Genomic DNA, 144,179 nt, shown 5'->3' on the forward strand with positions numbered 1-144,179 from the left:
AATTGTGTTCACTATGGACAGGGGAGTACCCAGAGGTATACTGAATGCAGATAGTATTTAATCTCCCCTCCTTTGACAAGATAATTATCTTCAGCAACAATCATAAAATAAAACAAATAATAGTAACTGACAGAAAACCATGCTTTTTAAAATTTTTATTGAATGTCATGTTAATAGTCATGTCATAAGGATGGCAACAGTAGACACTGGGGAATACTAGAGGTGGGGAGGGAGGGAGCAGGGGGCAAGGGTTGAAAAATTATTGGGTGCTTGCTCACCATCTGGGTGACAAGATCATATGTATCTCAAACCTTAGCATCACACAATATATCTAGTATGGTTTGGCTGTGTCCCCACCCAAATCTCATCTTGAATTGTAGCTCCCATAATTCTCCGAGGGAGAGACCTGATGGGAGATAATTGAATCACTGGGGGTGATTTCCCCCATACTGTTCTCATGGTAGTGAAAAAATCTCAGGAGCTCTGATGGTTTTATAAGGGGAAACCCCTTTTAGCTTGGCCCTCATTCTCTCTTGTCTGCCGCCATGTAAGACATGCCTTCTGCCATGATTGTGAGGCCTCCCCAGCCATGTGGAACTGTGAGTCCATTAAACATCTTTTTCTTTATAAACTACACAGTCTTGGTATGTCTTTATCAGCAACATGAAAGCAGACTAATACAATATCCATGCATATATGTCCCCTGAATCTAAAAAAATTAAAATTATTAAATAGCAATGATGTTAGTAAAATAAATAAGTAAATATAGCAAAACAGGAAAAGAGCAGTAGACAACTCATACTTTTTAATTACATTAGTGTATCTTCTTTTAAAAGGAAAAAACGTATACCCACATATCAGGCAGTGGCAATAATGCATAATAATATTACAGATTTTGTGTTTGTGCCTGAACTTCTGTAAATTTGATAATAACTTTGTCAAAATTGGTCTTCTAGGCATATTTGACTGGGTAACCAGATTTATCAAGCTATTTTCACTCACAGTTGATCAGAGAACTTTTAATTAATTTTAATTTTGAAATGTGCTTTCACACCGAGGAACAGATTTGCATATAGTAATTTTAATACTGACTTGAGGGCAAGTTTAGAAGAGATTCATAAAAATCCTATTCCCCAACAGGTTTCAGAAATTGCAATACTGCCCATGTCTTTGTTTCCTTTCAGGATTTATCCTAGCAGCTTTTCAAAGTCTTCGTATTTGAAAATTCCACCAAAATACCTTCAGCAGAAATTTCATAATTTCTATTGTAGTTGATAAAAACTTGAAAAACTTTTCTTTTGCAAAAGAGAAAAATTGCTGAATAATATAGAACATTGATGTCATCCCTTTTAAAATCGCTCCAGACGAGGTACCCTGAACTGCCTACACCATGGGCTGACCCGCCCTGCTGCTCAGCCCTTGGATGCTTCCTGGAGGAGGAATGCTTCATGGTTTAGGGGAAGGATCTAGGTGGTAAGGCAGGCTTCATTGCATCACAATATTCCAAGATTAGATTTTTTCTTTTTTATGTTTTTTTAACTTTGCAAAAAGAATATGAAAATACAGAGACACATTAAGGAATAAATATCACACATTGAATTAGTTAGGATTAGGTTTGTTTGCAATCCATAACGTCATCTCTGTCCTCAAAAATGCTGGCAGCTTTGCAGAAGGGGCTCAGCTGTGGACAAGTGTATTGAAATTGCACTGCAGAAAGTTAGCCACAGCAAGAGAGGGACATGTGGAGCGCTTGGGTTGGAAGTGGGTGGGTTCAGAGGAAGGAGTGACTGCTTCCAACTGGGAAACTAAGGAACATTTCATGGGAAGAGTGATGACATTCATCATGAAGAATGGGTAAGATTTAGATACTTAAAGCCTGCTTAGGCCTAGAAGACAGCAGACTGAAGAAATGAGGCTCTTGTGCCTCCATATTTCCACCTGGAAAACAAGAATCAGATCATCTTTGCCCTTAGGATCCTCCGTAGAAAATAGCCAAAGAGGAGACAGGGTGCTGTATTGAACAGCCTGGCCTGGGGAGCAGGGATTGCATTTAGCTGTGTGTAACACTTGGCAGGTCACTTTCCTTCTCTAGACCCCAAGGCTCTCATCTAGAAAATGAACAGATTCACCAGATGGAATATATCAAAAGCATCCTCTGACCCAAACATTATCTTGTGATCCTTACAGTGCCTTGGGGAAGGTTTCTGAGAATGGGTAATGGGCTTCCTGCTCGCATAGACACTTTAGTGAATGGGTATCACAACTGTGGCATGGTTACAAGGTCACGGTCAGGAGGCCAGGACTACTAGGGTCCTGTTTGGGCTTTTTCTGTTTTCATCTACCTGCCCGGGCCCTCAAATCTTCATCCCTATTTTGCCTATAGTCATTTCCACCTCCTATCCACATGCACCCATTCACACCCCCTCCAACACCACCGCTTCACACAGGGGAGAAAAGTAAGAAGGGAAGGAGCAGAGGAAAGAGGGAGAGACAGAGAGAGAAGGAGGGAGATAGAGAGGGGTGAGGGGAGATGGAGGGGGAGAGAGACAGAAAAGGAGGGAGGGAGTGGAGGATTAAGGTAGAGAGAGTGAGAGAAACAATGACAGAGATGGAGACAGAATGAGAGATGAGGGGAAGGGAGAGAGAGGGAGAACGAGGGGAGGGGAGGGAGTGAAGGAGGGGGGAGGAGAAAAAGAGGGAGAGAGCGAGCGAGAGAGAGAGAAAAAGAATGAAAGATTGAGAGAGCGAGAACGACCAGCTCGGTACACAAATAGCTCAAATCCAAGGTTCCCACTGACAACCTTGAGGCTGGGGGACGTCTCCCCTGTGTCTCCTCTTTCAAATGATGTTTCCTCTATTTCCGAGATTCATCTTCATTCAAAAGAAAGAAAGGCACTTTGGTCTTTTAAGGGTTCCTTTTCATGAAGCCTTTCTTGTGTCAGCTTCCCTCTGTAGTTCTGGGGAGGCAGCAGGGGGGTTGGGGCCTGAGAGCAGGGTGAAGGAGTTTCTGCAATGCTGCCCAGGGAAGAGGCGGATGGGCTGGAGACAGGGAGGGGAATCGCAGGACAGGCACAGAAAGCTTGTCAAAGCACACTCATTTTTTGGCTTCAAAGCTATGAACAGAAAAGTTAGCAAGAGGAGAATGAGGTTACAGGTGGGGGAGGCTCGTTTTAGGAAAGACAGCCCTATCTCAGATGGAATAAACTGAGCCCTGGCTTCTCCCTCCCAAATCACAGGGAGTGGGCGGAGGAGCACCAGGAGGCAGGCTGGGGAGCCAGCGAACTGTCAGAGGCATTTACTTCTTTCAGTGTATTCAAAATTAATTAATTATAGCTGAGGACATTGGGGTATATTTGCAGGGGGTTGAGGTGGCACGCATGAGGTCTTCCCAGCCCATACTCCCTTGGGGATTTGGGATGTCGAAACACTCAGCAGCACGGACCTCCCGGCTCCCCTCTGACCCTGGGTAAGGTTTGCCATCACCAAATCTGTCTCCTTGTTTATTGTACCCTGAGTCCCTCACAGGGTTGCTGAAAGGGCCAAAATGAAAAACAGATGAGGGACTGTGAAACTGTACAACGGTGTTCAGACGTGGTGGGATCCTGATCCCATGGGCAGGAATCATTTTTTCCTTCCCTGAGTGCATCCTCTTCACAGGCAAAGTTCATGAGGGACCCTCCTTTTTCTTTCCCTCCTCTCACCCTCTTCCAAGGTCACAGGATGCTGGGAAGAGGAGGGACAGAAATGATGACTGGGGAAGAAACCTGGATTAGAGCTGGGCCTTGTGACTCATGCTGGAGTCCATTGTATCTACTTCCAAGGAAAATCACAGAATCCTCAATTGGCTGTGGATGTGGGGTCAACTAACGGGCACTGCCTTCCAGTCTTTTATACCCTGGGACTCATTTTCAGTAGTGGCTTCAGAATTTCTACAGAGAAGTAACTCAAGAGCTGTGGTCTATTTAAGGGGTAGAAGGTGCCGCCACAGGAATTGGAAGCCATGTTAGCAAAGCAAGGATCCTGGTTTTACTTGAGTGTGCGCAAATTTGGGGTGGCTTTTGGAAATGAGTGGTGATCACGCGGGACAAAAGTCCATGATGCTTGCACTATCGATTTACCTTGGGGACGGACGATAAAGATGTGATGAGGATTGCTAGGGGTAAGATTGATGTCACGGCACGAGCATCAGATGGGAAGTTTGCAAACCTAGGATAGAATCCAGTCTCCAACATCAACTATTTGACTTCTCATCTTGAAATAGGATAGTAGATGAGAGATTCTCTAAGTCTCCTTTCTTAATCCATCCTCTGCCTCTAGTAGGTTAGGATAGAAACCTTACAAGTAAATCTAGCCTGCAAGGGACAAATGTCTCAAATGGTGTCATTATGTTTTCTCATGTCCCTTGTGTTATTCATTTAATTTTCAAAGGTCAGAGAGAGAACACTAATCCTGAGCCACTTCCTTCAAGAGGCTCCTTGTCCATCTCCTGCAAGGTCCAGGGAGAAGAGAGGGGACTGGGCAGTACAAAGGAAGAAAGTCACTCTTGTTGAATGTTTACTGTTCCAGGCCTCCAGATGCTTCATATTTGTTATCTTGCCGAGTCAAATAATATGAAGATGGCACTAACGACTGTGAGGTTCGGAAAGATTAAGTATAATGTTACCAGCTAAAAAGGCCTTCTCCATAGTGGATGCTCCATAAATACCTGTTTCTGAAATAAATGGACGCCAGAGACAGGGTTCGAACCCAGTTTTAATTCAACTCCAAAGCCTGTGTGTTTTTCACGCTGCATCTTCAAGCCCAGCTTGGAAAGGAAGATGGTGATTGAACTTCTTCAAATGCTGCCCATCTCTGGCAAGCTTTGTCCAAAATGTCATTCAGGAGAAACTCTTTTGAGGCCATGCACCAAATAATCAGTGACGACCTCACTTTCCCTCTCCACTGACGAAGGATTCTGCAAGGCACGTTGGTTGATTCAAACAGAAGGAAATTTAAAAAGCAAGTATGTTGTGGCACTTGTGGTTGTGTTACAGTAGGTAATTAGTGAGACATGAGCAGGGCAGAAGAGGACCCCCCACTCCGCCGCCCCCACCACCAGGAATGTCAGGCGACCATCAGGTGTTGGTCAGGCGGTTGTTAAACTGTCTCTTTAAAATAATAATTGACCTCAGCCAGCACAAGGAAAAGGCCAGTCTCCCAATAGATAAAAACATCTGAAACTGGTGATGAGCAGCTTCTCTATGCGATCTCAGGAGTTGGGCAAGTGGGCTCGAGCATGTGCACTGAGAGGCAAAATGGTGGCATTTAATTGGCATATGACTTTCCAGGAACATTTGACTAGTAAGGGAAGAAGGCCTCAAGTGAACAGGCATACAACTTCAGAGAACACTGACAGTGTGGCTCCTCCCAAGTTGCAAGAGATAGAAGCCTACTCAAACTAGCCTTAAAAAAAGGTGGGGCGGGAGAGGGTAACTATAATGCTAGATATTGTTCAGAATTCAAGGGAAGCGCAACAGTTATTCAGGAAGGGCAAGAATCAAGGAAATCCAAGGACTTTGAAGGACTGCAAAGACATGTACGAACCTGCTATTCACTCCTCCACTGACTCATTTTGTCCCTCTGTGATTTTTGGTGGTGGTGTTTTGTTTGTTTGTTTTTTGTTTTTTTGAGACAATGTTTCGCTCTTGTTCCCCAGGCTGGAGTGCAGTGGAGCAGTCTCGGCTCACCGCAACCTCCGCCTCCTGGGTTCAAGGGATTCTTCTGCCTCAGTCTCCCAAATAGCTGGGATTACAGGCACCCGCCAGCTAATTTTTTGTATTTTTTTGAGATCAAGTTTTGCTCTTGTTGCCTAGGTCATGCAATGGCGTGATCTCGGCTCACTGCAACCTCCACCTCCTGGGTTCAAGTGATTCTCCTGCCTCAGCCTCCCAAGTAGCTGGGATTACAGGCGCCTGCCACCACACCCAGCTAATTTTTGTATATTTAGTAGAGACGGGGTTTCACCATGTTGACCAGGCTGGTCTTGAACTTCTGACCTCAGGTGGTCTAACCGCCTTCGCCTCCCAAAGTGCTGGGATTACAGGCGTGAGCCCCTGTACTCTGTGTTGTTTAGGGGAGAACTTTGCAATCTTCAGTGTGCATAGGAATCATCTGGAGATCTTGTTAAACTAGAGATTGTGATTCAGGAGTCTAAGACAGGACCAAAGAGGCTACGCTCCTGAAAAGCTTCCAGTTGATGCTGATGTTGCTAATTTGTGGACCACATTTGGAGAAGAACTTTGATCATGAGTTCACAAGCTCCAAGTGTAATCACCTGGGAAAAAAATTTTAAACTATGCCTGAGTTCCACCCCTACCCCATTCCCACCCCTCCCATTTTGACTCAGTTGAATGCAAGTATGACCTGGGATTCGCATTGTTAAAGTTTCCCAGGTGATTCTAATGAGCAGTAAAGTTTGAGAGCCACTATCTTAGACTTCAGTTGATGCAGTGGAGTGGCTCTTCTGGGACTAGGAGGTGTCCCTCCTAGTCAGGCAGCTGTGGATGGAGGTAGTGCTCAAATTATAAACACATCAGCCACACTCAGGAATATATAGGACAGGTGGTCAAACAGGAAGCAGGAGTGGGCAGGCAGGCAAAGATCAGCACATCTAGAACAGGAAGGGGCTTGGAGTTCAAATAACTTGGGTTCAAATCCTGGCATTACCGTTTCCCTAGTTACATGCTTTGCTCCAGGAATTCTGATTTCAGAACCCTTTGAACTTTGGTTTCTTTAATGGAAAGATGAAAGCTACAATTCCTGACCCATATTCCTCTCAACCAGAGAGTGCAGAGTAGAATGAACCGAGAGAGCTTTCTAAGGAAAATGGGCCGGCGTTCCACACCAGAGTCTGCAAATTCAACAAGTCGCAGGCTGATGCCAGGCATGAGTGTTTTTGCAAACTCCTGAGAGGATCCTTATGCGCATCCCTGACAGTGAACCATGGATCGACTGAGATCATGGAACTTAGAGCTGTCCTTGACTCCTTCTACTAAACCCTGCAGGCTCAACCTTCCTAGATAGCTCTTGAATCTATGCATCCACCTCATCCCTAGAGATTTACTCAGAGACTAAAGTAGAAATCTCCCTCACTCTTCCTAATTCTGTGCAATCCGTCTTCCTCATAATTGCCAGTATAATCTTTCTAACATAGACACCTGCTCATGTCATTCTCCTGGTCAGGCTAAAGTCCAAAGGTCTTAGAGCAGCATGCAAGGAAATTCATGGTCTGGTCATACCTCATTTTTTACCACTCATCTTATACCCTTTGCACCAACCATGCTGTTGCCTGTAGGAGTGTTCTGTTCTCTTCTCTTACCTCTGTGCTGCCACCTGGGATATCCCTCTCCATCTCTCCTGACAAGATCCGGCTCATATTCACTCACCTCAACCATCACCTTCTTTCTGGGGACTCTCCAGACCCATCCTGTGCCCCATCAGAGCTTATGGGAGGCATGGGGTCAATTCTATTTTAGGGGCTATAAGAGACATTTCAAAACATATAGAAATGCCAGAAGAAAGTTACAAAAAAAGTTGTTATTCTATCTTTAGGAATATGTATATTCACTTGGAAACAAATCAAACATTCTAATTTGAGCCCCTTCAAAAATGTTAGAACTGGCCAAATAACCCTTCTGCTCTTTCACCTCCATCAGCCCCACTCTAATGCCCTGCCTTAAGCCAGCAGGACACACATCTAGTGGTGCATAAAGTATATCCAAGGGATATGTTTGCATAGGCAAATCTTAAGGGAATTTCTAGGTCCTCAAATTCTATATGTATTTTTTCTTAAAATTGACCTACCTGAGATAGTGGTTGCTGATGAGGCCTCATGCTGGTTGGTTTTTTTCCTTTCTTCTCCTTTTGCAATCACATTTCCCCTCGTTTTACAAAACATAGGCATACTTCCTACCTATCCTAAACCTTACTCTAGCTCTGGGCTCCAGTTCCAGGCATAAAAATGTCCGGGGCAACAGACAAAGGGACAACAAGGAAGTTTGTTGTCTGTGAAGTCTTTTTCTTTATCTGTTATCCAGCACCACTCCCATCCATCTTCCTAGATTTGTAGTTCTGTTAAAGTTTTGTTTTTTATGGATAATAATTATTTAAAAATTTACCATAGATGTGGTTTTGATCATGCATATGCTAGCAATGAAGGTAACCATAAGTCATACCTAAAGAAAAAAAATTTTTGTTTTATGAGCCTTGTTTTATTTTCTCTGAAAATAATAAGAATCTCAGTCTACAGTTGTTGTTTTACGACTGAGAAATATGATGGGGGGCAATATAAGACTTTCAGGCATAAAAATATATTACATAAGAAACAAACTCAGTGAGGAAACAGAATGTAAATAATGATTTCAACAAAAAAAGTGGTATACAAATTCCAACTCTACTTTTCAAATGGATGTTGGTTGGTATTAAATCACTAGGGTTTTAATAGTTCATCAGATATATTAAAAAGAGTCATGAAGTAGCTTATTTTTAAATGCCAGTACTTAGAGCAGCTATTACATCCTTTGCAACTATTTAAACTTGTGATAAAAAAATTTTAGTTGTCAACTTTATAATGTGCAATGTGGATGCATGGGTTAAAGAGAATTTTAGGGAGCATGTGAACAAAAAAACTGAAAGACCGGTGCTCTAAAAAATGGTAGGCCTCATCTTGAAGTGAGTATCTGAATAACTGGGGCTGGGGATGAAGTGGGCACGAGTGGCCAGGGAGAGAATTTGGACTCAGGAGAGTATAATGAGTAGAAAAGCTGATCTGGAAGTAGAGGCTAGTTCCCCTGTGATATGGTTTGGCTGTGTCCCCACCCAAATCTCATCTTGAATTGTAGCTTTCACAATCCCATGTCATGGGAGGGACCTGGTGGGAGGTAACTGAATCATGGGGGCAGGTTTTTCCCATGCTGTTCTTGTGATAGTGAATAAGTATCACAAGATCTGATAGTTTTATAAAGGGCAGTTCCCCTACACATGCTCTCTCTTGCCTGCTGCCATGTAAGATGTGCCTTTACTCCTCCTTCACCTTCCACTAGGATTGTGAGGCCTCCCCAGCCATGTGGAACTGTGAGTCCATCAAACCTCTTTTTCTTTATACATGACCTAGTCTCAGGTATTTCTTCATAGCAGCATGAAAATGGACTAATACACCCTGAGAGCAACTGAACAATTCTGGACAGTGTTCAAATGCAGGATAAATGGAGGGAAGAAGTAGGCAGTGATGTTCTGAAGGTCCAACCCAGCAGGCTTAGCCTAACCAGGGTGGGAGGTCTGTCCAGAAGGTGGAAAAACCTCAAAGTCATGTATGTGAGGGGTGATGAGCCTAGGTTGCAGTTGGGAACCTGGCAAAGATGTCAAGACCTCAAATTAAGGACACTGGGCTTCAGAAGAAGGTTCTCATATTAGCGTTAGGCTAAACAGCAGTTAGGCCATGCAACAAGCAACCCCAGTATCTCAATGGTTTAATACAGAGAAGCTTTTTCCTCCCTTGTGTAACAGTTTGATGACTCAGTGTCATGCCAGACCCCTATTAATCTCAACAAGCAAGGTACCATGTTTGAGAGGCAGAAGAAGAAACCCAGAGCTACCAAATGAGACATAAATTATTATCAGAGGAAATTTACACACAGGGATGGTCCAGTGGCAGTGGGCCAGACAGGAGAACCACAACCACTTGCAAATAGCATGTGGTTTATAATATAGCATTTCCACTTCGCACCCTCCCCTTAACAATCTCCACCTGACAACCTTCATTTAACGCAAAACAAAGGGCTTTGATCCCCTGTATGGCTCGTGGTCCTTGGGACAGGCTGGGGGTTCAGATGTTCATCACAGATAAAAAATGAACCTCCAGGCTGGCCACTCCCAGATTCCTGAGCTTGGAACTCCGAGCACATATTCTGCTGTGTCTGCCCTACAGGGTCATTCTCAGAGTATGCTTAAGCTGTTGCTGTCAGGTGTGTTTGCCATACACTCAGGATCAGGGTCCTGTCCTTCTTAGTCTCCATCTTCTCCAGGAGCCAGAAAAAAGGAGAGAGAGGGGATCAGGTGGCACTGTTTATGGGCCTTTCATGGAAGTGACACCTGTGGTTACTTCTGCCTATGTTCCTTTGGACAGAATTCAGTTGAATGGTCATACTGGAGGCAAGGGAGCCTGGAAAAAGTGGTCTAGTTGAATGTCCAGAAGGTGAATAAAGAGGTTTGGTCAACTCCTGATGTTTCCCACCCCTGTCAAACTCTGGAGTCAGGCTTTGGTCTGGGTTAAAATGCTGATTACTGGCCAGGCGCGGTGGCTCATGCCTGTAATCCAGCACTTTGGGAGGCCAAGACGGGCGGATCACAAGGTCAGGAGATCGAGACCATCCTGGCTAACACGGTGAAACCCCATCTCTACTAAAAAATACAAAAAACTAGCTGGGCGAGGTGGCGGGCACCTGTAGTCCCAGCTACTTGGGAGGCTGAGGCAGGAGAATGGCATAAACCTCGGAGGCGGAGCTTGCAGTGAGCTGAGATCCGGCCACTGCACTCCAGTCTGGGTGACAGAGCAAGACTCCGTCTCAAAAAAAAAAAAAAAAAAAGATGCTGATTACCTAATTTCCATAAGCCTATTTCTTTATCTGCAAAACAGGGATAATAATAGTACCTGTTTTGTAGTGTGAGGATTAAATGAGATGTGGAAGGCACAGGTTTAGGACTCAATAACTGTTATCTCTCTGTACCGTTTCCAGGCATCGTGCCAGGCTTTGCAGGATAAAAAGAAGTTAGAGACAGGGACTTTGGATCCAAGTCCTCCCTGACTCAAAACCCAGAGAGGCAGAGGATGCTTGCCACCTTTGACTAGTCCTATCTCCTCTAAAGGGTCTTTTTGATTTATTACCAAGAAGCCATCTTCTGACCACAAAGACAAGATTTCAATAATTCTCACCCGGTTCCTAGCTGAAGATGTCCGAAGAGACTTCTAGGCCAATGATTTTCTTTTCTTTTTTTTTTTTTTTTTTTTTGAGACAGAGTCTCGCTCTGTCGCCCAGGCTGGAGTGCAGTGGCCGGATCTCAGCTCACTGCAAGCTCCGCCTCCCGGGTTCACGCCGTTCTCCTGCCTCAGCCTCCCGAGTAGCTGGGACTACAGGCGCCCGCCACCTTGCCCGGCTAGTTTTTTGTATTTTTTTAGTAGAGACGGGGTTTCACCGTGTTAGCCAGGATGGTCTCGATCTCCCGACCTCGTGATCCGCCCGTCTTGGCCTCCCAAAGTGCTGGGATTACAGGCTTGAGCCACCGCGCCCGGCCAATGATTTTCAATAAGGAAGTTGAATTTGTATGCTTTGAAGAAAGTTGAATTTGTATGCTTTGAACATGCCAAATATAAAATCGGTTGTCCCAGAAGAATCTTAAGCTAAGGTCACTATTCTTATTCCTCTGAGAAAGGTGACAGGTGGGCTGGGTGCAGTGGCTCACGCCTCTAATCCCAGCACTTTATGAGGCTGAGGCGGGCGGATCACGAGGTCAAGAGATGGAGACCATCCTGGCCAACATGGTGAAACCCTGCCTCTACTAAAAACACAAAACTTAGCTGGGCGTGGTGGCACACACCTGTAGTCCCAGCTACTCGGGAGGCTGAGGCAGGAGAGTTGTTTGAATCCAGGAGGCAGAGGTTGCAGTGAGCCGAGATCACGCCAGTGCACTCCAGTCTGTTGACAGAGTGAGACGCCACCTCAACAACAACAAAAAGGTGAAAGGTGTTTGATGGGTGGAAATAGAGCTGAACCTAACTTGTAACCACTCAGTTTTAACTGGAGGTTGTCACCAAGTAAGAGATGCCCATCGACCTTGTGCACAAAGCTGCTGCTAGTCTATGAACTGTTGATGAAGTCATACTACGAAAGAACATTTCTAATGGTGTACCATCCGTTATCACACCATCAGCCATCCTGCTCCAGCATGTGAGCAGGGGAATGGTTTTCTGTTCTCTTTGAAGGAACAAATGGTCTGAAATATTGAATAGGAAAAATGCTCAAGGCATACATTCTACTCCCGTGGGCCCCATGCAGTTATCTATTGAAGGCCTCGGATGTGCCAGAGACAATTCATTTGTTGTCATTAGTTCCCCCCACTACCCTCAGAAGTGAGTATACCTTCATTTTACAGATGAGATTTACGTTCAAAACTGTTTAGAAGCTGCTCAAGGTTGCATACCCACTAGGTGACAGATTTGAATCCAGAATTCTACTCCTCAACACAGAGTCCCCTTCTCACTATGCCAGAGATGCTGAGTTTCTTGGCCTGGGCTGCAGCCCCACGCAGCTGGTTTTGAGCTCCCCAGGTGAATCTATGGGCTTCGTGGCTGAGAACCACTGCTCCACGTCAGCCTTCTTATAGGAATCGGGGGTTTTACTCCCCCTTGCATCACAGGTTCCTTCAGGGAAGTTAAAAAAAAAAAAAAAAAAAAAAAGCGACAAGTCTTCTCTACAGCAAAATAAATGTGTTTATACACCAAAAAGTTGCATACAATTTCAGATAATTATGGAATCTCTGAAGCTTCTGCATGGATCCCGTAAGGGTCATGAACTTGAATTAAGAGCCAAGTCTATAAATCCTTAACACCAATTATTTGGCTGCACATGGGAGTTGGCTGGGATCACTTTAAAAATTCAGATTTCCGGGCCCCATCCAAGAACTACTGACTGAGAATCTCTGGATTTATACTCCCAGATGTTTGCTGAATTTTTTTATATATATTAGAGAACGAGACACTCTGTGGACTGGCTTTTGGGAACCACCCCTCTAAATGATGCTCATTCCAGGGATCAGAATTCATCTCAGCCGCTTTTACCTCTGTAACATTAGGTAAGCTACTTAACTCCCCTTTCAATTTTGTCTTCTGTAAATGGGGATAGTAATTGTCCCTACCTCATAGAGCTAATATGGAATAAAATACTCCATCTAAGTGTTTAGCACAGTGACTGGCACATAACTACCCAAAAAATGTTAATCTATTACTAATTATATAGTATTATTATTTTATTATCTAGGTAATAATCTATAAATGGTCTCTTTGCTACTGAGGTGAGAACAGAATACCATTGCTAGCCAACTGTTAATAAAAATACATGAAAGAAAGGAAAAAATTCAAAGTTTATTCAACATTAAGAATAACAGACAGATAAAGGTTTGGACTTAACAGCATAAATACCACCAATATCATGGTGTACAATTAAACTAACCTCATGTCAACTTGTACCTGTTTAACAGATGCAATCTTTGTGGTGTTGCCAAAAGGATAATGGATTATCGTTATGTTTGGTAAGGTGCTTAAAATTAAAGACTTTATGTCGACTTATTCACACACACACACACACACACACACACGCACACACGCACACTTACACTTGGCCTCCTGCAAAATGTATTGACTTTAGTTGCTATATCCGATTCGGATAAGGCTTTGCTCATTTTTTAAATGACATTAATAATTGCAGAAAAAACCTGGAGGAGACCTTGGCCTTGCCAGTGGGAGTACCTAGACGCAGAAGGTGATCGCCACCTGGACGGTGGAACACTTAGTCTCAGACATCTGCAGGGTGCCGAGACCCCAGTGCTAAATCCAGATCTCCAACTGCCATCACACACAGGCAAGCAGGCCCGGTCCCCTGCCTTGGGATCGCTCTAATTAACTGTGATAAAGATTAAGTTTTCCTTAAAGGAAGATTAGGGTAAAATGAGATAAACTACTAGAAAAACCAAAGTATAGCTTTGCATTTCACAGAATGTCTATTGTTTTACCCTGCGACAGTGGGGAAGGTGCCACTGATAATTCTTCTTGCTTCTTCTGAAAATAGACCCTAGACCTTCGAATGCACATTTGGAATTACCGTGAGTTCCCCACCAAACCAGTGGGTTAGAAGGAACCTCGGGGTTATCTAGTACAGGTTCCTACCCACCCCGCTGTGGAATCCCATCTGTATTCTCCTCAAACAAAGGGTCCTTCTGCTTCGAGGGATGGGTCCAGGGAGGCCTGTAGTATTTGAAGACAAAAGGCCTATCACAGTCTTGCCAATAATGTGATAGTTGAGTGGTTCCAAGTGGCCACTTTCTGAAGAGAAAGAAGTAATGATTTACAGCCCTCCCCTCCACTAACTACCTCCTTAAGGCAGCACCAGCAGAAAGACAGGCTGGTCAATGTTTGCCTCTCTTTGTCAAGTCTAGTCAAAAGAAACAACAATGTGACCTCATCATGAGGTCCTAAGCTGCTCCTTCCAAATCATCTCTAGATGATGTCAGTGTGATATGATTTGGATTCACTGTTAATGGCCAAATAATCTCTGAAAGATGCTTAGGATGAAAAGGTGAAAAATGACAAAGGGACTCTCATAATAGCTGCAGTGTGCAGACATGTGTCTAACCCTGGTTGACCCAAATCACTCGGAGTCAAGCCATGAGCCCCCTGCTCCATGGAGCAGATCTGCCTTGTTTGCTAGTTAACTGCCCTGGATGGAGAGGCAGCCAGTCCAGAGGGAGTGTTCGTGTGTGTGTGTCGTGACAATGACTTACATATAAGGCACCTGTACAGACTCCAAACTGTTTAAATGTTTAAGACGAGGTAGGTTTCTGAAACCTCTCCTGGCACACAAGAGAATACATTTGATTAGAATCTTTTTATTTTTTTCTGCAGAAAACATTTCAGATGCTCATTTGAGATAAACATCTAATTCCAAGAAAGACCAGTGCTCAAATATAGTTTTTTCAGCTACCATTTGATATGGCCATAAATTTGGATGGTTCATGTTGCAATCCTTCCACAATTCTCCACTTAAAGACATCATGTTTCTTTGTTTTTAATGACTATTGCCATCTAACAATTCTACAATTCGCCTCTTTGCCTGTAAAAAGGCCAACTCTACGTCCACTTGTGTCTCGTATTGATATCTTTTATTTAGCTCTGCTTAAGATTGCAAAGGTTTTTGATTTTATTATTCACCTGAACAATGTATTGCAACTCCAATTGTACTGCAATTCTGATACACCCCCACCTCTTGCTGTTATCTATAGCTTGTGGCAAAATGAACACCTAGTGGAAATATCCTACTGGTTGGGTTTCCCAAGTCTACGACACTATGAGAGAAGCATTGCTGATGGACTGACAGGAAGACCACCAGATCATTAAAGAATTAGATATTCTGAAGGCAGGAAACTAGAAAATCCCATTGATGAAAGGATATTTTAATCTAGCATAAAATGTTTCTTTGTCGTAACAGCAGAATTTCTTGACATTTTACAACTTAATGAAACAAAAGAACAATCGTCTTTAAAGTCAAACATCTATCAAATTATAAACCAAACACATAGCACCGATATCGACCTCATAAAACGTGCGGGCCCGCAGGGTAGAACAGAACTGTCTGGGGCACTGGTAGCAACGTGCCATTCCAGGAACTCAGAATTTCGAAGTGAACATTTTTGTGGCAGATGCTTTTCCTAAAAAAACACTGTATCATCCAATAAATATTTGACTAAAATCCATTTTGTGCTTTTGGGTGACGTTAACTGACTTCTTTCTGAGGCCTAATAAGAAACAAGAAAGCTCCTTGTGTATTTGAGAGCAGGATTCGTCATCACAAGCCTCGATACTGTCATACAATTTTAATTTAAAGCAGAAAATGTGCTGATGTGTCAGTGATAGGGCTTAAAATATTAAAGACTTCAAAAACCCCCAAGCGCTTCTTCTCTGTACAACATTGGTGAATATATATCTTTGCTATATAATTTTAAAACATGGAATAGTTTTCCTCTCCTCTTTTCTATATATAATATATGTCTTCCAAAATACATTGTCAGTATTTATATCTGAAAAATACTGTACAAAAAAGAACTTCCTATAATGACTCTGTATAAACATTAAACGATTTAATAATCTCTCCTTTTGGTCTATAGTAAACATTTAAATTGATTGGATTAACCACAGTTTGTGACAACACCATCCCCTTCTGAGATACACCAGTGTCTTTTACATTCATTTTTCAGAAGTCCACTTTATAAGAGCACATACGTTCAAAAGCAAACAGAGAATAAGAAACATAAGCTTCAGAATCATTAATTTATGAGGCATTCAAAAAGGACACCACTGGGAAAAAGGGCCTTAGAAAACATCAACTTATTAACTTAATCAACTGATTTTCTTTTTAAAAACAGCAAAGTATAATTCACAAAAATATATATATTACCAAAAAATGGGAAAACTGAATCTTAAGTAACTGTTTTGAATATCAAGAGGGATATGGAAAAAGTTAACTAGAAAATCGGGGGGCGAGGCAGCGTGTCAGGGAAGGGAAACAACAAAACCGAACACATCAATGTCAAAGGCTAATCCAAGACGCAGTTTTTGGCTCGTGTACTGATAAATTAACCCCTCATCCTTAGACCTCCCATTTCCCTCTGCTTCCTTGTCCTAGGGAATAGTCTGGCCATGCTCAAATGCATTACTTTACTTTTTGTGTTTTAAAAGACAGTGAAATTCTTAGGTAGGGAAAATATCCTACGTCCACTAGTAATACTCAGGCAGCATGCTCTAGCGTACAATAGGATTATTGCTTTAGGTACAGACAGTGCAAAAACACACTCTGTGTTCTATTAATAGTACTCTTACTTATCTGGGGTTGGTAGAATGAAAAGGAAACTTAGTAGATAGCGGGAAGTAAATATGGGATCTAATAAATCTAAACAGCACTTTCATTTGAAGACGATTATCACCAAAACTGAAAGTAAGAGAAAAGCAACCTGTGAAGGACTAGAGCTGCGGTGTAGTGCTAAGTTATTGTGTGCACCTCATTAGCATGGTAACTTATGGACTAAACAGAAACAAGAGCTTGTACTCTTAAAAAAACTGAGATCCACTATTTTACCAGGGCCCTTTTTAGTGAATCCAAGCAGAGAGTCCTGGAAGAGTAGGTAAGCTCGAACATGAAGCAACGCTGAACAGGCAGGAGTGAAGGAGGGAGGGGATGGGAGACCCGCGAGAGGGCTCCTCAGTCTAGTAAAAACATGGCACCTTTCTTTGTTGGAACTAAAAGACGATGAGAGGGCTATCTTAAAATGGCAAGAGCAAAGGAACACGCACACGCACATACCGCTGACCACACGCATAAGCACAAGCACATATACACGCACACACACACAGATGCACACCAAAATGGGAGCCAGTTGTGTTTATGCCTCTGGTAAAGTGCTGATGTCAGAAAGGTTGGTTTGGGTGTGGTGCTATCAGACAGGAAACAAACCGTCCATCTATTCCAAAGCCAGCCTGCAAAAATGCCATCCTACAGGGGCCCGTGCCTGGCCTCATACTTGGCAAGTATGTTCTTGCATTTGCCCAGCTCCTTCCTCAAGTCAGCCACCTCCTGGCGGAGGGCCGAGTTCTCCTTCTCCAGGAACGAGGCCCGGATGGCGATCTGGTTCTCCTTCAGCCTCCGGGCGTCGCGGGAGCGCTTGGCTGCCATGTTGTTCTTTCTGCGCCTTGCCCAGTACTTGTCATCCTGCTCATTAGTTACAGAAGGGAAAAAAAAACAAGATATTAGATTTCAGCAAAGTCCAGTGCCAGCCAGGGCACGGGCAGGCTCCAGGACTGTGCAGAGGCGCCAACCCGGGTTTCTTAGCTTGTGTCTCCTTCCTTGACAGTTTCTGCATGTCTGAGAGCGTGGCCCACGAGCCACACTTCCTTCCTGGAGCAAGGACCCACTAATCTGTCCCAACAGGCTCCTACTCTTTGCCCAGCAGAGGTGTGCTCAATGAAGCAGAGATCAGAGGCTGAATGGAAAGCAGGTGGCTCACCTCACCCTTAAATGACCTTCCAACTTTCTTTACTCTCCCTGCTTAACATTTTATTTTAAGAACCCTTTTCCTCCATGGGCACTCATATGCTTTTTTGGGTATGAGTTGGCACAAAAATTTTAGAAGGCAATATGGCAATATCGATCAACTATTTAAACGCATATACTATTGATCTAGCAACTCCACCTCCAGGATTTTGTCCTGTAGCAATCTTCATACATGTGCATATACACACAAGCATACGCTGTTCACTGCAGCATTATGTGCAGTAGAAAAAATGAGGAAAAACTACGCCTAGGAGATTTAATAACCATGTTATGATAGAGTCATACAAAGGAATACTTGGCAGCTGTTACAAACAATGACCCACCTGCACCAGAAAGATGTTCATGATATGCCACTGTGTGACTATGTGGGTGGAAACAATGACAGTTTACACACAAATATGTATGGTCTCATCCCAGTCTGATTAAAAATCATATAACATATCCATAGAAAGAGGCGCAGAACGATTTATACTAATCTATAAAAGCAGGGCCTCTAGAAGGGGGATTGGCAGAAGCAAAGGAAAGAGGTAAGACTTTCTACCTTTTATATTATTCTGAACCATTACGATATCATATAATGGATACATACATTTTGGTAATTAAAAATAGAAATTAAAAAAAAAGGCTTCAACCTGCCACTAATCAAAGTACTCATATTGGCGGCCAGAATTTACATAATTTACTCTAATTTCCTGTTTAACTGTTCTCCGGGCCCTAATTAGCCTGAGTAATATTTTACTGTGGTCAGTGAAAAAACAATCCCTCCTTCCCTGCCCTCCACCCCCGCTGCTACCTCCCTGACAGAAAGGAAAACTTCTTAAGAAGACTCCGAAACAGGGATCTTCTTTTAGATCTTCCCAATTCATTGATGGTGCCACCTGGTGAATTTTGCAACTCCCCTTTTTCAGCAACTTGCAACAGCAAATCCCTCAGTCCTAGCAATTCTACTACCTGCAGTTACATGACACCCAGAGTAAGTGGATCAGGCCAGTGCTTGCCCCCTCAGAATTCCAAGGGGCAGCTGGCATTGGGGGAGGTCACATGGGTTGGGGCCAAGGCTGCAAGGAAAGTCTAAGGTCAGCGGTCCACCCCCAAAACTGCCCATTACCCTCAACAGGCATTTGCCCTGCACAAATACAGAAAATGTGGGATAGGAACTGTGTAGATACCTCCTATCTGCCGGATGGCAGATCATCATCAAACCAGTACTATCATCTTAAATAAAGCACCCCCAGCTTTTTATACACTTCATAACTATATGTAACAGGGTAAAAAAAAACAATTTTCATAATAGATGATACCAGAATTCTTCTGGGTAGAGGGAGACGGCTGCTCTTTGAAGAATACCTGGGTAAGCAAGCTAGGGCAGGTGTGCAATGGCTGTTGGCCATATTTGTTGTCTGTGCTTCTGAAAGCGAGCAGGGGAGCTGGAGGCAGGGGAGAGGCTGGGAGGGGCCAGGAGAGTCCATGACATCATGGTGGTGAGGGGGCCCAAAGGCATATTAACAATAGTGGTGAAGCCTCCAGTTCTGACGGAAGTTATTTGTGTTTTGATGGAAGCCTGGGTTCTACTCCCTTCACAGTATCAGTAAATCTATAACCAACAATGTGCCCGGGAGTGTGGTTTCCAAAAACATTCAAAAGAGGACTTGATTTAGGATGTATCAGAGTCTGCACACAGGGGAACAGCAGCCCAGGAAGCGAAGGAGTACATAAGAATGAGCCCCTGGAAGACTGTAGAAACTGCATGTATGTGATGGGGGAGGAATGAGGAGGTCACACCATAGGCCACAGGCTTGGTGTGGTCTAAGACAATTCTGACCAGGTCTTAAAGCCCAGGGAGTCACCAGCTGACTTCAGGGTAACAACCAACTTCTCTCTAACTTATTAGTGCTCTTCTCACTTCTAAAGTGCTCGTTTCCCAGCCTCACCTGTCCACACATGCAGATGAGCCAGCCAAGGTGCGGAATGCAAAACAAACCTTTCAGGTGGGAGAGAGGGGAGCTGGGAACCGGGTCAAGAAGAGGATACAGAAGGCAGGAATGACAAAAGGAGTGTCCTGGACTAGAAAAACCAGCTCGCCTCCCTTTGTTATCGCAGAATGGTTGTGGGCAGGGGGAAGAGGGATTTTGAGCAGGGCTGATAAACTAAACTTGGCACTCCATCCCCTGCCCCCTTTCCCTCTATCTCCCAGGTGCTGATGCCATCTGGCTACTCAGTTACCTCCATGCAACAAGGGACCCACTTAGCCCTGCCGCAGCCAACAGGTCAACACTCCCTGTTTCTCACCAGTCTAGAAGTTCCATGAAAGCAGGAACAGTATCAGTATTGGCTCACCTCAGTATTCCCAGCCCCTGATACCGGGTTAGAGGGTTGGCACACACTAGCATTTGGAAAATATTCATCGAGTGAATGAATGGACCCTTAAAAGCATCAAGAAATCCAGGTGATTAAATGGATTTTCAGCTAGGTACCCCAGCATGTCAACCTCAATTCTCCCTTCATTCTCCAGGGCATGCATGCTAACCCTAATGACTGGCTCAAGAGAGGAAGTTCAGGCAGCTGCAGGGAAGATCATTTTTGGTGGGGGCCATTTCATTAAATTGGTTTCCTTGCCCAATGCTGGGGGCCAGAAACACCTTCTCCCCCACCTACCCTTAGCTCAGACCTTTCTGCCAGAAGGAGAAACATGCTACAGCTCTGCTTCCTGCTTTATATTAGCTCATGGTCTTTAGCTTGAGACTTCATCCACAACTAAAAAATATCCAAGGACACCGGGCAGGACAATGTGCCAGCCCATTCCCCCGCTGCTATGTGAAAAGGTCAGGCCTGACCATGACAGCAGCAATATGTGTAATTCCAGCACAGATAGTTTTTGCCTGGCCTCCTGTTGCCAAGGTTACCTGGGTTATTAACTAATCTTGCTCTTTGGTGCATGTGGAGACCTTGTGAAGGTCTAGCTAGAAGTTCTATCTATCACTCATAGCAGCATCCTTTCAAACTACCCTCCATTCAAGAGGAAATCCGTGTTGAACAGGATCCCTAGCTTTAGTTTAAGATAAGAGGCTTTAAAATACACAAAAAATTGGATCACTAAGAAGACAAGACTAGGAAAGGCATCTCATTGAAATAAGGTACCTAACTGCCCAAGACCTGAGCCCATGGTTGCCCCTTTCTTACCCCATCTCGGTCTAACCATCAATGTCCTGACTACTTTAGGTTTTCTGGTGTTTTTACCATGTGATTTCCTTTTTTGATTCTCAGGGTGACAGCCACTGATTTGTCACCCACGGGCCCCTGTTATAGCCCTTGTCAGGGCCAACATGCTGCTGTGATCTTTTGTGAAGCTACATAACCTGGGAGCCAGGCTAAGCCTTCCTCTAATAGGTAGTGATCTGCTGACCTCAGCTTTCCATTTTCTGTATTTTCTCAACTGCAAGGTGATAACTTTAGACAAATGAATCTCTAAGGTCCCCTTCAGCCCTGATGTTTTCCTATTCTGCATTAATTAAGGTAATCTCAGGAATGTGGATGACAGCAGTGATTTAAATTGGCCAGGTACTTCTGCTTCCAGCATTTTTTCTAGATATGTAAAGCAGGAACAACTGGTCTAAGCCAGTTCAGATGATGTCTCAAATTCCTATTTCCCAGCCTAGGAGTGTCTCTACACAGGAACCCTAGTTAGGTTTGAGAGATGGGGGGCAGACAGTAAAAAAGGGCTAATTATATCTGGTTCCAAGGCCTTGACTATGTAATACTCATATCTCTAGTACCCATATGATTGGAAAGAAGCATGAAAGTTCTAAGCAATGGTTAATAAGAAATGGTTCTTTTTGGCATTAGCAGACATGGCATAATTTTGGAAAGAATTTTCATCCTAAGGTATCATTAAGTGTGTCTGGTTAATTTTCTTTTAAGCTGTATTTGACTTCCAAGGTAAATCTATTTCCCTTTACAAATAATGTGTCCCTTCAACACTTCAGAGAAAACCTACTCAGAATTAACCTAGCAGTGAGATATTCAAGTGATCATTACTTAAGATACAAAGTGAACAGTACATATAAATGGTGTCAGGGAATTACCAGTTTCCTTCACAAAATCCGACCCTGGTCATCCAAGGTTGGCAATATGGAGGAAGGACCTATCTCTGGCTGTTATTCCCCGCAGCCTACAGGGAAATGGCAGCACCAAATTATCACAAATTCCCTAAAAGGAAGGTAACCCTTGGAGGGCGATGAGGTTCAGATGCCCTTCTCAAATGATTTCCTTTCTCTTTCCAACCTTGAAAGATTTGGGGTTTGATTGTATTAGACTTTTATGGGTTTGCATGCAGACAAGAGCACATTTGCTTCCTTTGTGGGCTTAAAATCACTCCATTGTGGACTTTAAATCCATTTTACCACTTCTCATTGTTTCTGTTCAGCATCAAGACATAAAAGTGTATTTCAAAAAATACCCAGACAGGAAACAACTTGCCTAGAAGTCACATGCCAAGAAACAGGAAAAGAAATCAGAAATCCTTCATGCACTAGCTTCTGGGATCTTCCTGGGGTCACCCTTTTAATTTGTCTGCAGATACCACTCTTCATTTGCCCAAAGACTGATTACCAGTTCCAATTTACCTTCAGGTCATCAGGGATGAAGACTTTGCGAGCTTTCTTGATCATGGGCTGCGGCTTCAGTTCTTCCTCAGAGAACTTGCGTTTGCGAGGGTCAAACATTTCCTGGCCAGGGATGCTGGAGAGGGCAAGATCTGCTGGGTCTGGTTCATAACCCACTGGGACCTGGATGGTGTCAGGATCAATGGGACTCGGTGTATTGCGGTTTGCTGGCAACAGCTGACCTGGAACAACACAGGAGTTTTAATTCATGAACACCCTAGAGAGTCCCAGTAGGCAGCTACTTAATGATGGTCTGAGATGAGTGGTAAGAGTCTTCAGCTCACTTATATATGGTCCTAACATGATTTATCTTACTCATCCTCACTGCATTTCTGAGAACACAGCAGGTTGAGTATGACTTGACTCACGTCACATCAGGCAAAACAGAAACCCACATACACATGTTCAAAAACTAGAGAGGGAGAAGCCCAATTTAAAGATACACGTTCATTCTTTCCTATCACACATTTGCCAGGCACTCTGCAAGATGCAATGAACAGAACTACGGATTTTTCACCTTAAGGGTGTTTTCCAGGTGAGTTAGGGAGACAGATCAATAACTAGTCAGTTAGCGGAGAGTGTAGATGTTGGGATGGAAGTAAATCTCATGTGCTTCCACAGTGTGAGGAAATGGTACGTAACACAAAGGAGGTTAGGCAGCATTTCCTAGAGATGACACTTGGTACAGCTGCATCTTGAGACAAAGAGTAATTAGTCAAAAAAAAAAAAAAAAAAAAAAAGGGTTTTCTAGGCTCCAAGACAAGACAGAGGTTTGCATTTTTGCAGAACCACATAAAGTCTTGGGTAGCTGTCACATTGAATCAGAAGAAACCATGGAGTAGGGAGAGGTGCGAGCACAAGAGACGTGGCCAAGAAGGTGGGCAGTGGGGATATAATTTTTAAAAATCCAAATGTCACTGAGGGATGCTGAGCAATGAAGTGACAAACAGCTGATGTTTGGAAGGAAGACTCAGGCAGCATGATGAACGGATTGCATGGGGCACGGCTGCGGATTGATCAGATACAAGGCTGTTGTGATAAACAGTGCACATATTGACAGTAGCAATGGAGATAGTGAGAAGGGGATTAGTTCAAGAAATATTTAACAAATTAGAAAGAACATAATAGAGACCATCTAACTTCCACTTGAGGGTCCTATAGGCAAGACCACTGAAATGCACGAACATCCACAGAACAATGGATTTCTTGTGTTTCTCAATGTGTCTTACTGGTGAAAGTGAACTTCATACCAGACCCAAATGTGTATGCTGGGAGCTCTGAATTTTAACTTCTAGTTTTCATCTGAATTTTACAATCGCTCCTCTCGCACCCCATGAATAAATAAGAGGATGTAGTTCAGCTGTGTTTGGCGCATCTCCTCCTCTTCCTCACTGCCAATGGTAGGTCAATGTGTGAAGTATTCTTTAGGTTTCATTAAAACCTACCCCAGGTTGAAGCATGAAGCCACTGGCTTGCATTCTAGCAAAACTGTAAAACTGTGCTCATCTGCCTTCTGGAAAGGCCTGGTGGGGAGTTTGCAAAATGAATGCTCTGGGTGACCTTCTAGGTCCCCACTCTGCTTTGCGCTCTCTTTGTATCCTGCTTGCCAAAGAGGAAGAGATGGGCCCTGAGGCACTGGCAGAGGATGGAGATTTCTCATTAGCCAATCTGTCGCTCAGCTCCAGCTTCTAGAGACTGCTGAGTTCTGTACTGGATGGTGTCAAGCTAGATTTGATCTTGTGCCTCTTGAGATTACCTCAGAAAATGAACCACATGTGATTCAAATGGTGACTGTATTTTCCCTTTAGAAATTCTTTGAACTTAATAACAAAGCTACCCAGTGCCATCACTGCAACGTCCCCACCTCCCCATACTTACACAGGCATATGCACCCATCTCCTATCACCATGAAACACCTCTTAATACTTCCCAAATCTAATTGCTCCAAGATCCTCCTTAGTACTCCAATATTGTTTATTATGCTGTATCAAAATGTTCTCCTTTATTGTTTTATAAATGTTCTTAAGCTGTACACACACACACACACCTCCTCTACCATACCACATGGTCTTTTACATTTTATTCATGTATCCCCACCTGACTCCTCACCATGACGCATACTTCAGAGTTCAGCTTCTACAAAGAGTACTCCTCATTTAATGGTGGCCTCTGAGATGCTGGACTCTGACATTCATTCGTGGACATTCTAACAATAACACTTTCCATTCAGGTGGAACCTTTCTTGGCATTCTTTCTCTCTAGGATTTTCCTCCAATGGAAGTAGGTCAGCCCTACCTGCAGAGTGGAGGAAACCTAACTGGACCACAGACAAGGTACGTGGCTTCCTCAGTATCAAACAGCAAATGGCAAAGGACCTGAGAAACAAAACCAGGTCCCGTTTCTCCCCAGAGATACCTTAGTGCCATCTTATTTATTTATATTTTCTGCTGAATTAACTCAGCTAAACTCATCTTTTCCTTTCATTTCAAAATGTCAATAGCATCACGAGTAAGGGGTATTTTTTTCTATCTCCTGTGGGATTTTCAAAATTTTAGTATAAGAATTGTCAATATAAGAATGCATGATTAATTTTTTAAATGATCAAAGATGTTCACTGCGAAATGTCAACAAATACAGAAAAGCGTCAAGAAAGTGAAAGTCCTGGTTCTTGCTACTCTCCTCTTCCCCCCAGTCCCACTCACTGTCTTCCCAGAGGTGATCACTCTTAACATCTTGATGTGAACCTCTTATATGTTGGTTTTTACACGTAAGTGATTTAACCCAAATGGTATTATACTACCCACATATCTTAAATTACTTTTTAAATCTATCAATATACCAAATGCAATTTCCAATGTTAGTACAAATAAAACTACTTTTTAAAGGGTCAAGAGTATCCCATAGTTTGGATATATAACAATGTATAATTCCTCAACTGATGGATTTTTAGGTATATATTTTTGTAGAAGTGATTTCTAGAAGTGAGACTGCTCACACGAAAGGCATGTACATTTTTTATTTTTAAACATACTGCCAGGATGGCTATTAAAAAGTCAAAAAATAACAGATGTTGGTGAGGTTGCAGAGAAAAGGGAACATTCTTATACTGTTGGTGGGAATATAAATTAGTTCAGCCCCTGTGGAAAGCAGTTTGGAGAGTTCTCAAGGAAATAAAAATAGAATTACCACTTGGCCCAGCAATCCCATTACTGGGTTTACACCCAAAGGAACATAAATCCTTCAACCAAAAAGACACCTGCATTCGCATGTTCATCGCAGCGCTATTCACAATAGCAAAGACACGGAATCAACCTAGGTGCCACCTACAGTGGGTTGGATAAAGAAAATGTGATACATCTACACCATGGAATACTATGTATCCGTTAAAAAGAATCAAATCATGTCCCCTGCAGCAACACAGATGCAGCTGGAGGCCATCATCCTAAATGAATTAACACAGAAAACCAAATACTGCATGTTTTCACTTGTAAGTAGGAGCCAAACACAGACATAATGCTGGGAACAATAGACACTGAGGGCTCTAAAAAGGTGGACGGAGTGGGGCAAGGTTGGAAAATGATCTATCAGGTACTATGTTCACTATCTGCATGGAGGGTTCAATCAAAGCCCAAATCTCAGCATCACATAGTATATTCATGTAACAAACCTGCACACGTACCCACTGAATCTAAAATTTAAAAAAAAAAACCATTTTAAAAACCTACTGCCAAACTGTCCTCCAAAAAATGTCATATTTACACTTGCACCACCATTTGTAAGAATGCACATGTCCCACAATTTGACTTTTTAAATGTTGCCAATCTGATATGCACAACTATTACTATTGTTTTGTTTTGTTTTGTTGAGACAGAGTCTTGCTCTGTCACCCAGGCTGGAGTGTAGTGGCGCAACCTTGGCTCACTGCAACCTCTGCCTCCTCGGTTCAAACGACTCTCCTGCCTCAGCCTCCTGAGTAGCTGGGTCTACAGGCGCCCAGCACCACACACAAGTAATTTTTTGGATTTTAAGTAGAGACGAAAATTGTTTTGTATTTTTTAGTAGAGGCTATTTTTAGGAGAGGGTTTCACCATGTTGGCCAGGCTGGTCTTACTATCGTTTTAATTTCCATTTCCCTGGTTACTGGTGACACTGAACATCTTGCATGTTTATTGGTTATTTGTTCTTTTTAGAAAATTTTCTAAGGTATTTTTATACATATACTCTTCTAGGTGAGTTTCAGAATACATTGGTTAAGTTATATTTGAAGTTATCATTTTAAATATAACAATATTTGGCATTTCATAGGTTAATTTGAGGACAACTATCTTCAAAATATTGAATACACCCACAGTATGCTCTCCATTTTTATTTTTTGTGGGCTTTCGTAAAAACATGTATCAGTTCAGTTATAGTTTTCTTTATTTTAGCCTCTCACATTTCAGTTTATTCCTTAAATGTCTTATAAGAGTTGTTACTAGCGTAAATTACCCTATTATATTTCCTAAGTGGCTACTGCTGCTATATAGTAAGCTACTAGTTTTAAAAGCTATTGGTTTATATCCAGCCACTTTACCTTCTTATCAGTTCTAATAGTTCTAACAGTTCTAACTTCTCTTAGTTTTTAGGTGAACAATCTCATCTTCTGCCTCTATAGACAGAGGTGGCATCCTTTCTATGTTTATAATTCCTACTTTCTTTTAAATAATTTTCAATTTCACTGCATTAGCCGGGTTCTACAAGACAATGAGAAGAGAGACTGAGACGAATGATCACTGCTTGTCCCAGACTTTAAAGGAATATATGCTTTTAATTCTTCAGGTCCTTCAATATAAAGGCTTGTTCTAGTATCTTAGTAGATACAACCTGACAAGGTAAGGCAGTTCCAACTCTTTCAACCTTTGTTAATAATTTTTAAAATCAGAAATAATGTATTAAGTTCCCTTAAATGCCTTTTGGTATTTATTTATTGAGATAATCATGCCATTTTTCTCCTGTATTTGTTAAGTCTGAGCTTGGTATTTCCAAAGCTTTATTTAAAAGATCCATAGTGGACAAGATCAACCCCATTACGTAGCCTCTGCAGTTACAGGAACATTGTTTTTTTTTTTCTTTTTCTTTCTAAAAGCATCTTGCTGAAACTCACTTCCAGAAGAACCAAGGAGGGTTTCTAGAGGAAAGGGTGGAACAAAGGGCTTAAAGAAATCTGGAAAGAGAATAGAAGTGACCTTCAAACCCAAAGTTGGCCTCTACTTTTGTCACAGACTGGGCATGGCTAAACCTCCAAATAGTATAACTGGAAATAGGATATTTCATATTCTTACATATTTTAGCAAGAATTTAGCAGCTTGTGTTTAATTAGCTGATTAGCAAGCAGTTGTCAGTGAAGGGAACAGCAGCACTCTATGTCCTTATCTCTTCTCTAGTCAATGGTTTATTTTTTAAATTTATGACTGCATCAAAGTCACAAATCATAGTGTTTGTGTTACTTATTATTTAATCCTCAAGGCTAATTGCAACACCTGCAATCTTTCTGATGTGCTCCTCATTCAGGCAGTTAAGTAAATAAAGCAGGAGATTTGCAGCAGTAACATCAAAACACAATAGTCTAATGTTGATCACTGATGAGCATTAGCCAGCTGATAACATTATCCTCTATCAATTAAGGCTGAGGAAAGAGAAGACAATTTTTATTTTGGCCAAAGTGTTTCCTTTAGAGCAGATGGGTGAAACTCCTAGTGATTCAAAATTTGGTGCCAAATCTTTCCCTCCTGCTCACCTCTGCCCTCCTCTTCATCACCAGTTTAGGGTCTGTTCACTTGTCGAATTCCTGGATCCCATGTGGTCATAACCTGAAATAGCATCTTTTACCCTCTTGCCATCCCCTGATGATGATACCATCATCAGGGATTACAGCTGACTTTGCTACAAACCATGCCTGCCTCTGAAAATCCTTTTAGATACGGGGAGCCAATTGACTTAGGAGACGATAGCAACACTGTAAGGCCAACGAAGAGTGCTCACAATATATACAGAGATTAAATTAAAACCTCACAAATACAGCCTAAGGATACAGGCTTTCTGGACTCTGAGGCCACAGTAGCTGGTCTCCATTCCCACAGCAAGAATCTGTTATTTGTCCAACAAGTCCTCTCTGCAAAAGCACTCATGTCCTAATGGCCAAAGGCTCATTCCCAACCCATTCATGTCCTATTCCATGTGACTTGCACTTCCAGGCAGAGCCTATTTCCCTACCCCTCACACCTGGGCTGGTCTCCGACTTGCACTGGCCAACAGAATGTGGCAGAAATGACAGTGTTAGTTCTGATGCTGGGCCTGAAGAGGCTTTGCATGTTTCTGCCCCTTTTCTGTAGCACTTCTGTCATCACCATAAACATGCCCAGTCTAGTCTGCCGGAAAATGAAAGAACAGGCCAGCCTAGGTCAGCTTAAATCACCTGAACTCTAGATATGTGAGTCCAGCCAAGATCAGCAGAGCCACCTGACCAACCCATAGCAATTACAGATGAGTGAACAACAAGCCTTTGTTTGTGTACGGTGAGTTTTTGTGGTTGTCTGGTAAACATTCTCATGGCAATGGAGACTCACCGACAAGCTGAGTTATTGTGTAGGCAGAGAGTGTTTACACCCACATTAACATTATAGCAGGATTTAAATTTGTACAGGACAATGGTTAGACCTGAGTCAGACCTGGGTTTGAATGCTGATTCTGTCACCTGTATGTTATAAACTTGAGCCTTTGTAAATAAATGACCCCCCAAAATGCCCCTCTAAATCCTAATAAGATCTGTATTGGGGAAAGGGACTACTGTTGACTTTTTCCCCCTTCTTTTTTTAACCTACCTGAGTTTCAATTTCCTCATGTGCAAAAGGAGATTACTATGCCTGATTCTCAGGGGTATGTGAAAAATGAATTAGATAACATACACAAACAAAGTGCTTAGCACAATCTGTAGTACCTGGAAAGTGTGCAATAAATGATCTGCATATAAACATATATACAAAACACAGACAATAGATCACAGATACTTGAAAGTAAATCAAATAAACAGACTATTTCCCCTGTCTAAGCCAGCACTGTCTGTCCCCTGAACTACTGCAACTTTTAACCTTCTCCCTTTTCTATCTCCCATGTCCCCACAGTGGTACACAGCACCAGAAAATAACTCTAAACATGCAGACCCATGCAGGTCACATCCCCGTATCAAACCTTCCCAAGGCTTCCCATTGCCACATATGATCAGATCCACGGCTCTACCTTACTCATATACTTGGCCACACCGGCCTTCCTTCTGCTCCGTGTGTACCCTGAATGTGATTCTACCCAGGCCTTTGTATTTAGTTTCCTCTCTACCTAAAACATTCTTCCTCTGCTCTCTGCCTGCCTAGTCCTCTTGCATCATTTAGACATTAGCACGAATGCCAATTCCTCGAACCCTCTGACTTTCCTCTACCCCCGCTCGATATCCATTAAACCACCCTATTTGATTTTTTTTTTTACAATATTTATCTCCATCTCAAACGATCTTTTCTATTTGTTTGATGTTCCCTCCACTCCCATGTAAGCCCCACGGAACAGTGACCTGGCCTTAACTGCTGCTGCCCCAGATTCTAGATGGAACCTGCATGCAGGAGATAGCACAAGCTACCGAGCAACTGGACATAATGCCCCCCTCAGATACTAACAGGGACTTTTGGAAGGAACAGGGGCTAATTTTAATTCTTATTTTCAATATTTTGCAAATGGTCTATAATGAGTATCTTCACTTTCAAAATCAGAAATTAAAAATGTTATTTTTTTCACTTTGTGCATGTATGTTCCAGGAGTCTGTGTTAAATGCTACTGAGAGAAGGCTGGGCATGGTGGCTCATGCTTGTAATGTCAGCACTTTGGGAGGCCAAGGAAGGCAGATTGCTTGAGGCCAGGAGTTCAAGACCACCCTGGGTAACATGGTGAATCCCTGTCTCTACTAAACAATAATAATAATAATAATAATAACAACAAATAATTAGCTGGGCATGGTGACACACGCTTGTAATCCCAGCTACTTGGGAGGCTGAGGCAGGAGAATCACCTGAACCTGTGAGGCGGAGGCTACACTGAGCCGAGATTGTGCCACTGCACTCCATCCTGGGTGACAGAACCAGACTCCGTCTCAAGAAAAAAAAAAAAAAAAAAAAACCACTGAGAGGAGATCATTCAACCCCCTAGAAAGGAAGAAGAAACCAAAGAGAGGGAGGAAATGTGATGAGGGAAAAAAAAAAAAAACAGAGGAGGTAAAAGCATGTTGCTCTGCTGCAGGCTGTTTTACCAAATCGAGGAATATATTATGGTTGATAAACCAACCTAGCTGAGACCTAGAGGGTTCCCATCCAAAAGGCCACAGCAGCAGATGCCCTTCAATGCATCTACGACCTGAGGGCAGAAGTGTACTAGGAAAGGAAGAGAAAGAAAGAGAAATTAAGAAACCAAGGAAGAAATACAAGAATGACTCAAAGAAGAAATAAAGAAAGAATAAAGAAAGGTAATATGGAAGGTAAGAAAGGCATCAAAAGGGAGGGGGAGAAATAAAGAAGAAGAACAAAGAGAATGTCCCGGATCCCAGTAGCTGGGAACCTGTCATGGCTCTGACGTTTTTTAAATGTCCTGCACATTACACAGTTGATGTACTAATTTTAAGGTAAAAACAAATCATGCATACACACACACATACGCATACAAAACAAATCATGCATACACATACACATACGCATACACACACACACACACACACACACACACACACACACACTTCCTTTTTGCCTCATTCAGACAGCAAGTGCTCAGTAAGTTTTCAGTCCATGATTATAGAACAAATATACTGAAAGGTCCACTGTAAAGATCCTTTGATCTTAGTGGCTCTTATCCAGCAATTCTCTCCACATAGTAACAGGCTGTCAACAGAAATATGGGTAAAGCATGATGCTAAAAAGCCAGTTCAATCCATTATGTGTAAACATTAGGAAGAGAGTCTGTCTGTTACCATTTACTGAGCAGGCGAACACGACGACGTCCTGCAGGCTGGTAGACAGGCTTCCCTGGCCTACTGAATAATCAATATCAGTAATTTTTTTAAAAACAGGGTCCTGCTCTGTCTCCCAGGCTGCAGTGTAGTGGCGTGATCATAGTTCACTGCAACCTTGAACTCTTGGGCTCAAACAATGCTCCCACCTTGGCCTCCCACAGTGCTGGGATTACAAACATGAGCCACCTCTCTGGTAATATCAGTAATACAGATAGTAAGGTTCTTCACAGGTATTATTTCATTTAGTCCTCACAATAGCTATATGAAGGTAGAATGGTTCAGATACTCATTTTCCAGATGTGGAAATAAAGGAATAGAAAACAGAAAGTTTAAGACAAGCTCAGATATGCTAAATAATTTGCCCTTGCAAATGGAAAAACAGAGACTCACTTCCCCATCCTTCTCACTCTAAAACCCATGTTCTTTTTCATGCAAATGCCCCAGGAATGTAGCCAGGAAGCCTAACCATGCCCCAAGGAGAGCCAGGCACCTGGCCTTCCAGAATGAGAGTCCTGCATCAGGACCTGGGCCTCTGCAAGGAGGGCACTGTGTCCCACATTTTAAGGAGGAAAAAGTGGAGAGGCAGAGGGGTTGAAACCACCTGCTTAAAGTCACACAGCTAGAAAGCCAGGGGGAGGCCGGGTAGAGTACAGACTCCAGTGGGCTCAAACCATAGCCCATGCTCTTTCTGCTCCACTTCACTTCCTCCTCATGGGGGCAGAAGAGAAAAAAAGGGGAGACTGCAGTTTCCCTCCTCTCTAGCCCAACAGGTTCCTGGACAAGAGTTGGCAAACCCCAAAGAGGTAGGTATGGCTGTCTCTCATGGACAAGAGCCCAAGGAAGCTCCAGGCAGCCAGGCATCCTGCTTCCTTTCCCTCCCTTCTTCTTTTACCTCCCTCTCTCTCGTCCACTCCCTCATCCTCCTGAACGGCGAGCTGTGCCAAGAGCAAGATTGCATTTGACAAAGCAACTGCCGTCCCACAGGCCAGGGCTCCTGTCAATGCCACATCTCATGCACTGTATTTGTAAAGAGCTTCTGGATAGGCCAGAGAGTATGGCTCACTAGGAGAAGGGTAAGGACTCCCAGCAGACAGGGTGTCTGATGTATTCCGTCACATGAAGAAGAAGTTGGCTTCAAAGGTCACTTCTTGGGGGAGGTCTGTATTATATCTATGCCCTTAAACTATTAGTATGCAAATTAACGTTTGGTTTGGGCAAAGACGGACAGTTTGAACCCTGTTTCAATGCTCCCACTCTGGCCTGAGCCCCTTCCCTCGGGCCTGTCCTGCACGAGGTAGCTCAGTTCATCAGAAGTTGTAGATAAACAGATTTATCATGACTCTGACACTACATAGTTGTGTAAGGCCTGGGGCCAGTTACTCTGCCTCAGGGTCTGGTTCACTCATCTATCAAGTGGGAGAAATGATGCCCACCTCAGGGCGCTGGATGGGATGGACAGTATGTGGGAAGGCCCCTTGGTAGGTGGAGAGTCCACACTTCCCTCCTGTCACACTCCCCAGCTCCCATTTCCCTCTCACTGCAGCCCAAGCAAAGCCTGTGAGATGTCACCCAGTGTGATCCTGTGCCCAGGACAGCACATTGCCCTGCGATCATGCGTCAGTACTCAAAGTGGCCCTGACTAGACTCGTCAGTTTCTAACTTGGCAGGAGCTTAGGCTGGATTAACAAGGCCTCTCATTCCAGTGGTGTTTATCATCACGCTTCCTTGCTTATGATGTCAGCAAAACCTGCCTCCTTGAACCAACTGAGAGGTGAGACCAGTGGAACTCATAACCACAGCCTGTTAGAAGTCAGTTAAGTTGGCGTACAACAGACATGACAACTAGTGGCCAAGGCATGTGGCCCACGAGCCTTCTCGCCATTGCCCCCCATGATGGTATGACATAGCAACTTCCACCTCCTCTTCCCTGGGCCGGGAGCCTCTCCCCAGACATGTGGGGTCACCATGTGGCAGAAGGTGAGGCAGGAATGGCTCTGTGCCTTCTATCTTGGCCTCCTCCTACCTGATAGCTGTGCCAGCACCTTAGGGCAAGGAAATATCATAGGGTGACCAGAAATGAACCCATGGTACCAGAGACAAACATCCGCATGAGGTATATTTCAGGTCTGGGCCCACTGAAGTGGGTAGGGATGGTCACGAATGGGAAACGAGAGACAACAACCTCTCCCTTCCCACATTCATATTGAAACCATGCCCCAAAGACTTAAACCAGTGACTCAAGAATTAAATAGAAATTCTTGAGCTTACCGAATGGCAGATAAAAAGAAGAAGAAGAAAAAAAGAAGCTTGTGGAAACACTAAAACTCCCTCAACTTGAAAGATGGTAAAGCTGGCTAAAATTGGTTGGGACCAATATGGCCAACTGGAGTCTGTGCAGAACGAGCTTACTGACGTCACAGCCAGAATTTCCACCACACGTTTCACATTCACCCCCCTCGCTGAATTTGCACAAACCATCCATGAGGATGCAGAGAGAGATAACTGTGCATGCCCAAGGACTTTCCAGACCTCACCCTTCCTGCCACCAATCACCTGCTAATCCCAAAATCCATCCCCTAAGCCTTTTCTACTACAAATGCTGCCTGAAAGCCAGCAAGCACAGGGAGACAGATTTGAGTTGGATCCTGTCTTCTTACTGGTCGATATGAAATAAAAGCTTTTCTTTTCTTAAAAACCCAGTGCCATAGTACTGGCTTCTAGTGCCCTGGACAATGAGCTCTATCACCTGGTAACAATGCCATGCTTCTCACTCCATCCCAAAGTTACGGAACTATGGTGGGAGAAGGGTAGCTTTCTAATTTCCTCTGTACTTGTAGGGAATGGATGGTAGGTTAAGATCTGGAAAACGGGAGGTTAGGTCAGCTGGTCAGCTGCTGGCTAGCTCAAAATCTGCAGTGTTTTGTGCAACAGTTATCCCTTCTTGAGAGAGTAGCAGTCAGTCCCTCCTCCCAGGGCTGCCATGGTGATGGTCGGTGTGATGACCATTTCAAGCCACAGTGCAACTATACACACCAGAGGACAGGCAACAAGAGACAGCTGGAGGAGCCCCCAGTCCAATGCTCACCTCAGCCCCTTCTCATATCCCTGCTATGGTGTGCAGAGTGGCGATGCTGGTCAAGGCCACCAGCTTTCCTCAGAGGAGTCTGAGGGGAGGGGACTTCGGCTTTTGTCAATATTCTGCATCTGGTAGAACTAGCCCAATGACGTGCTGCCTACCTATAGCCTCATTCTGCCCTCCTAACAACTCTGTGAAGTAGGTAGGGCCAAATGGACCCATTTTAACTATGTAGAAATTGAGCCACTAAGCAATTTATCTCGGTCCCCCTAGGATGGGCTACCGAGGGGGCAGAGAAACAAGTTCTCCCATACCTGGAGTCTATTTTCAGAAACAGACTTTCCATTTTAAATGACAATATGCACCACTTGAATCAGCGCCACCTAGGTCCCTGGAGTCTCTTTAATTGTCTCACTTGGTGAAAATGTGCAGGCCTAGTTATTTGAAACCTGCAGTTTCCAAAGAGCTGCCATGGCTAGTTACTAAACTGACTATTCTCCTTTGGGCTACATTAAATTTTTTGTTTTGATTTAGAAGAGAGAGTGAAGCAGGAGATGAAATCAGCGACAATATTCGCTGATGTTCACTGAGAAACCATGTGAACTGCAAACAAATGACCCATATGCTTCCCAGGTGACACCCTCCCCTCCCCTCCAACCCCCTAAAACCAAGCTAAACAAAACAAAGGAAGAAAAACAAGGTTGTTCTAAAGTCTGCATTTCTGGATGAACATGAATAGGATTCAGGTGTGTCTGTGGTTCTGCAACTTCTCAAAGAGATCCACAGATTCTTTCCCACATGAGTCTGTAAGTTAAGCACTCAAAAGTAAACATGCCTTTCCAAAGCCTTCTTGCCTTGGCTCCTACCCAGTGTTCTCTGTAATCTCTTCTACTAAAGTTCACAGAGTCCTAAACTGATCTGTGGACTGCTGGTCATTGCCTCCAATCCCTCTGTTATTTCTAAATCAACATGTTTAAGCCAAACTCATCCACCAATCTCCTATAGACCATCAGCCTCTCCTGCAGGTCACCTCATGCCTGTGAACTATTTCCTCTGTTCTTCCAGGCTTTAAACTTTAACCACCCATTTCCCAGACAGGTTGGGAAAATGAGCCAAGGATTGGAATCCAAAGACCCCATCAATTATGGCAACCTTGAGATTAGTCCTCAGTTTGCCCACCTGTTAAATAATAGGATGAGACGTTTGGGATGATAGCAAAGGCTCCTTCCAGATCTAGCAATAAATTATTCTTGGAGTGCAGTGGAAGCTTTCCTTTGTTTTTCAGATCCCTGTCACAAGACAGGTGCAGTCATGAGGGACTTGGACAACTGCAAAATCTTCCTAACTGGTCTTTGCCACCTGCAATCCCATCTGCCAACACAGCCACTAGATTACTCTTCCTAGAGTATCTCCACCATGATCAAAGGAAGCCAATGGCTTCCCGTTGACTCCTACTCTGAAATCTTTGTCTGTTGGGGAGAGACCTCCACAGCCAGGCATATTGTTCCTATGTCGTGCTCTCTGCTCAAGCCACTGGTCTGCTTTGTTTCTAGACACTCTTGCTTCATATCTTCTCCACTTCTACTTGTCCTAACATCCATATCAAGGTCTAATTCAAGCCCTCTGACTCCTGACTATACCAGTGTTGGTGACAGTTCCTCCTAACTTCTTTCACAATGTCTATACTGAGAATTTCTTTTATCAGATCAAGTGACTCTATAATTTTTAATCAACAAGATTGAAAATCTTTCCAGGCAAATGACATGCCACTGCCTTACACAGAAAATGATAAACTATGTCTTTGTTGATTAAGACACTCATTTGCTGAAAACACTTTCACTGAGCATCTACTATGGGCCAGGCTTTGAGAATATATAAATAAAACCCAAACTTTAAAAGCATGCAGTCTGGAGGTGCAGACAGGTAAGTAAAAAGGTTATTATATTGCACAATAATATGTGCTATAAAAGGGCTTTGCCCAGGGAGTCACAGGTTGGAGTTCAAAGGTTGATCAGAAATCCCTATCTTTGGAGGGAGTGCAGGGACAACAGGAAGTGTCCTTCAGAGGGAGTTGCCATCCTGGCCAAGTCTTGAAATTGGCCAGACAAGTAAATGGGATAAAGGGTAACCAAGGCAGAAGGAACAAAATATGTGAAGGCACGAAGATATGAGAGAATTCACGGGCCAGTCGGGGAACTGAGAGTAGCTGGTGTAACTGGAGCTCGGGGGGGAAGAAGAGTGGTAAAGGCTGAGACAGACAGAGAAGGGTCTTAGATGATCAGGTTCTGTCTTCAAGGGAACGGGGAACTATCGATGCAATTAGAGCAAAGGACTCCCTTGTCTGGATGACTCGTTCCAGAAAGATTGTTGTGGCAACCTGGCAGAGCTTGGATTACAGGGGAACCCGGAATGGTGACAGCTCCCCTACATCAACAGCCGAGAACTAGGTGGATTCAAGAGTTATTAATGAGATGGGAGCAACATGAATTGTGGCCAACTGAACATGGGGAAAGAGAAGGAGAGAGCAAGATTCACTTTTAGGTTTCTGGCCTGGACACCTGGAAAGGAGGTGTTGACATTCACTGAAATAGGGAATATTGTGGAGTGAGCACATTTAAGGGAAAATAAAATGTCTCATTGCGGATCCATTGAGTTTCAGGTGCCCAGATGAAGAAGCCTAGAGCACATGGATCTCAGCTTCATATACCAATGTGGGCTATAGAAAAGCAATGTAAATTGGAGATGCAGATGTTATAATCTTGATATCTCCCCAGACAAGAATACAGAGCAAGAAAACCAAAGAAAAAGTCCTGGGGAACACTGACAGTTTAGGTACAGCTGGAAGAGGAGGACTCTGTAAAAGGTACTTAGGAAAAGTCACACAGGTAGGAGGTAAACCAGTTCCTGAACAGGCTAGTGAAATGGGACTGACCAGAGATGTTTCCCTAGTTACACTGTTGATCCCTCAAGAGCAATCACTGTGCCTCCTAATCAAGTGGCTGCATTATTATATTGGTTAAACAAGTGAGGAAGGCCAAGCACTCACACCTGTAGTCCCAGCACTTTGGGAGGCTAAGGAGGGATGATAAGCAAGATCTTATCTCTAAAACATATTTTTCAAAAATTAGCTGGGCCTGGTGGTGGCATGTGCCTGTAGTCCTAGCTACTTGGGAAACTGAGGCAGGAAGATTGCTTGAGCCCAGGAGTTCGAGGCTGCAGTGAGCTAGATGGTGCCACCGCACTCCAGCCTAGGCAACAGGACAAGACCCTGTCTCTTAACAAAGAAGAAGAAGAAAACAAAGCAAATGAGGAACAATATGACTAGGAGTTCAAAACCAGCCTGGGCAACACAGCAAAATCTCATCTCTAAAAAATATTTTTCAAAAAATTAGCGAGCCATGGTGGCACATGCTTGTAGTCCTGGCTACTTGGGAGGCTGAGGTGGGAGGATCGCTTGGGACCAGGAGTTCAAGGCTGCAGTGCGCTAGACGTGTGGCAGGCATGCTGAGGTGATGACATGCATCTTGGATGTTAGGTGTCTGCCTTCTATTCTCCTTGGGAACATTTTGTTAGAAGTGTTTGTAAGAGCACCTTGGTATGTTAAGAACCACGGCTAACATAGGTGCTTCCTTTTGCTGTCTATTGCATCTAGTGTCTGAAGTTCCTGCATCAACTTTCATTATTTTTAGATTTCATGTCTGGAGAATGTATGTTTTGGGGGGCATGGGTTACGGAAGTAGGAAGGATAGCAGGCGAAATAGCCTCAACAGTCTACGATTGGCACCACAGGCTGTCTTCCTATTAGTTAATGATCATTCTGAGAGGTTACTAAGTAAGTGTTACTAAGCAATAAGAGTTGCCTGAAAGTGTATGCTAAAGAATATGGATTATTGGGCACAAATCAGCTAATTCCACAGAGTCATCTGGTACCTAAATGAAATGGACTTTATGCCTCTGGCATCTCATTTGGGGTACGGTGAGCAATCACCTAATACCGTCAGCCTTTGCAGTTCTTGCTGGGCACTTCAGCGTCTGCTTCATGTAAGTATTCACTGCACAAGTCCTGTTATTGACCAACTGATATATACCTTTGTGATGAGGTATTCTGGGAAGAACTAGATTAGAAGGAGTTGACAGTTTGATCTTCAGTCACGCAGGCAGAGGGAAAGAAAAGACCACAGAGCAGCCTATATAGTTTACAGCTATCTATAATCTGAATTAACATTCATTGAGCATGCATCTGATTTTTACATTCAGATGCAAGCCAAGACTTGGAAAAAGGCATACACTCAGGTTTTCTCATATAAATTCAAGTCCCACATAGGAGAAAAATGGCCGAACAGCCACTGATTTACACACGTAATAAAAACGGGGTTTATTAAACCTACTTCTTTCCACCTCCATGTTGGAGGGAGAAGTAGGTAAATTTTCACACATATTTATAGGCCTGCAGTAATTCAGCCTTGCTTTATAGTCATACAGCTCCCTAACATACACTAGAATAATATTCTAGACCAGACAATTTCTTAGAAATATGTTGTTTCGGAAAAACTGAAATTTTCCAGCTTGCACTAAGATTAGCCAAGCTAAACCCATCTGTCTCCTGCTTAATGTAGTCTATGGAGAAAACTTCATGGGACAAAAATCTGCCTTTATATTTCACAGGCATAAGGTAAAATTTGTGTGCCTCTTGGGTAAACAGACCATAGATATGAAGTCATCATCAAAAGATCAGATTCTGAGTTCCATGCGTTTTCTTTCAGCTTCTCAACCCCGAGCCCACCAGGACCTATGTAAGAAGGAAATTCCACCGTGATCTGCAACCTTTGGGTAGACCAAGAATATTCCAACATCTCTGAAGTCCTTTGTCATTCGAGTATGTTGACAAACTCCCATCCCAAGCAGTATGTAGTTCCCCACATAAACCCCCTTAACAGGGGACCTAATCTGACCTCATCATGGGAGTCAGTTGGTTGATAAGGAGATCACCCGTGAAGATATGCCAGGCAAATGCTGGGTGGGAGTAGACAGGACTCAGTTTCTTCAAACAGGAAAAGAAAGAAGTGCTGGCCAGGCACAGTGGGTCATGCCTGTAATCCCAGCACTCTGGGAGGCCAAGGCGCGCAGATCACCTGAGGTCAGGAGTTCGAGACCAGCCCAACCAACATGGCAAAACCCCGTCTCTCCTAAAAACACAAAGAGTAGCCGGGCATGGTGGGGGGCACCTGTAATCTCAACTACTTGGGAGGCTGAGACAGGAGAATCACTTGAACCCGGGAGGCGGAGGTTGCAGTGAGCCGAGATTGCGCCATTGCACTCCAGCTTGGGTGACAGAGTGAGACTCCATATCAAAAAAAAAAAAAAAAAAAAAAGAAAGAAATGCTGTTAGATGAAGACACACGGTCTTCAGGTTGGTAGGAGTGTAAGGGGTGAGAGTAGGTGCCTCTCACCCCTTAGAGCTGCTCAGGGGACAGAGGAACACAGCAGAGGGTGACAAGTCATGACCTCAAAGGAAAGGATCAAATAAATGAGGGCTGGGAAATTTTTTTCAGGCAGGCAGTAAAGAAGAGCAATAACCAAAGTAGTGTCCTAAGATGGATAATTCTTAGAACAGGTTTTCTGAAGAAGAGATGTCCATTTTCTTTCAATCTATTGAGGTTACCTAAGCAAGGGAAAAGAGACACTTCCAGTTCCCAAAGCTATGTGATAACCTGGGGACATTTCAAACTGAAATAAGAGAAAGACTTTCAGTATCTACAAACTCTACCTACTGCTAATGAAATCTGAGGCCACACCAAAAGCAATTAGATAATTCTTCCTTGAAAGCCTATAAAAAGAAAAAATGGTTTATGAACACATAACTATAGAATAACAAGAAAAGGATCAGACAGAACCTAGGTGGTACCTCTCTGGCTCTTGTTGCTTTAATCATACATTATCTTAATAAAGATGGATTAATGTTTACATTTGTCAAAATAAAGAACTCCAGTTTAACAGAAATTTCAGAGGAAGTGGGTCATTCAGTTTCTCCCAATTAACCACATTAAAGGAGATCTTGCAGTTTGGATCCGAAAGGACATGACCCAGGCATCATCAGGAGGAACCGCGTCTCCTAATTTTACACCCTCTATCTAAGACCATAGATGAGAACATATATATAAGTTCTCAACCTCGGTTACAGATCAGCCTCACCTGTCGAGCTCTGTAAAAGTACAGATACTCAGCTCCCCTCCCACCTCACCCAGAAGATCTGAAAATGGGGCCTGGGCTCTGTAAAAAAAAAATTTTTTTTTGAATGAAAGAGGAAACAGCTTTCTCACACACTTTTAGTGGGAGTGTGAACTAGTTCAATTCTTTTGGAGCCTACACACTTTGATCCAGCAATTCCACATCTAGGAATGAAAACTTTAGATATACCACAGAAGTGTACGAAGACTGGAATCCAAGGATGAAAACAATCTAAATCCCTAGAGGCATTGTTAAGTAAATTATGGCATATCTAGACCATAGGCTCTATGCAGCCAGCAGATTTATATGAATTAATATGGAAAAATCTCCAAAAAATATCAAATGAAAAAGGCAAGATGCACAACACTATGTATTGTATGCATATACATATATTTCCATATTCCCATACACACAATATACACCCACCCACCCACATATATGTATATTAATGCTTATAAACACAAAGGGAACGTCTGGAAGAGTATGCAGAAACTGTGGACAGTTAAATCTGGAAATGGAATATGGGAACTCAAGGTACACTTTGTACAGTCTTATTTTACAACAATCGTATATTACTTTTGTAATAAAATGTCCAATTTCTTTAAAAGAAATCACTGGTTATTATCATGTGAGGCCAAGATTGAGAACCACTGGTCCAGAGGAAAACAGTCCCTGTGGATGTTAAGGAGCTTGCAAACCCTACCTTGTAAGGAAACCAACCACCCACACCTCAGGAATATTTGCACCATGTCATACCCATGACTCACCAGAAGGTGGTGCTCCAGAGGCAACCACTCAGGCCTCCAACCAAAACCTGTCCAACCAATTTTGCATTAACCTGTCTTTTTGCTACTCTAAGGACTATTTATGCCCCAAAGCATTCTACACTACTGCTTCTATAAAGGGCATTTTAGAAACACAGATGTCATATGCATTTTTCCCCCATAAAAATCTACCAGTTAGTCAAAACATTCTAATATAACTCTAGGAAACGTTGACCTGAAAGGAGCTGACACTGCTTGCTCTGGCCTCCCCCTCCTCCTCCACACTATTTCCCTGTTGTCTTTTCTCTGATTTACTCATCTTCTTATCTTATTCCAGGGTCAGTTCCACAAAGGCAGGCAGCCATCAGCTATGTGAGGCATTTGTCCTTTTGAATTTGTTCATACCTTTGGCGTAGAACAGGTGGTACGGGACATAGGGCAACCCAGGGCAAGTACCACGAGTTTGCCTCCCCTCCCACTAACACTCATGTTCTGGAAGTGGGTGTGTTGCCACAGCAACTGTCAAATCCCATCCATTACACCGCCTCTAACCTCCCAACGTCTTCTTTAAACACGTTTGAGACGTGTAGTTCTGTTGCCCTGGCAGTGCACAGCCGCAGGTCCCTTGCCAGGTGGCAAAGTTCTCCTTATCTGGGCAGGAGGGATTTAGCCCCGCTGAGTATTAGCCATCATATACATACATTTTAAATTTTCTCTTTTTTCCCCCTCTCATTATATCTCAAATCCATGTCCCGTAACATTCTGACCTGATCATTTCCTGTGAATTACTGGTGCATATTTAATGAAAATTCATTCTTAATATCAGCCAAGAAAAACTCAACAAGTCACTTATATTGTATCCTTTCTTTCCATGAATATAATTTTTGCTCATTCTTCAAGACACAATTCAAGGATCATCTCCGATCTTCCCTCCTCACTCTATTCAGAGCTGGCCATTCTTGCCTTCCTGATTCTACCTCATATATAATCTGATGCCATCTACCACACCCCATTCACAATTAATTATATCTCTTTGCCATTTATAAGCTTCTCAAGTTTAAAGGATGACATCTTCCTTATCTCTGAATTACCAGCACCTTGCCAGGCCCTCAGTAAATGATTAAAAATAATCATAAATAATGATGAATAAATGCACTCCAAAAAAAAAATCCATGGGCTTGTGGTTTTCCATAAATTTTTATTATGCTATTAAATCACTGAATAACAGATGACAGCTGTGTATCTGACTTGACAGCAAGACCTAAAAAACATACACACAAATGCTTTTTAAAAGGGAGAATACAGAAAGGTCCATTTCCTGAGACTTTAGAGCCATCCTCTTTCTTGTTCTTGTTTTTCAGATCCAGGAAGTGCATGGAAAGGGAGCCTTCTCCATATGGAGAGAAGCAGTGAAGTCCTGAAGAAGGAAGCCGTAATATTCCTTGAGTACTCACAAGGCGGCCTGACATCTGGTCCACACTTGGGGAAAAGAGGCCACATCCCCACATGGAGATCTATTTTTGCATTCTGAGCTGCTGATGCTTTGCTCGTACAACTTGCCTTACACACAGAAAGGGGAAGGAAACTAATATTTACCAAGTGCCAGCTACATGCCCTGTGCTGCTTCACGTGCGTATCTCTCCCCCTATATTGTGTATCTTCAGAGAGCTCACCAGGTATGTCTCTGAAAAGCACATGGAAGTGAACACTGAATACTTCCAACTTTCTCCACTCACCCGGCTGATGGCCACATGCACAGCTGATGCCCAACACATCCATATATTCATGTATACTTCTTTATAAGGACTTCTCACCATGGTCGAAGGAGAAAATCTATTCGTGAAAGACAGATTCTCTTGACCATATGCGTCTCCCTGTTGCACTGGGGCAGATCAGCTTAATGTGGGCACAAGGAGAATGAAGCTTTGACTTATATGGACTGTGCTGTGGGTTTAGAACCAGCACCCTCAGGGACACAGCCAGACTCAGTGTTTCCAATCCTCCTCTACTAGGCTGTCCCTAAATCTTCCTGGGCTGCTGTGTTTATCACTTCATGGTGCTTCTTTTTTAAGATCATATCAGAAGGAACTGTAGCTTAGAAAGTCATCCCTCATGACTTAAAAGTAAAACCTGCATTAAAAACTACCCTCTCTGTGTCCTTTAAAGTTAAATTCCCTAGGAATTGGCTGAGGAGACCTCAGGGCCTCCCCAGAGGTGCATACGTTGCTCCTTTCCTCTTCACTCCCTCCACGTCTAGGTCCCTGGTACATATCTGCCACCGCATTGTGCCATCCACACAGGTGTTCTGATGGTTTTAGACATTCTACTACCTTGCACAAGGCAAAGTCTTCTACTGAGAAGTAGACCATTGAATTGGGGCTCCATGAACGGGCTCTGGTGCCAGACTGCAGCTTCATGTTCCAGCCCTGCCACCTATTAATTGCCCCCAGCACCATTTTGCTCACTTTCTCTGGGCCTCAGTTTTCTCATCTGTAAAATGACAATAATAATATTATACCTACCGAGTACTAACAGTCGTTCCCAGAGATTGAGTTTTAATGATATAATACATATAAACCACTCAGCCCAGTGCCCAGACTATAAGCAGCACTAAAGAAGGGTTAGCTATTATTACACTATTCTTTTTCTACCCATTCATTTGATAGGAGCTCTGTAGTCTCAGGATTTCACCAGCCAGGAGATAGAGGGGGAAGCTCTGCCTTCTCTCCTCAGAGCACAATGGCAATCGGCCGCTGCCCTGTCCAGCTGCCACATGTAATGGTCATTCCACCGGCATCCCCTATAACTCCTCAGGCACACACAGCACCTCAAATCTTAATACATAATAAATGTACATATAAATATAGTATATGTGATCTTTTGATACATGCGTATAATGTGTAATGATCAAATCAGGGTAACTGGGATCATTGATCATTTCTTTGTGATGGGACCATTTCAAATCTTCCATTATTTTGAAATATACAATAAATCCTTGTTAACCATAGTCACCCTACTATTAGTAGGGTGCGTATCTGTGTGTACAAATAAGTTCGAGATACAAATCTGTGTTTTAGTACCTCTTAACTAACCTCTCTAAATCCCACCTCCCAGCCCCCGCTAACCTTCCCAGCCTTCCTACCTCCACGAGATCAACCTTTTTAGCTCCACATTTGAATAAGAACATACAATAGTTGTCTTCCTGTGAATGGCTTATTTCACTTAACATAAATGACCTCCAATTCCATCTATGTTGCTGCAAGTGACAGAATTTCATTCTTTTTTTTATGGTGGAATAGTATTCCATTGTGTATGTATGCCATATTTTCTTTGTCCATTCACCCACTGATGGACACTTAGGTTGATTCCATTCCTCGGCTACCATGAATAGTGCTGCAATAAACATGGGAATGCTGGTATCTCTTTGATATACTGATTTCCATTCCTTTGGATATAAAGGCGTACCTCAGAGATATTGCAGGACCAGTTCTAGACCACTGCAATAAAGCTAAGAATCCAATAAAGCAAGTCACATGAATTTTTTTGGTTTCCCAGTGGATGTAAGTTATGTTTATGTTATATTGTAATCTATCAAGTGTGCAATACCATTGTAACTAAAAACAATGTACATGCCTTAAGAACACTTTATTGCTAAACAATGGTAATGATCCCCTGAGCCTTTAGTGAGCCATTTTTACTGGTGATGGGCCTTGCCTTAATGTTGATGGCTACTAATTGATCAGGGTAGTGTTTGCTGAAGGTTGGGGTGGTTGTGGCAGTTTCTTAAAATAAGACAATAATGAAGTTTGCCCCATCAATTGACTCTTCCTTTCAGGAAACATTTTTCTGTAGCACACAGTGCTATTTGATAGCATTTTACTCACAGTAGAACTGATTTCAAAATTGGAGTCAATCCTCTCAAACCCTGCCACTGCTATACCAACTAAGTTTATGTAATATTCTAAATTCTTTGCTGGCATTTCAACAATGTTCACAGCATCATCACTAGGAGTAGATTCCATCTCAGGAAAGCACTTCCTTTGTTCATCTGCAAGAAACAATCCCTCATCCATTCAAGTTTTATCATGAGATTGCAGCAATTCAGTCGCATCTTCAAGTTCTACTTCTAATTCTAGGTCTCTCGCTATTTCCGCCACATCTAAAGTTATTTCCTCCACTGAAATCTTGAAGTCCTCCAAGTCATCTACCATAAGGGTTGCAATCAACTTCTACTAACTCAATTAATGTTGGAGTTAGTTAATGTCCCTTCCCAAGAACCATGAATGTTTTTAATGGCATCTAGAGTGGTGAATCCTTTCAGAAGGCTTTTGATTTACTTTGCCTAGATCTATCAAAGGAATCACTATCAATGGCAGCTATAGTCTTATAAAGTAAATTTCTTAAGTAATGAGATTTGACAGTCAAAATTATTCCTTGATCCATAGGCTGAAGAATAAATGTGTTAGCTGGCATGAAAATAACATTAATCTTCTTGTACATCTCCATCAGAGTTTTTGGATAACCAAGTAAACTGCCAATGAGCGGTAATATTTTGAAAGAGCTTTTTTTTTTCTTTTTTTTCTGAGCAGTAGGTCTTAACAGTGGGCTCAAAATATTCAGTAAACCATGCTGTAAACAGATGTGCTCTTATCCAGGCTTTGCTATTCCATTTATAGAGCACAGGAAGAGTAGATTTAGTATAATTCTCAAAGACCCTAGGATTTTTGGAATGGTGAATGAGCACTGGCTTCAATTTAAAGTCACCCACTACATTGCCCACTAACAAAAGTCAGCCTGTCCTTTGATGCCAGGTGTGGATTTCTCTCTAGCTATGTTTTACATGGTGTCTTCTTTCAATACAAGGCTGTTTAGTCTATACTGAAACTCTGTTGTTTAGTACAGTCACCTTCATCAATGAGCTGAGCTAGATCTTTTGGATAATTTGCTGCAGTGTCTACACCATCTCTTGCTGCTTTGCCTTGTGCTTTTTTGTTATGGAGATGGCTTCTTTCCTTAAACCTCATGAACCAACCTCTGCTAGCTTCAGAATTTTCTTCTACAGCTTCCTTACCTCTCTCAGCCTTCATAGAATTGAAGAGAGTTAGGCCCTTGCTCTGGATTAGGCTTTGGCTTAAGGGAATGTTGTGGATGGTTTAATCTTCTATCCAGGACACTCAAACTTTCTTTATAACAGCAATACGGCTGTTTCACTACTTTCTAATCATTTGTGTGTTCACTGGGGTAGTGCTTTGAATTTCCTTCAAGAACTTTTCCTTTGCATTCACAACATAGCTAACTGTTTGGCTCAAGAAGCCTAGCTTTTGGCCTGTCTTGGCTTTTGACCTACCTTCCAAATTAAGCTTACTCATTTCTAGCTTTTGACTTAAAGTCAGAGACCTGCAACTCTTCTGTTCACTTGAGTGCTTAGAGGCCATTGTAGGGTTATTAACTGGCCTACTTTCATCCTTAGTGTTGTGTCTCAGGGAACAGGAATCCCAAGGAGAGGGAGAGAAATGGGGGAACGGCCAGTTGGTGAAGCAGCCAGAAGAACATACGTAACATGTATTAAGTTCACCATCTTATATGGGTGTGGCTCACGGTGCCCCCAAACAATAACAATAGTAACATCAAAGATCACTAACCACAGATCACCATAACAAATGTAATAATAATGGAAAACTTGAAATATTGCTAGAACCACCACAATATGACAGAGACATCAAGTGAACACATGCTGTTGGAAAAATGGTGCCAACAGGCTTGTGCAATGCAGGGTTACCACAAACCTTCCATTTTTAATAAACACACTATCGGCAAAGTGCAATACAGTGAAGTCCAATAAAATGAAGTACGGCTGTATACCCAGCAGTGGCACTGCCGGGTCATATGGTAGATCTATTTCTAGTTTTCTGAGGAACCTCCACACTGTTTTCCATAGAGTACAGCACTTTAATTCTTGAGGCTGCACCAAGGCCTTCTGTTAATGTTGGTTGTGCTTATTTGTCTGGTTTTCTTTTTCAGCACTGAGGAAGAAAGATCATTTTGAGGCAGGTTCTCCTTGGGTTGTCAAGAGAGACTCCTTTCACATTCCAAAGCAAAATATCTTGGAATTCTGTACCAGTGAGCCCCCTGCTCTCCAACAAAGAATAACCAAAGGGAATGCAGAATTCTAATGAATGAGGCTGGCCTTTTTTTTTTTCCTAACTAGGCTCAAAACAGGCTTATTTATTAATACAATGAATGCAAAGTGCTAGGAAAGATTAAGAGCTGAGCAAACAGACTTAGAATTAACTCAATCAGGCCTTATGAACGAAATGCATTTCTCTTTATAAAAAGTTCCCTGAGACCCCCAAGTGAATCTGCAATATCTAGAATCACATATGAATATATAGGTAAATTTATATATGAATATATGGCAACTATACTGAATTGTTAATTCTGGGTGATAAGAATAAGGATGTTTGCCACATTTTAAAAAAATTGTTCTATATTTTAAGTCATTCTCAAAGTAATTTTTCAAATGCCTCGTCATATGAATAACTTTATGCACTATTTTATGCAGAGAACTTTGCTATCTCATCTTGGCAAAAGGGGTGTTATTTTCCCCAGCATATTAGTAAACTGAGGCACACTAAACTGAACAGAAGCAGCAAATGTGAGGAGGCTCAGGCAACTCTGGATATTGCCAGAGGCTCACACTGTATTTCCTGCTGTGGGCACACAGGGTCTGGGGTACACAGAATGAATTCTGTGCAGGGATATTGAGGGCACTGCAAGTCCAGGGATCACTCTGTTCTAACTCTTGAGTCAGTGAACCAGAAGGGCAGCTTCCTGCCAGCTGCACATACCTCTGTGGTGGGGTCAACTACTCATGGCCTGGTGCTTGGAAGCCTTTAGCAAGGCCAAGTCTGTTTTAGCGCCACTTATCACTGGCTGGCATAGGGAGACATGCCATTCTGTAAACCAATCAAATCCTGTGCTCAAAGAAGCTATACCCTGACATACTACATGGAGAGGAGGGGCATTCTCCTGCATCTATCAACCAAAGAAACATAAGTTGATGTTTTTTCAAAATATTTATATCCATCTGCATCCTCCCTTCCCCACACCCAACATGGAGCTTCTCTACTTACCCAGTTAAAAATCCCAATTAAGAACCTGTGGGATGAGTTTTAAGAACTCTTACAGGTGATCTGGGAACATGCAGGCTGGAGCTGCTGACTTCCAATCATGTCTCTGTGATTAAAGGGTGGAAAATTGGGGGGTCAATATCCACTTTTATTTGTAAGCATCTAAATCCTCTTCTCTGAAAACACTCTTCATTCTTGAATCTTTTTTTTTTAATTTAAATTTATTTATTTATTTATTTTTTTGAGACAGGGTGTGGCTCTGCTGCCCAGGCTGGAGTGCAGTGGTGCAATCTCAGCTCACTGCAACCTCTGCCTCCTGGGCTCAAGCAATCCTCCCACCTCAGCCTCCCTAGTAGTTGGGACTACAGGTGAGCACACCACACCTGGCTAATTTTTTTCTATTTTTGGTAGAGATGGGGTTTCATTACATTGCTCAGGCTGGTCTCAAACTCCTGAGCTCAAGCGATCCACCTGCCTTGGCCTCCCAAAGTGTTGGGATTACAGGTGTGAGCCATGGCATCTGGCCTTGAATGTTTACCAATCAGAAAACAGTGAAACTGGCCAGGTGTGGTATGTTTACCGATCAGAAAACAGTGAAACTGGATGGGTGCGGTTTGTTTACCAATCAGAAAACAGTAAAACTGGCCGGGCACGGCGGCTCATACCTGCAATCCCAGCACTTTGGGAGGCCAAGGAGGGCGGATCACTTGAGGTCAGGAGTTCGAGACCGGCCTAGCCACCATGGTGAAACCCCCTCTCTTCTAAAAATACAAAAATTAGATGGGCACTGTGGTGCATGTCTGTAATCCCAACTACTCGGGAGGCTGAGGCAGGAGAATCCCTTGAGCCCAGGAGGCAGAGGTTGCCGTGAGCTGAGATTGCGTCACTGCACTCCAGCCTGGGTGACAGAGTAAGATTCCATCTCAGAAAAAAAAAAAAAAAGAAAAGAAAAGAAAAGAAAATAGTGAAATCTTCATGAGAAAAACAGCTCACTGAAGTATTATGAGGAGCCTATCAGCAGGGGTGTATCTGCACTTCGCCTCCTCCAAGACCATCCTGAGTCATGTCTGGCCCACAGGCGTGCATCATGCTATCATGACCCTTTGCAAAGACCCACCATGTTGAACAAAATTCTGCCAACATACGCACTCATTTCAAACCACTTCCAATGAAATTAGTGTATCCGTTACTTCATTCATTCAACAAATGTTTCCTGTATATCACCTCTGGGACAAAGCAGCTGCCTAGGTGCCGGAGATAAAAGCCAGTCCCCACCTCTGGGAAACTTGCAAGTCAACTACAGGGAGTCCACAGGGACCTACCAAGGTATCTAGAGTGCTTTGGGAGTTGGGAAGATGGACTTCAAAAAACCTTCACCTGTTTTATGCAAAATGAGAAAATCTTGCAGGATTAAAGTATTTACACTGGTATGAGGATAGGCCAAACACAGGTCCAACAACTTAAATTACTGATTCTCAAAGTAGTCCAGACACAGTCCTTTCTGAATAACAATTGTCCTGCTGTTAGAATGCACCACGGAAATGCACGGTGCATTGTTTCAATTAATTATAAAATGAAATTACATTCCCTGAACACTTCCCAAGTGCGGGCAGAGGGTAGATGCCTTATGGTGTGTTGTTTTGCTGGGTGGCAAATGGCAACTGGCCAGGGCTTACACATTGACTATGGCTAGTACACCAAAGAGATAATCTACACATGAGTAATGCAGAACTGACTCTTGATACTGGCTGTAGATGACTCTCAATCATCAACTATGAGAGCGTTCATCGATCAAAAAAAGAAAACGTGGCTTTTAAAAAATACCGGTCTTATTGATAAAGGGAAGGGGGAGATAGCTCCAAATAAATGTCTCAACTTCAACTCTTTCTCAACACTTTCAGAAGACCTCTTTCAATGTACAGGGTGACTTCACCTTTTCAATAACCTTATCTAACCTCCCCTGGAATGACTAATATGATTGCAACAGTATTACTCTTTGAAGCAGCATGCTTCTCCCCTGCCTCCCCTCTGATTGAGCTAATGCATCTACCAGCCATGTGAGAACTTGGCATTATTTTTAAAGTTAATTACCAGCAGGTTTTTGAGACAGGTGGAATGGGTTTCTGTCACCTCCCTTCTGCAGAGTAAGTAAAGACTGCACCCGCGGACTGGCAGGAGGCTGTATCCCAGTCCCTGAGATTTGGGGCATCCTCTGTGACAAGGGAGGCCTTCCAACATGGTAGGAAGCAGCAACCTGGCACGTGCATCTAGCTGGACAAGTTTCTGTAAGTCTTGATTGGTTGTTGCTTGGCTGGATGATACCGATGGCAAAAGCAACATTCCAAAGCAGTAAATACAAGACTCTGAATAAGGCTTGGCGCTTGGGAAATCCTTATGGAATTTCTGGCTTCGTGTGATGGGGAAAAAGAGTTTATTTTGAAGCATTTGTTATGAGAGGGGTCTATTCCATTGAGAAGAGAAACGTCAGTTATTATTCCAATAAATCTTTGTTTTCTAACCATTCAGATCTTTCCTAAGGAAGGTTTAAAATTCTAAAACCAACTTTATTTTCAAACACAGTCAAGCTTCAGGTGGCCACTTATAAGAACAAACAATAGAGGAGCTTGGGGAAGCAAGATTACCCCAAAAACGAATTATACCACCTCTTTCTCCTAATTCCTCTCTTTGAAATTAGATACTTGTTTTACTGAAGGCAAAACAGCCAGCTTGGCCCCTGAGAAAAGTGAGATGAGAATGGCAGTAGGGGTGGAAAAAGGAGGGTACTATCGAGAGGTAAAGTACAAGGGTGGGTAAAAGAAATAAAAATAGACAAGTCAGGGAAAACCAAATGGCAAAGGTCCATTTGTTTGTTTTAACAGTGTTTGCCATTCCAGGCGGCTTGCTGAAGTTCCTTCCTTCCATGGCTGGCCTTGGACCAACATTAGAAAAGTCTTAGATCTCTGGAAAGAAGGTTTGGACAACAAAGTTGTTTTATCTGGGAGGGTAACTAGCTTACTCAAGAGTTCCAGGACTTTGGTTTTGATGTTATTACCTTGGCCTCAGTTTCTGTGTCCCAGGCGGTCCTGGCTCTGTTTACTGATTTTGCAAGAGAAAAGGGTGGCCCGAGGAAGGAAGGGGCTTCTCACAGGCACCACTGCCACATTTAGCTGGATCACCTTAGTACCTGGGCACCGCGAAGAAGATGAAGGCGGGGGAAAAGTAAAACATTTTCTAAAGGTCCTATCTCTCGACACTCATAAGAGGGAAACAACACTTCTCTAACTTACTCCCCAAATAGACACCGCCGTGGATGTTCTGCCAAAGAGTGATGTGAAAGTGTGTTCCGAAGTGAAATGTAAGCTTGGCCCCGTGCCCAGCTCTCTGCTGTATTTTGCACAGAGTGCTGCAGGCTGAAGGACCAAAGGAACACATTTCTCTCCACGTGACTGCAAGAGCCAGGCAGCCCAAGCAGATTTCTTTGTGTTAATAAAATGTGATCTCTAGACTGTACACACCAACAGCCCTGGAAAACGTGAGCCAGAGAGAAGGACCCAAGGAAACCCATGGCCCTGGCTGAAAAGGGACTGCAGCTGCCGGCACACTGTGTTGTATCAAGGCAGGGGCATTGCAGGCCTGGCAAATGCAAGTGAGAACACAGCCAGAGATGGAAAGACATGTCAAAGGCTCAGGGGAATGCTGCTTAAGAAATGAAAACAATCCATGGAATCCCATCAAATAGGATCCTGCGCAAATGTTTACTCTTTCTTGGTGGGCTACAGACCAAAGTCCTCAATGGACACTCTCAAGACTTTGGATATACCTGGGATCCAAGGTACCATGTCTCAAAACTGAGATCATTCCAAATATGGCAGGAGCTTGACTCCTAGATTAAACTGTGTATATTCTGGTCTGGTGTAAGGTGTGACAAATACACATATTTCCATACTCTCACCCCACAGGGACCCAGGCAAATGCGGTCAACTCTCTATGAACCTGGGCAGCCATGGGAGGCAATCACAAGGATCCCAAACAATCACGATTGGGTGGCCTGGACTCTAGGGAGCTTTGCTGTTGTGGGCAGCCCCTGACTCCTTGCTTCAGTGGTCTTGGTCTCCACTGGCCAAGAGACCATTGCTCAGGGTCTCAATCTATTCTATATTTATCTATATCTTGGGAAGGGAGGAGGTTCCTAGGCTGAGGAAGAAAGGGGATTAGTGGCCCCTGCTCACTGGGTCCCTTTCAACGTATTACTTAATCTTTGGACTTTCAAATTCACTGTGCCCTGTGGTCAACTTGTTCCCAATTTGAACAAGGTGTTGGGGGCAGGAGCTGAAAGGTAGCAGGAGCAGAGCACCAGGACCCAGAGAATTTCTGAACCTCTCAGGTACTGCACTGGAGAATGCAGAAGTTTATAGGGCTAGAGGGCACCTCTGGTTGGAGAGAGTAGAAGGTCCTGGAAGAAGTCATCCCTTGGTCCCCCTCCCCTGCAGTCACCCAGTGCCCAGGTTTCCTAACCCTGGGGCAGGCAATTAGCCATCACCAGCTAATTATGGAGCAGCTGAGTTGATGAGCGACTCCCAGGCCCAGGTGAGCTTTCACCTTGGTTAATCTGCAAACCAGTTAATCAGCCTCAGGATAATTGAAAGTTAATCGTATGCAGAGCTCAAGTGCAGCTACTGGAAACAACAGGAAACAGCAGTAGCAGAGGAAGTCAGGCCCACTCTCAGTGAACTCTTTTGCAAATCCCTATAGCCAATGTTTAACCTGCAGCCCACTTCACCCTATTGCCCAACACACTCTTGGATCAAGTCCTTGTCACACAACCTCCCAAAGTGCTGGGATTACAGGCGTGAGCCACCGCGCCTGGCTGTGACTCAGAGATATTTGATGGGATACAAAAATATGCTGAGGGAGCTTTAGCTGAAATTGAACATCCCTCTCAAGAGGCTAAAATCTTGCCTAGTTTCATGCCGATGTACTTTGTAATCCCTCAAGACTGCTGTACCTGGATCCCAGGGAGCACACAGTAAGTGCTCAACAAACTACAGCTAGTTGATTATTTCCCTGGTGCAGTTCATGGATTTAAAGTTAGGAGGCTGGGAGGGCTCAGAGACATTTGGCTGGCTATGTTAGAAACATACTGGGGGAGCTGCAAAAAGCACTACACTCCCCCTCAACCGTTCTTTATAGAAAGAAAAATCTGAAGAGTTCAAACCTTACCAGGAAAGCAGATCAACAGCACAAAAACATAAAGCACGTTCCACAGCTGAGGAGAAATGAACTTCAGTTTATCTGTTCCATCAGCATGGATAACTGAGAATCACCTTCAATCCTAAACAGACTGGCAAGTTCTCTAAAGCTTCCTTAAAGAAAAGTGGCTGCACTTTGATTTCAAATATCAAGAATCGCAAGTATGGAGTGCATGGTTGACTGCCTACCAAGGATGCAGTTCCCCTGGCATTTGCAGCCATGACCTCTGGCCACAGGCAGCTTACCAGGGCCTGCGGTTTGTGGCTGCCTCTGCTGGATCAGTGACACCTACGCCTGTGCTTTATCGGAGTATCCACGGAATTACATGTTGGAATTCCAGCTTCCCTCCACCTTGCAATTCCTGTCTCGTGACCAAGGAGCTGAATCAATAGACTTCCTTTCTTCCATTCTCTCTGTTAAGCTAATCAGAATAAGCCTCCTTCAGAGAGTAAAACATTATGTGCTGGAGGCTCGGAAAACACTTTTCCAGTACATCGGAAGCAACACTGGCCCGAGTCCTTGATCTGCTGCCCAGCAGAAGGACAAGTACTAAAGGATCTTCCCAACCTGCTCTGGCAGGACAGCAAACACCAGGCACCAGTACTGCCCCACCCAAGCCAACGACAGACATCACTAGTTAATCACAGAACTCTTCACTGAGCCCAGACCAAGCCTCGGAATCTTTCAAAATGACTTTCCAGGTACCTACTAATCCATCAGAGTCAGCTGCAAGATGAAACCTACTATCACAGGCAGGTCCTACAAACCTGACTCCAGCCACCCAGAAAAGCCAAAGGCCCCCTCTGGCCACTGCCCTTCTAGAAAAGTTGTCATCAAAAGAGCTAGCAGTGGGCCCTGGGGTTTTTCCTTCTGCGGGCTTTCCTTTTTTTTCTTTTTCTTTATAAAAAAATTATTTTGTCTGGCTAATAAACTACTGCTAAGAAATCCAACTGTTGGAGCAACGATTCCAGCCGGATAATTTATTTTCAGGGTTGCTCTGGAATGCTGAACACCAGAGAGAATCTGGTGGTTCCCATTCCGCATGAAGACCATTTTTTAAGGAAGTCACTAGCTTCACTGTTGTTGTTGTTTTTTCTCCAAAAGGTGTCAAATGTCTTCTGCTTTTCAGCTTTAGTTTTTAAACTCTGTCATCCTTTATGGGTGGCAGAATGTCAGATTCTTAATCCATCTACTACTTGGCTCGGGAGCAGCTCCATTACCCCCAAGGGGCTTTAAATTTTTTTAGACATTCACCAAAATGTGAATGTTAGTCGTCTTCCAGCACATAGTAGTCTTTGAACATGGGAGTCACAAAGCTAGAAACAGCGCCTACATTTTATAGACAAGAAAAATTAGGTTTTGAGAGATGTGGTGACCTGTCCAGAGACACCTAATGCTGACAGATTGGCTTTAGAACCTAGATTGGCTGACTCCAAGTTCAGTGCTCTTTGGAACTGGCCTACCTTTGAAATTGTTGCTATGTGTTTTCCATCTCTTGCCACCTAAAACCCAACGGAAATAATAATGGACATTGATGTAAACTGTTCGGTCAGTTTTCTATTATGACATACTTGTAAGTTAGAAGGACGCAGATTATTCCCATTTTACAGATGAAAAAGTAAAAGCCAGAGAAGCTGAACACCTAAGGTTATATTCGCAATTAAGAGCATAGCCAGGACTACAGATTAAATCTCCTGTGTTCCCAAAGCAGCATCACGGAGCTTACAAAGACCCAGTCCAGCAACTCAAAATCCTGGAAGCAAGACTCCAAAGACATTAACTACAAGTGCATTTTAGAACGTGGTCTTTAAATACCAGATTTGGACTCTGAATTAAAACTCGCTGGGTGACAATCCGAGTAGGCACAGTCCCACATCCTTTTACTGATAGCTTGTTTAATGTAATTTAACGTGCATGACAATCCTACAAAATAGGCCACCATGTTCCGGATGAGGAAATGGGGGCTCAGAATTCAAGTGACTTGCTCAAAGTTTCCTGGCTTTTCAGCAGACCCCTGATTCCAAATTGAATTTAGCTTGGTGACTAAAGGGCTCCACAGTCACGTGCTGATGCTATTAGGACTGTGTTTCTCTGAATATCTTTATCAACGCTTGTTATTTCTGCCTTGAAAATGATTTCATCCTGATCTCCATGGTTTTTGGCCACCGAGATATGCCCAAATTTATTTTTAAGCTGCCTGTAGTCAGAATGGAAGGGCTGATGGAGAAAAAAAGAAAACATACTTTGGCAATGTATTCACAACATTCAGTCCTCTTGGGAACAGACTAAATTCCAGGGACCAATATCATTTCTAATATGAGTTGATTTCCTACAACCACTTACAGTAAGTATTTAGGACAATCCTGGTTTTAACACATAATGGCTATTGCTATGATTTCATACTGAATTGACCTGATTTAAACTTAGGAGCATTGTGTCCACTCTTTTATAAAAGCAGGGAGGGACTCAGAGATATTTTTTGTTTTGTTTTGTTTTGAGATGGAGTTTCACTCCTGTTGCCCAGGCTGGAGTGCAATGGCATGATCTTGGCTCACTGCAACCTCCACCTCCAGGGTTCAAGTGATTCTCCTGCCTCAGCCTCCTAAGTAGCTGGGATTACAGGCACCCGCCACCACACCTGGCTAATTTTGTATTTTTTGTAGAGACAGGGTTTCACCGTGTTGGTCAGGCTGGTCTCAAGCTCCTGACCTCAAGTGATCCATCCTCCTCAACCTCCCAAAGTGCTGGGATTACAGGCGTGAGCCACCGCGCCTGGCCGCGACTCAGAGATATTTGATGGGATACAAAAATATGCTGAGGGAGCTTTAGCTGAAATTGAACATCCCTCTCAAGAGGCTAAAATCTTGCCTAGTTTCATGCTGATGTACTTTGCAATCTCTCGAGACTGCTGTACCTTTAAAAGTCTTATCCTGCCACACCCACATGTATAGTGCACAACCTACTGTGAGCAAGACGCATGTCAAAGGCCAAGAACCCCACAGCTGTAATCTAGTTGGAAACCAAAGTCACACCAGGTTAAACTCAATTCTTAAATCAATCAACTTCTAGTTGTCCCCTTTGTGTAAAAACTGTTTTTACATGTTTCTTCCAAATAATCTACTTTTGTTTTTACAATTTCCTTATATTTCCATTCCACTTCAGAAAAGCCCATTCTTTCCTAGCTGGACCCCTCCCTGCCATGTTTCCCTCTGGCACAGAGAAAGGAGAGTTAAGAAGTGTGTATTTGAGAGACTCACACTAAGGAAAGCAGAAGGTCAGGGAGTTTTGTGACCATTGAAAACCCATTTTCCTGCCTCCACGTCACTCAAGAGCCCATCAACAACAACTAGAGGACAGCCGGTTCACTACTTCATGGCCCAGAAGTGCCACCAAGGGTAAAAAGAAGAAACAGAAAACACAGATCTGGCAGCATGTTGGAAAGGCTCTAGAGCACCAAAGGAAATGTATTCTAAATTCCCTTTCACCCTTACCCACTCAAGATCTTCCAGGCATAGCACCAGAAGACATATGCAGGCACAGCAGGGCATATGGAGATGGAAGACGCAGACTAGTTGGAAACCAAAGTTTCTGCAGAGCATACATCTATTACAAGAGCTATCCAAGAAAGCAGGCAGTTACACTGTGACATGCTAGGGTGATAGGACCACAAATGGTGTTTGAGGTGGGATGTATCTTCTCACAGGTGTAAATACACAGGGTGCTCACCTGCTTTATTATCTCTTCACGATCCTTTCTTCCCTGCAATAACTCAAAAGCAGTTTCCAGGCCATCACTGCTATAGCATTGCTGTAACACAAGATGTGTTCCCACTTAAGTGTCCATAAAATAGCCATGGAGGTGGAAGAAGAGAAGGAATAGTAATTGTAGAATAAAAATAAAACTGCTGAAAGCTGCCATTTATATACTGAGCACTGTTCTAAGTGCTGTACATGTATCATCTCATTTACTTCTCCAGGAATCCTCTGAAGCAGGTATTAGCACCCTCACTTACAATGGAGGGAACAAATGCAGAAGAGTTATATGGCTGGTAGATCCCACACCATCTTTGGGGGTTGGCCGATGACATCCTCTCTGATGGCAGGTAAATGAATGAAAATAATATTTCGGTTCCATATACTTATATGAAAATTTAAAGATATGAAAATTTAGTGGTGGGGGGAATGGAGAAGGGGACAGATGGAGATAACTGGCAACAATTTGGTGGGAATGCTAATCTCAATTACTGAAATGTCTGAATGACAAAAATTATTTTGCTATTCACTAATATGCACTTGTCGTTCAGAATATTAATTTATATATACACAGTTAAAATCTTTAAAAACTCTTTTGTACTCAAGTTAACTCTGTGTCCCAAAATTATGTTTGCATAATTAATCTGTTTGGTAATATTTTTGCTTTTTAAATTAAAAATATATATAATGTAGAGATGGGGTCTCATCAGGTTGGTCTTGAACTCTTGGCCTCAAGTGATCTTCCCACCTTGGCCACCCAAAGCATTAGGATTACAGGCATGAGCCACTGTGCCCAGCTAGTAATATATTTCTTTATAAAGAAAACAAAGATATAAATTTTAGTTTAAGCAATTCAAGATAAAATGATCATAAAATCTGAATCAATGCAATGTTACTGCCACGCAAGTGAGAGGGTCAAAGAAGAAATAAAATAAGCAGACCTAAATTGCTTCTTTATACCTAGTTTGTGTAATACTGAATCTTCCTGTCATTAGTTGTTTAGGAAGTCAATAACTAAATATCATTATCTGGCCTACTATGTTTAGATAAATTTCACTTATAATGTTAAAAATAACTTCTTTGACATGAATATAAATATTATTTTAAAATCATTTAGTTGCCACTGCCCATTTGAAACAAACATGCTTTAGATTCTATGAGGAAAAAAGATACTCACTTTCCCAGGAAGGTGTATTAATACAAAGAAATCAATCATAATGAAATGAATTTTATGCAATTCTTACGAGGCCAGTTCTGCAAATTTCTCTCTTCTTGTCTTCAGAGACTCTTTCAAGGCTTTATTTCCATCTTTACAGTTTGTATTACCTACTATTTCCTCTATAAATCTTTCAATGGCATTTGACCTTTTAAAAGCAATACTATTTTGATTGGATCTGAGATCTCTGTCCTGTTTTCATAGTTCTCTAGTAAAAGCCTGCATGGTCTCCTTCAGTGATACTAATTCAGCCCACATCATAATGACTCCATCCTAAGGTGAATTAAGTCTTCTGTTCAATCTTCAGAGCAAGTTGAGTTTAACTGTTTGCCACTATCCTTAAAATAACCCTTCATATCTTGGGGTATTGAGATTTCTGTTCTGGGTAATCTGATTACTGCGTATCTAGATGATCTTGTTCATCTGGTTTGCCGCATTGACTCCCACTGGTCAGGGCCTGGTGGCATCCGTCCCCCAAACAAACCTTTGCTTTTCCCATTCAATTCAATTCAATTCAAGTGGCATTTCTTGTGTATGAACGGACAGGCGTGCTTAACTCTTTCCATTAAGTGGAGAAGCACTTAGAGAGCAGTGATGAGATTTCCTGCTCCACTGTCCATGCCTGGGTTCCACAGCAAAGACATCACAGCAGACTGTTACCCAGAGCTAATTAGAAAAGAAAGCATTGCTCTTCCCCACTCAAGGAATTTCTGCCAAAGCATTTATTTCTGCTGATCCGTTTATGCAATTCCACTTTCTAAGAGAACATTTTGTCACAGATGATTTAGTGTTGTAGCTCCCTGAAGCATCTTTCTGTAGCATGCACTCATTGTTTTTAGGAATATAGGGTCTCCCAGGCAAAATTTGAGAGGCAACAGGGTTGAACAGCCACAAGCCACGTCTCATGATAAGACCTCAAATTCCAAAGCATTCTTCCAAAGATCATTAAGGAAACAAATCCCAGATTAAACTTCTAAAAACAAAACTTTTACGAACCCTGTGTGACAGGGGAGCTGCGTAGTTTTTCAGGAAAGAAAATGAGATTGGATAGGTAGTGAGTTAAGAGAGTAACATCAGTTTGTTAAAGTCAGAAAAGAAGAAAAACTAACATTTTAGGAATTTCCACATTCAGTCATGGCGTCTGTACCCACCACACAAGCCAATTTAACAGAAACAAATACTATAGTTTCTCCCCCAGCAGACACTCGATTCTGCCAACACTCCTGTAATTATCCCAACTGTATGTAGCTGGAGGTGAAATGCCCACATTGACAGCTATTTTCTATGTAAGTGAACTAGATTGGGTTATGGCAACTCTTTGAGCCTTCTGAAATCTTGGCTTGATATCAGGGTACACTTTAGAGGGTGCTTGAGCAAGTCATTTCATGCACATGACATTCAGCCGTCCAACCCCCTACAATCCGATCCCCTCCCACAATGTATGTCCCTTTCCTTTACTAGTACTCCCGATGTGAAACACACACACACATCCCATATCTAAGCATGATGTACAATTCTGTTTTCAGGAAAGAAGGGAGCCACAAATACAAGGTCAGGATTCAAGAATGCAAAACTGTAATAATGACTCCTTTGTTTCCCAGGAGTAAAATTAATAAGCTAGCCAGAAACTTGGCTTAGTATTTTTAGCTTGATATTACTGCTCCAGGTAATCCTTATAATCAGGTACCACTTGTATCACTGAGACATTAACCTTCCCACCCCCACCCACAAACCCAAACGCATGCATGCCCACGCACACGCACACACAAACATATACATAACATCTGGTTCAATACACTTATTTGCAAACCTAGTAAGCTGTATAAAATAGAGGCATTTAAAAGTGATGAACGTTAATGAGTTGGGTTTATTAAAATCTATTTTTCTACTCCTATGAGACCAGGCCTGCTTTTGGACTTTTAAATTCTGAACCAGTCAAATCCCTCAAACTATTTCCTTGCCAAACAGTGTTTCCCCCAATCACCAAAATTATGGGTTTTATAAATGAAACCTAAACCCTGTGTTTTTGAATTACTTTCTCTAGATCATTAGAACATCGTATTTTGAAAAGCTGTTTGATGTTCAAGGGAGAGTATTTATTTTCAAAATAATAAAAATAAGGAAATCCTGGTTTGCCAGAGGAAACTATTGTCAAGTTTCTAAAAATGTTTCCAATCCAACCTTGAACTCAAGTGGAAATGTTTACATGCCACTTCCCTGCTCAAAAACCTTCAATGGCTCCCTATTGCCTACTGGATAAAGTTCAAGCGCTGCAGCCTGGTACTCATGAAGCTGTCAGCCTGACTGGCACCAACCTCTCTGACTCATCTCCTTGACTCCTTGATATGAATTTTCTGCACCAGCCAAACTGGATCTACACCCTGTTGCTTAAAACACCCTGTGGGCATTCCTGCCCCTGTAACTTTGTGGGGCATGAACCTCTCCAATCTGGCTCTCTCACCCCTCCTTCCGGGCCCATCACAGGCTACAACTCTTCTAAGAAGCTTCCCCCAGCACCTTTGCCTTGAGCAAAGGCTGCTTCCTGTGAGGTCTGGCAGCTCTTATTGGCTATACTGCTCTGTTATTTATTTTTAAAATTTTTATTCATTTTCTTGATTAATCTTTCAACCTCCTCTTTTCAACAGATATTGGAAGCCTCTATATACCAATCATTTGACACTGAGAACATGCTCGTTTGTCCTGTCACTCATCACTTTGCCTAAAAGTCTTATCTTCCCTACTAAATCACTGTCTCTGGAAACGAGCAGCCAAATTGTACTCTTGTCTCTCTTCCTCAGGGTGCACAAATCAAAACACCAAAGCACAAAACAAAAACAGATGCTATTTCTGGGACCGTGCACATTGCTCTTCGCCTCCTAAAACCTCCTCTGTTGCTTTTTCTTTTATTTTTCATTTTAGATACAGGTTCTCACTCTGTCACCCAGGTTGGAGTGCAGCGATGCAATCAAGGCTCACTGCAGCCTCGAACTCCTAGGCTCAGGTGATCCTCTTGCCTCAGCCTCCCAAGTAGCCAAGACTACAGGCACGTGCCACCATATCCAGCTAATATTTTAAAAAATATATTCTGTAGAGATGGGTCTTGCTATGTTGCCCAGGCTGCTCTCAAACTCCTGGTTTCAAGCGATCCTCCCGCCTCAGCCTCCCAAAGTCCTCTGTTGTTTTCTAATCACTGTATCACTTCGTAGAGAAAAGTAACTGAACTGACTCATGGTAAAGGCTTGTCTACTATGTACAGGGCACCAAGCTGGATCTTTCCTACATGGTAGCTTTAGAAAGCTCACAGAAACCCAACAAGGATGTTGCTTTGCAGAAAAGACTATCAAGGTTCAGAAAGATTAAGAATTTACTCATCAAAGAACCCCTTGGGTAGAGGAGGAATTATTATTCTGGAATGCTTGTGTAAAGTCTTGCTTGCAAGCAGGAGAATAAACTGAACTCTTCTCCTTTTGAAACACCATAACATACCTTTATGGCTTCCTTACCCCCAAGGTCACTATATTGCCTTTAAATATAAGTATTAATGTCTATCGTTAAACATTCAATGGTAGCAGTAACTGATTGACCTATTACCAAATATGACACGGAAGAAATCTATTATCAAGAACTTCTTTGGGCAGGGCACAGTGGTTTCCACCTGTAATCCCAGCACTTTGGGAGGCCAAGATAGGTGGATCGCTTAAGCTCAGAGTTCAAGACCAGCCTGGGCAACATGATAAAACCTTGTATCTATAGAAAATACAAAAAGTAGCCAGGTGTGGTGGTGCATGCCTGTAGTCCCAGCTACTTGGGAGGCTGAGGTAGGAGGATCTCTTGAGCCTGGGAGGTTGAGGTTGTGGTGAGCCATGATCATGCCACTGCTTTCTAACCTGGACAACAGAGCATGACCCTGTCTCAAAAAACAAACAGACAAACAAAAAAACTTCTTCAAAATGCATTTTGTTTATTTAATCCCGTGAGCCAGGAAGAATGAGTAAAGGGTACAGTCAGCTACTCAAGGTCACCTAAAATTCAGAGGCTAAGAGAAGGGCAAGCAAGACTTGGCAGAGAAGCAGGAGAGAAATCCAAATTTCTTGACCAGTGTTCCTTAATTAGCTAGGAAGGGAAAAGTATCAAGACTCTCTCTGAGCCCCATGCTTGGTCCTCCCATGGGAAATGCGATTCGATGGTGGTGAAGGTGCTGCTTGCAGCAGCTGTTATTAAGCACTTGCTGTGTGCGACGCAGGGTGACAATTACTCTGCATGCATTGGCTCATATGACCTTCAACAGTGCTATGAGGCAGGTCCAATGATTGTTCCAAAGTTCCAGATGAGAAGCTGAAAGCTCAGAGCATTTAAATGACTTGCCTGAGATCGTGAGCAGCTAATGAGTGGCAAAGTCAGGATTCACACTCAGGTTGGTTTGTTTACTGGATTCTGTGCTCTAAAAAACATTACTGCTATATTGCCCATATAGACTGGTGTCTCAAACACAGGACATTCTGACAGACATTGTGCCTGGTGAGACAGAGGCACCTAAGTCTGAGGGAAATTGAAATTTATAGGAAAACGGTGGTGTAGTATCTTTAGGACAAGACATTTGCTGGGGGAGGGCCTATTATTATAATCACTATTAGCTGTGACCAATATTCTCACCCACTACCGTTACAGAATCAAACACAGGCCCTGTACCTCTCTAATATATTATTTTCTAATTTTTTTCATCTTATTACTTTCTCTACTACCTCCCCTCTTCTCTCCATTTTCATTGCTGAGACATAAAAAATGATTCCTGGGTAAAAGTGATTAGTGCTAGTTGGAAGAGAGGTTTCTGAGAAACCTAATAAATCACGGCTGTCTTCCCCTTCTCTGGCTTTCTACATGAGAATGTTAACAAGGGTTTTTTCTTCCCACCTCCCCCACCCCCTTTCCTTCTCCTCCACCTAATTCTGTCTTTATACTGCTATTTTTCTAGTCTGGTAGGCACAGTGCTGAACTGGAAAGACTCTGCCAAGACCCTTGGCAGGAGCTGGCCTCCAGGAATCTTGCCCACCACAGCAGCGCAGAGAAGACAGGGCCTCTGGGCAGACAGGCAGGAGAGAGGGCCGGGTTTGGGGTCTGGCTAGAATGTTGGACAGAACAGGTTTCCCTGGCATCTGAGCTGCCCTCCAGAGCTCAGCTTTCTCATGCCAGGGTCAGGATTACAATTGCTTGCTGGCACTTGCTGTCATTCTCCTGGGAAGGGAAGCGAGAGGGAGGAGGGAAAGGAAAAAAAAAAAAAAAAAAGCAAGCCAGCACACCACACAGCGTTGGGCAAGCTCCACAGGGCACAGCCACGTGTCTGGAGCACACGGTCATGCAGGCAGGCAGCCAGGGTTGCCAGGGCTCACACGAGAGCTCGGGGGCTGGGCACCTAGACAGTGGCTGTTTCCACATTGGCAGAACAGGAGTTGGTAACCGAGAAGCCATGCTGCTGGGTTAACATCAGGGAAGTGACTTGTCCTAACCCAGAAGGAAGAGAAAGGTCAGGCTGGCTGCACAGAGTAAGTGTTGGACATGATGGGAAAGAAAAAAAAAATGCATGAAAGTATGTCCTATTTTTGCAGAGGGAAGGGGACTGGGTAAATAAACCCCGAAATAGAAAACAGGGGTTGGGAATCCAGTCATTCCTTTCTGTACCTCCATGCCACTGACACCATAACGGCTGAATGCACTGAGTACTCACGCAGTACACACCGGCCGGACTTGTCAAGTGCGATCTTATTTAAACCTGCCAAAACTCCAAGGGAGAGGGGCCATTTGTAATTTCCATTCTACTGATGAGTAAACTGAGGCTTAAAGAGGTTAAGAAATTGACACAAAGTTACATGGCAAGCCAGGGGTGGGTCCGGGATGTAAACCCAAGCCCCTGAGCCCACAGCCTACACTCCTAACCACCAAGTTGCCTTGCTTTCCAGACATACCCCAAAATACCTCTTGCCACAGGCTTGGGATTACTATCCTGTGAATGTCAGCAAGCCCGTCCTCTACAGGGCTCCGTGGAGAAGATAAACTCTCCAAGAAACAGAGCAATGACTCCCTCCCCTTCAGGATCCCCTAGCCCCTGATGAATGAACAGCACTTTCAAGATGCTTGAGACACCGGGCACAGCCACTATCAGTCATGGCGCTCCCAACCTGCAGATGTTATCAGTCTGCCGGATTAGAAAGATATGTGAACTGCACGCCCTTAAGGGGAGCTTCACTATTGAGAAAAGAAAGAGAATCCTCCGACCTTCCATAAACGCAGAAATCACCTGCGCAGAACTTCCCTCCATCATTATTCAGATTCCCAGGCCAGCATTTTCTTTCCATACCCAAACCTTCTCACAAGGAAGGTCGGCAGAAACAGAACACAAACTCCATATTGCAAAGGTACAATGGGTTCTCCCCCACCCCCGCTCCTTTTGTGCCACCCACTTATGCCATCCTTTTCCCACACACGACCACATGGAAGGGTTTTCACTGTACTCTGTAACCAGCCTTCATCATAACCCGGTCTCCATGCTCAGAACTAGAAAGACAGCCTTCTTAATTCTCAGCGGAATATGGGCCTAACAGTGGTAGGACACCCCCCAGCTATTCAAAGAAAAACCACCAGAGGAAACAATTTCAAATCTGGCTTTACAAGCATGTGATATAAAAATAACTCTGCCTTTGTCTGCTATAGATGACTTTCCCTAAAGGGATGGCTGTCCTTAAAGCTATCGCTCAATTCTCAGGGCAAACAGATTCTTCTTTTTCCAGTACCCGGCATATATTCATGCCTCCAGGAGAGCACCCCCACATCCCACCTCTGAAAGTATCTACAATGCAAACATTGAAGTCATCAGAATGACTCCTGCCATCTCTGCTGGCCTAGGAACATTCAGGACACTACACCTTGGATGACCGAGGAGCCCCTGCAGTTAGCTCCAGCCTCCAAGAACCACTACTCTTCCCTTCATTAAGATGTCAGCCCAGAAAGCTTGGTGACCATACAATAGCCACAACAGGTTTTAATGAATCCCTGGATTGTTTCTTGAAAGAAAACTGGATTTCTTCAGATATTTCATTCATTCTTTGGTCAGTTAGACTAATAGAGATGGGGTGCCCAAGATAAGAAAGGGGGTGGGGCAGTCATGGTAAATAGTATGAGAATTCACAAGAATGGGCCAGGTGTGGTGGCTCACACCTGTAATCCCAGCACTTTGGGAGGCCGAGGTGGGTGGATCACTTGAGGTCAAGAGTTTGAGACCAGCCTGGCCAACAGACCCCATCTCTACTAAAAATACAAAAATCAGCCGGGCGTGGTGGTGCATGCCTGTAATTCCACCTACTAGGGAGGCTGAGGCAGGAGAAGAGCTTGGACCTGGAAGGTGGAGGTTGCAGTGAGCCAAGACTGTGCCACTGCACTCCAGCCTGGGTGACAGAGCGAGACTCCATCTCAAATAAATAAATAAATAAATATTCACAAGACTGCTCACCTTGTCATTCCAAGAAATCCTTGGGGTAGACCTAGAAATGCAGACTTTATCAGCTCATGGTTTCATTGCCCTTCAACCAAACAGGTAGCACTAACACCACAACAGAGCATAGCTCAAAAGATGCATGCTGAGTGAACAGCCAGAAACAACGGTTTGATAAACTACTCTGCAGTTATCTCCTGATTAGCCTGATGGCTTAGTTTTATCAACTAAGTGTATAATTATGCTCTTATTAATATTCTATTTCTTCTTGGCAACCCAACGTCCCCTGACCTTCTTAAAAGTTTTGCCATAAAGCATTGCAGGTGGTTTATCCATTCGTGTGACAGGATCCTAAAGTAAGCCTAGATTTTGCTGTCCAAGTTGAAGTTCTAGACCAGTGGTTCTCCACCGGGAGTGATTTTATTATGCCCAGGGGACATTTGGCAGTGATTGAAGACCATTTTTACTAGTCACATCGGGAGCAATGAGGGTCCTACTTGCAACTAAGAGGTAGGGGCAGGGATGCTGCCAAACATTCTAGAAAGCATAGGACACAAGATTTACCCAAAACGTTAACAGTGCCAAGGTTGACAAACACCAATCAAGACTGAAATTATACAATTCCCAGAATGCCCGAGGCTACATCTGCACTCTTCCCTTCTGAGGACTTATTTTCCTTAAGAGTAACTTGGTACTTTTATTCTGGTCACTCCTGTGAGCCACAGAGAATAATCAAGAACTTTCTCCTGTTTCTGGTTTGCTTGCAATATCCATCCATCAAGCCAACATCTCTTAGAATTTTATTTTGCGTTGTAATCTTTATCATGATCAACAATCTATGAGCAGCAGAGCGTTATTTTACCTGAGTTTGGTATTTGAAGACAAGGTTTAACTTTTTTCCTTTTCTGTGAGGACTATTGAGTTTTCAATTCCAAGAAGGAAATTATGTTAAAATGTGTTTCCATTATTTAAAATAAGACATTTAAATGGAGAACTTATTTCTAGATCCTCAGTGTTCCCTTTGATCCCAGTGTCTTTTCACCAGAACCTTACGAAATGATATCCCCTGAAACTCAGGAGTTCTTTGCTATGGATTGCAACTCCGACTGGGCATTCCAAGCTTCTGAGAGTCACTGATCAATACTGACTCCAATGAGCTCTGACAAATGAGTTTTCAAGCTGCTTCAATTTCCAAAACCCCAATTTTTGACTCTCAGTAGGAACCAAGGTGTGAACACCCAACATGTGCAGGTCTCCTGGGAAAAAATACAGTATTCCTAACATGGTACACATCCTAAATTTGGTAGGGGACTGAGAAATACTTGTCAATTGATTACAAGTGTTAGGGTCAAAATACCCCAATCCAGTAACTACTGGGCAAAAATCTCCTGACATTTCTCTCCAGAGGAAGGGTTATGTACAGTACCTAGTTACCTTAAGAAGATATTTCCAAAGACAGGGATTGAAGAAAGTAACAACAGTTGACACATATAACAATGATCACAATTGCTTCCGCAAATAGAACACTCATTGCTAATCCTTTGACCCTTTATACATATTACCTCTAATTTTCACAACAACTCAATCAAATAGAAATTGTATCCTTCTACAAAAAGGGAAACTGAGGCTCCAAGAAATGATGTGGCTTTCTAAGGTCACACAGCTACAAAGTGGTGATTCTCAGTCTACAGAGCACAATGACCGAGGCGCAACTGTGTCTCTCACCGGAGCTCTGTTCCCTTCTCTCCTCGCTGTTTTCCCACTTTGAAGGGTTATTCATTTTGTTGGCTGTTCCTACAAATAAATTGAAGACAGTGGCACCGCACATTCTAAGTAGCAGGGGCTCAGGATCCCATAAAGGAGTGTTTTCCCAAGCCCCCGCAGCCTCCAGGGGTGGCTGGAGACTAAGAATTAATTCCATTCCAGCCAGTGGCCTTGAGCTATAATTCAAAGTGAATTTTGGAGAAGGGGCCAGCACGCAGAGATCTGAAAGGAAGAACTTTAACTCTAATATGAATATATCAAGGCAGGGGTATTCTCTTCCTCCTTTGCATCATTTCCTTCCATTTAAATCTTGCTCTGTGTGCCACAGAAACTTCTACAAGGGTCGAGGACACGGAGTTCAGTAACAATCTCTAGCACAAGTTTCGCATTGTCCTGCTTTCTGTCTTCCCCCACAGCTAAGGCCCTCAGCTCTGTGACCTTCCGGACGATTTATCTGGATGAATCTTTGTTCCTGGTTACCTGTGCACATGAAATTGTCTTTCTTCCTGTTCATTTTGTACTACAGGGTGCTAAAGGCATGAATTCAAAGCTGCTTCAATCTGTGTTTATATCTGAGCATTAGCAGTGGGTTTTGAAGTACTGGTCATTTCAGGTGATATTTTTGTGTACTATTTCAAGATCATTTACAGCTGACCTTGCAGCCTTGTGGGCTCTGATACAGGTAGATTGAGTGTGATGGACAGATGAAAATGAAAAAAAAAAAAAAAAGTAAGAACAGTTGGGTTTATGGGAATAGCAACGAGAGAGATGGAGTCTGGTCCTGAAGAAGCCTCAGAAGCACAACATGAGAGCCTGGATTTAGATTCTATATCTCAGCTAATGACAAAACAAGATGAAAAGGATGGAAAAAATATACCTGCCCCACATCCCTACTCATATTTTTTTTTCCTTCAGGACAGAGAAGAGTGAATGTAGGTAAACCAACCCCTATTGAGAGGCTACCTATTATCTATGTGTTTAGGGAATGAGGAAAAGAGATAGGAGATGTGATGGAGGTTTAAATTAGCCAAATCATTAACTGTAAGTTGTTACTTCTTAAACCTGCAACCCTTGGATCGGCCGCATCACAATCCCATGGGGGAGCTGGTTAAAATGCATATGCCCGGGCCCTCACTCCAGACTTGCAAAAACTCAGAATTTCTAGGGGTAGACACAAAGAGTCTGTATTTACCAGACCCTCCGGATGAGTGACATGGACGCTCATTAAAGTGGGAGAGCCTCTGCCAGGAGTGGAGCAGAAGAAGGTTCCTCTCTTAGGATATTTGCCAAAACCTGAGTGTGAAGATGTTTACGCTAACTCTACCTCGCCTGTCCCGTTCACCCTCCTCCTCCCTTTCTGAAGGGAGCATCTTCAGGGCACTTACCTGGTCTGATGGGGCTCTGCATACAGTTCGGAGATGGGATGCCAGGGTGAAGGGGTGCAGACGCCCGGCTGCTGAGGTCCATGACCGAGGGGGCAGCCGAGGAAGCTGGCTGCAGCCCGGGAGGGTGAGGGCTGTGGTCATGCTGAGATGGGCTGGGGGGAATGCCATTTTCTGACAAAAACTCCTCCAGGTCCATGTATTCCAACTGGAAAGTATCTCCGTCATAGGGAAGGGTTTTGTCCCATAAGGTAGGCCCCAGGAATGCCGACTGGGGGACCGTCGGGCTGTTACTCTCATCATCCAGCTTCTTTTCCTTGTCTTTATCTTTACTAAATGCTGCAGAAGAAGGGAAAGTTGGACTTAAAAAAAAAAAAAAAGAAAGAAAGAAAGAAAGAAAGAAAAGAAAAACAATACCGCTCTTTTACCACTCTTCCTGGCCTGTTATAAAACTACTTCTCACTAATGGCAGGATCCTTCTCTGGCTGCTGTCTTTTGTAGATCTAGAGTTAAAAGTTCAGGCAGGACGTGGATCTCTGCCTGTTTTTCAACATCTTCCTATTTACTTTGGAAAGAAGGCACTAGCCCTTGGGGCAGGGCTACAGGCTGATCTAGGATAAAAACCAGCGAACAGCCTCAGCACCTTATTTGAGAAGAGTAATAACTTAAATTTAAAATAGTAAAATAACACCTGCGATTATATGCAACTAATAACCAGGCTTGAATTATCTTCCAGAAATTCAACACAGCAACAATATGAGGTCATTTAGACTTACAAAGCCAGTGAGTTAGTGGTCTTAATTTTGGTAAGGCAGGGACCTTCCACCCTTCTTTAATATCATGTTTAGAGCACCTACTGGATATCTGGTTATTTCCATATATTATCTCAAAAATCTCACAATAAACTTGCAAAATAGCAATTACCTCCATTTACAACAAAGACTTGGAGGCTCTGAGACTTGAAGGAACTTGACCAATGCCTCATGTTGGCAGAGGAGAAAAATGAGAACTTTCTGAGCTCACATGTCTTAGCTTCTAAAGCCACTGGGGCACACTGATTTTTACGAAAGGAGTTTAAAAAAATACAAAGTGTTTTCTTCCTTCTCTTCCCCAAACGTTTGAGTATGATCCAATTTACAAACAGTATGCATTTACAAACCCTTTCAAAAGCACAGATATTAGAAAAGGTGAGTTATTCTATACACTTATGTTGGAAGTATGCAGCTATTTTCTAACTGGAAATACTGCTCGCCCATTAGGTCTTTAACAAGCATTCTGGATCTTGCCAATTCTAGTATTCAGTCGTGGGTGGAATCTGGGATTAAGGAATTTGCTTCTGAGTTTCATCTTCAGAGAAACACAGCCTCCACTGCCATCCATTCTAACCCTCTACCGTCTCATCTGAAAATCTGACTTAAAACACCCACATATGCAAAAGCCTGCAGCAGGCAGCCCCTTCCTCCCAAATGCTCTTCCTTAAAGCATAGTTAAGGAGGGGTCCGTGGCTATCATCTGCAGATTGCAAACTCTTGCAATGCAACAGGTTGTCCTCTCCTAGGAAAGAAGGTGCAAGTACTCCCAAGCTATTTGTAGCCAAATAACCTTTCAAGACTTTACACTGTGAGTCGCACGGTTCGCATTTGCTACTGTGATACCGAAGGCATGAAACCGCATCAACCCAAATCCGTGGTATCACTAGCTGGGTTTGGGGCCTCATCACACGTACCCCTCCTCTACCGCTATGGCCAAGGTTGTCTTGGGAAGGTTTGGGACTTACCAAGAAAGGGCTCAAGCCAGAGGAGGCTCCTGCGCGATTACACGTGAGCCTGCTCCGCTCTCCCCTCCCACCAGAAAAAGTGCACCGGGAAAGTGTCAGCGCTGGAGGCGTGCACCGCTTCCCGCCGAGAGACCACTCCCCCCACCGGCCCCAGCCCCCACCCCGCTTTCTCAGCTACCCTTCACCAGGAGAAAAGGCGTCTTCTCTCACACCTCGTGGGTTACAAATACTAACCAGTAACAGAAGCTGTAACACAATCCCAAAACCCAGGCTACGCAGTGAGACCCCCTCCCTCAAGCCGACCCCCGCCCCCTGCCCCGCACAGAACCAGGCCCCAGGGTTTCTTCTCTCCAGCCCGGGAGGCTCTGCCCTCCGCAGGCGGGCTCGCTCTGCGTGCGGGTGTACCTCGTTCTAGGGAACGATCCTGACCTGTCAAGTTACACCTCCCACCCGCGCCGCAGGAGCGGGACCCAGGGAGGCCGGGTGCCCGAAGCTCTTTAAATGTAGCTCAGGAGGGGTTCCTCCCCTTTCATGGAGGAGGAGGAGGAGGAAGGGGAGGAAGGGTGCTGGGTGAGCTCCTCAATTTCATCAGAGCGGGGCCGGGGCGCCGCGGGACAGGGCGGGAGCGGGGTGGGGGGATGCTCCAGCGGGCGTGCCCGGCCGCGGAGGGGGACCCCCGGAGCGTCGTCCCTTCCCGGAGCGGGGCCGCGGCAGCGCTCACCGTCTTCGTGGTGAAGGGGGAGCTTCAGCGGGTTCTCCAGCAGGGACCTGAGCACGCCGTAGGGAGGCGGGATAAAGGTGGGATTCAGGGGGAGCGGTCGGGACATTTTCTCCATCGCGATGCACTCAAAATTTTTCCCCTTAAAAAAAGAAATAAGAAAGAAAGAAACAACCGTCCCCTAAAATGTTGCTGAGCTTTTCCTCCGTCCTTTGCCAAAAGTACTCGCTCTCAAGGCGGTGGAGAAAAGGGAAGAAAAAAATTACTTATATTTTTATAAATACATCTGCATAAAAATATATATTAAAAAAAAACTTTCGGGTTTCCAGTGCAGACGGTCCCAGGAGAGCGCGCCAAGTGCCCGCGGGCTCCCCGGCGACGCGCAGGATGCTCTCACCTGCCTCGAACCCCTCGTCTTGCAAAATGTTCAAAACTGAAAAAAAAGAAAGAAAAAAAATATGTCGACGGCTGCAGAAGGGCAGAAGGCACCGCGCCGACCCCAGCCCCTAGTGCCAGCACCGGAGGCGGCGCGCCGTCCCACCCCACCCCCCTCCCCGCGCCGGCGGCCGCTGCTCCCCAGCGCTCCGCGGCCCCGCAGCGCCGGGCTCAGCGCATCCGGCCACCCATGTGCGGCGGCCCTGACAAGAGTGACGTCAGGGCCCGCACCTCGCGCCCATAGGCGTGCGGGGGCGGGGCCACGCGCGGCCCCGCCCGCCTGGCCCGCTTGCCCCGCCACCGTGTGTTTAGCGTCGCCGCGCGCGCCGATTTTCCGGGACTTTGCAGCGCTGGATGGTTACAGGGGAGTAGGTGCCAGATTCCCTGGGCCATCAACTTACGCTCCGGTATTTTTTATTTTATTTTATTTTATTTTATTTTGGTCTGGATGGGAAGAGGAATGAGAAATTTATATCCATAGTTTTCAGGCTGGGAATAACCTGAGGAGTTTAAAAAAAATCCCGATGCCCAGGCCACATCCCAGATCAATTAGAACAGAACCTCTGGGGTGCTATCCGGGCGTCCATAGTTTTTAAAGCTCCCCAGGTGGTTCCAAAGAGTAGCCAAGTTTGAGATGATTGGTTTAGATCGGATTGAAGGTAATGACTCTTCTTAATATTTCTCCTGGCCCCAGCCAAGCTTAGCGTCTTCTTTCTTGCCCGGTTTCCACCACCACCAAAAAATAACTACTTCCTACGAGTCCGAATGGGATGCGAAAAGCAGAATGGGGAGCAGAGGGCTGAGCTGCTGGGCACTGTTGCCCACGCTGCCCAGAGGTGTTAACGGTGGGGGGCGAGAGGGGTAGACATTTGCCTGAAACGGAAAGAGGCGGGAGAGACACAGACACACTGAATGGGATTTTAGGAATATTTACTCTGGGTGAGTACAGGTGACTGTGCTTGGGTCAAGTTATTAGGTCTGCACGGTGATTAAAATAATTTTGTAAAGTATCCCCTACGGGGGTTTCGGCTTTCCTTGCTGTCACAGCAGCTGCGACGTCTCCCTCAGCCAGTTTGACCCCGCGGCGCCCACGGTCCCCGAGAGCTGCGTGCGACCCCTGTGTGGTAGCTCCGTTCCCGCGTGGGGTGGTGCGGGCGCTGGCGTGGCGTGCAGTCGCGGCGCCCCCTGGAGAGCTCCGCGGGGGTCCAGGCAGCTTCTCCCCCTCCCTCCTTACCTCTGCTTACTAAGACTAGGGTAGTTCGATCTGGGGAAGGGGCTGCAAGAACGAATGGGCACGAATTAAAGAAAACCGGTTTTCAGTGAGACGTAAAGGCCTCTGTGACCCCAGGCTGAGTTGCTGGGGAAGGATGTGGTGGAGTCTTGATGGGGTTTACTTCCCCAGGAAGGGGTTGTAAGAGAGGAGGCGCCTGAAACCCCAGAGATCAGGAGCGGCGGCGCAAGGGGATTCAGGGTACCCTGGCAGGATGATTGTGGCAAGTGCCTTTCTGCCCTGAGCTGTAGGTTCCTCATAAAAGGACACGTAATCCAGTGACCTCAACCTCCTCACTCTAAAATTATGGCAAAAGGGTAAGGCGACGTTCTAAGTGAGACGTTGTTGCAGTGTTTCAGGTTTCAGACAAATTCCAGAAACAGCAAACTTTTAGTTAATGCCACATGCATTTATTGAGCACCACGGTATGTATGCCAGCGACTATGCGGGGGCTAGTGAAAAAAGATGAAAAAGACATAATTTTAACCTTCAAGAACTCGTCGTTTAGGGTTTGGCATATAAACAAACAATGTAAAATAGTATTAAAAGAACAAAAATGGAAAGATGGAGGTGGCAGGGGCACTTACATTATTAGGAGAGGGATTCTAGAGAAGGTGCCTGAGCTGGGCGTGGAGCTAATAGTCTTTCGTGAATGGTCTGAATCCATTAATTCTATTTTATATATATATATATATATATTTTTTTTTTTTTTTAATAAAAAGGGGAATCCATCTCCACTATCCTTTTGGAGAGAGAGGCTATTTCCCTGTCTTGAGTTCCTTACATCCCTGTAAGTTCATAAACTGGGAGGACTGAGAGCATCCGCTCAGCCTGGTTAGAAATCTGTTAGATTGCAGATTCCAGGTGCACAAAAGATGCGTTACCTAAGCTTTGTGTAACAGTCCACTGACATTACTCAGTACACCCAAAGCGCTCCACCTGCTCATGGTTCTCTGCATGTCCTCACTTCCCCATGTTTGCAGACATGAAACTCTTATCAGGTCAAGTAATCTGGTTTCCCAGAGTAATCTTCTCCTTACCACCTGACAGAGCTAAATACTGTGGCTTGGAAATTGCATTTCTCATTGCACGTGGATGAACTGGCATTGGTTGATCAAGCAGTTTCTTGGGAAATCGGTTCATTTAATTTAATTCCCCTGAGCCTGATCAACTTGTCACAGACCAGATTGAGGACCAGCCCTTTAGACCATGGTGACTCCCTCTCACTTCTCTCCATCCTTCTCTAACTTCAAAGGTATTTCTTAGAGTCTTAAAAATTATAAGCACTGGCTAATCTTCAATCTAGCCCCATTCCTTAACAAGATAAATGAAATTGATGCATCTTTTCTGCTCTGGCCATTTGTAAATGTTATTTTCTTTTATTTTTTTAACACTTTATTTTAACCATGAATATTTTATTCATGGTTATTTTGACCATGAATAACTTTCTTTCTCTTTCTCTCTCTCTCTCTTCCCCAGAAGCAGTTGCGGACGGCTGCTCAAGAGAAACGAACAGGATAGAAGAAATCGGTTATATTGGTTGGGTAGTAAGACCCTCTGAATTCTACAGGCTAATTCTCAAATGGACATATCCCTAATGAACACTAACCCCAATCTGCACATATGCCCAGAGATGGCTGCCGCTCACAAGTGCTTAGCACTTGTCCACTTACAGAGCCCTTCCATGAGTGTCATATCATGTAGTCTGACAATTCCATGAGGAAAGCAATGATTCTGATTTTTGATTGCCGTGTAACAGATCACTCCAAAACCTAGTGGCTTAAAACAACCACCATTTTATTATTTCTCATTATTCTGCAATCTGGGTTAGTCTCAGCTGGGACACTGGGGTGGCTGGTCTTCTCTTTCTCTTCACCTGGCCTCCTTATACTATAGATTCATTTTGCTTGTTTTACAATTTCATGCAAGTGAAATCATACTGTATGTACTCTCTTGTGTGTAGCTTCTTTCACTCTGCACAATATTTTTGACATTCACCAATGTTGCATGTAGTTCATTTCTTTGTATTCGTGAGTAGTATTCCGTTGTATGAATATACAAAAGTTCATCTGTTGTATTGGTGGACATTTGGGTTGTTTCCAGTTTTTAGGCACGAATAAAATGTTTATGAGTATTCTTGTCTGAGTTCTTTTGTGAACACATGCTTTCATTTCTCTTGGATAAACAAATAGGAGCAGGATTGCTGAATCATAGAAGAGATGTGTGTTTTACTTTAGAAGAAGCTCTTCCATAGTCTTCTGAAGCAGGTAAATTGTCCTGCATTTCCAGCAACAGTATATGTGAGTTCTGGTTGTTCTAGCTCCTCATCAATATTTGGTGGTGTCAGTTTCTCTTAAAACTTGTAGCCATTCTAGTGGATGGATAGTCAGTTCTCAATGGACCTTTCATCTGAATTTTCCTGATGACAAATGATGGCATCTGCTACTTCGTGTGCTTCTTAGCAACTTGCACATCTTCCTGTTCAAGTCTCTTGCCCATTTTTGAATTTGGTTATCTTTTGATTACTGAATTTTAGGAGTTCTTTTATATACTTTGGTTATAATCTCTTTGTCAGATGTTTGTGTGTTGTGAATATTTTCTTCCCATCTGTGGCTTGCTGATTAGTTTTTATAATAACGTCTTTCCATGAGCAGTTTTTAATTTTGACAAAGTTCAATTTGTCAATTTGTTTTTCATGATTATTACTTACTGTGAACTAGGAAACTTTTGACTACTCCTGAGTCCTGGAGATATTCTCCTATACTTTCCTTTATAACTTTTATAGTTTAAGCTTTTTCATTTAGGCCTATGACCCATTTCAAATTAATTTTTGTGTATACTATGAGGTAAGAATTAAGGTTGGTTTTACTCATGGGGATAGCCAATTGTTTTAGACTTTCATTTCCCCCTTGAATTTTTTTTTCTTTTTTTTTTTTTTTTTGAGTTGGAGTCTCACTCTTGTTGCCCAGGCTGGAGTGCGATGGCATGATCTCGGCTCACTGCAACCTCCGCCTCCTGGGTTCAAGTGATTCTCCCGCCTCAGCCTCCTGAGTAGCTGGCAATACAGGCACGAGCCACCACATCTGGCTAATTTTTGTATTTTTAGTAAGAGACGGGGTTTCTCCATGTTGGCCAGGCTGGTCTCGAACTCCCGACCTCAGGTGAGCCACAGGCCTCGGCCTCCCAGAATGCTGGGATTACAGACATGAGCCACTGCACCCAGCCCCCTCTTGAATTGTTTTGATGTTATTGCTGACAATTATTTGACTGTGTATTTGCAGGTGACCCAAACTTTTGACCCCAAGGAAAAATAGGTGTTTTATCACTAAGGACAGAATAATGCTTTTTCTATGTTCTTTCTAAGTTTCCTGGGGTCTGATTCATATCTAGCAACAGAAAAAAGTTCATCAAAGTTTACGGCTAAAATGAATGCCTCACTTTCCGTGGCTCATTCAGTTTGTTGACAAGACCTCTGCAAAGTTGTCCACATTAAGTTAGATAAGAGCCAAAAGCAGAGGCATTATCCAATTTGCTTTTTTGTGTATGAGCAAATAATTAAGCCTATTGGCTAGCAATGCCTCAGTGCTCCTGTCTTAACCTGCATGAGCTTAAACAGTAAGTCAAAACTAAACCTCTTTGTTAGAGAAATTCAAACAAATACTAGATAAAGAACATTTGACAAGCCACTGAAAAACCCTTCAGTTGGCCCTTCAAGGAGAAACGGATAGCAGAGGCTCTGGAGGTTTAAAACTGTCCTAAAAATAGGAATGACCATAGAAGAAACGTTCCTCAGAATCAACTTCTTAAAAGATGCCAGCACAGCTCTCCTCTGAAGTTCTGGAAATTAGCCTTTTGCCCAGCCAGCGGTTGCCACCTGTCCTGTCATTTCAGAAGTTTTGATAGTGAGGTTGGGTGGGGAGTCCTTTGTGCAGCCCGGTGGGGGCAGACATGAGGCAGCCATTTTGGCACCAGCCTTGCGGGTCTGCAGAGAGAGCTTTGCAGTGTAAGCAGTGTTTATGTTTCAGATCCCCAGTGGGTGTGAAACGTTGTTGAGCACACAATGCCTGCCACTGTAGCCTACTTGGGGCTAGGAACCTGGGGTGGATGGAGACAAGCACTGTGGTTATGAAGGGCTTTATACTCCAGTGAGCCAAACCTCTAGATGAACCTGTTTATCTCATTGTCAGAAGGGCACTTTATCCAGGGAATTAATTCAGAAGTGAAAGGCATCACGTGGGAGTTAGGCTAGATATGCCTAACCCAGGCTTGTTCCTTCTCTCCTTCCCGAAACCTCTAACTCAGCTAAAGCACCAAAAAGGAAAATTATATCTAATTAGCTTAACTACTGGAGACCCCCAAAGCTCTTTACTTGGTGTAGGATCATGGAAACCAAAACAATAAAACATTTGTTGGGAATGCCAAGCTCTCCTCTGAGGCTGACTCATGTAAAGGAGCATGAGTCCTTCCCTATCCTTTCCTTGAGGCTTCCCCGTCCTTTCCCTGAGCCCTGTATTGTTTGAGTAAATCTGAGTAGGAAAGACTAAGATAGGTAGATAGATAGAAGAGATACTAAATCAGGCATGTGTGTGTATGTGTGTTTCACATCAGAGGATGGTAGGATTTCTATACATGTGATAGGAAGGAGGATGAAAGAAAATTGTATAAAAGAGAAAGAAAAGAATGTGTGTGGCAAAAGGAGAAGAAAAAAAATCAATGCAGTGTATTGCATAGAATGAACACAGGATTTGGGGCTAGATATACATTCACACCTGCCACTATTACTTCTTCTACTACTACAACAAATGCCAACAACAGCATAAAGAAGGCATAAATTATTGTGTGTTTGTGTTCTGGAGCAACGTTAGACCAGTTAAATATATTATCTCATGTATTACTTGTGACAATGATATATATTTCATTATTCCCATTTTTCAGATGATGACACTGAGGCCCAGAGAAATGAGTGACTGGTCATGATCCTACGGCTAGCTAATACATGGAGAAGCTATGAGTTGAAAATAGGTCTGCTTGACTCCAATGCCTGCACTCTTAACCTTGCTCCAGTAAATAAATGACAAACACTCATTCAATAAACTTACTCCGTTTTTACTGGTTCAAGTTCTGCCTCTGTCCTGTGACCTTGGATAACCTCTCTGATCTTAAGTTTCTTTGTGTGAAATATGAACTAATGCCTGTGCCTCCCAGCTTGCAGAGTTGCTAGGAGGATTAAATGAGATAATTTATGTGGAGGTGCTTGGTACATTGTGAAGCGCTAAACAAATGTGAGGGCTTGCTATTTGGGGCTTTTTTTGCATTTTCTGGTTTCTCTGCTCCTTTGCAGAGATGCTCCCACTTATGAATCTGCAAAACTGTTGATGTAGTCCATGATATTAGAAGCTACTTTTCATCCAAACACACATCCCTTTTTCTTCTCACCCTTTTCTCCCTCTCACCAGGGGCAGCTAAATTCTATTGCTCCCAGTCTCCAAAAGAGACACAAGTTTGAAGTTCAATAAAAAAATCAAATATAGCAGATTACAAATAGCCACTCAGCCAGAGTCGGGAAAGAATAGCTATTTCCTATATCTTCGTAAGGGGTGAAGGAATAGAAGTTTGTGGATTAACTAACACTTTAAAATTATTTCAAGTCTAGTAAATGCAACTGAAGGTAGAGACGGTTGAGCTGTAGAGGCAGAAAATCACCATGACTCAGAAGCTAGTCTTTAATTTGCTCAGTATCCAGTGTCAATTAGACTGAGTGAAATTGACTGACATCGACCACATTCTAAAATATAACTTGAAAATCAAAAAAAAAAATTATATATAATTTCTAAGCTGCACTTCGGGCTCTTTTATGTGCATGGAAAATATAAGACCAGGTATCCTCAGGTGATCAGAGTTTATTTTTAAGCTAAATAAGTGGAGAGCAAGACTACAAAACTGTGCTGAGTGTATGCATGCTCTGGTGGACCAAGTATTTTCATGACCAATGCAACCTGAAAACCTGCGGAGAACTTGAACAACGGCATCATCATGTAGGGTATCAGGACCAACTTCCCTCCCTTTATTGCATATTAATCCCAAAACAAAAGTTCTGATTCATAGACGTCACCATCTTCTTTGAAGTTTCTGCACCGGGTGGAGTCTCACGTGAGCCATCTCATAAGTGATTGGCTAACCTTACACCTATAAATGAGTGTCTCTGTTGGGACATTGGTAATTGGTCCAATTATAGAGCCCAAGGCAGCTGGTTTAACTCAGACACTGGCAAAATACCATGTGCAGCCAGATTAGCCTGGCATAGCTTTCCTTTAAAAAGGAGCTCTTTCTAGGGAGCATGCCAGGTGTGTTGAACTTCAAGCAATACTTAAAAATTTGTGTCAGCTGGAAAATGTGTTCCCTGCCCTGTAGGGATACTTTCCATGGGAGCTTTCTTGCTGAGCATGGAATCGGAGCAAGGGGAGTGAATTGGATGACCTTAATGACATCAGGCAGTGCCAGCCGGGTGCGCACAGCCTTGCCGAGTACTTCTTTCCAATTGAGCATGTGGATGTGAATGTTTCCATCCCAGGGACTTGGAGCCAGGGTGAGAGAAGCAGGAGGAAGCATCCTGAAGGGTCTTGCTTGGCCCGCTGTGGTTTTAGATCTTACACATCAATAGACACATTCTAGGGTTACTTTCTTCCTACTCATTATGCCTCAAAGGCATTGCATCTGCTGGTCTTTGTACAGCGCTGGAGGCAGCATTCCTGACTCTTTGGACTTCACTTTTACTAGGTTCCAAGCACACCATTCCCCATCTGTTAATGCACTTTTGGTGTCAGGCAGGGAACATTAAGATTGATGAGCTTTCAGCAGGTCTGCTTTCCTGAGACGACAACTTAGTCTTCTGCTCCTCGATGCACACAACACTGGTAGAGGGCTCTCCTAGGCCAGGTACTGTGCTGGGCACTGAGGACTAAAGCAAGGAGGAGAAATGTGGTCACAAAGGCCTTACAGTCGGGTGGGGATATAGCAGCTTAACCAAATACCTATCTCGGTGTGACAGGTATCATTGATAAATAAGGAAAAAGGGAGTATGAGTGGGAAAGTGATTAACTCTGTCTGAAGGGCTCAAGGCAGTCTTTATAGATGAGCTTCAAGTAAGGTTTTGTAGATAGAATAAGAGTACATCAGGGAGGCAGGGAATGGGAGAGGAATGCCAGTACGGTCTACACAGGCAGGAATACCACAGTCTGAATACAAGCTGTTCAGTTTTCCGGAATGCAAATCTTACTAGAGGAAGAATGACACTGATTATTTTAACAGTAAGAACTATTATTTGCTGACCACTGACTGGGCTAGGCATTGTGCTAAATTCTTTGCATGCATCATGGTAACCCATCTTTAAAACAACCCTAGGCAATGGGTACTACTATTTCTTACTGATGAAATTTCTTGCCTATGTCATAAACCCAAGTCAAACTGGCTTAGGCAAATGGAGGGGTTTTGAAAACCTTTTCAGTCTCTTCCTTCTCTTTTTGTGTTGTTTTTATTCTCTGCAAACTTAACCTCTACCACACACTGGAGCATGTGATTTCCAGTAGTTCAGGAGTTTTACATATTTGCCTTTCCTCCACCAGAGAGGAACCAATTTTCTTTCTCAATTTTAGTTTAAAAAATCCCAGAGAGGCCAGGCACGGTGACTCACACCTATAATCCCAGCACTTTGGGAGGCAGAGGTGGACAGATCACTTGAGGCTGAATTTGAGACCAGTCTGGCCAACATGGCAAACGCCTGTCTCTACTGAAAATACCAAAATTATCCAAGTGTAGTGGTGCACACCTGTAATCACAGCTACTCAGGAGGCCAAGGCACAAGAATCTCTTGAATCTGGGAGGCGGAGGTTGCAGTGAGCCAAGATTGCACCATTGCACTTCAGCCTGGGGGAAAAAAAATTCTCAGAGAAGGGTTTAGATAGGCCCAGCTTAGATCAGCTGTCCATTCTTGGATTAATTAGTAATGGGACTGTTAAGAACGTGACCATTCCAACCGGCACTGATGGTTAGAGGGAAAGGAGGAGCAATTTCCAAGAGGAAGGAATCCCAGGCAGATGGAAGTACATATGCCCACTGAATTCTTCATTTTGTAGATGAGGATATTGAAGCTTTGAGAGGTTGAGTAACATGTTGAGGTCACACAGCTAGTAAGGAGCAGAAACTAAAATTCAGTCTATCTCAGTGGTTCTCAAAAAGGAGCTCTGGAATAAGACCACCGGAGCTCAATGCTGGTTCCACCATGAATTAGCTGGGTGGGTGACTCTGGGTACGTCACTGAGCTTCTGGGTGCTTCAGTTTTCCCAGCTGTAAAATGAGCAGAGTAATTGTACCAAGCTCACAGATGAGGATTAGATGCATTAATACCTAGGGAGAACTTAGACTAGTGCCTGGCACAAAGGATAAGCTCAATAAATATGAGCTGGCATGCTCTCATGCTTCACGCTAGCTTTCTTGTCCTGGTTAGATGAATGGCTGTTTCAATCTTCAGGGTTCCGCTCAGCTGCCTTCCTTGGTGAAACCTTCCTGATGCCCCCAGAAAAAGTTAGTTCTCCTTTGTGCTCCTGACACTTTTGCTTTCATGCCCATCTTCCCAACTGCTCCTTGAGGATGTGGTTCTTTCCTCCTGACACGTGTCATTCCACCAAACAGTATACCCACTACATAGAAGACATTCAGTAACTGTTCAAAGGCATAAATATACAGATTTCACCGGGGCAACATCAACATCGTGGGTCATGGAAAGGTGGGTCATCTGAACTGATCAGTTTGCCAAGCATTGTTTTTTCCAGCTCTCACATTTCAACTCTTCTTATTTGCCTGCCCCTGAAGGAGTGAAAAATATCATTTACAGAGTTCAGGAAAGTGGTTCTTCCTCCTTTGCTGTCAGCTTTTATCCAAATCTGAATGTCGGTCGTGTTTGTTATCAATGCTTCCCAGAGTCTCCATTACCTCCCCAGCGTGGGTTTCTGTTTACCTACTGTGACTTAACCCTGACCACTCAGCTGTCCTTCCTTATGAGTTTCTGTACACCCTGAGTCAGAATGGCTGCCTGTCCAAGTGAGACCTACTGTCAGGTTTGTAGGCTTGTGGGTCCAGTTGCTACTCAGTCAGTGCTTAAGAGTTACAAGCCGCCGATAACTAGTAATCTGGGTATCTCATACCATTGCCTAATCATTCTGGTTCTTTGTTAAGAAGATGGCAGGCAGCCTGTGGGATTTTCTTTCTTTCTTTTCCTTTTTCCTTTTTTTTTTTCTTTTTTTGAGACAGAGTTTCACTCTTGTTGCCCAGCCTAGAGTCCAATGGTGCGATCTCAGCTCACGGCAACCCCGCCTCCTGGGTTCAATTGATTATCCTGCCTCAGTCTCCCGAGTAGCTGGGATTACAGGCATGCGCCACCACCACGCCAGGCTAATTTTTGTATTTTTAGTAGAGACAGGGTTTCTCCATGTTGGTTAGGCTGGTCTCAAACTCCCAACCTCAGGTGATCCTCCTGCCTTGGCCTCCCAAAGTGCTGGGATTACAGGCACGAGCCACCGCGCCCAGCCTGGATTTTCTTTTTTTTTTCTTATTTTAAAATTAAAAAAACATAAACCTTACAATTCAGGGTCATTACAGCACTGAAAGACAAAAGCCACACTCAGTTGTTCTTTATCAGTAGCTGTCAAACTTTATAATACCACAGTTTAGAGGAGCTGGCTAGAATGCAGATTCTTGGTCCTGCTGCTAAAGATTCCTGTTGAATAGTCTGGAATGGGGTTGAAGTATCTGCCTTTTTAACAAGGTAGGTAGTTTTCTATGGCTGCCCTAACAAATTACCGTAAACTCAGTGTCTGAAAACAACAGAAACTTTTCTGTCACAGTTCTGGAGGCCAGAAGTGTGAAGTTGAAGTGTCAGCAAGGCCACGCTCCCTCCAAAGGCACCAGGGCAGAATCTTCCCTTGCCTCTTGCAGCTTCTGTTGGCTGCAGGCATTCGTTGGCTTGTGGCTGCATCACTCCAGTCTCTGCACATGGCCCTTTTCTCTGTGTCTGTGTGTCTGAAATATCCCTCTCCTTTCTCTTATGGAAAAACACCAGTCACTGGATTTATGGTATACCCTAAATACAAGATGATTTCATCTTGACATCCTTAACTTAATTACACCTACAAAGATCCTATTTCCAAATAAGGTCACATTCATAGGCACTAGGGGTTAGGATTTGGACATATCTTTTTGAAGGGACACAACCCACTACAAAAGGTTATTCCGACATATGCGGTTCTGGCATCATACTGCAAAAACACTGTCCTAGTTTCTAGATGAGTATTAGAGATTATCCTGACTAGTTCTCATGCAATCTAGACAGTTCTACAGCTGAGTACTAGTCAGTTGAAAAAATTAGAAATGGACCAGGCCCAGTGGCTCATGCCTGTAATCCTAGCACTTTGGGAGGCCAAGGCGGATGGATCACTGGAGCTCAGGAGTTCGAGACCAGCCTGGGCAATATGGTGAAAACCCGTCTCTACAAAAAAAATTAGCTGAGCATGGTGGCTTGCACCTGTACTCCCAGTTACTTGGGGGGCTGAGGCAGGAGGATTGTTTGAGTCCAGGAGGTGGAGGTTGCAGTGAGCTGAGATCACACCACTGCAGATCATACCACTGCACTCTAGCCTGAGTGACAGAGTGAAACCCTGTCTCAAAAAAGAAGAAAGAAAGAGAGACAGAGAGACAGAAAGAAAGAAAGAGAGAGAGAGAGAGAGAGAGAGAGAGAGAAAGAAAGAAAGAAAGAAAGAAAGAAAGAAAGAAAGAAAGAAAGAAAGAAAGAAAGAAAGAAAGAAAGGAAGGAAGGAAGGAAGGAAGGAAGAAAGAAAGAAAGAAAGAAAGAAAGAAAGAAAGAAAGAAAGAAAGAAAGAAAGAAAGAAAGAAAGAAAGGAAGAAAAAGTATGCTTTTCCCTGGCGCATCTTCCTGCCAGTGCTTGCTGAGGTGGTTGGCAGGGAGGGCAGGGGAGGAAAACCAGAGGGGCTAGCTTCTTTCCCCGGCTCCATGTTTCTCTCTGTCTCTCTCTGGCTCTCTCTCTATCTGTCTCTCAACTCCCCCACCTGCCTCTGCTCTGAAATGCCTGGTCTTTTCCTCTCCAGCTACCACTTTTAGAGACGTTGGCTGCAAAAGCAAAATTCTAGACTCAGACATTGCCTCTTGGTCAATTGCACTGAGTTTGAATGAGTCCGAAACATAAATATCAAATATATAAATGAATAAACACACACACACACACACACACACACACACACACACACACACACACAAGAATGGAAGCATTTTCTCTTCTTTTAATTCATTCAGGATTTTGTATATTGAACCTTGAAAAAAATCAACTCCTTTATCCCCTATAATCCTCATCCTGGTTTTCCCCTCCCAATATTTTATCAGTATAATTTTACCATTGAGATAAGATTCCTCCTCTTTCTCTTCCTGTGTGTTAATCATGTTTCTCATTCAATTTCAAACCAAAGAAGGCTTTGAAACCAAGGACCTACAATAATGCCTGTTTTTCTGCAAAAGTATAGGCATCTTAATATCATGGCTGCAATCTGCCTTGTCTACAAGAGCCTCATCTCCTTTACCATGTGTTCATTTCCTGAACACCTAATCCTCCAATGATCAGTTACAAATCCTGTAGCCAGTGCCCCCTCCTAAGACCAGACATAGTTCACCTTTTATACAGTCCTCAGTCTTTTCTCCTCCAAAGCGATACCAGGTCCTAGAACCCTTCCCAGAAGCTGTAACTCCTCTTTGACATCAGAAATCTGGTCCATTTGCCTTGGGTTCCAGCCCAAAGCTGTCCCTCCCCCTGCATTATCAGGTATTTACTGCATTATCAGGTATTTTCCTGGTAGCAGAATCTAGCTAAATGAACCTCTTGACTGAGATCCACCTGTTTCATTTTTGTAGCCCTGCTATTCGTTTAACCCTCAGTGAATCCACCTCGCACAACAACACGGCTGATGAATCCCACAAATGTAATGTGGAGAGGGCCAAAGAAACTAGATGTAAAAGGGTATGTGCTGTACATAAATTTCCTATGGGATTAGAAGCCATCATACTCCTGAGGGTGGGTGGGGGCCTGATAAACATTTAATGACTGGCTCTCCTCCGAGCAAGAAAACCATAATTGAAGTGCTGGCTAATGTCCATGGTGTAAATACTCCTAACCATTGCCAATTCAACCTACTAACATGATGTCACTTAACATGGAGCAGGAGAAGTGTGTGCTATAGCATAGCATTATGTGGTATTTCCACTAGACAGATACAATAGATAAATAACCTTAAGAGCATAAATAAGTGTATAACATAGTGAAATAAATAGGAAGTAATGAATTTTGAATATTTATTACCTATTACGGTGTGCCAAATGATCTTTCTAGCATCTCACTCTCCTACGAATGTAAAATCCCTACAGCTAATGTCACCTGAGATCACAGGACTAAAATGACTGCAAATATCCATGATACTCTCGATTTCCACCATCTTTGAACACTCCTAATCTAGTCTATATTTATTTGTCTTTTCAACAAATGCTTACCCAGCTATATTTCAGGCACTTTTTTCTCTTTGATAGTTTTATTGAGGTATAATTGACATACAACAAACTCTACATGATTAAGTACACAATTTGATAGATTTTGAAGCCATTACCTATGAAGCCATTACCATAATCAAGATAATGTCCATATTTATGATAACTGGCACTCAAAAGCCACAGGAGCTAGCTTCAGCACAGGACTGGGTTGGGTAAGTGAACAGAATGGAACGTGATGGGAGATTCTGGAGTTGGGATAATGTTCTATTTCTCGATCTCCGTGATAGTTAAATAGGGATTTCTGCGTGCTTAAAATGTATTGAGCTGAACACTTACAATGTGTGGACTTTTCCCAATGTGTGTTAAACATCAATAAATTTCACTCCAAAAATGGAGTAGGATTAAAGAGGGAAAAGGGTCAATTACTTCTTCTGAACTTAAAATTCTCTGGTTTTCTGTTGCATTTCAGTTAAAATGTCAGCTCCTTCCCACAGCTTTCAAGCCTTGCCCTGCAGCTTCTAACCCCTAACTATATTTCCAGCTTGACTAGCTTAGGCCTTAGTTTCTCAAAGCTATCAAGTTCCTTCCAGCCTCAGGGCCTTTACATATGCTGTTCCCTCTGCCTCAAGCTCTTTCTGCCACTGTGTTAGTCCACTTTTGCACTGCTATAAAGGAATACCTGAGACTGTGTAATTTATAAAGCGGTTTGTTTTAGCTTACAGTTCTGCAGGCTGTGCAGGAAGTGTGGTGCCAGGATCTATTTCTAGTGAAGGCCTCAGGGAGCTTACAATTATGGTGAAAGGCAAAGGGGGAGCCAGCGCATCTCACGGCAAGAGAGGAAGCAAGAGACAGAGAGAAAGAGAGAGAGAGAGAACGGTGGGGGGAGAGAGAGAGAGAGAGAGAGAGAGAAAGAGGTTGCCAGGCTCTTTTAAACAACCATATCTCCTGTGAACTCATAGAGTAAGAACTTACTGATTATAGCAAGAACAGCTCCAAGCCATTCATGAGGGATCTGCCCCCATGACTCAAACACCTCCCACCAGGCCCCACCTCCAGCATTGGGGATCACATTTCAACATGAGATTTGGAGGGGACAAATACATACACAAACCATATCGGCCACTTTTCCTAAAGCAGCTACTTCCTTCTCATCCTTTAGAGCTCAGCCTAATCATCACCTTCCCAAGTGGCTGCCTTCTCTAAAGTAGTGTTACTCTTTTTCTCAAAGCCTTATTGGTTTCTTTCTGCAGGCTTTTTAAAGTGTGTAACTGTTTCTTCATCTGTTTGCTTTTGACCTTTGGCCTACTTAACTGTAAACTCCATGAGGTCAGGGATCACAGGTTGTGTCTTGTTTACCAGTGTAACCCCGACACAATGTAAGGGGCCCAGGAAATCTTTAATAAAAATGTAATGAATGGGCCCGGGTGCGGAGGCTGTAATCCCAGCACTTTGGGAGGCCGAGGCGGGCAGATCATGAAGTCAGGAGATCGAGACTGTCCTGGCTAGCACAGTGAAATCCTGTCTCTACTAAAAATAACAAAAAATTTAGCCAGGCGTGGTTGCAGGCGCCTGTAGTCCCAGCTTGTCGGGAGGCTGAGGCAAGAGAATCGCTTGAACCCTGGAGGCGGAGGTTGCAGTAAGCCGAGAGCGCACCATTGCACTCCAGCCTTGGTGACAGAGTAAGACTCCATCTCAAACAAAACAAAACAAAACAAATATAATGAACAAAGCAGTTAATTCTTGGTTGTCTTGGGGAATGCAAGGAAGCTGTGCCCCAGAGGATGTGTGTAGATGTAAGGAGTGGGAGCAGAGGAGTCAGTCTACTATGCTGATTACAAAGCCGCTTAGGTCACTCCTTACCAACTGCAGATTCCATGTCCTGCTTCCTGCAAGAGTCTGAAGGTTCACATCAGATGAGGAGACTGAAGCCCTGAGTGCCTAACGTCATGAGCAGTGGTGGAACTGGAATTGCCATCTCCTGATTCCCAAACTAGAGTTCGCCTCTCTTTGTCATATTTTCAGATGCTGGAATTGGGGAGTGGGGAAGGAATGAGGAAAGGGGAGAGAAGGAGCATGAGCTTTAATACATGCAGACATGGAAGAGAATCTGGCTTTATAACTGCCTGGTTCAGCATTCTTAGGCAAATAGCCAAGTCTCCCAAGCCTCAGTTGTCTCATCACTAAAACAGGGATCATAATGACCATTTTATAAGAATCTTGCAAGAAATGGAGGAAACAATATATATAAAGTGCTTATCTCATCCTTGGTGTTTTGTGAAAGCCCAGTTGGTTCCTTTTGTTTCCTGTAGTAGCAGAAGCCTCTAGGGGCTGGGCAAGATGAGGCCTCCCCTCGCTGTTCCACGAATGTCTTAATCATGGCTTTGATTGTTGCCCAATTTAATTAATGCCCTAGCAGTGGGTTGACATTCTCAGGCTTTAACTGTCTAACAAAAGCACTGGTACCACAATGCTATGCTAACACATCAAGCTTCTCCTCTTGAATGTCTAATGAATTCATTCCTGTAGGCACTCTGAGAAGAGTGAGAAAATTAAGGCATAGATTGGATGTAAAACGATGACAGTTGTGAGGCATAAAATCAATAATGTCCCACTTTCCCAAAAACCTGGAACCTCTGTCATGTCGAAAATATAGTGAGACATCTTCTGACATACTTGTATAGTGATGCTATTCTTCTAAGAACAATCTTTTTTAATTACAGGTATTTAACTTCTCATTAAAACTTGGTTACACTGATTTTAGGGTTCCAGGCATTAAAATGATGTATGGAGTGAAGTGCGTGCAGAGGAAGGAAAGTGATATATTTTTAGTATTTACTTTCTTGCAGACACTATGCTAGCTGTTCACCTCCCTATCAGATAGGCATACCCTTCTTCATGTTAAGAACTTCAGATTTCACTTAATTTGAATGTAAAGTATGCCAGTTGGGTAGAATTTAAGATGCTGTAGCAGAGACTGGGAAAGCAGAGGGGTTCCAATAGGTTAGAAGTTTGTTTCTTTCTCATATAACTGTCCAGAGATAGGCAGCCCGGGATTATAGGGTTGCTCTGTTCTCCTTCAAGATGGTGCTTCCATTTCGGAAACTAAGATGGTGGCCCCCTGCTGTCATTGTGTTTGCATCCCACACAGCAGAGACAGGGAAGGGCAAGGCAATCTTTTCTTTCAAGGGCATGATTCGGAAGTGCCAGACATCATCTTTGTTCACGTCCCTAAAGAGCTTAGATGATTTAAATAATACAGAAGTTCATTCCTCTCACATGTGACAGTCTAAGGGTAAGCAGTCTGAGGGCTTCCACAGTATCAGGAGCCACATTTCTTGTTTTTCCACCATCCCCCAGGGTTTGTCATCTATACAACAGAGGGCAGCTTACCACCACATGGGTCCACGTCCCAGCCAAAAGAACTGAGAGAAAGAAAGAGAGGACAATCCTTTTCCTCTTGAAGGCACAACCTGGAAATTGTTCACTTCACTTCTGCTCATACCCCATTGGCCAGAATATGGTCACATGGCCAAAACTAGCTGCAAGGGAAGCTGGGAAATGTGCCTAGCTAAAACGGGATAATTTTGTTACTAAAGGAAGAAAGAATAAATGGTTTCTGCCAGAAAATAACTCCTCTGCCATAGGAAACCATTATAGGGATTTGTCCACATGATACAATTTATTTGTCAGAAATTGCATGACTGTTGGATATAAAGTGCACTGTGGAGGGTAGGCACAAGCATGGAAGCAGGAAGAGTAGCTGAGGAATAAAGTGGCCTGGTCTAGGGTGTAGCAGCTGAGATGATAAGTGGTCTGATTCAAGATATATTTTGAAATGTACTTTCAAATGCCCTCAGGACACACACACACAATAATAATAGTATTAACACAAATATTTAAAATAAAAAAAAAAAAACCTAAGCAGGATTTTCTGTGGGGTGGATATGGACTGTGATGGAGAAAGAGGGGATGAGGATCTTTGGATGAAAGGCTTCTTCAAGTCACTCAGGGTTCAGCTCAATGAAGTTTCCTTAATCCACTGGTTCATGGCAGTCATGCTATCACATCATCCTGGTTTTTCTTGCTAAACCATATCTCTATCTGAAATTATCTTGCTTAGTTTTCTGTTTGCTTATTTTCTCTTCCCACTAAAAGATATGCTCCACGGAGTAGAAATGCTTTCTATCCTGTTCATTATTCCAGTGTTGGCACCTAGAACAATGCCTGGCACATAGTAATATTAAGAGCCAACATTTGTAAGCCAACATTTACTTAACACTTGTTGAAGGGATGAATCAGTTAGATAACAGTTGGTGTTTCTGAAGATGATAAATGAATAGAAAGAAAAATTAAATGATATAATAAGGAAATAGAATGACAGGAGCCAGAAATCTACACATTGAAGAGGCTACAATGTTCTTTAAAAATGGTTAAATATTGACCAATGCTGTCATATTAGTGATGTTGGTTATCTAAAGTTTACAGTCCTAGTAAAAAAAAGTCAGGTTACTTTAAAAGAAGAAATGATCAGGCTGCTCTCAAATATCTCAACTCTCTCTTTAGCCCAGTAGATTTTTTTTAAAGGAATCCCTAGAGATTTAGAGGGAAAAGAGTATGACTCAAGAATTCTAAAAGCAATCAAATTGTCATTCAAGCATGTAAGAACTGTGGAAACATATCACCTGTCCATTCTTCCTGGAATGGAAAGATATCATTAGGGGCCCTGCGCATGATTATGATGTTGAGGCATGTAAGCATTATTGGTGAGCATTAAAATATATTCAACATAAAGTCTGAGTGTTTTTAATAATTACAGTTGTAAAACATAATGTAAATGTTACATTTCTTGTCAGAAAAGCTACACAATGTAAAATAATAACTGAAGATTAATTTGGCTGCTTTAATAGGTACCAAATTAACACAGTTTAAACAAGATGAAGTTTATTTCTCCCTCCACAACGGTCTGATGATAAACAGTCCACAGCTGCTCTGGGGCTCCATGATACTAGGCACACAAGTTTACTCTCTTGTTAGTCTGCATTCCCTGAAGGGTGGCTGTCTTCAGCTTTGATGAACAGGGTTCATGACCAGTTCATTGGGTTCATGTTCTAGCAGCAAGAAAGGTTAAAAGGTGGAGAGGGAGCAGAAATTGAACACATCTCTTTTACTCACATCCAATTAATCATCCTATGACCACACTTAGCAGCAAGGAAGGCTGGGAAATGTGGTCTTCAACTGGGTTGTACATGTCCACCTAAATCCTCTATGATTATAGAAGTAGTAGAGAAAAGACATGTGTGGGGAGGGAAACTGTTAATCTTTGACATTCTACTTCAGGGGTTGTTGTGAGAATGAAATGAATTATATCAGTACACATGCTTAATATTTGCCCCTAAACGTAGTAAGTGTTCAGGAATAGCAGGTATTCTTTTTAAATGAAAAGCACCTTATTTTTCCTTATAGAAATGATAATGTTGGTTATAAAATATTCAAACTATATAAAGGAATACAAAAAAGTCAAGATCACTCTGAACCTCATCTTCAGAGTCAACCACTGCTAACACTATGCCCATATATGATAATTTACCAAATGTGTATTTGAGTCCCAATATGTGATATTAGGGACATAATAAGACAAAGAGGTAAGTATGAGCCTTCCAAATTTAGTCGATTTCCTTTTGAATTTATCTCATTGATATAAAACTATGAAAAAAAGATGAACTCTTATAAATGTTTCAGCACTTAAACAAAATGTATTCTCTATAGAGTAAATAACTGGTATATATACCTATTATTTCAACTATATTAGTTGCGTTATGTGTTTATGTTATGTTATTTGGTGCAAAAAATTTATGATCGTTTTATCTTCTTTGGGGACCGGACCATTCATAATTATAAGGTCTCCCCTTGAGTTTGAACATCTGATCTTAATATCACAGCCCATCCTTCCTTTCTTCTTCCACTTGTCTGGATTCTTAGGTTGATATATGAGTTTGTCCCCAAGCAGGTTCAGAACCCGAATAGGTTAATCTTTTTAAGGACTCAATTTTCTTCTCCCATTCCCTTACAACAACTAGGGTATAGTTTACAGCCACCTGCTTTGTACTTACTAATCTTAGGTTCTATAAGAACTTGAGATATTTTAAACACTGCATATCCTATTTGGATACATTTCCCCCACATTGAAAAAGATTGTGCCAAGTTGTAGCAGCAACTCAAATCTAGAGTTTGAGTTTTCATTAGATTTCAAGTGAAGCCATCAATTCACAGCTAATGTGTAGTTCAAAGGCGTTGTACAGGGTTCCTTTGATGCCTTTGAAAATGTCACACATACCTTAACATTTTGTGCTTCATCTATAGAGAAGGAACCACTTCAGAGCTGGCATCTCTATTTACAAAGAGGCAAATATGAACCTTCCAAATTTAGTCAAATTCCTTTTGAATTTATCTCATTAATATAAAACCCTGAAAAAAAAAAAAAAGGGTAAATCCTGGCTTGTTTGTGCCTATTTTTTTCCTAAGAAAATAATAAAATTGATGCCTGCAACTATTTGAGGGTACCCATTACATGCCAAGCATTTCACATGTATCGTCTTTACTCTGATCTTCATGGCCACTTGCCATATGAGTGTGATTACCACCATTGCGCAGGTAAGAGTACTGAAGGGAAAGTCACAAGTACAGCTGCACATGTAGACTACCAGTGGCAAGAGGGAGCTGGGGGTCAAGGCTGTTCTGTTTAACGGCAAAACCTCTGTTTGTTCCATTGCTTTAAGAGCTGGACTTCTGAAGCAAATGGGCAATTCTTTGTTTTTCTATGTTTTGTGTTCTGATTAATGTTTCCTCTTTTTCTCTCTCTGGACGCTCTTTACTAGAGTCTAATAAGAACAAATTCCATATGCAGCTACAGAAATGCAAGTCTGAAGGAATGGGAGGCTAGAACCTGTTTTATTTACAGTTCAGCAAACAAATACAATTTGCTTAAATAAACCCACCAGGAGGGTTGGTGGAATCAAGTCTCTTGTTATTTTAGTGCTGTAATTCCAGAATGTACCTCAGTGATTTAACAAAGAACACTGATATCAAATATTACTCTCTATTTATTGCAAATACCACACGAAGATTTTGTTCCTGTTTACAATATGTAAGCTCTGTAGCAAAACATTATATCTAGTTTCAGAAATGCTAACTGCATTTGGATCGCAAAACAGGTAAAATTTTCTGGGGTACTTATTTGTGCTTCTTACAACCAACTAAAACAGTTAACATGTAACTTGGGGAAAGAAAGAGTTGTTTTTGTTTGTTTCCTTTTGTTTTCTTTATTGAGATGGAGTCTCACTCTGTCGCCCAGGCTGGAGTGCAGTGGCATGATCTTGGCTCACTGCAACCTCCACCTCCTGGGTTCAAGCAATTCTGGTCTCTTAGCCTCCCGAGCAGCTGGGATTACAGGCACCTGCCACCACGCCCAACTAATTTTTGTATTTTTAGTAGAGATGGGGTTTCACCATGTTGGCCAGGCTGGTCTTGAACTCCTGACCTCAGGTGATCCACCCACCTCGGCCTCCCAAAGTGCTGGGATTACAGGCGTGAGCCACTGCACCCAGCCGAATTGTTCCTTTTAAATGCAGGTATATTTCCAATAATATGAAATACAAGGTGTTTTGGTATAACTGACTAAAAGGACCTGGGAATGATTTAATGAAATGAGGAAATGATTAGACCAAACCCATAGCATTATAGTTGTAGGTCTTTTCCACAGATTCAGGCCCTTCTTCAGACTTATTGATTCAAAATTTTGAGAAGTAGAGTTACAGACATGTGCTTTTAGAAATTTCATGGGTAATTTTGATGTGCATCCTGGTTATAGACCTCTGGGCTGGAGCCAGGTATGTATCTTTAGTACACTGAGTAGCAACAATAAAATATTTTCTTGCCAATGCTGGCTGCTACTACAAACAGTTATTCTTCCCTGTCCCTTTCCTCACTCCAAGAAAAAGGAATTTATGCAGTGAAATAAAGATGGGCAGATGTTCTCAACAAAGGGCAATATGGATCATCTCATTCTCAAAGAAATCTACCTTACTTGTCTGCCATGAATACCTGACACAGATGGAATTTAATAGACACTTGCATACTAGGAAAGGGTTTTGGGAATGATAAAGTTTCAGGAATGATAAATGCAGTGGTTTTTTTTTTTGTTTTTTTGTTTTTTTGTTTTTTTTTTTGCGGGGCGGGGTTGGGGGACAGAGTCTCACTCCGTCACCCAGGCTGGAGTGCAGTGGCGTGGTCTTCGCTCACTGCAACCTCTGCCTCCCAGGTTCAATCAGTTCTCATGCCTCAGCCTCCCAAACAGCTGGGATTACAGGTGTGTGCCACCACACCCAGCTAATTTTTGTATTTTTAGTAGAGACGGGGTTTCACCACATTGGCCAGGCTGGTCTCGAACTCCTGACCTCAGGTGATCCGCCCCCCTTTGCCTTCCAAATTACTGAGATTACAGGCGTGAGCCACTGTGCCTGGCCTCAGTTTTTACTAACAAAGAAACAAAATACTTTTTTCCATTCAATCATATGGTGAATAGATGGACACAACACTGGAAATCACGGAGTCCAGTCCAACTGTCTTATTTTATATTAAGAGAAACTGAGCCCAAAGTGGGGAAGTGACTTCTATGTCACACAGCTTTTTCCTACAGTACAAACCATTCAATTCAATGGCCAACCTAAGAATGCAAACCAAGCTTTCTGTTCGTTTTTGGAACCTTGCCTCACTGAAATTAGAAAGAACACAGAAACAGCTGTTCAACCATGTCCAGAAATGAGATTCCATTCTTCAATAAAGCACCAAAACTTTAGCTAAGAAGTGTTAACGGAGAAAAAAAGATCAGCCTGAAACAGATTCTTGAGCAAAGTTGCCCATCCTCACAGAGGCTCACAAAGAGTGAAATAACCAAACTTACTTTTCTATTAGATTTCCTCTCATCAATGTGAATTATCCTTCCAGGACATATATTTGAGAGTGGGCTTAGCCAAATCTTCATTACATGCTGTTTTTCTGGATCTATTCTCAGAGAGGAGCTTTCCTATTCTCAATCTATCTTCCTTTCCTAGCACCTAAACAAAAACCTGGAGAAGAGCATTTGTAGCAGTGTAAAGATCTGGTATCAAGTAATCCATATAATATTATTAATGCCTTGTTGGATGTTATGGACCGAATTGTGTGCCCTCCCCTACCCCATTCATATGTTGAAGTCCTAGCTCCCAGTACTCAGAATGTGGTTATATTTGGAAATAAGGTCATTGAAGAGATAATTTAGTTAAAATGAGGTCATTGGGGCAGGCTGTAATCCAATATGACTGGTATCCTCACAAGAAAAGGAAATTAGGACAAAGACACATGAAGAGGGAAGACCATGTGAAGAAACAGGAAGAAGATAGCCGTCTACAAGGCCAGGAGAGACTCAGAAGAAACCTACCCTGCTGACACATTGATCTTGGACTTCTAGACTCCAGAACTGTAAGACTATAAATTTCTGTTTAAACCACCCAGTCAGTGGGATTTTGTTATGTCAGCTCTAGCAAACTAATACATTGGATGTTTTATTCATTTGTTATGGATGTGAAATTTAATTCCACTCTTTAACAAGTGCATGCTCAAAATGGAGTGTCTGTACCACCATTTTGATCCTCTAGTTAAAATGAAAACCTGGGCTAGGCATGGTGGCACATGCCTATAATCCCAGCACTTTGGGAGGCCAAGGTGGGTGAACTGCTTGAGCCCAGGAGTTCAAGACCCACTTGGGCAAGATGGCAAAACTCCATCTACAAAAAAACTTAACTGGGTGTGGTGGTACACGCCTGTAGTCCCAGCTACTTGGGAGGCTGAGGTGAGAGGATTGCTTTAGCCTGGGAGATCAAGGCTGCAGTGGGCCGAGATCATGCCATTTCACTCTATCCTGGGTGACAGAGTGACACCCTGTCTAAAACTAAATAAATAAAATAAAATGAAGACCTAGACATGGTGTCAGGATGTTTGCATTGACAAACACCCGAAAACCCAATTCTGATGATTAAAGTAACAACGGGATGCATTTAGCTCAAACAGCTCAAAGGTCAAGAGGTAGTGCAGGCTTCAAGTGTAGTTTGATCAGGGTGTGGCTTCCTCTGCTTCTCCCTATTTATCAGGTGTGTGGTTGGGTTTGTTCCTCTCAAGGTGGAAAGATGGCATCAGTAGTTATACATGCTCCTCCGTTCCTATCCCAGAAGAAAGGATGGCATCGAGTAACTATAGCAAGTTAAGGCTTTCCTCTGATTGAACCAGTCATTGTTACACTGATAATAACAACAGTAACAACAACTAATACTTAATGTACTCTTAATATGTGCCAGGCACTTTTCTAAGTGCATCTGCTGCATGAACTCTTTCAATCCTTATAAAAAGAGGAATGGTGGAAGCAAACTACATGTCCATCAGCAGATGAATGGATAAAGCAAATATGGTATAGACGTACAATGGAATTCTATTCAACCATAATAAGAAGGCAATTCTGCAATATAAAACAAGATAGATGAACCTTGCATACGTTATGCTAAGTGAAATAAGCCAGTCACAGAAAGACAAACACTGCATGATTCCACTTATCTGAGGAATTTAAAATAGTCCAATTCAAAGACTCAAAGAGTGGAATGGTGGTTTCCAGGGGCTGGGAAGAGGAGGAAATGGGAAGTTACCAATTAGTGGGCATAAAGTTTCAGTCAAGCAAGATGAATAAGTTCTAGAGATCTGCTGTACAACATTGTACCTATGACCAACAATAATGTTTTACACTTAAAAAAATTTTAGAAGAGTAGATCTCATGTTAAATGTTATTATAATACAACTTTAAAGCAAATAAATAAACATAAAACCCAAACAAAATGAAACAAAAAACAATGGGATCACCCTGATTTGTTAATCTGGTCAAGCCCATCCCCTGAACTGAGAGAGGAGGTAAGGCCCCCCACCAGCCGAAATTGGAAGATTGATACACAAGGTGAAGGATAGATATTAGGAAAATAACCACAGTATGAACTACAACCATGTGTTTGAAAAGTTATAACTCTGTTCCATGCTTCAGATTTCCTTAGTGACCTAGCTTAACACAGGCAAAAACAAGATATGTTCTCTTGTCATTGTCCACATTACTTACATTACCTTTTGTCACAAAAGTTCTTTCTAATGTCACAGTATTGTTTTCTCCTTGCAGATACAGATGCCAACAGAAATTGAGTTAGGAAGCTTGCAGGCTTCCAGAAATTCACCAACACCTGACCAGCTTTTCTCTTGCAAGTTAAAGTGACCTCTTAAAAGGGTCAAACCCTGGGTCCCTTTGATTCTGCTACTGTTCTGACATTTGCAGAGGGGTGTGAAAACCTCTTTGCTTGTTCTGGCTTGTGTGAGCTGCTTTCTCTTTTACCCTAGACGTACAGTAAGAAAGGAGCAATCAGAGACAGGCATTTGGTGAGGCTTTAGTTTGTCCCACTTTCACTCTTGCCCCCAACTCCTACCTTGTCCATGTTAGATGTTCCCTGTAAGAATGAAATGTACTGATCTGATATTTTCCCATTTTTAAACTTGAATTCAATTAGACTTTTATCATGGGTCGTATAAAGCAGAAATGCATGTGTATTATGATTTCTGGCATTCTAGTGAATCTAGTGTTAATTTCATAAGGCTTCATTGATTTGAAATAAATAATGGGCAATTTACTGACTGAAGGCTAAATATTTGTACAAATTAGTACGACCTTTTTTGAAAATAATTTGACAATACTTTATCAAAAGTTACAAACTATTTGTATCTTTTATATAGCAATCCCACTCCTAGGGGTTATTAAAAGTGGAGGGGGGAAGCCTCATGCACAACAATGTTCATTCAAGACTGTCTTAGAAAAATATAAATGTAAACAGTACATATTCCAACCATATGCATGGCTAAGACAATTATAGTAAAAACTTCTTATGGGAAAATATTATGTAACTATTAGTAATTTCCTTTGTTTGGAACACTTTCCACCCCCTCTGCCTTATTTCTCTGCCAGCTAACTCCCACTTAGTCTTCAAGACTCAGGGTACCCACCACTGTGCTTATATAACCTGGGCACACCCCTATTAAAACATGTGTAGCCCACTGCATTGTAACCCATTGATTTTGCCTGTTAGTGTCCCCCACTGGATTGCAACTCACTGAGGCAGAGTCTGTCATTTGTGCAACAAGTTAAAAATCAGAAAGCAATGGGGCAAGAAATAAAATTATTTCTGATATATAGAATTTAGCTTCAGCTAATTCAGACCTGCCTTCATTCCCTGCTCCCAACCCCCTCCAGCCTCCAGCAGCAGCAGCAGCAGCACCAGCAGCAGCAGTGGCAGCAGCAGCGCCCCTGAAGTCTCTTGTGGAAGGTGAGAAATCTGCCGATAAGCTTTCTAGTAGGAGTGTCTTTGGGGAGGGAGTGAGTGGGAGATTAGAAATGGGGCCGGTGGAATATTCCTGCAAAACTCCAGGAACCATTAGCATTCCACTTCTTACAAAGTTTGTTTTCATGTCTGAGTTGCTCTACGTAGTGCACAAATTGGGAATGCAAACGTGCAAACGATCGGTGTGATATACTGAAAGACGATGCGCGTTCCCTTCTTGCAGGCAGAACTGCCTTAGGAAGCATGAAAGTGGACGCAGCCCTGTGCCAGGTGTCAACTATTTGAGCTCGCTTCCCGGCCCCATTGATTTCCAGCTCCGCTCCCAGATACTTCGTGAGGCGCTCCCTTTTGCCCGCCCGACTTCTGAGCGGAGCGCTCGGGTGGGAGGAGAACCGGCAAATCCTCGCGGGCGCCGGGCGCTCGCGGAGCCGCCCGCGCCCAGCCCCGTCACGTTGGCTGCCGAGCGCATCCCGGCTGCGCCCCGGCGGGGAGGCGCAGAGGGTAGCTAAGGGGAGCAGGTCACGTGAGAGGAGGAGTCTGACCTACTTTCCAGGCGGCAGGCGCATGCGCACTTCCTATCTGCGCGCTGGCCGGGAGGCTCACGTGGAATCGCACGTGCCTGGTTCTCCAGCTAGGGGCTGCTGGCCGGGCGCGCGCAGTGGTAGGTCCGCGGTGGGACCCGCGGAGGAGGGCGCGGCAGGGCGGAGCGCTTGGAGACTTAATCTGCGGGTCCCGCAATCATCATCCGTGACAACCGCAGCCTCTGGAGAGCTGCTTAGGCGCCCTGCGGGGCTTCCCACGAATTCATCACATTCAACATTCGTGAATTCAGAAATTAAGACACAGACTGCCCCTCTGCCCTGTAAATCACCAGTTCTGCAACTCAGAATTTATCCTGCAATGGGCTTCTGCTCCTGTGAAATTAAGTCCCTGAAAGGATAATCATTACATCATTGTTGGACATCACAGACGGCCGAACCAGTCAAAATGTCCAACGATAAAACCGGTTAAATTCGTAGAAACATAAATTATGGTTGGACCACACTTGAAGTTGTCTGCAGCTCTTAAAAACAAATAGACTCTGCTCTCTAGACACTAATATGGAAAGACCTTCAAGATACATTATGTGATTTGTAAAAAATGATGCAGAACAGTGTATGGGATGCTGACATTTGTGAGGAAAAAAAGTATATATGTATATATGTTATGAACAGACTAGTTCTGAAAAAATATATTGGATGACTGGGGGTGGGGGTCAGGGAAGACGCAAAACTCCACACTTATGTAACTTTTAAATTTTGTAGCATGGATGATTAATCTTTTTTTTTTCAAATAACATTTAAAAACAGAGTTATTTAGCACTTACCCTGTGCTGGGTACCAGCTTTTATGTAAATCATTTCCTTCTAGAAAGTTTGTCATGTACAGTATCTGCCGCATTTCCTGTTCTGTTCGGCTTGAATCTTAATGTCTTGAGCTTTCTGATAAACTGTTGAGACATTTTTTAAAAAATCCCGATATGAACAACCCGAGTCCTCCACATCTTTAAGATTCTTTTCAAGTTCTGTCTCTTGAGGGAAGGTATCTTAACCAAGAGGCTCTCAGCAACAAATACTTGCATAATAAAGCCGACACAGCAGTTTTACACATGTGATTAGCTTTTACTCTCCCGATTACTCTGTGAGTTTGTAGTGCAGATATTATTATCGTTGTGGTTATTACGTATGTGCCGGTTATATTTGGTTGCAAGTTAACTATAAGTCCAACTCTAAGAGGCTTGAATGGTACAGCTTATTTAACTTTAGGTTGGATGTTGGATTTCAGGGATACATCGATGTGCCTGCTAAACAATGCCATCAGGAACTTGTTTCTTTCTAATCTTCTACCAAGGTTTCCATAGTGTCAGCTTCATCTAAAGCACGGTTGCTCACGCCTGGAGTCCTAGCACTTAGGGACCCCCAGGCTGGCAGATTGCCTGAGCTCAGGAGTTCGAGACCAGCCTAGGCAACATGGCGAAACCCGATCTCTACTAAAAAATACAAAAATTAGCCGGGTGTGGTGGCTCACGCCTGTAGTCCCAGCTACTCGGGAGGGAGGCTGAGGCACGAAAATCACTTGAGCCTGGGAGGCAGGGGTTGCAGTGAGCTGGGATCCCGACACTATACTCAAGCTTTGGGGATAGTGTGAGACCCTGTCTCAAAAAAAAAAAAAAAAAAAAAAAAAAAAAAAGAAAGAAACAAAAACAAAAACAAAACCAGTAAAGCTTTGGGAAAGTCTCATTAATAAAAATGCTTCTTCCCAGTAGCAGCCAGCAAACATCCTCCCTATACTCCTTGGCCTCAAGTTGGGGCAAGTGCCCAGACTTGAACTAGTAACAGTAGCCAATTCAACTAACACAAATGAATTGTTAGTCCATGTGCTTTGAGGGGAGCTAAAGAAAAAAAAAAAAAAAAAAAAAACAGACAAACAGCCTATGGATGGTGCGAAGGGACCACAATGCCTCTTAATCATTACTATCACTCCTACTGCTATTATTTCTCTCTTTCTGGTGTGGCAAACTGGATGAAGTGATAGCTCTTGACTTCCTGAAGATTATGTAGGCAGTATACTTGCATTTCCCCGCTACTGTATACCTTCTCAGTGATGGAGTGAGAGCATGAACACATCAGAAAAGTTTATCTCCAATCTAGCAAAACAACTTGAGTTGTAATGAGAAATCAGTGATACCATTATGGCAGAATTATATATAAGGAAGTGTGCAAACACCACATTTACATTCTAGCTCCTCATCCACCCATCCAATAAGTATCAAACTTCTACTGTATGTGGAAGCATAAAGGCTCATACAGAAAAAACAGCCCATATTCATGACCAAGCCCCTGAACTCAGAGGGAAGACAATCAAGTTAGGCAGGCAAGATAAATACTTGGGAAACGCTGAAATAATGATATGAGACAGCGTGCAATTAAATGTCTAAGTGGATGATAATACACTGTGGCAGATGTTGAGAGCAGAGGCAGGGATTGGTTGAAAGAAATATAGCAAATAGGAGTGAGCCTTGAAGGATTGCTAAGGTAAGATACAGTAAGCATCGGAGAAGGGAAGGGTGTATAGATAGTTGGACAATATGAGCAAAAGAATACAGGTGGAGGCTGGGTGTGGTGGCTCATGCCTGTAATTCCAGCACTTTGGGAGGCCGAGGTGGGTGGATCACGAGGTCAGGAGCTGGAGACCAGTCTGGCCAACATGGTGAAACCCTATCTCTACTAAAAATACAAAAATTAGCCAGGCGTGGTGGCGTGCACCTGTAATCTCAGCTCCTTGAGGAGGCTGAGGCAGGAGAATTGCTTGAACCGGGGAGGCGGAGGTTGCAGTGAGCCGAGACCGCACCACTTCACTCCAGCCTGGGTGACAGAGCAAGACTCCATCTCGGGGGCTGGGGTGGGGGGAAGAGTACAGGTGGAAATGAATAGTGTGTTCTCAAGATTAAAGACCTATCGGCATGGCGGGGGGTGTTTGTGTTGGAGGAGTGAGAAATGATGCTGAAAATGTAAGCAACCAGGTGCCCCAGGCCCCACCATCCTGTGGATATAGATGCGTTGTAAGTATTTAAATTGCCCTGGCTCTATTCCTACCTGCTCTTTGTTTCCAAGTCTCAACCAGTTGTATCAGAGTACCCGAGGGTCTTTCACATGTGTTCACAGATCAATCAGCCAGTTACTGTCACCCCACAGCATCTGCCGTGCTCTCCCTCTCCTGTTCTGCTCCCTCTAACTTCACCTTTTCCTAGAAAAGCAGGATGGAGGATGTCTCACCACCACTTGGCTAGTTACATGAGAGGAGGGGGAAGAGTCAAGAGTGATTCCAAGCATATCCACACTGGCTGCCTGGTATGTCAAAATGAAACACATTACGCACAGAGCACGCCTGTAATTGGCATGGTCAGACCAGACAGAGGAGGGACCTCATCGAACACATTAGGTTTTAAAATATTTAAGTAGTTAACAACGATCAATTCAAGATTGAGACATTCTCTCAAGGGCAGCCTGAGGCCAGTGCAGCTGCCAGGGCGGAAAATTTAAGGAGGCGCTCACTTTTGGGGTGGTGCAAGGGTGAACTCACAGGAATAATGTGCCATCGTATTTGTCTTGTGGTCTGGACAGGCCAAAAGTAGAGACTTTAAAGTGTCCATCTGAAACTCTAAGGCCCACAGCTTATCAGTCTTAACAGCAGGCAGAGATAGATTCATACCCCAATATTTATTTGTCTGTGCTTCTCCTTTTTTCCTTGTAAAAGTCTTTCTTACTTATCCTTCTTACTATAGCTCAAATCATACTTTAAACTTTGAGTTTTTAACTAGATGTATGGATTTATGTGGACATATGTGCTGTATATTCATTTGACAATTGAACAAACATACATTAAGGATCTGAAAGGATAGACCAGGAGATTCATTAGTTGTTGGGTCTATGAAGAAAATAAACAAAAATCAACAAAAGTCCTACTTTCCAGGAGATCCCAGCCTAGTAGGGGAGGTAGTCTATAAGGAGAAGACAGCCAGGTATGAATGTTTATCAGGATGGGTGGGGGTTGAGGACCTGAAAGAGTGAATGGCTGTCTTTACTATAGTTGGTGGTAGATGGGAGGTAGCATCCTACGTTCGTTAGCATGTGATACCTGAACTGGGTCTTCAGAGGTGAGACCCCATAAGTCAAGCATTGTACAGGCATTTGGGGTGGAGAAAGGAGGAGTATTTAAATTCCAGATATTAAAAAACCTCTCACAGTAGGAGACAGGCCTGAAGATAGAAAAATGGTGAAGGTCCTGAGAAATGGTCAATAAAAGATTCTACTCACTGTTATGAAGGGACAGGAGAATGGTCAAGGTGCCTGATGTGTGGAACTAGGAGAAAGTTTTGGGCGTGACGAAGCCATCCATTCCATAACTCTTGTTATAGGAAATGTAAACATTACCAGGCAGAGTGGAGCATATTTGCATAAGGAGACAAGTTTTTACAGGCCTGGAAACTCCCTTTCTCTTTCCCTTTTGATGCTCAACATTATTTGAAAATCTCTGATGATGGAGATAGTATGCACTGAGACCAGTAGGTAGAAAAAGATACCAAAATGTCATAATGATAGAGGAAGGGTGTGATTGGTATCAGGTTCTCAACTGTCAATTGAGGATGAAGCATGTGTTTGATGGTGGGACCATTTTATCATCAAGGGAGTATTGGCCAGAAATGTCCATAACATTGGGAGCTCATAGATGAGCATAAGGGACCCTTCCTTGTTTTCCCTTCCCCCACATTTTCTGGAAAACAAAACTTTGTGAAATGCTGTGGCAGGAACATCCACTGGTGAAGAATCTTTTGGAATATCAGCCCAGGCCTCCTGCTTTGGCAGTGCACTTGTAATGCAGTAGCTTGTTCTTAGATAACCAAGCTACTGGTATGTATCAGTCAGCATAGGCTGGCGTGGGTCATTGTAACAAAAAAATCCAAATACCAGTGACTTGAAAGGGTAAAGATTTTATTTCTTTTTAAAGTTAAATTATTTATTTTGAAGCGGGTTCTTGCTCTGTGGCCCAGGCTGGAATGCAGTGGCATGATCATGGCTCACTGCAGCCTCAAACTCCTGGGCTCAAGTGATCCTCCTGTCTCAGCCTCCCAAGTAGCTGGGACTACAGGCATGCACCACCACACCTGGCTACTTTTTAAGATTTTTTGTAGATATGGAGGTTGTATTAGTCTGTTTTCATACTGCTATGAAGAATACCTGAGACTGGGTTATTTATAAAGGAAAGAGGTTTAATTGACTCACAGTTCCTCATGGCTAGGGAGGTCTCAGGAAACTTACAATCATGGTGGAAGGCAAAGGGGAAACAAGGCACATCTTACATGGCAGCAGGCAAGAGAGAGAGCATGTGAAGGAGGAACTGTCAAACATAAAACCATCAGATTTCTCACACAGTGAGTGTGAGAACTCACTATCACAAGAACTGCATGGGGGAAACTTCCCCCATGATCCAATTACCTCCCACCAGGTCCCTCCCTTGACACCTGGAGATTATGGGGCTTATAATTCGAGATGAGATTTTGGTGGGGACAGAGAGCCAAACCATATCAGGGGTCTCACAGTGTTGCCCAGGTTGGTCTTGAACTCCTGACCTCAAGCAGTCCTCCCTCCTCAGCCTCCCAAGGTGCTGGGATTACAGGCATGAGCCACCACACCTGGCCAAAGGTTTGTTTCTTCATACTCATACCCATTGCAGGTTGGTGCTCCATCTCATCGTTGTTCTTACTTGAGGACTGAGATACAAGCTACAACCATTATCTGAGACATTGCTGGTCTCTTTGGCAGAGTGAAAATAGAGCACTGGAGGGTCCTACATTAGTGCTTGGAGGTAACACTCATTGCTTCCACTCACAACCCATTGGCTAGAACTTGTCATGTAGTTCTTCCACACAACCACGGTGGTTGTGTAAGTCAGTTCTCCCGATGCCAGGAAGGAAAAGGTGCTGGAATATTTGTGAGCAGCTTCAACAACTACTATGCACGTGGCATCTTTGGCCTCAGGTTGGCTCACCAAATTCTGAGTCCAACAGGCAAGTTGAAATACCAGGAATGATATTGATGGTAGGAATACTAATAATAAATAATTTTTATTGAGGGCTTTCTATTCTATTAGAATAAAGCTAGACATTAGTCTAAGCATTTTCTCTATAGAAGCTTCTTTAATTTTCGCAACCATTTTGGAGACAGAGGTGATCACAGAAAAGATCATTCTGGCATAGGGAGGAATGTAGTCTCTCAATAGGGAGTGTAGCCTTAGAGTCAGATTTCATTAACAGAAAAATAAACTTATTTTATATAAACCAGGAGTAGGAAGTGGGAGCTATCAGTTTCATATATATTTCCACTTTCACTGCATAAAGAATTGATTCAGTGTGTAACAAAATCACGAAAATATAAATTCAGGGGCATGAATAAATTAACTAGGACATTGTTTCTTGTACTTCACTTCCACAGTAATAATAGTTACTTTATTAATTGTTGCACATTTTATTACAGGCTTTCTTCATTCCAAGCAACCACAGGCTTTTCAAAGAATGTAGTGAGTACAGTATCTTCCTCCACATTGGCACAGAGATCATCCCTGGAGGAAATACATTAGGAGTGTGCTTACCAGGACATATTGTTTGCAAAGCTCTAGCTGAGGGGTATCTGGAAAAGAGTTTGTGTGTGTGTGTGTGTGTGTGTGTGTGTGTGTGTGTGTGTGTGTTTGAGAGAGAGAGAGAGAGAGAGAGAGAGAGAGAGAGAGAGAGGTGAAAAGAAGTCCGGGGATGGAGGAGAGAATAGGCGTGTCTGTGTATCCCTAAGTGTGTTTTTCTGTTTACATCTGTATACCTTGCCCCACTATTCATTAGCAGCTTATTGAGTCTTTCTTTCGTAGCTGTTTCACAGCCTCCAGGGAGAATCACCTACCAAATGTTTCTGAGCAATCGGTGCTGATTTGGAAAAATGTTTTCTGAATTGCACACAAAAATAGAGAAATGATATTAAGCAACATTTGAGACTTCATAACCAAGCACCTTGTTAACTCCTCTATGTGCATTATGTTATTCATCCTCAAAATAACCAGTGATGAGGTGAGTACTATCATCTGCTCAAGTTGACGCAAGACAAAACTGAGGCACTGAGAAGTGACACTGCTGTTCAACAGAGCAAACAGCTTACTGACTTCGGAGCCCACACTTGGGACCTCTGCAGGATCTTGCCCTCTGGAGCCTTCCTATGGCCCAACTGAGTCTGGCATTCTGTGTTCTAACTCCAACCCACCTTTACAAGCTTACTGTCCTCCACTCATTTAAACTTTCTGCTGCTGGCTGTTTGGCTGTTCCCTGAACTCCCCTAAGCTTATTAACTCAACTTTTCACCCACAGCGCATTCTGCCCTCTTCTGGAATGTCCTTTTTCTCTACCTGCCAGAGTCCCGCCGTACCTTCAGGCTCATATCAAGAAATGCCTTCTTCATAAGTGCCGTCTCATCTTCCTAACCATGTCTAACTACTGCCCTCTTTTTTCATCTTTCCTGTGGGTTTCACCTCTGTCCACCCTGCGCTGGAAGAGCATGGTATGTCATATGCCTAAGTTTATTCTTCAAGAACCTAGCTGACCAAGTGGTACACATGATAAGTGCTTGATGAATGAACAAAGGGGACAGTTCTATAGGCCTGAGAAAATGTTAAATGGCTACACTGCAAAATGAGAGCATTATCTTCCCTCCTCTGGTATTTAAGGAAAGACCCATTGTGAAACAGAAACTAATGAAAATAAAGCTTAGTTGACTTGAATATTCTTTGATCAAACCATGTTCTTCAGAACTTACTGATGTTCTAAAGGAAGTTTGATATAATCTGGTCATTCATCCCCATATTATTTATTAAGTGACTACCATGAAAACAAGTGCTGTTCTAGAGACTAGGGATCCAGCAATAACCCAACAGATAATAAACAAATAAGTAAGGAAATATATAGCTTGTCAGATGGTAATAAGTGCTCTTGGGGTAGAAGAAAATAAAACAGTATGAACAGGAAAACCTGGGGCTGGAGGGAGCGATGTAATTGTGTTTGCAGTGGTCAGATAAGCTCTAAGCAAGGAGATGACATTTGAGAAAAGAGCTGAAGTAAGTGAGGGAGTGAACTATGCAGATATCTGGTAAGAGGGCATTCTAGGAAAGGGAACAGCAAGGGCAAAGGTCCCGAAGCAGGAGTGTGCTTTGTGTTCAGGAACAACAAGAAGACCGGGGCGGGGGTTGGCGGGGGTTGCAGTTCAAGGAACAAGGAGGAGAGAGATAGAAAAGGAGATCATGGAGGTCCTATGTAGTGGGGCCGGTGCAGATTAAGCAGGGTTTTTTAAGCTATTGAAGGACTTTGGCTTCTAGTGAGTGAGATAGAAGTCATGGAGCATGGTGAGCAGAAGAGTGGCATGATCCAACCTCCGTATCAGAAGAGCCCCTCTGGCTGCTGCACTGAGAACAGACTGTAATGGGGCAAGGAGATGGGAAGACCAAGTAGTTAGCTATTGCAATAAACCAGAGGAAAGCTGGACAATGGCTTAATCTAGAGCAGTGGTTCTCAACAAAGGGCAATGTTGCCCCCCAGGGGACATTTGCCAATGTCTGGAGAGGTTTGGTTTGTCACGGCTCAGGGGCTGGTAGGAAGCGGGTGCTGCTGGCATCTAGCGGGTGGAGGCCAGGGATGCTGCTAAACATCCTCCAGTGCACAGAGCTGCCTCCTCCCACAAAGACTTATCCAGCCCTCATATCAGTAGAGCTGAGGGAGAGAAACTGGTTTAGAGTGGTAGCGAGTGGTGATGGTGAGAAACGATCAGCTTCTGGATATATTTGGAAGGCAGTGCCAGTGGGATTTGCTGATGAACTGCAGATGGAGTGTAAGAGGAAGAAAGGAGCCAAGGGTGACTTAAAGTTTGTTGCTGGAGCAATGGAGAAAGTGGAGTTTCCATTAACCCAGAAGGGGAGGAGGCTGGGAGGAGCAGATCTTGGAAGCACAGCCAGGAATTTGGTTTTGGACATGTCAAATTCCATCAGGGCATTGCTCCCATCCCCAGTGGTAAACAGGGCTCTCATTATATATTGCCAGTGAAAAATGCACAGATAATCCAAAGCAGATAGCTCCTCAATTATTTATATTTTGCTGGACTGCATTATATGACATTCTCCCAGCAAGTTCATTATCCTATTTATATTTTGCTTATGTGAGTATTCACCTGGGTTTACAATTCTGGAATGTGGTCTGCCTGAGAAGAGCAGATGAGAAAGCTTAGGAAGCAGGAGACCAGGAGAGAGCTAATAATAGCTTAGCATTAGGGTCTTGTCTTTACCAGGGGGTGGGGATCAATCTCTCTGTTCATGGTCATCGGTAGAAAGACTGGGATATGATCACCTATCCTTTTTTCAGTGTGACACCTGGTACAGATGCCACAATATCTACAGTGAAGTATCATGTGAAGAGTGTCCATGTCCTGAAGTGGATAGGTGCTCACTGGAGCCCGGGGGGGGGGCCACATTCCAGCTTTGCCACTGACTGTATCCTTGTTATGTGTGAGTTATATGAATTCTCTGAGCTTCAGTCTTATCATCTGTAGAATTGGCACTACAGTAGTTCACTCAAAAGGTGATGCAAGGATTAAACGAGCGAATACACGTAAAGTGCTTAGACTGCTGTTAGACACAGAGTAAGTGCTCAGTAAACATTTGCTTACTATTGCTGTGAAGATTGCTGGTTAGGGGTGGGAAAGATCCAAGTTCAAGTTCCAATTTTGTGGTCATGAACTTTCTCTGACCCTCAGTTGCTTTATCTTCAAAATGGCTATGATAAAAATTATCTATATCCAAGAGATACGAACACTGCATGAAACAGACTACGTAAAGCAGGCAGCAGATGGCCTGAGTTACAGGAAGCACTCAGAGAACAGATCTAAATCATGAGCAAATGAAACCAAAAATCTCATAGGGTGACCTGAACAGACCCATATCTTGAAACACTGTGGAGACCCTTTGCATACTTCCAGAGGCTGATGAAGAGCCAGAGCCCCAGAGAACCTGATGCCACCAGCCAGAATTCTGATTTCTAGGCAAGCAGTCCTAGGATGGAAGGGACAAGCCGAGGACTGGATGCAACATGCTTATGCTATGCTATGTTATATTATGTTATGTTATGCTATGTTATGTTATTATTTCAAAGGAAGAAGACAAAGAAATGATAGTAGTTTGAAACACGTGAAGAAAAAATAAACCCCAAATGAAACCCTCAGGACTCCATTGTGCCTGAGAAAGGACAGAGCAGACTCCATAGAGAGTAGATACTTGGATGGGCTTGCATTGGGAATGGAACTCTTGACACCCTTCCAACTAGGTCCAGAATGTGGTATGGGGCAAAGCAGGGGATTTACACGTAAGTCATGGGAGGAGGTGCATGTTTTGTATTTTTCAGGCCAGGACAGCAGCATTCTGAATCTGTATGGTCCCAGTCATTCAGTTCACCCACATTTACTGAGTGCTCGCCATGGGCCAGGAGCTGTGGTAGCTATTGGTATACAGAGGTGGATGAGATACCATCTGTACCTTCAACTGTCTTACAGGACAGTAACAAGACATGCATATACACAGCTAGCTCACATGCCACGCCAGGTAGAATTTAATGCTTTATCAGAGGAGGTGTGGGAAGCAGCTCAAACTTACCAAGAGTCATCAAAGATGATAGAGAAAGGACAGCTTTGATCCAGCCACAGTGCAAAGAGGTGAGAATGCAGGAATTAATAGAATGCAGTTCCTGTCCTAAAGCAGCCCCACAGCCAGTGAGGCCCAGGATTGTTAGTGTGTGGCTCATCTGCCACGTGTAGGCAGCCAATCTTATCCCGCGGGAGAGCTCAGCCTCTCCTTGGCAACCACCTTTTGCTTCCCTCGACCTACCTCCACATTGAGCTATCACCAGCTTTGACGTTATGGGATCAGAAACTCACACTAGAAGGACTCCTCAGTGATGATCTATTCAATGTTTTTCAAACGTCCTGTAGGGGTGAAGTGTTTTGGACTTTATCCCAAAAGTTCCAAGGGGCTCTCATCAGGGCAGCTGGAGGTAAGGAAATAAAAGGAAAGAGAAATGAAGCCACCTCCTCTTTAATTTCAACCAGAGCAGTTCTATTTTTATTTATTTTAATGGTCTTCGTTTTCATATAAGATTTCACTTAAAGGGTTATGCAGCTGGAAAAGGTTTGGGAGGCACTAATTTTGTTTTTGTAGAGACGAGATCTGGAAGAGAAATGGCTGTTCAAGATATCAGAGTCAGAGAAAGCTGAGAGCCTGGGTTTCCAACTTGTGGGCCACTGAGCTTTCCACTGTGCCCACTGGCTCCGCTGTGAAGTGGGAGCACATCTGCAGGGGAACCTCAAGCTTCTCCCTAAAGTGAGCGGAGCAAGGTCGTGTGATGGGTTTACACTGGGGAGGGAATGGAGGAGCGTGGAAGAGCTGTCGTTTGTGGGCACTGCTTGGCACCTCCCCCTGCCTGCAGGTCATGGTGGTGTTGGGTGGGCACGTAGAACATAGGTCTGTGCTGGGAAAGAACCCAGGGGCCTCTCCCTGATTCTGGAAAATAGAGCTCCGTCGGGAGCTTCCTGGAGTGAGAATTTGAAGGTGGCAGGAAGTAAATGTGTTTTGAAAGAGGGACAGCTTAGGAAGTGCCCCCAGAAGACACAGAAATAAGCAGCTTTTCCCTGGGCACCAGAAACTCGGGCAGCTTTTAGGCTAAGGGTTCATTTGCTGAATGCCTATGGGGGAAACAAAAGTGAATGGTAGGTTTGTGTTCTGTAACATAAAGAAACCCATAGCCCAGTGGGGGAAGTTAGAACAAGTACATTTGTAACACAGGGGTGAAAGAAAGAAGGCCAGAAGAAATAAGGAGACACATGCCACGGGAGCTAGACCATTGTGAAGGGGAGACCATTGGCACTGCCTGGTGAAGGACGCTTTGAGGTGGAGGTTGAAGCCATGTAAGCCAGCAGGAGATGGGAAAGGACACTGCATACAGAGGGCACAGGGGGAACAGGGACAGAGACAGGTCCTCTCTGGCTCTGAATGGGAAGAGGGATACTCTGGTCTGGCTTGAGTATACAGTCTCTGAAAGGCTATTTTGGACTGAATCACATTCTTCCCAGAATCTGAGATGAAGCCCTTGGGGGTCCTTCTTCTCTGAAATACCAAGCAGGCCATTGCTGATGTACGTAGTTTTGGGAATTTGGTTTTGCTGCCTAGGGAGAGGGAGCCAGGTTCAGACAGAGATGGTAGGAGGCTTCCAAATGAAGTAACATTTCACCTCTTCTTCTGTTCCTTCCCAGGGGGAGAAGGTAAGAGCTGATGACCTATGGGGCCCTGTAAGCTATGGGTCTGGGAAGGTGGTACGTGGATGGCATTCACTTGGAAATCTGTCTTCCTCTCCTAACTTGGAAACTCTGTCTTCCTCTCCTAAAACAGCTTGGAAACCAGCCGGAGGTCAAGGGAAATTAGCAGCCTCCCCAAACCAGGATGAAAACGTAGTTATTATTTCTTTGGCACTTCCCCAGGTTAGCCACCTGACACAAGTCAGGGAGAGGAGAGGGCATGGATCACAATGAACCAAGGGCAGCTCCTCTCCCCTGGCAAGAGAGTAGAAAAATGCCAGAAGTGGGGAGTGGGAAGGAGACAGTAGAGCCAGCCTTGAATGACATGGCTGGATCTGATGAATTTCAGTGCTTACAAAATTAAGTCATTATCAAAGAAAACTTGGGGATAATGAAATGCTTTCCAAGCTATCTGGTTGCCCTTGATAAAATAATTACATGTCCCACTATGGATGTATGACCAGGTGAATAAGGGTTACTGCTCAGAGTCGCAGGCTAGGGAGCCAGCAAGTGAACATCCTTTTGAACCGATTTTGAATATTTATGTTTTCCTTTAAAAAAAAAAAATCAAAATTAGCATAGAAGTATGCTCGCTGTGTTCTCAAAGTTAAAAGACAAAAATCCATCTCTGAACTTTTGTAAATTTTTAACATGCATTCTCTAAAAAACCTGCAGTAGAATAACATGAAAGAAAAACCATGAAGATACATGTTTCTTTTTTCTTTTCTTTTCTTTCTTTCTTTCTTTTTTTTTTTTTTTTTTTGAGACAGAGCCTGGCTGTGTCACCCAAGCTGGAGTCCAGTGGCCCGATCTCAGCTCACCGCAATCTCCACCTCCCAGGTTCAAGCAGTTCTCCTGTCTCAGCCTCCCCAGCTGGGACTACAGGCATGTGCCATCACGCCCAGCTAATTTTGTATTTTTAGTAGAGACAGGGTTTTGCCATGTTGGCCAGGCTGGTCTCGAACTTCTGACCTCAGGTGATCCACCCGCGTCAGCGTCTCAAAGTGCTGGGTTTACAGGCGTGAACCACCGCGCCTGCTCTTACATACATATACTTCTGTGTTTCTTTGTCCTCTCCAAATTTCTTCATTGAGTATACCTTTGTAATTTGCTTTTTTTTTTTTTTTTTTTTTTTTAAAGAAACAAGGGGATTCCTTGTTTCCTTCTTCTCTGGGAATAAAGGGGAGACATTCGATTGTAGAATCTGGTTTCAAATCCCCTCACCTTTAATTCTTGACTTACACAGCATATGTGGTATGCAGAGGCAGGTCCCAGCTCAAGATGTGGTCTGACTCCCACAGAGTGGACAGGGAGAAGCAACAACCTTTCTGCCCTTAGTGACCTGAATACAGCAATGTGGCTCAAGTCTACACTGGTGTTTTTATTAGGATGTCTCATGGTTAGACTGTTTGCATCGTACTTCTAGCAGGCTAAGGACCTGCATTTTCTTTTTGTGTGCCAAGATTGGTCAATGCTTCAAGCATTCTGTCCCTGAGCTATCTGTGGCCAGAGAAGGTGCCAGTATGGGTCCCAGAGAATGGGCTCACAGGGCAGGGAGTATAAGCCAGAAGTCAAGGCAAGAACAAGAGGATCATAGTGGCAGAGGAGACCCCATAGTCAGAGCCAAAGGGTAAGTGTTTAGTCAGAGTCAAAGAATGGAACAAAAAATCAGGAACTGAAGTACCCAATGGGTTAAGAAATGAGTTAGGCTGGGCACAGTGGCTCATGCTGGTAATCCCAGTGTTTTGGGAGGCCAATGCAGGAGGATCACATGAGGCCAGGAGTTTGAGACCAGTCTGGGCAACATAGTGAGTCCCCATTAAAAAAAAAATTAGCTGGTGCGTGCACCTGCAGTCCTAGCTACTCAGGAGGCTGAAGTGGAAAGGTAGCTTGAGCCCAGGAAGTTGAGGCTGTAGTCAGCTATGAATGTACCACTGCACTCCAGCCTGGGCGACAGAGTGAAATCCTGTCTCTAAAATAAAAATAAAGAAGTTAGCTGATTACCCGGGTGACCTTGGGCAGTAGGGCTCTAGTGCTCTAGACTTGGGCTGTGTAAGGTGTCTGAGACAGAGTTTTTCAGGGTATTGGCCGTGTAGCTTGGGAATGGCACCATCGATTTTCAAGAATTTAGCTAGCCAGTTGTGTGATTGATTTGTTGAACCTGAGTGCATGCTTTGACATGTATCTCTATTAAATTCAGTCTTGCTATAGTCAGCCCATTGTTACAGCTCAATAAGATATTTCTGGGACATGATTCTGTCACCCATGTGTTTACTGTCATTCCTAGCTAGATGATCCGGATTTGATCAGAATGTATTCCAGGTATTCATACCAATCTGTTGAAGTTCATAACCAAAGACCCCGGCTGCATCTTCCAGAGATGGTTATTCAATCATATATCAGTTCACTCACCTTTTACCTTCTTATTTGTGAAAATAACCTGAGAGACTCTGCAAAATCCTTTGTTGTAGAGCGTTCCTCACATACATCAGTTTAATGACCTTAACCAAAAAGACTTCAGGTGAATTTAACAAGACTTGTACTTGGCAGATTATATCTCTTCTCAGCATTTTCTCCTCTAAGCTAAGTATCTCAAGGGCTGTAATTTTTTTTGACACCAGAAATGGGAATAATGAATTACAATGTAATCGAGTGACAATAAGCCAGATGCATTTACATAGAGGTAGTGTCCAAATTTGCTTTCATTCCTAAAACATCGTTATGGCTGTGCAGTCACATTGACTGAAGATTCCAGCTGTCTGGATACCCAGATACTCACAAGGTAACCTGACCTTGGTACTAGATTTGGCCTGGGTCTGAGCAATTAGCTCTGTTTGTCTAGAGACGTTTTGATCAGTTCCCCAGAACTGAACAAATTCAGGAAAATCCACCCATGACAAATATCTACACATTCGATAAATTCATTTGGAAAAAAAATGCTTCTTGGGTGTCTACGTTGTGACTGGCACTGTTCTGGATCCTGGGATACAGCAGCAAATAAGATAAAGTTTATTCCCTCATAGAGCTTACATCAGAGCAAAAAGGCACATAATAGACAATTAAGCAAATAAACAAATAATATGATTTTAGGTAGTCGTAAACGTCATGAAAAAATTACACAAGATAGGGGATAGACAGTGACTGGTGCATGGCTGCATGGTAACTGATGATGTCTATATAATCAAAATATATATACTGAGTATGTTTATATAATCAAAATAGAATTTGTAATACGAATTTCTGTCCCATGGCAGATGTTTGTGTCCTTACTGCAGGACATAATTTTTTTTCAGTTACAGAGGGCAGGAAAGCTAAATTGAAATACATATCAGTTTGGAAAGTGAACACTTTGTATAAAGGGAGAAAGATGGTAGGATGTGGTAGGTTATGGACTGTCCTATTGCACTGAAACCTACAGTGGGCACAGTGAAATGGTAAGAAATGGAATATGAAAGTAAGAACATTACATAACTGTGGTTCAACAAGAAAATATATCCTCAAACCTAGATGACATCTTAGAGAGTACATCTGATACAGCCTTTTTCTCCCCTCACCTCCCCAGCCAAAATTAAAAGGCATAAAGACAATGAGTGTGCAGTTCTGGGCTTTTCTGACTTGACAAGCCCCTCACCCTGTTTGGGCTGCTAGGCCAATGCCATCTTGGGTGCATCACTTGAGAGAGGCATTGGATACCTGCTCACTCATGCCAGTATGTATTTTACTGGTTTATAGTCTGTGTGGTGCCTAGTAGTCAATAGGGCCATTTAAAAAAGTCAACAAAACCACTGCTGAGTCTGACTTATCAATTTTGCCATCCTCAGACCTGCATCAGCCTCAAAGAAGGGTGGTCTAGTTCAGAATAAGAATAATCACTACACATTTTAAGCACTTTCTATGTGCCAGGCACTATCTCGTATGTTTTACATGGACTCATCTCTTTCACCTCTTACAACAAAACGAGTAGTATATCACATGCTTATAGCAGCACAATTTGCAGTTGCAGAAATGTGGAACCATCCCAAATGCCCCTAATCAATGGATAAGGAAAATGTATATATATATACACCATAGAACACTACTCAGTCATAAAAATGAATGAAATAATGGCATTTGCAGCAACCTGGATGGAATTGGAAACCATTATTCTAAGTGAAGTAACTCAGGAATGGAAAACCAAACATCATATGTTCTCACACGTAAGTGGGAACTAAGCTATGAGGATGCAGAAGCATAAGAATAATACAATGGACTTTGGGGACTCAGTGGAAAGGGTGGGAGAGGGGTGAGGGATAAAAGACTACACATTGGATACAGTGTACACTGCTCCAGTGATGGGTGCACCAAAATTTCAGAAATTACCACTAAAGAACTTATTCATGTGACCAAACACCACCTGGTTCCCAAAAACCTATTGAAATCAATCAATCAATTAATTAAAATAATTAGATAGTGTATGAATCAAGATGGCTAACTGCTATATCAAATAAGTCCTCAAATGAAAGGTGATTCCAGGTTGGCAAAGGGGCTCTGCTCCACACGTTCATTCAGCTACCAGGGATGCTGGCGGCTCTGCAACATCTAGCCAGTGGAAAAGTAAAGAGGAAGGAAAATTGCATATAGGAAGTTTTTATGGCTCAGGTCTGGAAAGGTTGAACAACACTTCTGCTCATATTCCACTGGCTAGAAATAAGTCACATGGCCACTCTTAAAACTGCAGGAGAAGCTGGGAAACATGCTCTCACTGTGTGCCCAGGAAGAAGAAGCAACAAGGAACTGTTGTAATTATCTTGAATTTTTAGATGAAGAAACCAAGGCTCTGATAATTTAAATATCTTGTCTAAGATAGTAATTAATTAATTAATTAATTCAGTCAGGATGCTGCTGTTGAAACCAGGCTAGTCTGACTATCCTAGAGACACTCTTAACCAATACGTTATATGGCCTCTTGAAGGGAAATGCACACCGGCTTTGGCGATTCTCCCAGATTTCCCCTGGAAAAGAACTGAGCACACAATGCCAAATTTTGCCTCTGCAATCCCCATTTTTCTACGCATTTTTGGCTAAACAACCCTCTTCTATTGCCATAGACTTTCTTCGGTTAGGTTAATTTTTATTAAGCTGGGACAAAGTTGCTTTTTCCTTCATCCAGGAAAATTTTTCATATCATACTTATGCATTAATTTTGCTGTCAAACTCTCAGAATTCTTGAGTGCATTTCATCATTTCTCCCACTTAGATGATTCTGCTATTAGTCAATAAAATCACTATACTTTCTAGGCATCACTTTTACACCTGTGCATTCAAAACAGTTAAGCCAGCACTCTCTTTTGTTGTTGTTACCAGGATGTCTTCTCAGCTGTTACTGCTCTGAATTCCCTGGATAACACAGTTCTGCTATCTTTAGTCAATTTTACTGACCTCATGAATATACTGTCACTGTGGGAGCAGGCAAATCAATGAGAGCACAGAGGTTTAAACTTTCGTGAAGGTTTATAATTGTTCAGGTCCTGCCCTGTCCATCTTGCAACATCAACATCTTTCTCAGTTCCCTCTCAGTTCTGCAAACATGCTTCCCTCACCATAAATTCCACACCTCATAATATGCAAAAGAGAGGAATATTTTCAAGATAGATGGGAGAAATGAGCCTGTCTTTTGACCCCAATTCAGTTGTGTTCGTCATCAGGGGTTTCATCTGGTGATGGAGTGGTCCATGATACGCACTGATAGAAAACCTGCCCCTCATCCCAACTTGAAAGCAGACATTCCAGCCTCCTCATCCCAGAGAATGATGCTCAGAACCACAAATGTCCTTTTCAGTATGAACAGAATATGCAACTATGAGCAAGGTAAAATTATGATTTTGACTATCTATCTAGATTTTGACCAGGAAAACCACATCGTTCCCTAAGAAGAAAGGGAATGCTGGTTGTCCTTGTAGTATAGGATTTGGGGGAAGAATAAAAGAACTATCCTGAATTTAAAGGATAAAGAAATTAATTGTTTATCATAATGTTTTATTAATTGTTTATCATTAATTGTTTTCATAATGACCCTATGGGCCCCTTGGGAAAAATAATGAGAAATGTAATGGAGAGCTGGTGATACTGGATGTGTGTCTTATCCAGATATCATGTTGAAATGTAATTCCCAGTGTTGGAGGTGGGGCCTGTTAGGGACTGTTTGGGTCATGAGGGTGGATCTCTCATGAATGGCTTGGTGCCTTCCCTATTGTGATAAGTGAGATCTCACTCTCTTAGTTCACATGACAGCTGGTTGTTTAAAGGAGCCTGCCTTCTCCTTCTCTTCTCTTGCTCACCATCTCTTGGTCCCACCCTTGTCATGTGACCCAAGGGCTTTCCCTTCACCTTCTGCCATGATTGTAAGCTTCCTGAAACCCTCACCAGAAGCAGATACCAGCATTCTGCTTTGTATATCGCCTGCAGAACCATGAGCCAAATAAACCTCTTTTCTTTATTAATTACCCAGTCTCAGGTATTCCTTTATAGTAATGCAAAAACATACTAACAGCTGGTTTCTGGGACCTGGCGATAAAAATCTCTGAGAAAGGTAGTAGAAAAAGCCATTTGAGGAAAAGTGCCTGAGTGAGCAGGAAATTCATTCCAAGGTGGAGAGATGAGAAAGTCGTAAGATGCTGGATGGGAATGAACACTTTCGGCCCAGGAAGTGACACCCCTTGTTTCTCTGCACCTGAGGAACTTATCTGAGGTGTAGTGGGAAAGGGCGGCAATAAAAATACTAGATTGTGTGCTCCACGAGGTCAGTGACCATCATTGCCTTCTTCTCCACTGTGCCCCCAGTTCCAAGCCCAGTGTTTGGCATGTCATAGCTGCTAATTTAGTGTTTGTTGAACACATGTTGCACGAGTGAATGAAAATGACAAGAGCCAGGCTGCTTTTTGGGATTGCTTGTAAAAAAATTACCATATTAACAGGGGTAAAAACTTTCCCCCATCAGGCTAGGGTAATGATCGCTCCAAGGCCAGGGATGCAGCAGAAGGGTAAAAAAGAAGCCCTGATGTTAGAAGCCACCAAGCAGCAAGTGAGGTCACAATATGACAGAGTGGCAAGAAATGAATGCATGAACTCCCACCCGACAGGGTCTGCCCAGGGAAGGGCGTGGACAGGAGAATGTTGGGGTCAATATGTTTACTGGGGATGTGATCTCAACCCACTGTCATTGTTCTCTGTGCCTTAGCAGTGCCGTGACCTCTCTCCTTTTATGTTTTCTTGCTTCTCATCCTGCTTGAAAGATGCTAATTGTGATTTGGGAGCAATAAGCCTATTTTTTTTTTTTTTATATTCCTCCCTGAAACTTAAACCTAATTCTGCCTTGTGGAGGAAGATGTCCAAATGAGTCTAATTTCTTTTCCGCAGGTTAGTCCTTCAAATAGAGAAAGACAGGCTAGAAAAGAATGCCATTTTCCTTTTATCGGAGAAAGATCAAAAGGTTGTTTCCTTCTGCTTACATCCCAGTTGTGGTAGTTGGAGAATTTTGCTCAAGTCCTACCTTCTAGGCCCTCCTCACCTTCTTGAGGCTCAGGGGAGAATTTAATTAATACATCTCCTTAGTTCACTTTTTGGACAATTCCAAAGTCATTTCATGTTGGCGGTATATTGATATCTCTTTGTGACAAAGTTAAAAATATGTTCGCTGTTCAATATGTAGGACCCATTGGGAATTTCTTCGTCATTTATCTCACATTGTCAAATTTATAAAATTAAAATTGCATGTAAACAGATGATTTTCTGAGTACTCAAAGCTGTTACTGATCAATAATTCCCTTCAGGTAAGAATGTCTTTATTTCTGCCTTTTGCTTCCAGGGATGCTTCTGGTGTAGGAGAGCAAAGATTTGGAAGAAATCTGTCATGGTTGATCTCCATCACTTCAGTTTGCTTTGAAGTGTACTTTTTGGCAATTAATGAGCATGTACATGTCTCTCTCCCTACCCTTAGGCTCAGGAAACTAGAATAGAGAGGAATTGGGTGTACATGTGGTGAGTAATGTTAGATGGTCAGATGTTTGAAACGTAAGTATTATAGAATAAATTTTAGAAATATTAAATAAAGTTTGGTTCCTTCTTTCATACCATAACCTGTTTCCTTTGACTCAGCGGCATTAATTGCCTCAGAGAGCATGAAAGGAAGTCATAAGGAAATTAGAATAGAGGCAAATTCTTTTTCCTTCTTTTATTTGAATTCCAAATGGACTCTTGAAACTCAGAGCAGAGGCATTAGTTTTGAAATCTAAAGCTTTTATTTTTGTGCAGAAGGCAAAAGATGAGTTGGTTTCTTTTTTCTTTCTTTTTTTTTAATTTTCAAAGGCTAAAACTCTGCAGAAAGCCAGGTATACAGTTAATTCCCTCAATATATTGGGGGTGGAAAGTGACAGCCTGGGTAAAGAGAAGCTTCAGAGAAGGATAAGGGAGCTTAGCTGCCAGTCAGACCCAGAGGCAGGTCTGGTCCCTTCTGCCTGCCTGTGAATAAGCCTGAAAGGGATAGATGATAGCAGACTAGAGCCCAGATAGGGAGGGCAACCCAAGAATAGAGGAGCTGTGTAGCTTCCTCCCCAGATAAAGCCTGAGGGGGTGGCAATGCTTTACAGAAGTCCCCTAGCCCTGCTTCGGAGAGTAGCTGTACAGCACAAATGGAAATTAGGCAGGGAGGGCTTGAGATAGCATCACCCCACCCAATAGGCTCTTATAACACCTGAGAGGCAAGGGGCACCGTCCAGAATTTCTACATGCCCCTTAGAGGGACTTAGAGTGGCTGACAGTATGATAGCAGTGGCACATCTGAGGGGTCTGCAGGAAACTTGATACTTGCCTCCTTGGAGGAAGGAATTTGGCTGAGGGGCATACGTCAGAGTGAGAGACCGAGGAAAGTTTAAGAGCAGGAGTGATTTACATTAGTTAAACTTGTATACATATGTAACAAACCTGCACATTGTGCACATGTACCCTAGAACATATAGTATAAGACTAATAATAATAATAATAATAATAATAATAATAAAAAGCGCAGGAGTGGGAGTTTATTTAAAAGTTTTAGAGCAGGAATGAAAGGAAGTAAAGTACTCATGGAAGAGGGTCAAGTGGTTGACTTGAGAGATCCAAGTGTGCTGTTTGGCTCTTAACTTGGGGTTCTATACATTGGCATGGTTCTGGGGTTTCTGTTTCTCCTCTCTTCATTTTTCCCCTGGATCAGACTGTCTGCATGCACAGTGGCCTGCCAGCACCTATGAGAGGCTGCAGTGTGTTTACTGATGTTGTGTGCATAGTCACTTGAGGTATTTTTCCCTTACCAGTCAAGTGTTCCTAGCGGAAAGGTCATATACTGGTCAAAGTCTGCCATTTTGCCTCTTAGTGCACATGCTTGAACCCACTCGCCAAACTCCTGGGATCTTACGGGAAGCTGCTGATCACCAGCTTCAGGTGTTGTCTATCTACTGGGAGACTGCCTTTCCCAGGTGCCAGATGCAACCAATTATTATTTCAGCTAGACAAGTTTGTTTGTTTGTTTGTTTGTTTTTTGAGATAGGGCCTCACTCTGTCACCCACGCTGGAGTGCAAGGTGCAATCTCGGCTCAGTGCAACCTCTGCCTCCCAGGCTCGGGTGATCCTCCTGCTTCAGCCTCCCAAGTGACTGGGACTACAGGAACATTGCCACCATAACTAGCTAATTTTTGTGTTTTTAGTAGAGGCAGAATTTCATCATGTTGGCCAGGCAGGTCTCAAATTCCTGACCTCGAGTGATCCGCCCACCTTGGCCTCCCAAAGTGCTGGGATTACAGGCATGAGCCAACGTGCCCGGTCTCACCGTCACTGGACGGTTGCCTAATGTTCTTGGAAGTGGGTGGCAGTGGCAGTTGGTGGGGAGTGGGCTGGGGGGCTCTCCTGCCCTGCTCATATCTGCCTAATTACCTACTCTAATAAGAAGATTTGCTAACCCAAGAAGAACTTGGCCATCAGAACAAGAAGGATGGCCTCTATGCACCTGCCAGCAGAAGGTAAGGCAGGACAGAGAATATGCCAGTGTAAGGGTTCCCAGCCTCCAGGCTGTGGACCAGTACTGGTCCGTGGTCTGTTAGGAACCAGGCTGCACAGCAGGAAGTGAGCAGTGGGTGAGTGAGCAAGCAAGTATTACTGCCTGAGCTCTGCCTCCTGTTAGATCAGTGGCGGCATTAGACTCTCATAGAAGCACAAACCCTATTGTGAACTGTGCATGCGAGAGATCTAGGTGATCTAGGTTGCATGCTCCTTATGAGAATCTAATGCCTGATGATCTAAGGTGGAATAGTTTCATCCCAAAAGCATCTTCCCCTGCCCATCCCCGTCCATGGAAAAATTGTCTTCCCTGAAACCAGTCCCTGATGCCAAAAAGGTTGGGGACCACTGTGCTAGCAGATACAGCAGGGACCCAAGGCAATGACCAGAGTTTATATGAGGGGAATTACATCCCAGCAGATTTTATCAGATATAGGTGGAAAGCTGCAGACCAGATACCCCATCCCACCAAAACTCTCCCCATAGTTAGATGCTACTTTGGGGTGGGTGGGCAGAACACTAAGTCTTAGCTTGTACTTCCTGGAAAGAAGATCAACCAATTGACTGAATTTATCTGCCTGGAATAGATGGTTTTCTACAATCCATTCAGATAGAATGAAGGCCCTGGCTAGTCATGAAGGTGAGCTAGAGAACAATTTTGCAAAGTTATGTTCTTTGCGTTCATGAGTTTTATGGCCTGATAATTAATGTCCAGTCTTTCAATTAGGGGTCCTCCCTCCCTGGCAAAGGCCCTGCTCAGAAACCATCTGAGTTTACTCAATTTAAGCTCCTTTACAGGTTTCTTAAACAGGGGAGTTTCATCTGACATGGATGCTTTAGTTGTAACTCAGTCCATAGATGGAACAATGGAGCAGATAACCTTAAGGGTACATCCCTTGGTTTACCGGTTTGATCTTTGGGCAGTTTTACAAATATCTACTGCTATGTAAACTTTCTATGATTAATTAATTGGATTTCAGCTTCCTAAACTGCTTGACACTCTTCATGATTTCTTTTCTTATTTATTATTATAAAAATATTAAAAAGTAAACAAATGCAACTGTCATGTTGAACATAGGAACTTGAAGGATATAGCAGACAACAACCTGATTCCATTCTTCCCACTGCATTGCATGGTCATTTGGGAGGGCACATTCTTTCTTACCCTTTTGGATACATTCTGGGAAGGGCCCTATAATATTTCAGGCCTCTTTGAGATAATTAAAAAGTCTTTGGGTCACTTTAATCCTGTAAACATTATCAGTCCAGTTCGAAGTCCAAACTGCAAATTTCAATGAAAAGTTCCCATTTTCTAGCTTTGGGTGAGCGTTTCTGTTCCTTCACCCACTCATATCATTGCTAATTCTTCCAGAGTCAAAATGGGTAGGGATGAGGGTGGGAGAAAGGAGGAGGCAAGGGGGCAGGGAATGTCTTCTTTGATTGATATTGTACGTTGCCACTCTCTGGGCTCTGAGATGTTTTAAGGGGACTTTCTCTTGAAATGCTTTGGGGGTACTTTGCAGAGCCCCTAACACTAAGGAGGTTCTCTGGTTTTCTCACTTCCAGTTTCCTTACCTGGAGGATGTACTCCTGGACTTTTCACACTTTGAAACAGAGTCTCACTCTGTCACCCAGGCTGGAGTGCAATGGCCTGACACAGCTCACTGCAGCCTCCAACTCCCTGGGCTCAAGTGATCCTCTTGCCTCAGCCTCCCAAGTAGCTGGAACTACAGACATGTGACACCACACCCAGCTAATTTTTTAAATTAAATTAAATTTTTAAAATTAAAATTAAAATTATTAGTTTGTAGAGATAGGGTTTTGTTGTGTTGCCCAGGCTGAGTCTTGACCTGCTGGCCTCAAACGATTCTCCTGTCTGGGCTTCCCAAAGTGCTGGGATGACAGGCATGAGCCACACACCTGACCTGATCAAGTCTTCTTGTGCTGCCAGATAGCCCTACTGGTTCTTACCTGGTCCCAGGAAAAACAGATTTCTTAGATCTGCTGTCGATGGGGGGCAGTTTCTTCCCAATCACCGTGTCTACTCTCTGCTGGAGGCTGCTGTGGCCTCTGTCCTGTAGATGCCTCAGGCATGAATGGGATTCTACACCACGGTGTCCCCAGCTCAGGACACACACAACCAGTTTTCTGAGTGGCCCCAGTGGAGCTACTTTCACTTGACTTGAGAAGCAGGCATCCTGCACTCTTCCTTAGGGTTCATGGGTGTCCTGCGTGTGTGGGTGGGTTGCGGTAGAGGGGCTGGATGAGATGAAGCATGCACACTGCTCTTTCTTCTAAAAAGTCTCTGATTTGCAAACTCTCCCCACCTCTCCAGTTTTAATCTCGATAGATGCTCAAGAGGATAATAGGATGAGCATTATAAAAATGATTTTCAGTTGTCTCCTTTGATGGATCACCTCCTTTGATCCTAGAAGGTGAAGTACCCCTCACTTGGAATAAAGTACCTCTCACTTTGGAATAAAGAATGAATTGACACCTATGGATTTAGGGTTTCAGCCATTTTAACAAACAGTGAGAAGATGTAATAAAAAATATTTTTAAAAGCATAGCAAATACCTAGGAATAAGTAAACACGTATGGTATTAATGATAGAAGTGTACTGAGATACACAAAAGAGAATGCAAATAAATTGAGACATTCCATATTCCCAGATGACTAAACATCATAAATACAATAATTATGATAATAACCATGTATTGAACACTAAACGTGTATCTGCCACTATGCTAGGCATTTTTAATTTTTAGCTCTTATAATCTACAACCTAAGAATTATTATCCTCATATTTCTGGAAGGAATGTAAATGTATTCATTCAATAATTTATTCATTCTTAACAGTTAAGTATTTATTGAGTGCCCGTTTTTCATCACACTGGAAAGAGACTATGAATGATGATACCACGACCCTGCCCTGATAGAGTTTATAGTCCAGGGAAGAAAACTGAAGCTAGGGGAGGATCAAGTAATTTGCCCAGGGTCACATAACTTGAAAATAGCAAACAGTAGATTTGAACTCTTACTTTAGACACTTATGTTCCCAAGTACTAAGTACAGAAACATCATTCCCCGGCGGGGCGTGGTGGCTCATGCCTGTAATCCCAGCACTTTGGGAGGCTGAGGCGGGTGGATAATTTGAGGTCAGGAGTTCGAGACCAGCCTGACCAACATGATGAATCCCCGTTTCCACTGAAAAAAAAAAGTACAAAAATTAGCCGGGTGTGGTGGCGGGCGCCTGTAGTCCCAGCTACTTGGGAGGCTGAGGCAGGAGAACGCCTTGAACCCTGGAGGCGGAGGTTGCAGTGAGCGGAGATCACACCACTGCACTGCAGGCTGGCAACAGAGCAAGACACCGTTAAAAAAAAAAAAAGAAAGAAAGAAAAAAAAAGAAACAAGAAACAGCATTCCCCAAACTAATTGATAGGTTCAGCATGATTTCAGTAGGACATTAAATCGGTGGGGAAGCTTGTCAAATGGATTCTGAATTTCATCTGAAAGGATAAACATGAAGATACAGTTAAGAAAATGTAGAAAAAATTTAAAACGAATGCAAAGCATCAGATATCAAAATAAATTACCCAACTACCTTGACTTTTAGGTAAGCTGCAAAAAATAATAGGAAAATAAGTGGAACAGAATGGAAAGCTGTAGAATCATAAATAATGTATGATGAAAGAACATTTACAAATAACAGGAAAGGGAATATTCAAAAACTAGTATTGAAGTGATTGCATATTTGAAAAATTCAAGTGAGAGTCTTACTTTACAATTCCCAGGAGATAAATTTCATGCAGTGAAATGTAAATATATATATATATATTTTAAAAACTAGAAGAGAACATCGGCAGATAGTGAACTAATTAGGGATGAATGAGGACTTTTAAGCCCCAAAGCCATGGGAGAGGTCATAAAGAAAAAGATTGTTATATCTGATTATCTAAAACTAAGTATTTTGTTACCAATACAAGAAACAAAAGTAAAAGGTATATGACAAACTAGAAATCATATTTACAAATCAACAAAATGAAGGGCCAATTGCCTTACTTGAAAAAAAAAATCTAATTATACTAACATTACTGACACTGGCATAAAAATGTGCAAAGGTGCCGGGCGCGGTGGCTCACGCCTGTAATCCCAGCACTTTGGGAGGCCGAGGCGGGTGGATCACCTGAGGCCAGGAGTCCGAGACCAACCTGGCCAACATGGTGAAACCCCATCTCTACTAAAAAAAAATTTAAAAATTAGCTGGGTGTGGTGGCAGGCACCTGTAATCCCAGCTCCTCGGGAGGCTGAGGCAGGAGAATCACTTGAACCCGGGAGGTAGAGGTTGCAGTGAGCCCAGATCTCGCCACTGCACTCCAGCCTGGGTGACAGAGCGAGACTCCATCTCACAAAACAAATAAACATAAAAACAAAAAATAAAAAAAATTGCAGTGGACTGACATAAATCAGCATGATTGAAACGAATGATGCTCAAGGTTGTTGTGGGTGGAGTGAGATCTCGGCCTACCTCCCCTCTAGTGGGAGCCACACAGTGACAAATTTCATGGGGGAGGCATTTCACAATAAAAGTCCTAAAAGCTTCAAAATGAGCACCTCTTTGAATGTGAAAACTCCATTTATTTATTTATTTATTTATTTTTGAGACGGAGTCTTGCTCTGCCGCCCAGGCTGGAGTGCAGTGGCCGGATCTCAGCTCACTGCAAGCTCCGCCTCCCGGGTTTACGCCATTCTCCTGCCTCAGCCTCCGGAGTAGCTGGGACTACAGGCGCCCGCCACCTCGCCCGGCTAGTTTTTTGTATTTTTTAGTAGAGACGGGGTTTCACCGTGTTAGCCAGGATGGTCTTGATCTCCTGACCTCGTGATCCGCCCGTCTCGTCCTCCCAAAGTGCTGGGATTACAGGCTTGAGCCACCGCGCCCGGCCGAAAACTCCATTTCTAAGAGTTTAAAGACATAGCTGGTCTCAAGTTTATATTTAAACAATGACTACTTCTCAGACCTACTTAAAATGGTGATTAATTAGACATAATCTTTACAAACAATGATAGGGAACTGTTCATGATGATTTATGCCTAACTATGGTGGGATATTATGTAGCCATTTAAAGAAATCTTATTTTCAAATAATAGTGGCAGAAGCAATGATAACAATATAAGATCAAATGAAAAGAGCAGGACAGATATTTATGCATAATGCAAGACACCAGTTTTACAACACATGTGTGTTCTTGGGTTTGTGTATATATATCTTTATTTAAAGATATTAGAAGGAAATACACATAGTATACACAATATCTGTGTATATTTTAAGTGGGGAAAGATCTACCTGTCAAGAATCAATTTCTTCATCTTTCTAATTTTGTGATTTTATAATCTAACGAAAACATTTTAAATTGGCACACCGAGTAAAACCATCCTCTTATTTTTGGCATTTGTTATTTCTCTTTTGAACTTTATCAAGAGAAGTAATACAGGCCTCTCAGATGGCAACCCGCCAACATCACAGATCAGGATTTTAATGAATTCCCTCCTTCTGAGCCCTAATTTAAGCCCAATTTAAAGTAAACAAAACAAACATATTACTCCATAAAGGGGAATGAGCGCTTCTTTGTTGTGCAGACTTTGAATTTGAATCTCTTTAGAAAAAGAAAAATAGAGCAAAAAATGAGCTTAATAAGCTAGACTCCTCTTCTGCTCAGGCTTTTCTCATTAGGGTTTAATAACATAAAATGCCATTAAAAATTTAAATTGATAATATGGTGTATCTGTGAATTAGTTTTCTTCTCCCTGCATGTTGGGAACAAGTGAATATTCCAGATGCAGGGGATCCTGCCTGGGAGATAATCTGTGGTACATCAGCGGGCTCCGTCCCTTCCATCCTCCTTCTTTCTCTCCCACTAAAGATATATGCACACACAGATACGAACATGTCTGCACGCACACATGCACATGTGTGTGCACACACACGAACACGCTCACATAGACACATTCTTGCCCTAACTTGTGTTGTAAACACAAGTTATAATGTTAGTATAACCAGGGATGCCCAACCTTGTACACTCAGCCTGCCTCTTGGTGAAGCTCCAAATTCCACGGAATGAAGAGCCTGATTCCAAGAGGATAATCATCTTGGAAGAGGGGAATAAATGGTGGGATGGAGAGCTGTGTTCTCGGCAAGCCAAAGCTATCTTTCAGCCCATGATGTGACCTAGGAGACAACAGTGACATGAAGTCCTCTGTCATCCACAGCATCAGCATCAGATGTGAAACAGCATTGACTAGTTGAGCACAGGTCCCCAGCTGCTCTCCCTTATCCAGAACAGGTGGACTGTACTTTAAAGACAATGGCCGTGATAAGGGAGGTACATGTCTGCTACATTGTGTTTCTTTGAATATAAGCAAATTCCACCTTATTCTGTAAAGTGGCTATTTTCATCTCAGATGGACAGATGAGGAAAGTGAGGCACAACTTGCCCAAGTAGTGTGTCTAGGGCTTGACTCTGACTCCCCAGCTCTGGCCCTTCCTTCATGCCCAGCTCCTCCCAGCTGAGAGGACAGATTTGGATGAGCCTCAGCTGGGCCTGCGTATGAACTGGCATCTCTGCTGCCTCTGACCTGGTTCTAGCACAATCCTTAACAGATAAGACCTACTCTTCTCTCAGCTCACTTCCTACCCCAGATGAATTGTTAGAAAGAACTTTGTTCATAGGGCATTTTCATTTGGATGCATCATTGGGTCTCCTAACACAGTCACTATCTATTCCACTGTCTGTCAAGAGTGGAAAATAAAGTTATTTTTTTTTTGAAATCTTCAGACTCCTCTTTCAGCCTTCTCTTCCAGATTACTTTCCATCCCTCCTCTTTTATAATATATTTAATTATTTTTTTAACTTTTGAGAGGGAGTCTCGCTCTGTTGCACAGGCTGGAGAGCAGGTGCATGATCTTGGCTGACTGCAGCTTCCAACTCCCAGGTTCAGGTGATTCTCCTGCCTCAGCCTCCTTTGTAGCTGGGATTATAGGTGCCCACCACTATGCCCTGCTATTTTTTTTTTTTTTTTTTTTGTAGAGACAGAGTTTTACCATGTTGGCCAGGCTGGTCTTGAACTCCTGACTTCAAGTGACTCACTCACCTCAGCATCCCAAAGTGCTGGAATAACAGACGTGAGTCACCGTGCCCAGCCTTAAAATGTCTAACTTATAATAACTAAAACTTGTTTACACAAATATACCATCTCCACACAGGTCTGTTTTATTTTCAAGATTCTTGCCTTTAATTGTGGAAGAATAAGCTTTATTCACTACTCAAAGATTTGCAGGATCATAAAACAACATGGATGTATTCTTCCTCCTTCTCTCCTTTCATTCCCTCCCTCCCTCCCTTTTTCCTTCCTTCCTTATTTCTTTCCTTCCTCTCTCCTTCCTTCCTCCCTTCCTTCCTTCCTTCCTCCCTCACTCCCTCCCTCTCCCTCCATCCTCCCTCCTTCCTTCCTTCCTCCCTCCCTCCGTCCTCCCTCCCTCCCTCCTTCCCTCCTTCCTTCCTTCCTTCCTTCCTTCCTTCCTTCCTTCCTTCCTTCCTTCCCTCCTCCCTCCCTCCCTCCCTCCCCTCTCTCCCTCCCTTCCTCCCTCCCTCCCTCCTTCCCTCCCTCCCTCCCTCCCTCCCTCCCTCCCTCCTTCCTTCCTTCCTTCCTTCCTTCCTTCCTTCCTTCCTTCCTTCCTTCCTTCCACCAACAGGGTGACCTTTGTGCAACTCCTTTGTGCAGAACAGTACTGATTTTTCACGTTGTACCTATGTAACTATGAGTAGCACCCACTGTCACTATCAGAAGTGTCCTGATTTGAATAATAAATTATATGATCTCCCAACCCACCCAACAAGCATTTATTGAACATCTTATAAACACCTACACAGCACACCGTACCAGGTGCAACAGGTGCACAAAAGCAGTTCACAGTCTGTAGTCAAGTCAACAACAATGTTTCTCTGCCTGTCTCCTGGGCAGTGCTACGAAGTGCTATGAAAGATTAGAACATACTGGAAGAATTGCCATGGATTTCTGGAGGCAGACTTCCTTGTTTTCTAAGCCAAGCCCAGATTAGAACTTGGAGTAAATTGACCAAAGAATTTCAGTTTCCTCATCTGTCAAAAGGCTGTAATTATGAAGCTGTGGGGAGGATTAAAACAGATTATGTTAATAAAGGCATCTAGTACAGCCTGGTACCTTGAGACTTAAAAATGCCAGCATTTATCAATATTTTATTATTATTACTACCATTACTATTTTATTGTTTTCTTAATTACAAAAGAATTGCATGGTTATTATAAGCAAATTCAATAATACAGAAATAGAGTGAAAAGTAAAAGTCACCCTTCCCACTGGTCTGCAATTCTACTGCAGAGATCATCAGCGTTAACACTTTGTGGGTAGCCTAGATCTTGTTCCACTCAACAAACTATATGTGTTTGCAAACGTGCACATGTGCGTGCATGAGAGTGTGTGTGGCGTGAATGGGACAGAGTGCTAAATGGGATATTTCCTATTGTTTCAGATTTGCAGTCAATGCATTACATTTGAAAACAATTGGCGATAAGGGTCCCTGTATTCTAAAGAGAAGCACAAAATACACCCCATCGGATTTGCTAAAACAAAGCAAATAGAGACCAGTGACATAAATACTAACAGCCTAGTAAAAGTAGACTAGAAATCAATTTGAAATAAGAGTATTTGAAGGGGATTTGTAGGAGTAGAGAGGACGTTAGCTTTTCTCTCCTCCTCTGTTTCAGGCCCAGTTAGGGGACTGCCTATGTGAATGGCTCATTCCTGTGTGGGAGGAAAAGGGCACTCTATTCCCTGGCTAAATACCTGCTGGGCCGGGGTATTGGAAGCCCATCCTGCTCAGCGCACTGAGGTGGACTGAGACTGGAGGGTTCTAAGCGGGAGCCTCGAGTATGTCTGTGGGAGTTGGGGTGTACATGCATGGAGTGACAGGTGACTGTTTTCCTGCAGGTGAAGACTGAGGGCAGGAGTCTGGCTAGGGCTGCCCGGGATGGCACATCCTGGGGACAGTCAGCAGTTTGACAAGTTGTATATGGTGGAGAAAGAATGTGTGAGCTTCATGCATAGAGATTCACTGGACTTTAGCCATCTTGACAGAAGCCTGCCCCAAAGAGTGGCCTGTTAGGGTGCAGGGACCCCAGAAGTATGGGCTTGTGGGGTGAACTGCTGTAAGAAGTTGCAGGAGGGTAAGTGGAGAGTGCCTCCCTCAGTAATGTTGAAGTTTCCCATAAAGGTTTCCATGAAAGAGCCAGAATTTAGATGCGTGCCATGACAGAGGGCATGACCAGAACCCTGGTATTATCACAGCCAGCACTGGCTGAGTAAGACATTTTGCCCTTTTCCTTTGACACCTTTTTTTTTTTCTTTCTGAGACGGAGTTTCCTCTGTTGCCCAGGCTGGAGTGCAGTAGTGTGATCTCGGCTCACTGCAACCTCCCCCTCCCGGGTTGAAGAAATTCTCCTGCCTCAGCCTCTTGAGTAGCTGGGACTATAGGCACCCACCACCACATCTGGCTAAATTTTTGCATTTTTAGTAGAGATGGGGTTTCACCATATTGGCCAGGCTGGTCTTGAACTCCTGATCTCAGGTGATCCACCTGCCTCAGCCTCCCAAAGTTCTGGGATTATGGCGTGAGCCACTGTACTCAGCTGACACCTCCTTTTTCAGGACTTGACCCTGTTGGAGTCATCAGCAACCGTAGGAGGAAAGAAAGGAAGAGTGTAAGAAAAGACATTCTCTCTACCCCACTAGGATTAGGCCTGGGCTGGCAAGAGAAGAGAAGTTTTCAACTGGATGTGAAGTTGAAGTTTTCATTTTACTGGCTAGATTTCTTAATAGCTGCAAGTGATCAGAAAAGACGCTTTGGGATTTGCCTGATATAACAGCACATGAATGGGGTTGGGGGGCATGTAAACAATCACCCCACAGCCATTTTCTGTTGGTTACTGGGTTCAGCTCTCTCAACAAGCCCCCTGCACACACATACACAGACACACACACACACACACACACACAATATATATATATATATAATAATTCACAATAGTACATAGACACCTACACACGTAATGTATATGGAATAATTTACAGAGATTTTTCAAAGACATCATGCTATAAAAATTTTATAACTTGCTTTTCTCACTAATCAATATAGAGTCTATGATAATAAGTATAGACCGGCCTTATGCATTTTAATAGGTATATAATACACTATTTAATATATTCACAAACATTTAATTAACCATTCTTTTACTTAGGGACATTTAGGTAATTTCCAATTTTATACTGCTAGAAATAATGCTTCAGTATATTTCTTTTATCCAAGTGCCCATATTTTTGTAGGAGGAAACTCCTAGAAGTGAAATAGTACAAATGTTTTAAAGTTTGATAAATATTGTAAAGTTGCTTTCCATAAAATTTGTACCAGTTTATCTTCCCACCAAGTGTATATGAGATCCTCTCTTTTCACAGCCTTACCAAAAATATATATAAATATTTGTCAATCTAAAAGATTAGAAAACTCTTATTTTGTTTCTCAGATTTTTTTAATACAATGAGGTTGAACATTTTTCTGTAGGTTTATTGGCTATCTCTAGTTCCTTTTATGTAAATTGTCTCTTCACCTGTACCACTTTTTGTATATGTGTGGGTGTGTTTGTGTGTGTGTGTGTGTGCATTTGTCTGCTGTTTATGTCTTTCCCAGTTTGTTGTTTATATGTTTACCTTTTAATACTGCTTATGGTATCTTTTGCCCTATACAAGTTTTATGTAATGTAGACAAATCTGTCATTTGTTTTTACTTTGTGTGCTAACCTATGAAAGGCTTTTCTACTTCAATATTATGATTGTTTGACTCTTTAGATCTTTAATTCATCTGACATTCATTTTATATGATGGGAAATGCTTCCTTTTATATAATATTTTAAAAGTACTATAATAAATATATAATATAACCAACATCTCTTGATACCTTTTTCTGTTATACGGATCTATTTCTCTATCCTTGTCTCACCATCATGTGGTTTCATTACTAAAACTTTATAGTATAAAGACAAATCCTCTTGAATTAAACAAAAATTTCCTTGGCTATTCTCTTGCATTTACTCTTCCAGATATAGTGTAAGATTTATCCAGTCAAACTCCAACCTCTCATATAAACATTATAGTGGAATTTCACTTCTGGCCATGGCAGGCTAATTTGTTTAGAAAAACTTACCTGCTAAGAACTACTAAAAAGGGTGGACAACAATTATATATATTTATATATAATATAAAATAGTATGTTTGGTAGTTATTCAATACTGCTTGAAAGTATTGGAGAACTACCAAGACAGTAAGAAATATAGATATATATGTAGATGTAGCTATAGATAGATACCTTTTTGAAGGGGTGTGTATATGTGTGTGTGTGTGTGTGAGTGTTTGTGTTTAATCTTGAAGGCATTGAAGAGATACCAATGCAGCCAGTACTTGAGCAAGCAGAAACCCAGAGAAAAGTAAGTTCATATAGTTGAGCCCAACTGGTGTCAGTTGGTGCCTGAAAAACTAATTAGAGTTTTCTTTTTTATTCATATGGGAGAGACATTGCTAAAAATTGATATCAGGGCCCACCAAGGAGGACTAAGGAGGGATTAAGGTGAGTAAGTGATCTACTTTTATTGTGACTGTTGTCACAAGCAAAAGTAAATTCTTCCTGAGAAAGATAGTATCTTTTATAGCTCTGATTATCTGTGTAGTTTTTTATACACAATATTTAGAGTTCAATTTTTAAAACCTGGCAGGCAAAAAAAGATAAGAATTAACCAAAAAGTACATAAAAAAGCAGATCACAGAAATAGACTCACAAGTAATCTACATATTAGAGTTTATCAGGAATAAACTTTAAACTGAGTATAATTAATACATTCAAGAAATTGGATGACAAAATGGAGAATTTAAGCAGAGAACTGGAGACTATGAAAAAGGGTCAAATAAAAACTATAGAACTAAACAATACAATAACTGAAATTAAGAACTAAATAGTTTAACACCAAATTAACCACAGCTAAAGAGACAATTAGTGAACTGGAAGATAGATCAGAAAAAAATACTCAGAATAATACAGGAAGAGAATAGCATTAAAAATAGAAGGACAGAGGAACATGATGAAAAGGTCATACAGACAGCTGAAGTTCAAAAAAAAAAAAGAAAGAAAAAATGAAATAGAACAGAAGAATATCTAAAGAGATATTGGATGAGATTTTCCAAAAATGACCCAAAAAATCAAATCACATTTTCAAGAAGTGCTATGAACTCCAATAACAAGTAGCAAAGAAAAGTATCTCTGTATAGAACATACTAAAACTAAAAATACCAAAGATAAGGATAAAAATCTTAAAACCAGTGAAACGAAGTAAGAAAAATAAAGATCACCTTCAAAGGCACAAGAAAGACTGATGACCAGCTTCTTAACAGAAATAATGGAAGCCAGAAGATAATGAAATAATGACACCAAAATCTTGAAACATATAGCATTCTTTTCTTGAACACCTTTAGTCAGTTTGTGAAATAATCAGTTCTATTAGAGGATGTGTATGATTGGCAGAAATTTTCCTCTTATATTGTACTAAAATGTATCTGCTTATAATTTTCACTGGCTCTAGTTTCACTCATGTTAATTTCAGAGAATTTAGAATATCAGGACTTTTGGAGCTAAATTTTCCTCTATTTGTTTGTGTTAGATAATTCTCAACAACTTCTGATGTTTGAGAAATATTTTTCAAACTCACCTTAGATCCCCTACCATCTATTCATTCTACAAACAATGAGCATGTATTAGGTACCTGTCGTTTTTTTAAATGACATCAATGCAATGATAACTATGACATGCTTACTCTTCATGAGGAGCTCTTCATAAAGAGGGTGGGAAAGACAATAGAGAGTAATTGCAATGCACTGTGATAACTTCAATTACAGGTATAAACGTAAGATGCTATTAGAGTACAGGGCAGGAACATCTAACTCAGCGCGGGGGAAGAGGACCTAGTTCCTAAAGGAACTAAAACCTGATGGGATTAAGAGTTAGCTATATTTTCCTTTTTGGAGGGAAAAGCAAAACAGGTGTTCTAGGAATAGAGACCCATATGTGCAAAAGCATAAAGAAGTGAAAGAGCATGCCATCTGGTCTTTCTGCCTTTTTCTCAACTACAGCAGATGAGCTCCTTCCTGCAGCCAGGAAATATAACTTCCAGCAGCTCTAGAAAAATACTGCTCCAGTTTAGCAAACTCAGTGGAAAAATGAAGCTTTTTCCTACAGTCCAATGATCATTTTCTGGAGACATGAATGCTGAATGACCTTTCTTGGCTCTTATGCCCATCCTCCAGACTACTTAAAGTGGGAGAGGAATGTAGCACCAAGATTGAACAACCTTGAAGTATGTACCTAGCTTTTGGGGGAGAAGAAGAAATGATTAGAGAAAGATCAACAGTTTCCATCACCAGTGGAATCTCATAGAGTCAGGGAAGGTAGGGTTCCAAGGGATAAGATGTTGGTCAGAAATAAACCACGCCTATTAAACAATGCCTATTAAACCCTTTCAAGACTGTTAACTCTGCAGCCCAGATGTTTCCATGGCAGCGGTTAAGCTGTGGCTGCAGAAACAGCCTTCCCCTCCACAGTCACAAACCCATTCTCAAGAGCTTTTCTGTGTTCGCATAGAACGAGCATAGAATTTGCAGTCTGAATTCCTGGCCAGTTTTATTCCTGTTACTACCTGTGTTGCCCTGAGAAAGAAACACTTTAAACCCAAACTTCTGTGTTTATAATAATACGTGCAATGTCATACTGGTTAGGCATTAAATTAAATTAACTATTAAATTAAATTAAATGACATCATTTAATTTTGTGAAATTAATACCTGTAGTATTAATAATAAACTAATATCTGTGGTAACAGGTCCTGCCTGTTTAGTCCCACTCAATACCTGTTTATATTTCCTTTGCTTTTATCTTGGACTCTCAAGCATGTAAGAGATCGGGCCTGGGGGTGAGAAATATATATATGCGAATCAGGTATTCAAGACTGAGAGACCATAAGAGCAGACTGTGGAAAGGCTGAGTTGGTAGAGGAGGAGTAGAAATTTGAGTAATGGTGAACAAGAGGATATGAGTGTAGGGCACAAGGTGCCCTAGCTTGCAAATTGACTCTGGCACCATATGTGTGTGTGTGTGTATGTGTGTGTGTGTCCCATATCTACATGTCTTGACTATATTGAACAAATTAAAGGTAAATTATTGATACAAATATAAATGACACTGAAGAATAAAGGACAAGAGAAAAGGAGAAACATTCGATTCCACCATGTAAATGTAATTCCATCTTTGTGAATTGTTTACTGTTTATGCTAATCACCCTGCAACATAATAAGAATTCTTAACATTATGAAATATGTTTCAGATTAAATTTGCTGCGTGTTGCATTTGGTGACAAAAGTCAACCGTGTGCATGCATGCTCAGCTTTGCTGGGTTCTTGCTCTTGGAGCTTAGCTCTCTGCTCAAACATTTAAATGTGAAACTGCTGAGGAAGCAAATACGGATAGAGCAGATCTCCTAGTGAGACTTACCTTGGTCGTCCCTGTCTTTGCTGCGAACATTTCCTTTGCTACGACCTTAGCAGTAACATCTTGATTGGACTTCTTTCCTGGAATGTATTCAAATTTCCTAGGCATGCTGAGAAGAGAATTGGAAGCTGATGGGAATGAGAAATGCTGTAATTACTAAGTATCTTAGTATTGAAAAAGAAATTTGATCTTTGAATTTATTTTTATTAATAACACAAGACACTGGCATCCTGGAACATAGCTCTTCTCTTTTTGCTTCCCATCTCTCCCTTTCCCTCCCTTCCTCTCCTTCCCTCCCCTCCTCTCCCCTGCTTTCCTCTCCTCTCCTTCCTTCCTTTTCCTTTCTTAATTTTAATCTTTATTGTTTGAATAAAACATAATAATAAACTCACAATAACAAAATCATTTAAAAATGGACATTTATTATTTAAATAAAAACAGTGCAATCATTATATAAAAATACCAAAGCTTAGCTGACTTTAAACATTGCACTTGCAATTAGCATTTTAAATACCAGTGTGACTGTGGAGGGGAAGGCTGTTTCTGCAGCCACAGCTTACCCGCTGCCATGGAAACATCTGGGCTGCAGAGTTAACAGTGAAGCTTGTCAAAAAAATCAACTTTGGCATGGGGAAATGACAGTGAATGGAACATAATTTTGACCATGGGGAAATGTCCATTAAGCAAAGCGTGTGTAAAACTGTCTCCAGAGAGAGAGAGAGAGAGAGAGAGAGAGAGACAGAAATATGGATGAGTCTCCTCTCTGTAACCATCCTTAATAAGATGGAGAGCCATGGACTCCCAATTGGGTTAGAGAGAGAGAGAAAGGCCTGTTTGCTTCACCTCTTCCATTGCCTTTGTTTATGGTTTATTTTTTGTTTCTAATATATGCACCGTATTTGTTAATTGTTAAAAATATACACTGAAAATAGATTTTTCTCCAGCAAGTTAATTTAGCTGTACATCCAATCAAATTGGAAATCAAAGTATATTTCTCCTTCAGGGTACATTCCTCTGAAAATCATCTCCAGACTTTGGCAAGAGTAGCGTGACTGCAAGACAGGGAGAAGAATGAGGCAGGGAGGAGGGTAGGGCGAGGAAAGACCAGTGAATTAGATACCTGTGGACCTGGGTTTGAGTCCTACTTCTGCCCCTTATTAATGTGTGATCTTGAGCAACAAAGAAGGTACAGAAACTCTGAATTTACTTTTGTCTCCTATAACATAGGAAACAAAAATGTAAAAGTACTATGAAGTACTTGCTTTGTGAGTTAGAATGTGCTACAGATTATGGCAGTTATTATTCTGGGATTTAATTCCCCATGAAAGTTTCCACTTCCTTTTTATAGAAAAACAGTCATATCTGGGGAAGACCTCCTAAGACAGTTTCATTAGCTGTGACTAAGAAGAGAATGATGTCTGTTCCATTACAAAGCATGGTGTGGTCACATTATGAATTAATATAGCTTTCATTCAGTCACTCTTAGAGAGATCTGATATTTATTGAGAGGTGATTAAGTAAAAAGCACTGTGCTAAGCAGTGGAGATACTCTGATGAACAAAGGTAACCTAAGCTCTACCTTTCTTCAGCTTTCCTCTTACTGGAAGACAAAGACAAAAAAAATCCATGCAAATAAAAATGTAAATTACAAACTGTGGTAAGTGCAACAAAGGAAATTTAAATAAGGGAATTTAAAAAGGCTTTACAACAGGAGGGAAGGTAGGGCTAGATAGATATGATCGAGGAAGTACTATCAAAAGAAATGAAGCTCTAAGGAACGTGAATAGGGGAAGTATTCAGGGCATGTGTCTAGGCCCTGGGGTGGAGAAGAAGTGGACTGGGAGAACTGAAAAGAGGCCAGTGTGTATGAGCTAAAGGAAAGAAGCACAAGGTAAGAATGGGGGACACAGCTAGAGGTTAGATCATGCCGGGCCTCAGTAATTTATTCTATGTGAAATGGAAAACCATTGAGTAGGCTTTAAACACTGGAGGAACACAAATTGCATCTTGGGTTATTCTACTGTGAATCTTCTGGCGTTAGAATTCTAGTTATTTTGCTGAGTACCTTAACATCCTTGAACATATAAGTGTAAAATAAATTCTGGTTATTACCACTCAGGGAAATCTGAAGATTAGGATGAATTCATTTTCCTGTCACGTTAGAAGTTTAAATGGAAAACAGGAGATGGTTTTATTAGCAGAAGGTCACTCCATCTTCCATTTGTAGTGGATGGCAAACACGATGGGGATGGCCTTTCAGAACTGAGAAACAGGAAACAACAGACCAAGGCTTCTCCTCAGGAAAGCATGCATAGAATGAACCGAAATTCTTTGAACTTAACTGCATCTAGGAGAAAAACACATTGTTGGAGGACTTTGATCGCTTCCTATAATTTTTTTTTTCTAAAACATTCAAGAATTCACAGAGTACTGTTTTCAGTAAGAATATGAATAAAACTCCATTCTGTTGTGCTTTCTGTTTTAAAATTTTTTGTTCTGAGCAGAATCCTGTCACTGAGTGAAAAATGCTAATTGGACATTTGATTCATCTGGACAGCTGTGAATGGAATTTTTGCTAACCAGCAGCAGATGTAGACCTAAAACAGCATGGCAAATAGCCATTGGCATGGATGTGATGTTAGCTGCATATGCCATGCTCTGATCCATCAGCATCTCAAAGTCTTTTTTTCTTGAAGTATTTTTTATTAAATATTTCTGTAAATTAATCTTAGTAATTGTAAATGGTCAACCCAATCCGTTGGCATAGAAAGACTGTGTCATAGCCTTTATAGTACTCCAAAGAGTGAATTGGTGGAGTTGGATGGGAAATACTTGCTTTCCAGTTGAAAACACAGAACAGATGCTGGCATTATTAACAGAACATTGCCTACTTGCAGTTCATGTTCTGGATGGAGTCGTACGCCACATTGGTCTCTGAGTAATACTCTTTAGTTTGTTTAGGAGTAAATGTCTTTGGAAGTGAACCATCTCAAAGTAAGAATTCTGTACATTGAGAAAAGGGTGCTGATGTTTCTCACGTAAGTTTGGTGAATTGGTGAATCGATTTTATACCAGATCTGCTTCATTTAAAGCAGTTATATTTAATGAGGAGTGAATCCCAAAAATTACTCATGGGGAATTTATGAGAAACAAAAAATCATGGGTTCTATCTCCAGAGAAATTTTGATTTCAGATTTCTATCTTGATGATTTTGATGTGCACCCCTGGTTGAGAATCTCTCATCAAAATAAAACTTTTTTTTTTTTTTTTTTAAGTTTAAGATCTCTTTCATTAGATCAATGTGGCATACGGGAGCAGCCACAGCCCACTCATGCATCCTGTATTTCCCACTGAAGCAGGAGGATAGGGTCTGGAGGCAGGGAACCTGAGGCCAATTTACACTGACTTCCTGGAACTAAATCAAAAGGAAAACCCCAACATTCTACACCTAAGTAACAAAAGGACCAGAGGCTACTCCCTTTGCAAACCTGTCCCTCATTTCTGTGTGGTAGATGGAAAATTAAGAGTATCTCTGACTGGTTGCATAAAGCAACCAATCAGATGTTTGCATAGGAGTGTAACTTTGTAACTTCACTTCAGCCTCTGATTATGGGCCACTACTTCATTTGCATGGGGTGTATGCCAAGTGGCCAATGGGAAACCTCTAGAGGGTATTTGGACCCCAGAAGATTCTGTAAACCAGGCTCTTGAGCCCCTGCTTGGGCTGCTCCCACCTTGTGGAATGTACTTTCATTTTCAATAAATCTCTGCTTTCTTTCCTTGCTTTGCTGTGCGTTTTCTCCAATTCTTTGTTCAAAACTCCAAGAACCCAGACAACTTGCAGTCAAGACTGTCCACCGGTAACCCCACGCTGAGGGAAGAGTTGGGAGGAAATCCAACATTTAGTGTTTCCAAATTCAGTTAGCTTGTGCTCTTCCCAGCAATGCTTTGCTGTGTCTCAGCCAGAATTTCTTTTTTTTTTTTTTTAATTTATTGAGACTGAGTCTCGCTCTGTTGCCCAGGCTGGAGTGCAGTGGTGCAATCTTGACTCACTGTCACCTCCGCCTCCCGGGTTCATGCCATTCTCCTGCCTCAGCCTCCAGAGTAGCTGGCACTACAGGTGCCCGCCGCCACGCCCGGCTGAGTTTTTGTATTTTTAGTAGAAACAGGGTTTCACCATGTTAGCCAGGATGGCCTCGGTCTCTTGACCTTGTGATCTGCCCGCCTCGGCCTCCCAAAGTGCTGAGATTATAGGCGTGAGCCACTGCGCCCGGCCACTCAGCCTGAATTTCTAAAAGAAATCAGGATATTTCAACTGTACTTTGTCCAGGGAAAGCCATAGGCTTGGTGGCTTGGTTCCCATTGTGGGGAACTGTCCTGCTTTCCCTCCCATTCCAGGTAAAGTAGTAAATTTCCCACTGGTCACTTTCATGTTGAGGGGAATTGCATTTTCCTATGTCCACTCAAGTCTTTGGAGTGTTCCCTCTAAGCAGAACTAAGAAGATCCACAGAACAGTTCTCCATCTTGTCTGCACATTAGAATCACCTGGGGGGTTTGTTTTTAAATCATGCTTGCCTTCCCATTCCCCAGAGATTCTAATTTAATTGTTTACCGTTGAGATGCCTAATTGTTTTAATGTGTTAATAGTTTTCTGGGTGATTTTAATGTGCAACCAGATGTAAGAATGACTGACTGGCAGCATCCCAGTTTGGCTTCCATAGATCTAAGGATCTGGCTTATTATATTAAGGACCATCAATAAAGATAACGTGACTTTCATTCAAATGTTGGCTGGTTCTATTAGAAACATGTTGGAATGAATGCATGCTCTTCATCATGACATTGTTATGACTTGGCTATTTATATGTCATTCTGCAGATCCAACTGGTTTGTCCAACACCTGTGGGTTTAAACCTCAAACCTCAGAGAACTGTCATCAAGTCTATTCTAGGGTGAGGTAGGCTATTCTTAGAACATTCATCCATTCATTCATTATTTAAATATTCATTCATAAAACAGTTACTGAGTACTTCCTATGTGCTAGGAATGGTGATAGATGCTGGGGACACGTATATCTTAAAGGAGCCCACAGTCTAGTTGTGGGGAACAGATGTGTGAATAGTTGCAATATAATGTTATACAAATGATTTACCAGAGCACTGGACACAAGAGAAGATCATAGAAGAACACGTGATCAATTCTCTAGGGTGAGTAAGGGAATACATAAAAATAAAACAGACAAGTTCAACTGCGTGAATGAAAGCTTAACAAGTTGATTCAGTGTAGGGTTGAATAGAAAATTTTACACAAAGGGAAGATGTTTTGCCAAGCTATGAGGATTCTGAATAATGCTGTACTTGGAAGTGGAATATAATTTGGTGGCGCTGGCTGGAGTACGGGGTGTTTGGCAGGGAATGGTACATGCTAGGCGGTTAGTGATCACGGAGGCCCTTGTCTGCTATCCTTAGGAGTATGAATTTTGATCTCTAGGCAATGGAGAGCCATTGCAGGGGAGAAAGAAGCAGATGAATCATGTAACATCTGAAAAACATGCATGTCATCCTGAATGACCAGCTCTCCTGAGACCACCAGTCAAGTCATTGCTGAGCCATCCCACATTGAGGGGATTCAGAGAAGAGGTAAAATACTTAAGAAAATACAAACCATTCATTCATCCACTCAGTCACTGAACAAACATTTATCAAACACCTACTATGTGACAAGCAGTAGGGATACAGCAGGATTTCTGAAGCTGGACACTGTTGGCATTTTGGACATACGGGATACTGGGGAGAGTGGGATGCCCTGTGAGTAACAGAATGTTCAGCAGCATCCTTGGGCTTTACCCACTGGACGCCAATAGCACCCCCTTCCTCTCTCGCCGACAGTGTGACAACCAAAAATCTCTGCTGGTTGAGAACCACTGGGATACAGGGATGAATAAGACATACCCCTTGCCCTCAACAATTTTACAGTCTAATCCAGAAAAGAAGAGATACGCATTTAAAAAGCCCAGTGGCTCACATCTGTAATCCCAACACTTTGAGAGACCAAGATGGGAAGATAGCTGGGGCTCAGGAGTTCAAGACCAGCCTGGGCAAAATAGTGAGACCCCCATTTCTACAAATAAAAATTAAAAAATTAGCTTGGCATGGTGGTACACATCTGTGGTTCCTGCTACTCAGTAAGTTGAGTTGGGAGAACCACTTGAGTCTGGGTGGTTGAGGCTGCAGTGAGCTCTGATCACACCACTGCACTTCAGCCTAGGCAACAGAGTGAGACCCTGTCTCAAAATAAATAAATAAAAAATTAAAAAAATTGACAGGCACAGTTCAAGGCTAAAGAGGGGAAATACATAAAAGAAATACAAACCGTTACAAAGGCTTATATAAAAGGGAAACAATGTTCCCATTTGGGGTAAGCAGGGACATCTTCATGGAGGTAGAGGCTTTTGAATTGGGCTTTAAAGTAGCTCTGGATGAAGGTGAACTGGAAGGATTGAACTTCATAAGATCTCTGGACTCCCCAGTTCCATCTAGGCACTCCTTCTGCATAAGTTGCCCCATGGATAGTAGCTATGAGCCATCTGGACTCTGCTGATTGGCCCAGGGGTGCTCACCTAACCAATGTACAGGCTGACTGTTGACCCATAAGGTGACCTAGATTTTAACATGTCTCACTCATTGCTTTAATAGGACTGTTTGTTTCAACCAAATCACCATCCCTCCCTTGCTTGTTCCAGATTGATATTTAGGTGGTATGCACAGGTATGAGTACTTGATGTCCAGGTTTCATTTTGATTGCTTGTTACTTGGGCCATGTCAACTCATTACCCTGGCTCTTTCACTCAAAGAGCACTGTTCAAATGATCTTCTGCGTAAATGGTGCCCCTAGAAACATGCAACTCACACTGCTCTCTCTCTCTACCTCTCTCCACCAGTGACATATAAAGTGAACTAGAATATAAAGGCCTGACATTTCTCCACTGGACAGGGTTCAGGTATGTCCATGCCTCTCAGCTTTTGTTCTCTTGACCTCTGACCTTCTGGAACCTATGATTGATGCCTGTGCCTTCTGTCTCTGCCTGCATCAGTAAAGTAAATTTAGTTAAGGGAGAAGGTGAGAGATCCCACAACATTTTCTTAATCTAGTCATTAACAGACAGGAGGAGAGGCTTTGCATGCAATCATGTTTAGACTGGTTCCATGCAACCAAATAGGTGGTTCCATTGCTTTAGAGGCAGCAATGTGGGACAGGGGACAGGCCAAATAGGGGGAGCTCTAGATTCCTCTCTGCTACTTTGTTCCCTTGTTCCAGAATAGTGTATGTGTTGTGTATATGTATATTCATTCATATATATATATACACACACACACAACACATACACACACAAATAAGAATGTCTACTATTTTAAAAATGTTTTAAAGTGCTGATGCAATATTTTTCACATTGCTCTAACTTCTCAGTCTGAGATCAGGAACTAATCTAAGAGCCAGCCTACCTGGGTTCACTCTATCACTTCTGGACTGTGT

The 144,179-nt window shown here is 42.7% G+C and overlaps 1 protein-coding gene and 1 long non-coding RNA gene across 6 annotated transcripts; one reads left to right on the top strand and one right to left on the bottom strand.

Moving 5' to 3' along the window:
• Positions 1-13,154: 13,154 nt before the first annotated feature.
• HLF (HLF transcription factor, PAR bZIP family member) lies at positions 13,155-72,841 on the bottom strand. Of its 5 annotated transcripts, none has more exons than XM_077968801.1 (4): positions 72,590-72,841; positions 69,701-70,036; positions 22,532-22,752; positions 13,155-17,567 (listed from the first exon to the last, which is right to left on the bottom strand). In XM_077968801.1, exons 2-4 carry the CDS (start codon positions 69,894-69,896, stop codon positions 17,352-17,354), a joined length of 633 nt encoding a protein of 210 aa, XP_077824927.1. In that variant the 5' UTR covers positions 69,897-70,036; positions 72,590-72,841; the 3' UTR covers positions 13,155-17,351.
• A 68-nt stretch (positions 72,842-72,909) lies between these two features.
• Positions 72,910-76,031, top strand: LOC114673125 (uncharacterized). Its single transcript, XR_013406487.1, has 2 exons — positions 72,910-73,034; positions 75,377-76,031. It is a non-coding gene; the product is annotated as an uncharacterized LOC114673125 (long non-coding RNA).
• The last annotated feature ends 68,148 nt before the right edge of the window (positions 76,032-144,179 follow it).

The sequence above is a fragment of the Macaca mulatta genome, chromosome 16, assembly GCF_049350105.2.
Source record: "Macaca mulatta isolate MMU2019108-1 chromosome 16, T2T-MMU8v2.0, whole genome shotgun sequence".
Taxonomy (NCBI): Eukaryota; Metazoa; Chordata; class Mammalia; order Primates; family Cercopithecidae; genus Macaca; species Macaca mulatta.

Coding starts and splice junctions, on each gene's coding strand:
- HLF (XM_015119212.3), bottom strand. CDS start 72,310: ATGGAGAAAATGTCCCGACCGCTCCCCCTGAATCCCACCTTTATCCCG. Junction 70,037..72,195: donor CCCCCTTCACCACGAAGACG/GTGAGCGCTGCC, acceptor CTTCTTCTGCAG/CATTTAGTAAAGATAAAGAC. Junction 22,753..69,700: donor GCAGAGCCCCATCAGACCAG/GTAAGTGCCCTG, acceptor GTGTTGTTCCAG/GTCAGCTGTTGCCAGCAAAC.